Below are 144,179 nucleotides of genomic sequence, written 5' to 3'. Positions count from 1 at the left end.
GCAACTAGACTGAGTGAATCGGGCCTGCATGTATCAGTATACAGAAATCACAAAAACATATGTTAAGGAAAAGAATAAAGTTGCTGAATGATAAAAATTTCTGTTTTATTTATTCATTGGATAAAGTTTTATGTTATATATAAAAATGTATATATGTGTGTGTGTGTGTGTGCGCGCGTGCATTAGTGTGTTGTGGGTATTTATGTAACAAAATTACCTATTAACATTCTATTTCTTAAAAAAATGGAAGCATACGGCAAAATGTTAGCATTTAAAAACCTTTTAAGCAATAAAATAATATACATATGCTTGAAGTCTCTTTTTCACCTTTCCTATATCCCATTCTCTTCCTTTCATCCACAGAGGTATCCGTATCCTGAAGTCAGTATCGTTTTGTTTTATTTTACTTTTCCAACTCGTTTTATACCTCTGCATTTCGGAAAAACTCCCACTGTCACAAAGTAGTTTCTCTTTTCCCATTTTAGGAAACTATAACTACTCCTTTGAGAATTTTGTTTTCTAGTAGTTTCTTTTACATGACAAAGGAATGATTTCATTCTTTGGAAAGACTTAGCCAACCAAATGAATACTGACATTTAGACCCAAGGCCAAAAAGAAATCAGTGTCTTCCTAGCACCAGTTATGCTGTGGACATGTAAAGCATAGAAGTGGAAAATACAGTCACCATTCACTACAGATCTTTAGAGTACCTACTGGCTCATTTGGCTAGCATGGGAGGAATGATGGAGAAATATGAAAGGCATTGCCCAATCCTTTCTGAAAAAAGATGGCTTTTTGTACAAATATATACTCCATCCCCCCGAGTCTTACATGTTGCTTTTGTGGAATAAAAGTTGAATATATGTATTATACATATTATATATATTTTTTCCATTCAATATATCATAGTAATTAATTACCATAAAGAGGATTAGTTTTCTCATAAAGGTAGCCTATGAATAGCTTTGTTTCTGAAATAAAATAAGATTTTCATCCTCAGTATCTTTGCTGTACTTTTGAAAATGTTTCATCTTAATTACATCATTAAATGCAGGTTGATTGATGATTATACAGATCTTACCAGCTGGTAAAGACCAATATCAGAAAGTCTTAATTGCCTTTTGTACATTCTGGATCAGACAACTGGGTCCTTTTATAGTTTATCAGTTCCTAAATTTTCTAAAATTTAATAAATTGACTTTCTCAATGATACATTATACTTGAGCATCCTGAGGGGGAAAAACATTTATTGACCATTTCCACATGGCAAGAATCTCCTCTATGAGTTACAATTGGCAAATTAGTTATTTTCAGCTTTTCTTTACCTCCTATTATTTCTTCTTTTCAAATTTGAGGGACTTTTGTATATCTTTATTGGCTCAAAAACTCACAGTTGCACTGCCCAACTATGTTTTTTGCCCCTTTTATTATGGAATTGTTGCTATTTAAAAGAAATTTCACACAAGCATGTAATTATTCCCAAATACATCACACCAATATCCCATTTTTTGCAAGATGAATAAAACTAGTATATCCCAGAACCTGTGAATAGTAGACTGTGAAGATATGACTATATCTAAAACACTTTAGTCAAACTGATGTCTTATTGCCACCCACTGAAATTCCATTTGTGCTGTGTTCTACCTCTTCAGGTTTAAAATTTGCAGTCATTACCAATCTATGTAAAATTTCTATATTCTTAGAAAAGCTCACAAATTCAGACATTTTTTTTAGTACACATTTAGCCAGGCGTTAAAAGTAATATAAAACTAACACAAAGTATAACCATTTACCACAGGAATTTGGATTTGTTGAGCTATGTATAAACATACCAGCATAATTCCTGATGTTGCAAAGCAGCATATGAGCCAATGTCTAATGAAATCAAATGCTCGTGCATTATTAAAAAAAAAAACAATTAATTTGAGCTGGAATGGTCAAGGACAGCTTTGTGAAATTTCTAGGAGAGTAGAACCCAAGTGGCTACCTAGTCTGTGGATATGTAGAGACCAAGGGTAGTTGATAATTGTACGTAGAAACATGAGTGTATCTTGTTCGGGAAACAGTGGAGTGTCTGACCTAGCTAAAGAAAAGGTTCTACACTGGGAAATAGTGAAGAGAAAACTGATTACTGGAGCAGGTTGCATTGTGGAGGATCTTCTATGACCTAAGAAGATAAATGTAGAGCAAAGTTTATTAATATATTCATTTATTAATTCATTCATTAATAGGGTTCCTCCCAAAGGATCTCCCAGGTCAAATAAATGTGGAAAATACTGTGTTTTCTGTACTGTGGGTCTTCTCTAAGACATTAATATGTTAATGGGCATTTTGATTTCTGAAAAGAAAATACAGCATTTCCCAAACCTATGTGATCATGGAACCCCTTCTAGGAAAACAATGCGTGGATCAAGTATTCAACATGTATTGGTACTAATCTCAGTCTACAAACTGATATATGTAAGATATGTACTGTTCTATACTTTTAAATAACTCATTTGATTTCTAGTTTAATCTTTTGTTCCCAGATTGGCAGAAATTCAAGATCGGTTTTCTCCATGAGTGTGTCCATGTGCTGGAGTCTTCTAGTGCCAAGGAGTTAGGAGGTTATGGAGTGGGGAGACGACATGTAACTTATCCTCTGTGTCATCTGTGTATGCTGGGCATCTGCTGAGATGTCCTAATTCCTATCTGGTCCCAGGGAATTGGTCTGTACAACTGTTGCTGAGACGTGTCATTCAATTCCAGTGGCTTTGTTCCTTCCATACCATTCTCAGATTGATGGGAATAACTTCACTGATGTGTTCCATGTTGAGGTACAAGAAATTCTGCATGAATGTACAACACCCCATCTTTCTTAGACATGTCATTTAGTTGTTCTGTGAGGGCTTCCTGATTCCTCTTGGTTTCTGTTCAGGAAATGGGTCACATGTTCCGTACATCGAATGGTTTTGGGCTTTTCCCATGAGGTTTCCACCTAAATCTTTACTCTGTGCCATGAACTGTTTTGTTTTGTTTGAAATAAATTTTCAAAACTGATAAGCAACAAAGAGCTCTTTTCCCCTCATATTCTTCTGTAACTTTTGTTCCCTGAGGAAATGATCTAGCTGTCTCTTAAGACAGCTTAAGACAGGGAGAAGGGTAGAGGCAAGAAATATCTGAGGAAAAAAAAATCAATTATTGTTTCAGAGATATTTTCTACCACACTTCCTAACACCCCTTGGGAAGTGCTGTTCTGAAGAACGGAGGGTTGAAAGTGGATGAATAAAGGGAGGTGTGTGGTAGTAATGCTGTCGAGTTATGATTTTCATGTCTGGTAGATTACAGGAATAGCCCTCAGTAAATAATGAATAACTCATTGTCTTTGTGGTCTTTTGTGGAGTCCTCTCCTACATTGACTCTTGAAAAGCCTCTCGTGCTGTTGGGAACTCTTCTTCCACCATGTGAAGAAGACTGGCTAGCTTGTTGAAGACAATGGGGGTCGACCCAGAGCCAACAGCAACCAGCAGACATGTAAGTCAGCTCCAGGTGAGCTGCCAGCTGACTGCAGGGTGCGTAAGTGATCTTAGTTGAGACCCAGACTGCCAGATGAGCCACCACCAGTGTTAATATGAATCATAAGCAAATAAAATGGTTGTCTAACCCACTTTTATTAATATAAAAATGTACAGTAAAATACAAAAAACATAATATGGTAGGAATAGAAGATAGAGGAGATATTTTGTGGGAAGATTTTCTCAAATATGCATACATGGGATCAAGACAAAGAAAACTCAAATGGGATGAGCTGCGACCTTGTAAGGTCTTAACTTTCATTCAGTGATCTACAGTGTTTTCTTGGTTTAAGGTGCCTCATGTATATCCTTCTGCCAGGAAATTCATTTATTTCTGGACAGGATCTGAGGATTTAATCCAGACTGAACAAAATCATGCACATGTTTCGTGAAAAGAGTTCTCAAAGAGATATTTCTTTTAAGCTCTTTATTGGAATATACTTGCTTTACCTTGTTGTGCCAGTTTTTGCTGTACAACAAAGTGAATCAACTGTATTTATACACATGCTCCCATATCCCCTCCCTCCCGTGACTCCTTCCCAACCCTTCCTATCCCAGCCCTCTAAGTTGTCACCCATCATCCAGTTGATCTCCCTGTGCTATGCAGCAGCTTTCCCCTAGCTATCTATTTTACATTTGGTAGTGTATATATGTCAATGCTACTCTCTCACTTCGTCCCAACTTCCCCTTCACCCCCCACCCCGTGTCCTCAAATCCGTTCTCTACATCTGCATCTTTATTCTTTCCCTGTCACTGGGTTCATCAGTACCATTTTTTTAGATTCCGTATATATGAGTTAGCATACAGTATTTGTTTTTCTCTTTCTGGCTTACTTCGCTCTGTATGACAGACTCTAGGTCCATCCACCTCACTACAAATAAATCAGTTTCATTCCTTTTTATGGCTGAGTAATATTTCATTGTATATGTGTGCCACATCTTCTTTATCCATTCATCTGTTGGTGGGCATTTAGGTTGCTTCCATGTCCTGACTATTGTAAATAGTGCTGCAGTGAACACTGTGGTACATGTTTCTTTTTGGATTATGGTTTTCTCAGGGTATATGCCCAAGAGTGGGATTGCTGGCTCATATGGTAGTTCTATTTTTAGTTTTTTAAGGAACCTCCATACTGTTCTCCATAGTGGCTGTACCAACTTACATTCCCACCAACAGTGCAGGAGGGTTCCCTTTTCTCTGTATCCTCTCCATCATTTGCTGTTTTTAGATTTTGTGATGATGGCCATTCTGACCGGTGTGAGGTGATACCTCATTGTGGTTTTGACTTGCATTCCTCTGATGATGAGTGATGTTGAGCATCTTTTCATGTGTTCGTTAGCCATCTGCATGTCTTCTTTGCAGAAATATCTATTTAGGTTTCCTGCCCATTTTTGGATTGGGTTATTTGCTTTTTTTGATATTGAGCTGCATGAGCTGCTGGTATATTTTGGAGATTAATCCTTTGTCCGTTGCTTTGCTGGCAAATATTTTCTCCCATTCTGAGCGCTGTCTTCTTGTCTTGTGTTTGTTTTTAGTTTTTGTTTTTTTGGCGCATGGCCTTAGTTACTCTGCAGCGTGTGGTATCTTCCTGGGGCAGGGATTGAACCCGTGTCCCCTGTGTTGGCAGGCGGATTCTTAACCACTGCGCCACCTAAGAAATCCCTTCTTGTCTTGTTTATGGTTTCTTTTGCTGTGCAAATGGTACCTAAGTTTCATTAGGTCCGATTTGTTTATTTTTTATTTTATTTCCATTATTCTAGGAGGTGGATCAAAAAGGATCTTGCTTTGATTTATGTCATAGAGTGTTCTGCCTGTGTTTTCCTCTAAGAGTTTTATAGTGTCTGGCCTTACATTTAGGTCGTTAATCCATTTTGAGTTTATTTTTGTGTATGGTGTTAGGAAGTGTTCTAATTTCCTTCTTTTACATGTAGCTGTCCAATTTTCCCAGCTCCACTTATTGAAGAGGCTGTCTTTTCTCCATTGTATATTCTTGCCTCCTTTGGTGCTCATATGTGCGTGGGTTTATCTGTGGGCTCTCTATTCTGTTCATTGATCTATGTTTCTATTTTTGTGCCAGTACCATACTGTCTTGATCACTGTAGCCTTTAGTACCGTTTGAAGTCAGGGAGCCTGATTCCTCTGGCTCCATCTTTCCTTCTCAAGATTGCTTTGACTATTTGGGGGCAAGACTGAACCAGGAAGAAATAGAATATATGAACAGACCAATGACAAGCACTGAAATTGAGATGGTGATTAAAAATCTCCCAAGAAACAAAAGTCCAGGGCCAGATGGCTTCACAGGTGAATTCTATCAAACATTTAGAGAAGAGCTAACACCTATGCTTCTCAAACTCTTCCAGAATATGGTAGAAGGAGGAACACTCCCAAACTCATTCTACGAGGCCACCATCGCCCTGATACCAAAACCAGAAAAAGATGTCACCCAAAAAAGAAAATTTCAGGCCAATATCACTGATGAATATAGATGTAAAAATCCTCAAAAAAATACGAGCAAACAGAATCCAAGAGCACATTAAAAAGATCATATACCCTGAATGCAAGTATTCCATGAATACCCTGGAATGCAAGGATTCTTCACTATACGCAAATCAATCAATGTGATACATGTTCACAAACTGAGGGATAAAAACCATATGATCATCTCAATAGATGCAGAAAAAGCCTTTAATAAAATTCAAATGAGGTATTATAGGAAATACACAAAAAGGAAGGGTCAGGTGTGATTATGGGGAATTCTAATCTTCAGTGACTTTGAAAATTGTAGACAGGTCGCTAAAGAGAGGAAAAGGAAGGGTCAAGTGTGATTATGGAGATTATAACCTTCGGGGACTTAGAAAATTGTAGACACGTCGCTGGGTGGACCCATGCTAGGCGGGGTCTTGGCATCATCCTGCAGTTGTGCCTTTTTGTAAATCACTATCTCTCTCACTGGCTTGGATTCAAGAGGTTGTTCTGTTGTCACTGATGAAATGAAAAACAAACAGTTATCTAAGGATAAGCATCTTCTCAGATACTAGGCTCATCTCAATGCCTGATTAAATGGCTTTTCCTAACGGTTTCCTCAAAGCAGTGAGGTAAATGTCATAAAACCAAGAAATGTGAAAAATATGAAGGAACTCATGACACATGTCCTCAGGTTCTGAATCTAAATGCTGCCGCATAAAATGGACTGCTATCAGTTAGCTGTGATTAGCTAGGCTCAGTTAGAACTAGCTCTGATCTCACGGAAACTTCTACTGGCCCCATTAATTGCTTTTTTACAAATTTATTTTACATCCATTGTTGTATTTAATCTTTTCAATAATCCTAAGATTTAGACATTATTTTTATTCACATTTTAGAGACGAAGAAACTGAAACTGAGCTAGAATAACTGGCTGAAGTTAACGCAGCTGGTAAGTAGAGGCACATGAGGTTATAGTCTGGAAAGGCTGTTTGACGTGAAGTCAAGTCCTTTTTCTCTCAGTGATGCTGGTTCTTTTCAACCTATTTCAAAGACACGGGGTACCTGTGGTACGTCAGGAACCACTGACCAGAAAAAGGAGAGAGAGGGGAATAAACCAAGCAGTGCTCTGGGCCTCTCACTCTGGTTTCAACCAGAGCACATGTGATACATATATCAGTTCCATTTAAAGTTTTGTTTGAAAAACCAAATGCTGTATTATACCGTGATGTCTCCTAATGCTGTGCTTGCAACTTCTTGCAGTTAGATCTGTCTCATCCTTTCTTTGCTCTCACAACAGTGTGAAACCTCACCTGACCTGGAGCACATGGAAATCGTTGCCCTTGGGATGTGCTTTAGGCTCCAGGACAGCACAGTCTAAGGATCTGCCGTGACCCCTGGCAGCCTTGCTGTCTTTCTCATCAAGGCCAGTTAAATTATTCACAGTACCTGCAGCCTTCTCACGGCTATCAGTGATATCACTACTATCACAACTCATTGGGCTCTCTTCAAAGAGGGAAGTGATATCTTCTCCAAATATCTTGAGGCAGTTTTCAATGAGAAATTGTACAAAAGAAATCTGTTACACAAAAGGGCAAAAAACAAGGTATTATTTTACCTATGGCATAGTGGTAAATCACACTTCATATATGAATCTTGGCTCTAACAAAAAAGCAAAATAATCCTGAGAGAAATTCAGACTTGATTAAAAAAAAAAAATATATATATATATATATACACACACACATACATATTTATAAACCAGTTTTCTCTAAGAAATAACCAATACTTTCAAGAGGACTTTGGGCACAGATTTTAAAATTCTTTCAATCAGTGGGCTAAAGTTATAATTTGTGGGCTAGTTTAAATAGCGAACATTTTTGTAATGATGGTTACGTCTTTAATACTAGGATAATTTTCAAGTAACCCACATAGAATGTTTGGGGCCATGGTGTATATTCTCTTATTAAATTTTATTTATTTTTATTTAAAAATTTTTCCAGTTTTATTGAGATATAATTTATATATAACATCTTATTAAAATTTATAAAGTATCCAATACAGAAAAACTTGTGTGGTTTACTTCAGTTAAGAAATATCTGAAATATGGGAAGCAGAGATTTCAGTGGTTTTTTGTGAAAGAAGGAAGCAGCTGGAGAGAAAACATGTCTGCTTGTCTAACTGCATTGCCTTGCCTCATGCTTGCTCTGGGTAAGCTTGAGGGAAGAGCTGTGATCCTATTAGGCATGTTGTGGCTCTGTTAGGATGTTCTGAAATCTTTTACTAGTTTCTTCATCCTGTAGTGGAGGTGAAATAGTAGCCAAGTATTTTTCTGAACGAGCCAGCGGGAGGCCAGCATGTGTGGAGCCACAGGTGCTCACGTTGCCCGAGCCACCTAGGATGTGCCAGCAGTGACCGGAGCCGCAAGGTGTTGGCATCACTATGTAATGATGAAACCATGGCTTGGAAACTTTGCCCAAGTTTACACATCCTTCAGTGATTAGGCTGAGAGTTGAACCTTGGCTCTTAGACTTCAAAGCCCAGATTCTTTTCTATCATATCATCCTACTCTCATCTTTCTATTGTTTGGGATTCCTAGATGGAAAAGGAGAAGTGACTCAACTGCTCTCAGCTTCCCGCTTAATAGCCCACCTTCCCATATCCCACCAGAGAAGGACTCTGCCACTCCAGGGGAGTGTAATTAAAATGTGCACTTTAAAAAACTGGTCCATCAGAGTTAATACCACAAACTTCAGGTTCAAAGCGGGGACTCCTTCCCATAAGGCATAAAAATGAGAGATCTTATTACCTTTTTTCTGAAGTCGTTTTCTAATGCTGAGCTGCCAGAATGAGGTGGGCAAAGAATGCTTGGGGCTATACACACTGATAAATTGTGAGCTGTCATCTGATTGGATGAGGAATTCTGCTCAATGTTGCGTAACACTCCAAAAAGGTATTGCAAGAGAACTACATTAGCTCTTGGCAGCTAGCCTAAAAGACTAAAGGCAGAAGAATGCATTTCTAAATAAAACAAGTCATTTTGCTTAGGAAGTGGAAATACAAAGACAGAAAATAGAGGACTTCTTCGTATACTATGTACACATTCCACTCTCACAGAGTTGCAGGCATGAATGCATACAAAAATGTTTCATTGAATTTAATTCCTGATCCAGATAAGAACTCCTCTGGTTAGTTATGTGTTTGACAAAGTTAAAATCATATACCCCTGGCAGACTGGTCCTTTAGCATCTCTTTTTAGACCAGTGGATTTCATCTCCAGCAGTTTCATGTATTTAGAAGGTATAAAATGGTCAAGGATTCCATATTAACAAGATTAGGAGAAAAACACGAATTCAATATCAGCAGTAAGGCATGTGTCTATTTTTTATACTGGCTGCCGTGGTTAGGATCAAGTGGAACCCTTTGACATTGGTCATTATTTTAGTGGACAAAGCTGTAAACTATAAGCTAATATTTTCCTGAGAGTATGTTGGTTGCATTTTTGAGGTGTGAACAGGGTTGAGTAATTATTGCATCATTACCTCTGGGCTGCAGCTATTTTCTCCTCCTCGTTCCCCTGGTCAATAACACCAAGCCATTTATCATAGAGACTGGCCGAAAATATACTTCCTTGGATATTTCGAAGAAAATCCTTACATGGATAAATATATATATATTAATCTTAAGTTAAATATGTTGGAGAAATTACAGAGAAAACATTTAGTTGAAAAATTGAGTTCAATGACCATTTCCTTCACAACTACACAAACTGTGATCCACACAGAGCTTGGCTCTGATTCTCCATAGACTTGCACATCCAGAAGCATTGCTTGGATTTTCTGCAACTGAAATTAGAAGCATAAAAGTAGAGTCTGGGCTGTAGAGAGAGTGAAGCTAAAGCCCCTTCTATCACCTGGAACTTACTCTTTGTGTACATGTTAGCACAGTAGCACAAACTGACAAGGTCTGGTGATAGCTCATCCTAAATCGTATTAGTTTTTTGAAAAGAAATGCACATACCCATTTTGCTTGTTTACTTTAGACACAGTGCTTGCTCTTAATTCAAGCAAGAGAAGTTCTGAAACAAAAAAATAGCCAAAAAACACACTCCCACATGCTCTTGCATCTTAAGAGAGAACTGGGCTTTCTGACTTGAGGTATGTGTGCTCCTTGGGAAAAAACTACTCTAATAATAGTTTCAGTCTTCCTTTTTTTTATAACTATATAAAAGTTTGTTCTGCAGACTTCTAAGCAGCAGGTGTTGAAATATATCAAAATCCCCAGTGGGTAACTACATGTTACCTCTTACACCTCCTTGAATGGAACACATCCTCCTAAAAAAAGGAAATTAAAAATTTAGATATATAGCAGCTTCAGGCCTCTGAGTATCAGGCTAGTGATATGCAAATGTAAGTTTCCCAAGTGGAGGCCTGGAAAATTTGTCCCTTTAGAGGGCTGAGGAACAAGTCTTAATATCATAGAATTGGGCCCATTAAAATTTATGAAGTTGTAATCTTCTGTGCAAGACTGAGGGGAAATTATTGCATTGCCTTGCTAGTTTCAAAGGCACACCTTGCTTCCACTGATCTTAATATATAGCCCGACTTCTCTTAGTAGTAGTTTGTCCAGGAAGTGCTTCTAGGCAACTATCATGATTATAATCCAGTAACTGTCCACTTGTTCTGATACTTATTGAGCTACTCTTTGTGCCAGACACTCTGCTGAGTACTGGGGATAGAGCAGTGAAGACAATGGACAAAGTCTCAGTTCTCTCAAACCTTCACTGTGTTATTGGTATACAATACCCACTCACGGTCTTTAAGTTCTTCACTGTTTCCTACGGAGTGACCCCAGTGTCTTTGGAGAGAAGCAGCACTCCAGCTTTGGCTGGTTCTGGGAGTCTGGGAGGGTGCAGCAGGGCCTTTGCCTCATGTGTACCAAACTGCATGCACTTGGAGTGTGTGTCTCCTCTCTTTCCTGGACCCTGTGCTGCAGAGTCCACTGGTGGGGCTGAGTGTCATTAAGCCAGAACATGACCCATGCAGAATATGCCAAGGGTATCTGCTGTTGGACCTCTGTTTACAGAAAGTTTAATGGCAAGCTCGGTGCGGGACGCATGATTACATTCATTTCTGATTGAGGCCAACTCTCTGGTTAGTTTGACACGTGGTATCATCAAGGTCAAGGTTGCAAAGTCTGATCCTCCACCAAGGTCCGTCAACTTTAGGAAGAGAAAACTTTGGGAATGTCTAAGAACCGTACCCATGAGTAGCCACCCTCTTGCTAGTCTGTGTTTATAACACGGAAATAGGTAAGAGCCTACTAACTCTTGCTAGAAAATCAAGTCAATTCCATGTGTGTACCTTACAGAGGGCAACACTTAGCTTGCTGTTTGCCTACCTAGTGTGTATTATTATGGTGCGAGTGTAGTAGCGGTCAACTCTAAGTCATTTCTAAACTGTCGCTCTTTATCATATAATCGAATTATGACCGAACAGTAATAGGGGACAGGGAAAGACCACATGTTACTGAGTTCCTAAGATAATTTTAATAACCTGTTTACTACATTAACATATTTTTGTTCAGAGCTACTAACAAGTAGAATGTAACTAGACACTTGTAATTCAGCTGTATCATTTCAAACTCAATCTATTTTTGTATGAATCTATTGAATTTTCAGAATTCCAAACTGATTTTGACTGCTGCACCCACTTTAAAAGTCAGATTTATAGGAAAAGGCACGTGGGTAGGAGCTGGTTACCATGTAACTATAACCGCAGGTGGTGGGTTAAACATAACAAGTATTAACAAAGGATGCCAAAGGTGGTACAAGGAGGAAAAAGGAGGAACAAAGGGTGGAGTCATCCCTACACTAACTTTAAAGTAAAAGGCATTGAGAGACAGGGGAAGGAAGATGAAATGGTCAGCGATTTCAGTGGCCTCACTGAGCATTTTTTGATTTATGGTAAGGCAAATGTTTACTTACTGTGGTAAACTTCTGTAACTGTTTCCAAAAGCTTAATATGAATTTTCTTTAATATGAACTTTGCCTTCATTAGTGGCAAGGAAGTCATTACAAGCAGGAGGCTTGTTTTGGTAAACACTCTGTGTGTATAAGTGTGTGTTTTGAAATTTATTATTTTTATTCTTTTGCATAGAGTGTTCAGGAGTAAATGGGGGAGGGTGTTGTGTGATGAAAAAGGAAAGTATATGTAACATGTGGGGCTTTTAACACCCAAAGTAGCTTCCTCCAATTCTGACTTGGTGAAGTTTTCTTTTTTTTAAGAACTTTTATTGAGATATAGTTAACATACAATAAACTGCATATATTTAGAGTGTACAATTTGGTATTTTTTTTCTTAGTAATGTATATATGGCAGTCCCAATCTCCCAGTTCATTCCCCCCCAACCCTCCCCACTTGGTGTCCATATGTTTGTTCTCTACATCTGTGTCTCTATTTTTGCCTTGCAAACCGGTTGATTTGTACCATTTTTCTATATTCCGCATATATATGTTAATATACGATATTTGTTTTTTCTTTCTGACTCATTTCACTCTGTATGACAGTCTCTAGGTCCATCCATGTCTCTACAAATGTCCCCGTTTTGTTGCTTTTTACAGCTGCGTAATATTCCATTGTATCTATGTACCACATCTTTTTTTTTTATATTCAAATTGTTGTTTTATTTTTTATTTATTTATTTTTTTTATTATTTTTTGGGGGTACACCAGGTTTAATCATCTGTTTTTATACACATATACCCGTATTCCCTCCCTTCCTTGATTCCCTGTACCACATCTTTTTTATCCATTCATCTGTTGATGGACATTTAGGTTGCTTCCATGTCCTGGCTATTGAAAATAGTGCTGCAGTGAACATTGGAGTGCATGTGTCTTTTTGAATTATGGTGCCCTCTGGGTATATGCCCAGTAGTGGGATTGCTGGGTCATATGGAACTCTATTTTTAGTTTTGCAAGGAACCTCCCAACTGTTCTCCATAGTGGCTGTATCAATTTACATTCCCACCAACAGTTCAAGAGCATTCCCTTCTCTCCACACCCTCTCCACCATCTACTGTTTTTAGATTTTCTGATGATCCCCATTCTAACCGGTGAGGTGAGTGAAGTGTTTTTATATTACGCCTGTTAGGGTTCTTGGGCAGTCATGATGCAGGACCAGTCATATAGCTTCAGAGTTACTCTGTGTGGATAATGCTAGAAATTTCCCTACCTTGAAGACGGATGCTGCCACAAGAACGGATTCCTCATCCAAGTTCACTTTGTCCCCAGAGTTTATCTTCTCCTTTAGGGCTCTGCATGATTTTATACCGCCTGGTTTACTGAAGATGCCTTCTGTGAGTGGCCCTTTTTGATTGATAAAGTAAAGTATATCCTATAGAGAAAAAAAAAGAAAAATGTGCAGCATTTCATATCTACAAGCTCAGAGCACAAGCTTGCCCCCTTTTTGACAGAGCTGAGGTGTATGAGGGTACAGTGCTAGAGCTGCAAGGACTGGAGTCAATTTGAAAGTTTTTTTCAGTGTCTCTAAATATATTTTCTACCCAACAATCCATTTTACATTCATACACTGAAACATTTTACACACTTGCTTAATCAGATTTTCCTTTTTAGTAAATTTACACTAAGTCAAACTTCTCTGCTTTGAGGCGTTAGTAGAATCATCCTCTCCTCCTCCACTGTTCCTTTCTCAGTATTACCTAATATAGATGCTCCTTCCTAAGTGTAGAAATCTTTTTCCATACTCATTTCCCATTTGTTTTTTCTTTTTTCCGTGACTGTACACCCCATTTCTACTTCCGGTATTTCCTCCCCTCTCTTAAAACAGGCTCGAAACCCTTCTCCTCCTTCTCTGATCACATTCCCTTCCCATCAGTCTTTCATTTCCTTTTGCTGTGTCTTCAGGTCCTGTACTTACAGGGTAGAGAGATAACAGATGTTGGAGTCAGGTAATCCAAGCACTCTGAACTCTGTTATGCTACTCATCTGCTGTGTGACTATGGGCACAGCACATACTTTATTGAGGCTTTTTTATTTTTCATTTATGAAGTGGGGATGGTAATTATCATAGTTAGCCCCAAATTTGCTGTGAAAGGTGCAAGGACTGGGGTAGGAGCTAGCATGTACCTATTAATAGCGTGATAAATTTCTTCATAGATAGCGTAAGAATCCCTGCATCTAGGACAGTGCTTGGAGGGATAGTGGACCGTGAGCAGATGTTAACACTGACAATTCAATACACTACTTTGAGATAACAGAGGCCAAACTCTGTGACTTTCATTTGACACATTCTGTCAGGATTAAATGATTCATATTTGCCAGAGGATATCTTTATGCTTAAGCATGTGAATTACAAATGAAATCTCTGTGAGATGTTTTGAGTGGTAAGGTGGAGTAGACTCAGCTGAAGGAGACTTGAGACTTGTATGGAGTTCAAGGAAGGAGATGAGACTATAAGGATGAGGTGGGTTTTCAGAGATTCATATGCACAGAGCCCGTTACAGTTGATCTGACCAGGTGCAGGTGGGTCTTTGCTGAAACCAGTGGAATGGCCAAGAACATCTTTTCCTTGTTGTATTTGCCTTATGACTCTGCGCTCCCTAAATCAGATCCTATTCTTTGAAATAGTGTTAACAAAACTTCTCAGTCAGAGCCAGGGGCTGTCTAATGACGTCTCCATTTGAGGGTGGATTTGGATGAGAACACTTGATCTCTCAGAGCTCCCCTCCTCAGGAGGGCTGCAAAAGCCCAAAATGAGACCTACTCGGATTGGGGTGGGCAGGCTGTCATCATCGCACACATCCTCCAGAGAAACTCCGAAGAGCGGTTTTGGCTTTGTGGGCGGTGGGGCTGGGCCCTGGCTGTCCCGGCGAGTCCTGAAGCTCCGCCAGAAGGCCCAGTTTTTGGCAGAACTCTTCTTGACTGTCTTTTGGCCTGCATCTAAGGAAGAAGTGAGATTATTACGAATAGCAGTGTAGTTTATTTAACCTGATTTCCACGGTTTACATTTTACAGCATATTCATTGCAGTGGCCGGAAGAGAGAAAAACTGAGTCATTTGTTGTACAGAATTTCCCACATTCTGAAATTGGCTACTTGCATCCTTGTGGTGTTCATGTGTTCTTCTTCAACGTATCCTGCAACCCAGTATTTAAACTTAGAGGCTTGATTAGACTCAGGACTGATTCTCCCAGTGACAGTGTTCCCCAGACAGTGCTATCTACTGCCTCTTAACTGTGTCCTGAGGCACTTAACCTGTATTATACAAATTTCCTGATGTTAAGTGTTATCAGTGGATTCAGGTGTCAGATCTCATTTTAAAAGCTAAAAAGATTTGGTATTCAAATCAAGCAGAGTTTGGTAATCATTTACTTTTGTAGTAGGTTTCTTCCCACTCTTAGATTTCCTGTTTGGCTGAGTACCCAACCATGGTCAACTTTCTCCCGTCAAGAGGATCTGCCTGTCATGACACATCCTGCCTGACCCCACTTCTCAGCCAGCTTCTGGACCTCTCTTCTGGGTGGCCACAACCCTCTGGCAGCTCTATAGATGACTTTCTGCAGTCAGGGTCCTTGGGAAGTAGTCATTAAATGCTGGCTATATGGTAAGATGCCAGGTGGCCATCTTCCTGTAACACCCTACCAGCTACCCAGGCCCCTGTCAAAGGAAAGCTGAAGACAGGCTTTTAAAGAAAAAGTGATCATCAATGAAAAGCTGAGTTCAAAATTTCTACTGCCTAACTGTGAGTATTTTCTGGATATTTGCTTAAGTAACCTGTTTAACATTTACTTAAAAAACCTGCTTAAATAACCAACTAAAAAAGTCAACAGAGGTGCCAAGTTGTAGGAAAATAAACAGATGAGCAACATTTTACCAAATATCCTTAAATGCCCATCCACTTGGCTTTCCTGAGACATAGTGAGTGCATCACCATGTCCACTCATGTGGACGGAACACTTCTGGTTCTGGATGAGAGAACCAGAAGGCTCCTGTTCTGCCAGCTAGTTGGATAAGTTACTTTAAACTCTTTGAGCTTTGGTTTGCTCAAATTTAACATAAATGATGCTACCTACACTTCATTGAACTACATAATGTAATGTACTACTCAACACAAGACATGGCTCATAGCAGCCTTAGCAGAGGTAATTTCCCCCCCCTCAGAGAGCCTTAGGCAGCCTAGACATCAGTCTCCTCCCTGCAAAGCAGACCCCACCCCATTCTTCAGTTGATTTTGCAGCCTGCAGATGTGCAGTCATGAACGAATGCCACCAGTCCACCTTAGGCTCTTCCTGCCCTGGCATGTATACCTCCATCATTTTAAAAGGAGAGAATGAAGAAAGCAAATACATTCTTAAATCCAGGAGGAGATTTTTCTACCTTAACATGTACAGAAGTTTAAGATACATGTTTAGATAGGTTGAGTTGTTTTATGCAACCTGGTTTCCCTATTCTTAACCTGACTGTATTATTTTTAAAGCTATCCAAATGTACTCATGTATTACAACTGTATTCATTCACTGTTCAGCTTTAATAAGAATATTCCTAAGAAGAGTGCTCTATCCCTTGCTATAAAGCTATATATCCAGCTACTCTATGAGCATAGACAGAAAGCAAAATAGACATTGAGTCCTATACTTTCTCAAAGATACTTTCAGGCTTAGTTGGACCTCTCATAATGTACATTAAAGTTCATGTTGCCTCTGTGACCAATCAAAATATATGCTATAGCCATGAAAAATATGGAGACTAGTAAACAAGCTAACCTTACAACCTCATCTTTCTTACACAGTCTTGGCAAGATGTAGTTTAGTGTTTCCTGATGCTCAGATTAGGGTTTGAATATTAAAAAAATATATAATTTTTGAAACTTTTTGCTTACAGAATAACAATCATAACAATAAAAATACTTTAAGTAGGAATTCTATTCTGGCCCCAGTACTTCCCAGATTAATTAAGAACATTTTATTCAGAGAAAGAAATATCAGTGGGACAATATTGGAATGGTAGGGGGAGAAAATTGCAAGAGGGAAGATTTTTAAAAACCCCAGCCATAAACGTTCAGTTCCAATCGCAACCTGGGTCTGAAGCAAACATGGAAATGAGACTGCTGTGGGGGTAGAATTAAGAGTTCAATTCTAACCAGAACCCCCAGAGCCACTTCAGCCTAAGTCCAGAATAGATTTGAAGTCTTTTCTAAGCCATACAGTCATCTAACCACCTCCTGTGAAGGCACGAGATGCTAGACACAACATGGGGAACATGTGTTCCCAGGCCATAAGAAGCTCATACTCTAATAAGACATACAGATGTGTACAGATGTAATTATATGTAGGCAGTGCTCTGGGGATACAGAGAAGGGAGATGTGTACCTGGAGGAATTAAAAAAAAAAACAAAACCAAAAAACCAAAAGCCAAAACCTTCCTGGAAGTGAGTTGGATCTTGATTTCAGACCTTTGGTGTTTCTCTGAGCTTGATTCTGTGGGTATTGGGGCCTGCCTATACGGTTCCCTTAACCCCACATGGAGAATTGGCTGTATGTCATGAGTTTGTTTACAGCAGGAGAGACAAGAGCCAAGGGAAGACACTTACAGGAAAGGAAGGGGCTCACCTTTCCCCTGCTGATTCCTGGCTTGGTTCCTGGCTGTGTGCTTGGGTTTCAGGATAAACCGGCCTTGGATCTCTTGGGACTCCTGCTGCAGTGGGAAGGCCTCCTGGAGGGCAGAAGGAGAGGTGGAGTCCTCCGATCCCCGCTGCAGGAGCACAGTAGCTGGAAGATGGCTCATTTTAATTCCATAGGGATGTTCATGCCCTATGTGCAGAAAAATCTACATATAGATTCAGGCTGATATGATGGGTACAGTCAGACCTACCTTACCGTGAGCAAGTGCCCCACACTGGTGTGGCTGCTGTTCTTCTGGGGCTTCTGGGTAGAGAAGGCTGTACTTTCTGAGTAGGATGTGCACTGTCATGGGGGACACCCTGCAAAAAGCAGGTGCCCAAGCAATGAGTTTAAATAGTAAAGAGAAGAATGTTTTGAGACACCTTGCTTGGTTTGGAATGTATATATCCATCCCTGCATTGCACAATGTTGACTTTTGTTGTGTTTCCATCTGAGAATATTGAAGGCCTTCTAGTTTCTGCCTTGACACTCACTAGATTGTACATCTCAGGCAAGCCTTACGTTCTTCCTTTGAAATGCTCACCCTCACATAGACTGATAAGGAGCAAAGTAAATATATGAATAAACATTGGTGCTTAATATTTTTAAAATGATTGGACTATATACGTTAAGAATTGCTATGATCACTGTTCTCTCACACATGTCAGTTTAACACACAGATTTTTCATTTCCTTTTGTCAGTTCAACAGCCAGAGCTATTCCAGAGCAGCGGGGTGGGTTGCCTTTATGTTTCCCTCCCATTGCTGCCTTCCCTCCGTGGGGGGGGGGGGGGGTTCCTGCGAGGCAGTGATCAGAGGCAAGGCTGCGCGGTGGTGGAAACCCGGAAGCAAAGTGCAAACCAGTGTTTACAGAGTGGAAAACCGCACCAGAAATCCTCAGGAGTTGCCTGCCAAGTGATTTGTTTTGCTCTTTCATGCTTTACATTGCTTCCTCTCCATAGAATGCCCAAAGACCCTGTGTTGTGACGTGGATTTCATTTTTTAAGAATAGAAGGAAAGTTCCTTTTCCTTTGTTTCTGATTTATTATTGAATGTAACTTGGGGAGCTCTTGCTTTTGCTTTTCATCTAACATAAGTGCAATGTCAGCGTTCTGGTCAGAGCAAGAATCACAGTGACTTCCATCCTTTAAAGCAAAAGAAGCTTCCATGACAGCAATAAAATACAACCAAATCACCAGGATAACCAGGAGCTAATCCGTAACTGTGAGTTGAGAGCAGGTTAGGAAATGCATTCAGGGTGACTGCTGAGGTAGCATCATGAAGGCCAGGCTCTTAGGAGTCCTTAGAGCCAGCCACGGTGCGTGAAGCTGTTCTAAGCCTAAAGATTGTCATTTACATGGTTTTGTTTAAATGAATGCATTTCATTAAAATAAATATATTTAAGTATTCGATTTTTTTCACCTTATTGCTGGTGGACTTTTACAAAAATGTCAACATTAAAAAAGAAAAACGCATGAAATAGGTGAGGGGAGTTTGTCCTCAGCTTGGTGCTTGGTGACTCCATGTATTTCTGAGACTGGGAATATACATATCACAGAAAAAGCTCAGTTGATTAGATTTTCTAGATCACTTGAAAACGTTCTTCAGGTCACTTGAAAGAGTAAAAGCCTCACAGGATTATTGAACAGATTAAAAAAAGAAAAAAGAGGGAATGCTCTAAGATTTCTAGCAGAAATCATTGTCACCGTTACTGTATTGCAAGTTCTGCTACAGGTTTTGTCCTTTCCTTTGTTTTATTCCCTCCTTTTTTCACTGACCACACTGAACAGACTTGCTGATCTAAGAAAAGCAAGTCTTTCCTAGCTTTAGAAAAGCTAGATTATTTTTAGCTATTATTATATTATTATTATTTCTAACTATTATATAATAACTATTGTAGGAAAGATGGAATCTATGTATCAAAAACCTCAAGAGCAATGCTGGTAAACAGCTTGAGAAACAGCAAAGTACAGGTGGTTTAGTCAGTGAAGACTTGAAGAATCTGAGTGTGATTATCTCATTCTCTTTATGATGCTGAGAAAAGTTTTGGGCACAGAGCAGATTATTAAATAAATGTACTCGGGTACAGAGGCATGGCTGGATTTTAGAAGAGTCTCACAAAATAGAGACTGCTTAGTAGTTAGGAAATGGATCAGAGGACTTCAAGACTGGAATATGAAAAGTATAGGGAAGGTGGGAAGGAGTCGCAGGAGGGAGAGGATATGGGGATATATGTATAAATACAGCTGATTCACTTTGTTGTACAGCAAAAACTGGCACAACAGTGTGAAGCAATTATATTCCAATAAAGAGCTTAAGAAAAGAAAAGTAATGTATGAGAAAAAGAAATTCCAGTTTGTGTTGCTTTCATACCTAAGTAAGTAAGTACGTAGGGAGGTAAATCAATGTTTTCAAGACAAGTCTGTTTGTCAAGTGAAAAAAGTAAAGAAGAAAAATTCCCATTTCTCTCCCCAGCTAGACCGTAAGTTGCTGAATGAAGAGATGTTAGTGCTCAGGATAGAGTAAGTGCTTGGAATTAGTTAATAAATGTATGAATAAATATTGCATGAGATTTTCATTTTTAAGGGTATTTAAGTTCAAGACTGATCAGCTATTACTTTGAGACTTTAGAGTTACAGTTTTGAACCCAATCAACCCCATCTTAGGTTTTCCCTGACACTTACCGATGAGTGGGTATGAGGCCTCTTTCTTACCAGAACGGGCCCACAGCTGGTAATCTTTCTCAGAGCCCTTGGAGACAAAAAGAACTGTGTGTCACAGCAAATCTTCCCAGTAGGTACTTGAAGAACCCATTTCCTTAGCACTTTTATACTTCCAAAGAGAAAGAATTTGAGGCAGTATAAATGCTATGTGGCGCATGGGGGTGGCTACAATTTTTGAGTTAACAATGCTGATTTCAGTATCTCCTGTCTCTTTCGCAGCCTCCAGTGGACCTTCTGAGATTCTTGTCCTTTTTGGTAAAGGGTGGGGATCTATGGTACCACAGTGCAATTAGCCCCTCACTTTGTGGGCGGCCCATGGCATAAAAAAAATCGCAGTAATGCCCCTTCGCTGTGGAGGAGAAGTCTAATCTCAGGAGTCCTGCTTTCTGCTGTCTCTAGATTCCTTGGAGAATGTTGGCTTTTGGCTTCGAATATCCCAGCCCAGACAAGCATGTTGTCCAGAGAGCCACACACTCTGCCATGACCATTCCTGAGCAAAGTACAACTTGAAAGGCATCATAAGCTCATCAACCATGAGCAAAAGGAGACAGATGCCCAAGAGGCTTTGAGTAGATGGCAGAATCAAGTCAGCCCACTGGCTCTGATGTAGATGAGTGCCATTCAAGGGAGAGAAGGGAGAAGGACTGTAGCCTAGAGAGTGTCAGATGCAGAAAACAATCACTGCCTAGGAATATTGGATATCCCATTTGAAACAAGCCTAAATTATAAAAAATGCTGAATTAAAGAGTCCTCCAGGAGAGGATAAAGCAAAAAAATGTTTGAAATAGAGTTGCTGGTGATAGGTACTATGCTTGCCCTTGACTTCTGATTAAAAACCATGGCCTTGCCATGAAGGAGGCAAGGTCCCAGGTAGTGGAAGCAGTCACACACACACACACACACACACACACACACACAGAGCTAAACCTGCTCAAAATTGTATTGCAAATAAGAAGTGAAAGCTAATAAAAAATCTTTTCTTTTAAGGTAAAGATTGAAAAAACTGTGTTGGAATCCCTTAAATCAGGCATACACATATAATAACAAATAACCCCAATTCTTCATTAAAATAGAAATTTTTTCTTGTCTAGTGAGATTGATCACTTTAAGCAAAGGAAAATTACAAAAATGAAATAAAATGAGCTCTAACATTAATCAGTCTCCCCAGCCTTATCCCTAAAACCACTCTCTTGTAAGATTTAATTCTTATTCAGGACATACGTATCAAATAGGTTAGAAATCAATGCAGAGGGGTACTTCACCCAGTGCATATAAATTCAATTTTATTTATAATGTATTATTAAATTCCATTTTTACAGAATCAACGCTTTCTTATATCAAATTCTGGCTGCCCTGAGTTTTTAAGGGGCTTTATTACACCACTGAGTCAGACAAAACTTAAATACAAACATTTTAATTATGTCATTTCACAATAGCAAGACATTTTCGCATTTATGTATATATATATATATAAATATATATTCATATTTGTATATATAAATTTTATATAAGGAGCCGTGCTTTACAAGTGCTTTTTTCAATTCTATCCATCTGAATGTCCCTCTCCCTCTCTTTTCCCCTATGCACCCTCATCCCCATAGCCATCTCTTTCACCAAAAAATTCTTACAAGCCATAACAGTCCTATCAAAACATAAAGGAGAGGGAGTCGCGGGAGGGAGGGAATATGGGGATATGTGTATAAATACAGCTGGTTGACTTTGGTGTACCTCAAAAACTGGTACAAGAGTGTAAAGCAATTATATTCCAATAAAGAGCTTTAACAAATAAAATAATCAAAATATCAAAAAAAAAAAAAAAAAGGAACAGACACTTGAAAGCAAAACAAGATGAAAGTGATGTGTACACAGATGCCCCCAGATCCATGGTCTTACTCAGAACTTATCTTCTTTACCAGTTCACAGGTGGCATTAGCCATCTAGTTCTCAGGACCTGCATCAAGGGGATGTAGTGTCTAGCCAGGTGGTCTTTATGTCAAATTTACAACAAAACATATCATTTAGGATTTCTGATGCTGAGATTGAGTCCTCAGGTGGCAATCAGGATAAATAGGGATGGGACTAGAGGAATCAGGAATGAAGATACAGAAAGAACAGTCCTAGAGAGGAGGAGATGTTTAGAATCTTATAATATTTTATTGTCTATATATATAATATAGACAATAAAACGCACATGTTTTCATTAGCACTCTAAAATTATAGCCCGATTTCATTATGCTGTGACTTTCAACTCACACAAAATTTAAAATGAGAATACAAGAATAACATGCATAGGCTAATAATATAGCTTTGCTGCCTTCAACTTCTAAATTTAGGGGACAAAATATGACTTACATATCTGTAATAATCAGCTGTCTTATGATGGTAGGTACATTACACACACACACACACACACGAATCTCAAAAATCAAAGTTGGTTTTTAACTAAAAATAACTTTCAGGTACTTACAGTTATTCCTAGCTTTGAAAGTGACATGTTGATAACATCATTCACTGTGTCTGAATTTGTTACTGTTATAGTTACAGACTGCAAGAAGCAAGAAAAATTGCTATAAATAAGTTTTAAACAGGTGAGTAAATAACTATTGTCAAATTATTATCCATATTCTAAAGGCAAAGCTTGTTTTCAGGTAATGACAATGTAAAGCGCATGTAGAACACAAACCCCTAATTATAGTTGATTTCCATTTCTTTATATAACATGAAGCTAGCTAGGAGAAAGCATTTCAGTAAAACAGATATTTCTCTTAAAGGATTTGTGGCACACAAAATATAGAAGCTTAAGTAAGAAAGAGAAAGACAGAATTCTGAGAGGGCACATGGGCTGGTCTTCAGCACCTTAAGGCTGTGTCTATAATAGAGGAAGGATAGTTTAAAAAGAAGGATCTGGACCCTCTTCTCTCTTCCTGAGTTGTGTTTTTATAGTATGGTTTTATTGCTTTGCAATTACATAGTAAAGTAAACTAGTAAAATTAGAATAAGAGCTGGCTGTAAAATATATTTCTAAAAAAACTACTATTTAGTGAGTACTTTCTCTGTGTCAGGTATCATGGTTACTAAGATTTTCATGATTGAAATCTGTTGAGGACTTCCCTGGTGGCACAGTGGTTAAGAATCCAGCTGACAATGCAGGGGACGCAGGTTCGATCCCTGGTCAGGGAAGATCCCTCATTCCGAGGAGCAACCAAGCCCGTGTGCCACAACTACTGAGGCTGCGCTCTAGAGCCCGAAAGTGACAACTGCTCCACCCGTGTGCCACAGCTACTGAAGCCTGCGCGCCTAGAGCCTGTGCTCTGCAGCAAGAGAAGCCACCGCAATGAGAAGCCTGCGCACTGCAATGAAGAGTAGTCTCCTCTCGCTGCAACTAGAGAACGCCCTCGTGCACAGCAACAAAGACCCAATGCAGCCAAAAATAAATAAATAAATTAATTAATTAAAAAAAGAAATCTGTTGAGTCAATTAAATAAAATCAATGAATCTAGGAAATGAGATTGAAAATTTTAAAGATTCCAGTTCCATTCCAAACTCTGCCAGTGAATAGGGTATTTATAATAGCTCTACCACACATCACATTAAGAAACTGCTCCAAAAAAATAGGAAGACAATTTATAGAAAATTAATATGAGGTAATAATGATTAAAATTTTGCAAACTTGGTGAAAGACATAAATTTACAAATTCAAGAAGTTCAGAAAATGCTAAACAGGCAGATTCAAAAAAGACCATGCTTTGAAACTTCATCGCCACGCTGCTAAAAATGAAAAATAAAGAAAAAAATCTTGAAAGCAGCCAAAGAAAAATGACAAATCACATACAGGGGATTAATGTTTGAGCACAGAATACTCATCAGAAAACACAGAGACTAAAAGACAATGGAACATCTTTAAAGTGCTGAAAGGAAAACATTTGCAAACAAAATTCTATAGCCAGCAAAAATAGCCTTCAAGAGTTAAGGTGAGATAGACTTTTTAAAAAGTCTTTATTGACTTTATTATGATATTGCTTCTGTCTTATGTTTTTTGTTTTTTTTTTGACCCTGAGGCACGTGGGATCTTATCTCCCTGACCAGGGATTGAACCTGCACCCCTTGCATTGGAAGGCAACGTCTTAACCACTTGGCTGCCAGGGAAGTCTCCCAAAGTAAAGACATTTTTAGATAAAAGAAACTAAGAAAATCTGTTAGCACCAGATCTGTACAAGAAAAGCTAAGGACAGTTTCCTCAGGATGAAATGAGGTAGTACCAGAGGGAAACTTGGATCTTCAGGAATGAAAAACATCAGAAATGTTTATTTTGTGTAAATTATATATAAAGTTGATTTTTTAAAATTTCAAGGTGATTTTCTGTGAAAAATTCTGAGTGTAACCCGCTGCCACAAATCAAAGCTGGCAGAGATAAAGAGTGGGCTTTGCTACAGGAGAACTCTCTAGTCTCATCTCCCTCAACCATTGCATTTATCTGGTGCTCAGAAACAGATCAGAATATTTGCATGGCTTTTGCTGTTGGCCAGGAAATAACTGTCTTAAACTACCTCTTCTTCTGTCTGCAAATACTATTTTGTGTGATCTAGAGCTACTGTAAACTAGAGCAGAACAGAATGTCATAAAAAATACCCAGAATATCTTGTCACTGTAAATGTTTTGGCTACTACAGTACACGTTCAGCAATTAAATTATATACAGATAACTGGGGCTAATGGTGTGACTTTTTTTTTTTCTCCAACAGCGTAAAGAAAATCAGGTAGAAATATGCTGGTAATTTCAGAGTGTCATCCCTTTCAGCTCAATTCGATCCTGACATTCTTCAGAATGAAAGACCTTTCAGAAGACTTCTGCATTTGACATGACTAAAAGCAACACCATCCCCTTGATCCTGTACTGGAAAGGGGACAGCACTGAGGTCAGCTGACAAAATGGGAACATGAATGGTTGATTAAAGTATTACATCAATGTTAAATTTAGTAAAGGTCATAACTGTGTGGTGGTTATATGAGAGAAGATCCTCATTCTTAGGAGATACCTCAGTATTTAAGCATAAAGGGCCATGGTGTATGTATGACCCTCAAAAATAGTTAGACACATACACCTACAGAGAGAGAGAGAGGGAGGGAGAAATGATAAAGCAAATGGAACAAAGTGTTCATAAATAGATGAATCTAGGTCAAGGGTATGTGGAGTATTCTTTGCACTATTTTTATTTTTGTAGCTTTTCTGTAAGTTTGCAATTATTCCAAATAAAAACATCACAGGAAAAAAAAAAAAAAACTGTGGAAACAATCCAAACCACAATGTATGTAAGTAGCAACAATTAGAAGAAAAAATGTTTAATTTCAATAGGAAATACCTGCTTATGAAAATTACTTTATTACAGTGAACCACTAAAGTTGTTATTAGAAGAATCCAGAGAAATATTATGGACACTTAACGGTCAGTATTCTTTCCATGCTTAAACAGTGTAGCTATCGTGGATTCCTCTTGCTTCATGTTGCCTAGGATTCACTTTTTATGAGGGAGAGTCAAAAATTATCCGCACTCCGGTTATATTAAAACTTCTGTTGGCTGTACTGTCTTATCAGCGCTTTCTGTTCAAGGCTACTGTCTCCCCAGTCACTGGTGTGGAGGTGTGAACGTGTTACATCAGTTCATTTGTAACTGCAGTGCAAGCAAAAATGGATGCCCCACTTGTGATCTGCACAAAAGAAGAGCAGCGTGCAGTGATTTGTTTTTTGTGCTCTGAGGGTGTACCCGGTGCCGATATTTATCGAAGACTTTGTGCGCAGTATGGAGAAAGTGTTTTGTTGTGACGAAGTGTGTATGAATGGATAGAGGAGTTCAAGGAAGGTCACACAAGTGTTAGCCATCAAGAAGGAGCCAGATTCACTTCTGATGAAGAAGTGAAGACAGCAGTGCATTTGAACATTTTTAATGAGGGAATACGAAAGCTTGTTGACAGATGGACAAAGTGTGTTGAAAAGTGAGGAGATTACATCGAAAAATGATGTATTTGTCTTTTCTGAAAGTTAAATTCTACAGCCAGAGTGCAGATCATTTCTGACTCACCCTTGTGTGTGTGTGTGTGTGTGTGTGTGTGTGTGTAGACACACATTTTTATAGGAAAATACATGTTCCCACATAGTACTTTCTAAATACTCCCTCTCTCTTTCCACTCTCTTTCATTCTCCCTCCCTCCCACCCACCCCATCTCTCTCTCTCTCTCTTTCTCTCTCCTGTATATGTCTATCAGTTTCATTTTGCTAAGCCAAGAACTTGGAATTTCATGTTTGATCTTAAAAACACTTACACAGGCACAGTTCTTGATGTCCTCAGTGAAGATTTTGAGGGGAATGCTTTTTGGCTGGTCCTTCTCTTTGGCTAACTTGATGTACCTAATAAAATTCAGTAATAACCCAAAACAGAGTAGACGAATTAGCTATTAGCTTATTTTCAAATCAATCTGTGTTGCTAATATTTTAAATAGTCTTTTTTATTCTCAAAGCATATAGATAGACTCAACAAAATCAAATTAGGGGTTGGAAGAAAATATGCAAAAATGTTTCAGGAAAATAAGATATGACCCAGAAAATAACAGGTCTCCTTTGTCATGTGAGATGTGGGCAGCAGATCCAGTCCTCAAAGCTTTCCTGCCTAGATTGGCAGGCCCAGTGCCTTCCTGGGTTCAAGGGTAGGAAGTAGCAGTTGCTTTGAGAATCATTCAGTACAGTCAGTAACCTGCACTTATGGAAATTTAATATATGTTTTGAGAATAATGGTAGCTCCGGCCATCAGGATGGAGAAAAGGGAAAGATGAGAGTGATAATCAGAACTTCCTCAAAAATAAGCAGAACATACATGTAAATGAGAGAACAGTATTTGCAGTAGGAGCCATGATAAATCTACACAAGAGGGTAGTCTAACAATTCCTACCAAAGAGAGGGAGAAAAGTTTGGGGGCACTGCCTTGAAGAGATTTGTATTCTTCTATCATGGATTAAAGATTTAAGATACGTATGCAAAATACCTTTGAAGGAAAGAGTGCCATTTTTCCTTTAGTTTGGAAGAACTGTAATATTAAAAAATGGGAGAAAAAATTACATGAAATACTTACACTAACATATTAAGACTTGTACTAACATATCAAGTGCCATTCCAGATAAAAATATCAGCAGCCAGTTGTTAACCGATGTGTATGCATGTGTAAGTTGTACCTTCCTCATAACTGGGCTTTTGATGGATGGACTCTGCTCTTTTTCAAGCAGTATTACAGCGATCGCAAGTAGATCTTAAGAGAAATTGGTTTGGAATCTAAACACTTGATTGCAGCTGTGTGATGCAAGCTGTGTCATCACGGGCAAGTCGCTTAACCACTCTGAGCTTCAGTTTTCAGAACTGAAGAAGGGTTAATTATACCTCAGAGTGTTCTTGCAGCTGGAAGTGCGATTCAGGTATAAAGAACATTATTATTCAGATTACATCATACTTAGGAACTGGCATTTGGATGGAACTGTCTTGTCCCAGAAACAAGAGTATCTTTTTAGGGAAAAAACCCTACAGTATTTTATTCCTTTATGTGTATAGCGTATAGCAGATTGTAATACATTAAATTAGTTTCTAGAAAACACGTTTTTCAGTACTGTGATCCTCTGATCGAGATCAATCTACCTACTGCTAAGTTATTAAAGAGTAGTAGTTTGTCTGCTAAAGTTTGTGCAGCATTTACTATCCAAAGCTGAAAATGTTTTAAGTCTCATTCATGTGTGGACTCATCACTTACTAGCTTTTATTTATTGTAGTAAATTTCACATAACATAAAATTGACCATGAGTGACCTTCAGTACATTAACAGTATTGTGCAACCCTCACCACTATCTGGTTCTGGAGCATTTTCGTCACCCAAAAGCAAACCCAGTGTCCATTAAGCAGTCACTCCCCATCCCCCCACCCTCAGGCCCTGTACCACATTTTGTTTATACATTCATCAGCTGATAAACACTTAGGCTTGTTTATTTGGCTATTGTGGATAATGCTTCTGTGAGCATGTGTGTATAAATTTTTGTGTGGATGTGTGTTTTCATTTCCTTTGGGTATATACCCAGAATATATATGTTCTCCAGGGGCTGCCACATTTTATTTTCCTGTCCGCAACGCTGCTCCTGCCCCCTCCATCACCATTTCAGGACGTGTTTTAATCAGGAAGTGGAAATGCCCACTTATCTCCGCAACTGACATATGTACATGACACAGCTTCTAATTACTCATGGCAGTCTGCAGGAGAGCAAAACAGCCAATGGCAAAAGCGCTAGGTGCCAGGCATTGTCATACATGCCGTATATGTTCTTACACAGATTTTTAGCCAGTATGACACGTGTGAACCTGCCTTTCGCATTCCCCCCTCACTAGAAAACAAGAATCTTGGACCCTCCCTTATCATAATCTTTGAATATTCCCAGTTGAAACTGCTTCCTTTCACTTGCAACATGGAAAAGATGTTAAGCCATAGGAGCTGATAATCTTTCGAGAAGTAAGTCATGGAAAGTAGACATGTAGAAAATGACACAAATCATGTTTCTTCCCAAAAAGCTTTGAAAACGTTCCTGAAGTCAACAGCTGCATTCTAGAATAGAGTATAAATTAACAACTTGGCAACATTTTCGTTGTCCCGTCTTTGTGATGGTGCCAGAGATTTTGGTGGAGTGGGGGGGGGGGGGACAAGAAAGAGGAGTGTTGAGTGCCTGTGATGAGCACTCAGTGTGCATAAGAATGAGACTTGAGGTGTGGTTGTTCCCGAAGGGCAGGCATAAGTGTTGCGTGACCCCTGGGAACCCAGCAGTGTCGACCTAGGATGTCCACATTCCCCATCCTCACTCCAGCCTAAGGATGCGTCTTGGAAAACTGACCTGTACTCCATGAAATCATACCTTTGTTTTAGACTGTCACCCCTCTGCAGACACCAAATAAGATTACCTGTACACAGCAATTTAGGCGACCTAGTATTTGATGAAATGATGAATGTTATGTGTCTAATTAAATCCTGTTTTTAAGGGAATTAATTTGGGAATATAAAGTCAGTTTTTCAAATGTAATTGTACTTGCTCAAGAAAGATATTCTAGTGATTTAAAGACACAGATACTCCCTTGAGATTAGGGGGCAGGAAGTTGGAGCGGGTTCCTAGGGTCTTGCTCTCATGCTCCTCCTTCCCGATACACGAACACCATGAACACATGAAGATGCAACTTCCCAAGCTCACATGGCCCATTGAAAAACCGCTGGTCAAAACCAAAGGAAGTTATTCCAGTAGTTCCCACTATTTATGATCAATATGCACGTATTTGCACATAAAAACCGTTTTTGGGGAAAGTACAAGGCATACAGGTGTCATGGGCTATCAAAAGGTGAGTCACTGGCGTGATATACGATCAGATTTCAGTGTTTTCCTTTTTTAACCCTTACAAATACAGGACCAAGCTGTAGGTCTTACCTGAAGGTGGCCACAAAGTTCACCGTGGGCCAGCCTAGGACAAAGGACTTCCTGGCACCAATGTTGGCTTCACCAACTTTGTCTGTACAGTTGGCAGTCCACATGGTGCTCAGTGGTATTTCATTTTTTACCTTAAAGTTCTTTTTATACCTGGAAAGAACCAAACAACACTTCTGTTAGTCTGTTTCTTAAATGTAATGGGAGAAGCTGTGTTCATGCTAAGGATGCTAGTTCTCACTGCTCCAGGGCAAAGCATGTCTCCTTCATCTCTGTTACTCTGTGTGCACAGCATAGCGAGTAGTTTGATAGACCTTTTCAAAGTGTGTGCTGAGCAGAGGCTGGTCCAGGAAGGCCCTGAAAACACTTCCTCGATGGCAGGAAATAGGCATTTTCTGAATGTTGAGTGTTGAGTATGGACCATCGTTTATATTTTAGAGCTTTTTTTAGAGAACCATTAACTCATTCTTATATTTGTTATTTATGACACTATATATTATATATGTATCTTTGTAATTATAATTTATTATACATTCACGTCTTGCCTACTTCAAAAAGTATTGAGGGGCTGAACAAAGATACATGGTACATGGTTTGTAAAAATAATTATACAGTCTTTTTCCTAGCAGAGACAGGCAAAATAAAAGCTGGGATTAGAGAGATTTAAAATACATTTTCAACCTTAATTTTTAAAAACATTTTTTAGTATAGGTTATTTTAAGTTTCCTTTCTTAAGATTTTGTTCATACAATTTTCTCTTTGATTATAGCTAAAACTGAAAAACTGTTAGCATACAGGCTGAACCCCAACTTAAAAATCAGTCAATCTCAGACCAGTGGCTAGGGTGTCTCATGTGTAAGTGATAGACATACTTCCCATTTATCTCTGGGGAGTCAGAAGGTGATTGTCACCAGTGAAACTGCTTTCTGACAGTTTCTGCTGATTCTCTTTTGACTTCTGATATGGAAACTACCATATCTTTTGGTTAATTCACAAATTTAACACTTAGGTGGGCCTAGGATTTAGATCTTTACAAGTCCTATGAAAGATGCCTAGGGGACTTGGGCACACTGCTCTGGAACTCCCCACTAGCCAGAACCACATGTAGAAACACTAAAGGTAGAATGAGATCAAAGACGCCGCATGTGCAGAAATCCCTGTGACTCTACTGATTCATGGAACAGTTAAAGCTACAACTCTTCAGTGGGATTTATGAAATGAAAATAATTTTGCAGGAAGCCCACTTGAAGGATAATCTAGATTCAGTGGGCACTATGAAAATATATATATATATATATATATATATATATATATATATATATATATATATGGAAACATACCTTATAATTCAAGGTGGCTTTTTTCTACACTTAATTTCAACAGTTTTACCCTATGTCTGTGTATTTTAAGATTTCTATGAAACACAATTATCAGATAAAATTCTTTTTCTACATAGTAATTCTAAAGACATTATGAAGCTAAAAATATATGGCCAATGGGGAAGATAGACACATATCTGCTGGATTTTATAGATTTTTTTTCTGATGTAGATATCCATGTGTATTGACACCCAAAGTACTGTGCAGAAACTTCCCAATACACTGACCTTGCAAAAGTTATTTCAGTAATTCTCTTCTTAGTGAAATGAAGTGCCAAAATTATCCACTCCCTTGAAACCAAACCTAGGAGTTATCCAAAAGTCCAGAGCATGGTTTCCACTGTCCTATAACATTGAGCACTTAGCATATGCCAAGCACTGTTGTAAATATTTTATCAACACTATTTCCTTTAATTGTCAAACAACCACACCAGGCAGTCTTTTTTAGCCCCATTTTACAGAGGAGGAAACTCACAGAGAGGTTAAGTGAATTGCCAAAAGCAGCAGAAACAGGGTTTGAACTCAGACATCCTGACTCATGAGCCTGTGCTCGTAACCACTTGGCCTCCATGGGTGTTGACCTGTAGGTCCCTGAAGAAGCCTCCTCCTCTTGCCTGTCCTCAGCCCCACCTCTTCCCACAGAGCCACCAGGCTTTCTGATGGGATTGTTCTTTTATTTGTGGAGTGAGATGATATATCTCATGATATTATACCAACAGAGCTAGATGCTAGCTTGGAAATGTTTAAACTGTATCACAACAAAGCTTTATACTACAGTGATTCTCCTAGGGTCTCATTGTGTTTCTTCACACTCAGTCACAACTCAGTGAGATTTTCTCAGTAGAAGTCAGAAAGAACAAAGCTAATGTAAACTAACTCGAGAAGAAGGGAGAGGAGGGCTGCAGTTTTCATTTCTATCGTGTGTCCCTTACTATGGATACCCCTCTCCTTTCCTTTACCTCAACCTTTATACCAGGGAGTAAGCCCCAATGGTTTGTGGAATTTATAGGAGTCTAGGGAGATTTCTCTTTACACAGGGGTGTCCCCTTAGATGCTTAGGAGAAGGGATTGTGGTGTATTCTGTAAGTATCTGTCATTTCACTGGTAAATTAATAGTAATCGTCATCTTTTGACCTAAATAAAATTCATTTTTCATTGTTTCTGTATTCTTCAATAACTAAACATGAGGATAGTGATGTCTAAAGACGGTGTGAGCTACGTACAGTCCCTTCCCATTTGTAAATTCTTCATGGACCTCTACTAGTATTAATATCTTAGTATTTACAAAGCAGATCCTGTTCTAAACAACAGAGGTAATAATTTTATTTGAAAAATAACTTATTAAGCATTCTAATGAATATCAAACGTGATATTGAAGGTTTCATCTGAGTTTAATTCTTGAGAACAGAATTTTCTAGTGTATGTAGTATGAAAAAGAAAGGACAAAAACCTCAAAACAATTTTCACTGAATATTAACATCCCACACAACTGGAGAAATATAATTTCTTTGTGAAGAAATAAACATTTTAATCCCCCTTATTATTACATACAAGCTAAATTTTACTTATTCTGACCAACTACATAGGTAGCAATCAGCTGTTTATTCCATTTGTGTTGATTTCTGTAGCATCAGTCTAAAGATGAGTGAGTTTTCACCTGAAGTCTGAAGGTGAGCTGAGGTAAAAGGAAACTTCATTCATTCCCTCCACCCCTTCTTACGGCAAGTGGAAAAACTGGGTGCTAAACTCAGATTATTAATTGGAACAGACTGATTCAGGGCATAACACGGTCCTCCATCTAAAAAGATGAGGCACGACAGGGAAGAAGTACGTTTGTTATCACAGAAGGCTATTTCTTGTTTGTTGTTTCTTTCTGGAATAAAAAAAAACAATTTTTCTTTCATATTAATAATGATCATGACTATACCTAAATGTATTATGGGAATGATCTTGTAGGTAGTTTTCTAAAAATTGTGGAGAAAATTTGTGCAAGGTTGGCGGCACTCAGTCCTGCTAGTTATTGCAATGGAAGAATTGTGTTCCCCCCGCTCCCTGCCAACACCTTCACACCCTGACGCCCTCACTGCCAACACGACTATATTTGGAGATGGAGCTTTTAGGATGTAATTAAGGCTTATGAGGTCATAAGGCTAAGATTCTAATCCAGTAGGGTTGGTGGGCTTGTTAGAGGAGGGAGAGAGCTTTCTTCCACTCTCCCCGCATCCATGCACTGAGGAAATGCCATGTGAACATACAGTGAGAGGACAGCCATCTGCAAGCCAGGAAGAGAGCTCTCATTAGAACTTCCCTACGCTTGTGCCTGATCTTGGACCTCCAGCCTCCAGAACTATCAGAAAATAAGTTTCTGTTGTTTAAGCCACCAAGTCTATGGTATTCGTTGCATTTGTATTCAGGGTTGAGAGCAAAGTGCACCCAGTTGGTTCTATCTCCAACATGTATTCCAGATCTGTCTGGCCTCATCTTTCATTGTCACTGTCAACCCCACGATGGAGCCTTTGTTCCTGTTCATCAGGACTGTTGCCTCCTCTAACTAGTCTCCCTGCTTCCACTCTTGCTTACCCAAAAGTCCATCATCTTCCAATAGTTAGAAAATTCTGCTAAAAATATACACTAGATATGGCTCCTATCCTAGTTAAACACCCTTCAGCATAGTATTTCAACCCCTTCCAGGCCTGTGGAGACCCTCTGTGACCTGACTACCATATCACATCTAATGTCACACCCCCTGCTTCAGGATCCAGTCACACTGGCCTCCCCTGAACTCCTCCCTCCAGGGGACTGAGCCGCACCCACTTGGGCCTAGACGCCTAGGAGACTCATGCACCTTGGCTGGGGATGGTGGCTGCTGCTCACCCCGCAGGTCCAGTTTAGAGGCTGCCGCCTTGAGAGGTTCTCCTGCACAACCCCTCTCTAAGATGGTCCCATCTTCTACACAGTACCCTATCTCCCTTGTATCAGAAGCACTCATCACAATCTGTAATTTCCCCCTCTTATTTTTATCATCTGTCTGCAAGCCCCAGGCAAGAGAGACACTGTCATATTTTCCTACAATAAGGGTTAGCGAATGTGCAATTTTATGATCCTCGGGAGAGCATGCCATGTATACGCACTTGGTATTAGATATAAGCAACACATCGCTGTATAAGAAGAGGTGCTGCTTCTGCCTCCTCCAGCCTCTTTTGAGTTCTACGGGGCTGTGGATCAGCAGGGTATGATTGGCTCCCTCAGAGGATGTAGTATTTTGGCTGTGGGTGTCCACCTCAACGGAAGGGCTTCTCCTGCAAAACACAAACACCATAGAACAGCTAGTCGCTGGTCAGATGTGTGATGGAGTTCATGTTAAATGTCAAGCTCGACACACCTCTAAAAATTAGACTCAATCTCCCAAACAGGGCTTCATAGCTCAAACTCAGGAGTCAGTAAGTTATAGAAAGTTACTGAAAGAAATGAGGTCACCTAGGGAGTTGATATGGACAGAGAACAGTTTCAGGAACAAAACCCTGGGGCATGTGGACTCTTAAAGGTGGGGAAAAGAAGAAAGCAGCAAAGCTGGTCAGGAACTGTTAGGAAGAGGAGAACCAAGAGGCCAAAGGTAGAGAGTATGACAAGAAGGTAAAAACCACCACCACCAACAAACCAACAACAACCACCCAAAACAGGACAATTTGTGGCCTCGTATAGATAAAATAAAAGGATATGGAGATTTGCAAAGAAGTAATTACAATTCAGTTTCACGTGAACATAAAAATGTAGATAACTGAGGATTCTGGAAGATTGACCCCAATCTTATCTAAGTATTCAAATTTGGGGGAAAATTCTCAAAGATCAGCAAATAATGCTGGAAACATCAAAAAGTTTCTAAGTATGGTAGTGCTTAGCTATTATTTGGTTGAGCTATGACTACGCTCTAACATAACTCTCAGGTCATGATAGGTAAAACAACTAAGTTGAACAGAAAATACTCTTTGATAAATAGAACAGACATGTTCATAGATCTACAGAAAGTTCTCCCCCGTGGAGCCAAAAAAGTGTCTCCTACTCCCCACTCCACCCCAGGAATGTAAAGCTGCTCACTTGTGTTCAGCAGCACTGAATCCTATGAACACCAGTAGCTCTTCATGAAACCAGTGCTGAAGTTAAAAATTAGTTCATATGCCTTTGAGGAAATAAAACAAAACACTTCCTGTGACCACCATCTGTTTTGATGATCAAAAATAGTATATTAAAAGACTACCTGAGGCGGCGAAACCTTGACTGACCACCAAAAAGCTCAAAGTGCTTTCTGATTGACGCGAACATCGTTTTTTCTCCAATTCTTGGCACTGAAACCAGAGTATGTCTACAGCACTTGGCAGAGTACTGTGGACAAATCCACGAAAGCTCAGGATTCCGTAGTAGTCAAGATCACTGGCCATTATGATGTCAGAGTTTTGAGGCTTATGCTATAACTGACAAACGCCATACTTGTTTCGCTGACTTTGCTTCCACCTTTTCATATTTTAAAATTCCTCTTTTTATTTTGAAATAACTGTAGATTCCCATGTAGCTATAGGAAATCATACAGAGTCTATAACCTTTTACTCAGTTTCTCCCAATGGTAACATGTCTCTAAGCTATAATACAATATCATAACTAGGATATTAACATTGAAACAGTGAAGATACAGCACATTTCCATCACCTCCGCAATCCTTTAAATTACCCTTCTACAGCTATGTAGACTTCCCTCCAACTTTTACCACCTCTTTAATCCCTGGCAACCACTAATCTTTCTCCATTTCTTTACTTTTTGCCATTTTCAAGAATGTTACACCAATGGGATCACACAGTATATAACATTTTGGGATTTGCTCTTGTCCACTCAGCATAATTGGAGATTCATCCAGATTGTTGCAGGTATAATAGTTCGTTTCTTTGTAACTCTTGGTAGTAGTCCAGGATAATGATGTATCACAGTTTGCTTAACCAACTGGGTTGTCTTCAGTTTTGGCCTGTTACAAATAAAGCCGCAACAAAAACTTGTGTACACATTTTTGTGTCAACATAGGTTTCCCTTTCTCTAGGCTAAATGCCCAGGAGTGCAAATGTCTGGTTGTATGGTAGTTGTACCTTTTGTTTTTAAAGAAACGGTCAAATCGTTTTCCAGAGTGGCTGTACCATTTCACATTCTCACCAGTACTGTATGTGTTTGTTTCCCCAAATCCACACAAACATTTGGTGGTGTCATTTTTTATTTTAGGCATTCTGATAGCTGGGTAGCTCCATCTCATTGTGGATTTAATTTGCATTCCCCTAATAGTTAATGACACTGAACATCTTTTCATGTGCTTATTTGCCATCTGTATATCTTCTTCAGTTTTACGAACCTACGGTAATCTGCTAAAAACATTTCCTGTAAAGACACCTTTCTCTTTCCACTAGAAAATTGACCATTGTGCAGTTGAGGAGGCTGCTGCACAGATAGTTTAGGTACCATGAACCCAAGCAGCCACAGTGTAACGGAAGGATTCAAATCCCGCTGACTCTGGAGGTCACACAGCCTCTGGGCAGTGAGGCCCCTAATCTTTTCTCACAGGGATGGTCTCTTTGCTCTGACAACAGTGAAGGACTGAAATTTGATTATGTAAGAAAGTTTGTGGTTTCCCTGGCAGGCTCCTGTAATAGTTATCTGAATACATGTCTTTTATTCCCCACTAGACTCTAAGGACCTCAAGGAATGAGTCTATTTTTTGATGTATCATTAAATTCTCACAGGCATTGGCACATTGGAGGAATTCAAAACATTTTATTGAGTAAATCAATGATATAGCTTTCTGCCCTGGATGAAGGAAAAAAAGAGAGAATCTAAAAGTCTCTCTTCCTTTTACTTCATTCATTTAACAGAGAGTATTTGAACCCGTACTGAAGGAAAGGCACTTGGTTAGGTCTGGGCAGCAGGGAGCAAAAGGGACTCTGGCCCAGCTCTCTCACAAAACCTAGATTGAAATGGGGGAGACAGAAATTAAACAGAATCTCACCAATAACTCTTATGTCAGACTCTGGTAGGTACTACAAAGAAAAATTAAAGAGTGAGATGAGCAATTACAAGACGGACCAGACACCTGACTTTGTGGAGAGGGCAGGCAAGGAAGGCTTCTTTGAACAGCTCCTGTGAAATGAGCTTTACAAGATAATTTGGGGGACTTCCCTGGTGGTCCAGTGGGTAAGACTCTGTGCTCCCAATGAAGAGGGCCCAGGTTCGATCCCTGGTCAGGGAACTATATCCCACATGCATACCACAACTAAGACTCCACATGCCACAACTAAAGATCCCACATGCCATAACTAAGACCCGGCATAGCCAAAATAAATAATAGATTTTTTAAAAAGATAATTTGGAATTAATTAGGAGGGTGGAGAGGAAAGGAGAGAGGTAAAGAGGGTTGGAGGGAAGGAGCAGAAAGAGAGAGAGGGAAAGAGGGAGAAGAAGAGAAGAGAAGAGAAAAATGTGTGTTGGGAGAGGATGTTTCATATTTCTTGCTGAAGGGATAGAATCTGAATATATGAAATTTCAGAGACGTGAAAGAGTTTGGTAGATTGGAGACACTAACAGAAGGTACGGGAAGGTGAAGTAAGTCAGGAAAGGTGGGTGGAGGCCAGAAGCACAGGTCTTTTTAGTCCTTTGTGACTTTGTTAAGGTCTTCACTCTTAAAATGAACTAGCATAGAAGCGGCATATAGACAGTGGCCTCCAGAGACTATTCAGCACTTTTAAAGGGACAGTGCTGGTCTGGACATGCTTGACTGTGATTAGAACCTTGGAGGCTCATTGGGCAACACTTTCTGGGCCTCTCATCAAGCATTTGGCAGAATCTATTTAAGGCAAGAAATGTAGGCAGACATATCTCTGCACCTTCCCCAGTTCCCAAATTATCTTCATTCTCTGCCTCTCCCTTTTGGAGAGGTTAGGGGCCAGGAAGACGTCTCCCCTTCTAGAATCTAGTCACTGGTAATCAGTTCTGATATTCGTCGAGGAGCTTTTTAGGCTGTCCTCTCCCAGAAATTTTGAGTTACCAGATCCAGAAAACCTGTATTTATAAAAAGTGTTTTGCGTGATCCTTACATAGGACCAGGACTGTGATTGTTTTTTTAGGCATCAGTTGAGGAAGAAGTATTCTTACACCATCTTCCCTTTCTAGTGAAGCAAAAGAGAGAACACTTCTCAGAAAGATCAAGGAAGTGTTCCTTAGTCATGTAATAGTAATCTTTAAATGTAATAGCTAAAGCTGAATTTCTTCCAAAATACCATTGTTAGTTCTTTTAATTTTATGAAAGAATTCTAAATGGAAAAACAGTGACGTGTGTTTTCTTTTTTTTTTAACTTTATTTAATTTTTTTATTGGGGTATAGTTGCCTTACAATGTTGTATTAGTTTCTGCTGTACAATGAAGTGGATCAGCTATATGTATACATATATCCCCTCCCTCTTGGATCTCCCTACACCCCCACCCCCAATCCCACCCATCTAGGTCATTACAGAGCACCGAGCTGAGCTCCCTGTGCTATACAGCAGGTTCCCACCAGCTATCTATTTTACACATGGTAGTGTATATATGTCAATCATAATCTCCCAATTTGTCCCACCCTCTCCATCTCCCTCCATGTCCACATGTCCATTCTCTGTGTCTGCGACAAGGCGCGTTTTCATTTATTTCATTGAACACTGAACTTTTGCCCTAAGTACCAAATAGAAGAGGTGATCCTATGACAATAGTACCAACATTTAAACACGTTGCAAAGACGAGACTATTCTGTTTTTTCCTTTAGATTTTTAACTCTTTGATTAAATGTCTGTATTGGAAAACAGATTGGGTATTGTCAAGAGCATGAGTTCTGGAATCCAGTTACCTAGTTTTGAATCCTTCCTTGTTCTTTACCATGTGGAAAGACTAGGAAAATCGGTGTGCAATGTCCTTATTTGTAAAATAGAGATGATGATAAAAGTACATCATGAAAATTAAGTGAGATTATACTTCAGAAAACTTACTGTGGTACCTAACACAGTAATCCCTCAGTTAATGTTAGTCATACTTTTAGGAGACTGAAACTTTGTATTCAAAGATAGCAAGCAGCATGGTGGATATTCTTCCAAGACAAAGACAGGGAGATAGAACAGCTACCAATGTTGACTGACTGACTACAAGTTGCCAAGCTCTTTGCCATGCAGTTTATGTACATCATCTCATTTCTTTGCAGCAGATTTGTGAGGTGAGAATCATTATTTCTAGTTTTAGAGATGGAGAAACTGAGGCTCAGAAAGGTTAGGTAACTGAGAACCATATACCAAACAGTTTAGAGTCACGTTTGTCTCATTTCAAAGTCAAAATGTTTGCACAACTGAACAATGTTTCCCCTCTGGAGGAGGGAAGAAAATATATTTAAGCCACATCAGGTTTAGGTTGGCTCCCAAATTATTTAATTGGAATGTATCTAAGTGTTTTCATTAACTGTCAGCATTTGCATTTGGTGCCCATACCCTACTCTGTCCTCCTTAAAATGGCTGGTTGTGGAACCCTTGGCTGGCAGCATGGACTAGCTCTCAGACAGGAAGTTTATATCAGCTCCCAAGGTGGATCGTCGACTCCTGTTACTTTAAGGAGCCAGACCCTGGGCTTTGGGCAGGCTGGGAGTAGCAGTCAGGACTGTGAAAGTGCTCTGATGATTCACCTCCTGATGTCTGGTTGTCCACATCTCTGTGACACAGACCAGGCTGTGAATGGTGGCTAAACCTTTCCCCTGCCTCCTCAGCCTACTCGCCATTCTGGGTCACTGTCTCTGTGAGTAATTTCTCTCCTGATTCTGGCACTCTGGACCGTCTACTACCTACTAATTGATTTTTACCTCCGCAGAAAGGGGAAAGAGAGGGATGCCCAGGCCTTGGCAGTGAGTACCTGTTCCACTACCCTTTTCTGCCCCCTGCTGACCATACCTGGGAATTATGTTTAACCCCCAGGCCCTTGGTCCAAGCCAGATTCCTAATAGAGTGAGTGAATCCTGGCACACACAAAAAAACTAAGTAAATAAAATAAGTGATATTTTCATGCATTATTTTTAAAAGGCAAATTTCAAAAAATACTTTAAAGTATATTTCAAATTTCAAAAAAAATACATGATTAACAAAATATCTCAATGTATCCTTAAAGAATACAGTCATCCCTCAGTATCTGTGGGGGATTAGTTCCAGGATTCCTTGTGGATACTACAATCCACGGATGTTTGAATCTCTTATGTAAAATGGCATAGTATTTGCATATAACCTATGCACATCCTTCTGTATGCTTTACATCATCTACAGAGTACTTATAATAGCTAATACAATGTAAATTCTAGGTACACAGTTGCCAGTGTGCAGCAAATTTAAGTATCGCTTTCTGGAAATTTCTGGAATTTTTTTGGAATATTTTGGACCTTAAGTTGGTTGAATCCGTGGAACTTATGGATGCATAGGGCTGACTGTACCATCTTATATGTACATAGACCCTACCATCCATCTTTTCACTCAAGGGACAGGTCTGATAGCAGAGTTGAAAATCATGCTAACAGTATTGATCAGTCTTTTTCATCATGCATGTGTATGAGAAAAAAACCCCAGAAAGTGTAGTAGAAACCAGCAGCAAAAATGATAGGGTCCAAGTGGAACCGATATAACAGTTGACTCCTGAAGAAAACAGTTAATTAAGAGAACTGAAGAAAAACTTGATAAAAAAAAAAAAAAAACCAAACCCTAACATCTTCAGAGTCAAGAAGCCAAAGAATAGGTGGCTGGGAAATGAGAATAATCAAAGAAGAAAGATTTCTTGGAAATTAAAGGTATCATTGGCTAAATGAATAATTTAGTAGGAAGTCTTGAAGATTGGGTTTAAGGAATCCCATTTGAGCTTGACACTTGGAACATTCATCTTTCCATTTTAATGATATAGATTACCTTTTTTTCCTCAATAGGTAGAGCTATTCAGTCTTTCAAGAAGGAGTAATTTAATAATCGGAATAATGTAAATGCTATTTCAGTTTGTAGAATCAACATATAAACAAAACTTGGAAGACAATAGTAGCTATAAAAGAGAATCTAATATTAATAACATTGATAATGTATAAAAATGGAAGTCTACTTTTAAGGCAGCAGAGAGATGTGGAAGGTAATATCAGACAGATTTTTCTCACGTTATCTAGTAATGAATCAGATATACTATCTAAAATTGATGTAACGAAATATGGGGTTTAAGCATATTCTTTAAAATTATAGATAACCACCAGAAGAACCAAAGCACTATAACTGGAAAAACTTAGTAATGGATAAGGAAATATGAACTAAGTTTATCGTCTTTCAATAGATACTATCTAAAGTTGATGAATGAGAAGTGGAGGAATTAGCATAAGTTCCAGAGGTATGGTAATAACCAGCAACAGAATAAAAGATGTTTAAAAATAGGGAGTAAGGGGTGGTGGGATGAATTGGGACTTTGGGATTGACATATATATACTACTAAGTATAAAATAGATAACTAATGAAAACCTACTGTATAGTATAGGGAACTCTACTCAGTGCTCTGTGGTGACCTAAGTGGAAAGGAAATCCAAAAAGGAGGGGATATGTGTATACATATAGCTGATTCACTTGGCTCTACAGCAGAAACTAACACAACATTGTAAAGCAACTATACTCCAATAAAAATTAATTAAAAAAGTAGGAAGCTGGGTTAGAAATGGGCCGTGGGAGAACGAGGTCAGGTAGAGAACTTACATTTTTTAGTACCACTCTGTACTGTTTTATTTTTTTTAACTTGTGCATGTATTAATTTTACAGGTTAAAGTAAAAAGTGGAAAAAAAAACACACAGAAAAAACAAACAAAAAAAATTCTGCAGCTGCAGCTCTTGGCACCATTTTCCTCCACAGCTGCAGTCTCTCTCCTTACACTGATGGTCAGATCCTACTGAGACAGGAATGCATAAGAACAGAAAAGTTTCTACCCTGAAGTTTAGGTTTAAGTATTTTTTGTTTGTCTGTGCTTGTGCTCTGTCTTTTCAGTGGCCCAACCTTTTGGAATACTAACTTTTGACTACTTACATCTGTGATATCTAGAATCTCCTTAAAGTTTTGCTAAACTTTGGTATCCTCCTGTTACTTTTTCTTCTTTTTTTTGTTTTTTCAATCAAGGTAAAATTGGTATATAACATTTATACAAATTTCAGGTATGCAACATTATAAATCAATATTTGTATACACTACAAAATAATCAGCACTGTACATCTAGCTACCATCCATCACCATACAATTGCTCTCCTTCACTCACTTCACCCTTCCTCCAACCCTCTTCCTTCTGGTAAACACCAATCTGTTCTCTGAATCTGTGAGTTTGCTTTTGTTTTGTTTGTTTTGGTTTTTATATTGCACATAAAAGAGAAATTATATGGTATTTGTCTTTCTTCTTCTGACTTATTTCACTTAGCATAATGCCCTCAAGGTCCATCCATGTTGTCGCAAATGGCAAGATTTCCTTCTTTTATGGCTACACGGTATTCTGTTGTGTCTATATACATTGCATCTTCTTTATCCATTCACCCATCCTTGGACGTCTGGGTTGTTTCCATATCTTGGCTGTTGTAATAATGCTGCAGTAAACATAGGGGTGCATATATCTTTTCAAATTAGTGTTTTTGTTTTCTTCAGGTAAATACCCAGAAGTAGAACTGCTGGGTCATTTAGAAGTTCTAGTAAATTTTTGAGGCGTTTCCATACTGTTTTCCACAGTGGCTGAACCAGTTTACATTCCTACCAACAGTGCACAAGAGTAATCCTGACTCACTGGCCTCTATTGTGATCCTGGTGTTTTTTTGTTTGTTTCTGTTTTTTGTTCTTTAATACTTATTTGGGCTGCTCCAGGTCATAGGTGCAGCATGCGAACGTAGTTATGGCATGCAGACGTCTTAGCTGCAGCATGCAAGTGGGACCAAGTTCCCCCATCAGGCACTGAACCCCAGCCCCCTGCACTGGGAGTGCAGAGTCGTACCCACTGGACCACCAGGGAAGTCCCGATCCTAGTGTTTTAATTTTTTTTTTTTTTAATTTTGACTCTAGTTACCTACGGCCCACCTGGGTCCAACTCAGCCTGCCTAGGTAGGAAGGAAACGTTTATGGAAAAGTGACGACAATTACTAGTATCAGAGTAAATAAAACAGTGTACATTATTAAGTTAAAACATAGTGCTAAGGAAGTAGGGTGATGGTCTCTACTCCATTCCTCACGTTTTCATGGAGAATAGTGTACTTCACCCCTACAGAGAACACACTTGGAAGGATCTGGGAGTAGAGGTTTTCTCTAGACCACAGTCTTGCATGAGACAATAGACAGGAGGAAATGAAGAAACCAGAATATCTAAATAAGAAGGCAATAATGTCTCGCATGTCACTCTCTGAGAGAAAGTAGGCAACACATACGGGGGGAATCCCCACAAGCATCTCCCAAACAAAACAAAACAAGAAGAAACACAGAAATACATATATTATACATGTAGAAATACAACTGTTGGGCAGTTTCTGGTCAGTACACACAGATGCCCAGGCTGTGGACTCAACACTGGTGCAGCTGGCTGGCCTGCCATGGGACTGAAACCAGGTGTTCTCAGGTTCTCACTGTCTCCCACACAGCTACCACTAAGTTACCTGCCATGCTCTTTGGCTGAGAATAGCAACATCCAACGACATTCCACCATTCATTTAACTTGGGGATCATAATTTTGTTTGTGATAACTTCTGCAGTGGAGCTGCAGTTTCCTTTGTGGCTACTGACCCCTTGGAGAGTAAAACTAACCAGAGATTTGAATTTAAAGAGGCTGAAGAAGCTACATACCTATGAAAGACAGCTTGGGACACAGCTGCAGATGTGGGAACCCAGACAAGTACGTAAGACCCTCTGGCTGAGACGGAGCCAGTCGTATAAAATTGGGAATGAAGGCATTTGGACTTTAATTTCTGTGGGCTTTTATTTGCAAGGGGATTTAGTTTTGAGGGCGTTGAATAATAAGAGTTTCCTATTGTTCAAATTTGGGACATGTTTATGTTGTTGATCCAGTCTTTATAGTCATTTCATAAAATCTGGTGGATCTATTCTGGACAACATGACAGGAGATAATTACTGATAAGAATAGAATAGGGAGTGAATTTTGAGCTTAGGGTGCCGCATGGAATCCTGGCTGACTCATGATGCTAGAGTCTTTTGTGGGCAAAAGGTGAAATGCCCATCAGCAGTTCCAGAGGGGAACGTTGTGTAGAAAGGAGCAGAGTGTACGATGGTGAGAGCACAGCAGCACTGTGAGCAGCTGCCTGCCCTGCTGAGAGGACGGCAGCCCTGGCTGACTTCTAACTCGCTTAAGAACAATGCCTTATGACATCGTTTCCCAGCCTTCCTTCATATACGCACTGCTTTGGGATTTTTATTTATTTGCGCATCACCCATGCTAATACTGATACATTTTTAAAAATATTGTGTGTACTTTAAAATTCTTGAGCTCATGATATGTTAAAATATATTTTTTTTGGAGGAGAAAAAGATGGCGGCGAAGTAGAGAGACGTGGAGTGCATCCCTCTCCACAGATGCATTGGGAATGCACGGAAGGACACAGTCATTCCCACAGAGAACCAGCTGAACACCAGCAGACGGCCTCGGACACCAGAAAGGGCTGCGGAGAACCTGACATAGCCGGTAGGGAGGCATCTACGAGGGCTCAAAGAGGGTGAAGCGGCGGAGCTGTGGCAGACGGGAGGGAGTGAGAAACATACGGAGGGTCCGCAGCGCAGCTCAGCGTTCCCGGACCGAGACATCGATCCGCGGCTGAACGGAGGGTCCAGGAGCGGGAGCGTGGGAACCGGAGAGCTGGTTCAGGGTGAGAAACATTGTTGCCGGTAGGGTGACGGACCGAGAGGACAGGAGGGAGGAGGTCCGCGGAGAGGAGTGCCAATCCCTGAGAGCTGCCCAGCCATGATGGCGGCTGGAGGCTGCAGGCTCCCGGGCGGGGAGGAGGAGCCGCGCGCATAGCCTCTCTCTCTCTTTCTGCGCCTCTGCAACAGGCAGCGGAGAGACGCCCTGCGGGGCCACATAAGGCGCTCAGGGATAACAAGCACCCTCAGGCGCTCGGGCGGGGCTAGATTAAAACTCCTTGCAACGCCAGCAGCAGGGAGGCTGCCGAGAGAAAAAAAAAAAAAAAAAAAAACCAGCATCAAAAAGAAAAAACCCCGAGAGAGGCCCAACTCTAAGACTTTCTGTGTACGCCTGAGCCACCAGCGCCCTCTGCAACAGGCATCTCCAAGCCTGACTGAAGCAACAGTGCGCCACTGCTCACTCCCTCCCAGGAAAAGGAGCCACTATTGCACCCTCTCCCTCCCCACACACCCAGGCTTACAGACGAACAATAAAGGAACCTCTGCTGGTCACAGAATAACGCAAAAAAAAAAAAAACCCAAGGCAAGAAAAAGGACACTTACAGCTGAGACGCTAAGGAAACAGAAATAGTAGTATCAATACCTATTGAACTGGTCCATTCGGGGATCAGTTCTGGATTTTTTTTTTTTTTCCCTTTTTTTTTTTTTTTTTGATTTATTAAATACGATCTTAGCCCTAAGGGATCTACAAGTTTTACAACATAATTTTATAAGGATATTTTTTACTCTTTTTTTTTTTTTTTTTTTGCCTTTTAGAATACTTCTATATCTAGCTAAGTTTTTGGTAGTACGGACAAAATATCTTTCATACTTTACTTTCATCCCTTTCTTTTATACACTTCTATTCCTTTCTTTTTCTTTGCATATTTCCAACCACATTACGCTCTTCTGTTCCCCTTTCTTCCAGCCATTTTAAGTGTATTTTATCTTAACATACTTATAAGCAACACTATCGGTCTGCTCAGACTCCTTGCTCTATTCTCCAGATGATGCACTGCCTTGGTATTAATATTAGGCTTTTGTCTATATCTTAGTTCTTAGTACAGTTGTCTAATTACATTCTGAGAATCTCCATTCTCTCTGGTGGTACTCCAGCTCATTTCTATATTTGATCCTAGCTTACAAAATCTCCCTGGATTGATGTTTGTATGTGTAGGGTGTTATTTGTTGTTTGTTTGCTTTTGTCTCTGATTTGTTCTGTTTCAGTTGTCAATTTCTGCTGGGTTTCTCTCTGATTATCTGATAGCACACTGGGGTTCTGTCAGGTCTTTCTAGAGCCTTATGTCCTAACGGATTCAATAATTGTGTGTCTTATACATGTATGTGTTTCCTAGACTGAATATTCGTCTAATCCAATACTTGGACATTAGTCTGAGGCTTGGACAGTCTTCTATAAACACCTCTATCACCAGGACAAGCAACCCCAAAAGCTTGGACAACCATGAGGAAACAAAGAAACACCATGCAGGCAAAGGAGCAGGAAAAAAACCCACAAGACCAAATAAATGAGGAGGAAATAGGAAAAATGCCTGAAAAAGAATTTAGAGTCATGATAGTAAAAATGATACAAAATCTCGATAACAAATTAGAGAAAGTACAAGAAACAGTTCATAAGAACTCAGAAAAACAAACAGCAATGGATAACAAAATAACTGAAATTAAAAATACTCTAGATGCTCTAACCAGCAGAATGACTGAGGCAGAAGAACGAATAAGTGAGTTGGAAGATAGAATGGGAGAAATAAACGCCACAGAGCAGGAAAAAGATAAAAAAATAAAAAGACTAGAAGACAGCCTCAGAGACCTCAGTGATAACCTTAAACGTACCAACATTCGAATTATAGGCATCCCAGAAGAAGAAGAAAACAAGAAAGGGTCTGAGAAAATATTTGAAGAGGTTCTAGTGGAAAACTTCCCCAACATGGGAAAGGAAATAATGAACCAAGTCCAAGAAGCACAGAGAGTCCCATTCAGAATAAACCCAAGGAGAAATACACCAAGACACATATTAATCAAACTAACGACAATTCAACACAAAGAAAAAATATTAAAAGCAGCAAGAGAAAAGCAACAAACAACATATAAGGGAAAACCCATCAGGATAACAGCTGACCTTTCTACAGAAACTCTGCAGGCCAGAAGGGAATGGCAGGATATACTGAAAGTCCTGAAAGAGAGAAACCTACAGCCAAGAATACTTTACCCAGCAAGAATCTCATTCAGATTTGAGGGAGAAATCAAAAGCTTTCCAGACAAGCAAAAGTTAAGAGAATTCAGCACCACCAAACCAGCCTTACAACAAGTGCTAAAGGAACTTCTCTAAGTAGGAAACACAAGAAAAGGAAAACACCTACAAATACAAACCCAAAACAATTCAGAAAATGGTAATTGGAACACACATGTCAATAATCACTTTAAATGTAAATGGATTAAATGCTCCAACCAAAAGACACAGACTGGCTGAATGGATACAAAAACAAGACCCTTCTATATGCTGCCTACAAGAAACCCACTTCAGACCAAGGGATACATATAGACTGAAAGTGAAGGGATGGAAAAAGATATTCCATGCAAATGGAAGTCAAAAGAAAGCTGGAGTAGCAATACTCATATCAGACAAATTAGACTTGAAAGTAAAGACTATTAAAAGAGACAAGGAAGGGCACTACATAATGATCAAGGGATCCATCCAAGAAGAACATATCACAATGGTAAATATCTATGCCCCCAATATAGGAGCACCTCAATACATAAGGCAAATGCTAACAGCTATAAAAGGGGACATCGACAGTAACACAATTATAGTGGGAGACTTGAACACCCCACTTACATCAATGGACAGATCATCCAAACAGAAAATAAATAAAGACACGCAAGCTTTAAATGACACATTAGACCATCTCGACTTAATTGATATTTATAGGACATTCCATCCAAAAACGACAGACTACACTTTCTTCTCAAGTGCACACAAAACATTTTCCAGGATAGATCACATCTTGGGTCACAAATCAAACCTCAGCAAATTCCAGAAAATTGAAATCATATCAAGCATCTTCTCAGACCACAACGCCATGAGACTAGATATCAATTACAGGAAAAAAACTGCAAAAAATACAAACACATGGAGGCTAAACAATTCACTATTAAACAACCAAGGAATCACTACAGAAATCAAAGAGGAAATCAAAAAGTATCTAGAAACAAATGACAACGAAAACACAACAACCCAAAACCTATGGGACGCAGCAAAAACAGTTCTAAGAGGGAAGTTTATAGCAATACAGTCCTACCTTAAGAAACAAGAAAATGATCGAATAAACAACCTAACCTTACACCTCAAACAACTAGAGAAAGAAGAACAAAGAAACCCCAAAGTGAGCAGAAGGAAAGAAATCGTGAAGATCAGAGCAGAAATAAATGAAAAAGAAAGGAAAGAAACCATAAGAAAAATAAATAAAACTAAAAGCTGGTTCTTTGAGAAGATTAACAAAATTGATAAACCATTAGCCAGACTCATCAAGAAAAAAAGGGAGAAGATGCAAATCAACAGAATTAGAAATGAAAAAGGAGAAGTCACAACGGACACCTCAGAAATACAAAACATCATGAGAGACTGCTACAAGCAACTATATGCCAATCAATTGGATAACCTGGAAGAAATGGATACATTCTTAGAAAAATACAATCTTCCAAGACTGAACCAGGAAGAAATAGAAACCATGAACAGACCAATCACAAGTACAGAAATTGAGGCAGTGATTAAAAATCTCCCAACACACAAAAGCCCAGGACCAGATGGATTCACAGGCGAATTCAATCAAACATTTCGAGAAGAGTTAACACCTATCCTTCTCAAACTCTTCCAAAATATTGCAGAAGGCGGAGCACTCCCAAACTCATTCTATGAGGCTACCATCACCCTGATACCAAAACCAGGCAAAGATGTCACAAAAAAAGAAAACTACAGACCAATATCACTGATGAATATAGATGCAAAAATCCTCAACAAAATACTAGCTAACAGACTGCAACAGCACATTAAAAAAATCATACACCACGATCAAGTGGGGTTTATCCCTGGGATGCAAGGATTCTTCAATATACGCAAATCAATCAACGTGATACATCATATCAACAAATTGAAGGATAAAAACCATATGATCATTTCAATAGATGCAGAAAAAGCTTTTGACAAAGTTCAACATCCATTTATGATAAAAGCTCTCCAGAAAATGGGCATAGAAGGAAATTACCTCAACATCATAAAAGCCATATATGACAAACCAAAAGCCAACATTGTTCTCAATGGAGAAAAACTGGAAGAATTCCCTCTAAGAACAGGAACAAGACAAGGGTGTCCACTCTCACCACTGTTATTCAACATAGTTTTGGAAGTATTAGCCACAGCAATCAGAGAAGAAAAAGAAATTAAAGGAATCCAAATTGGAAAAGAAGAAGTAAAATTATCACTCTTTGCAGATGACATGATACTATATATAGAAAACCCTAAAGACTCTACCAGAAAACTGCTAGCACTCATTGATGAGTTTAGTAAAGTAGCAGGATACAAAATTAATGCCCAGAAATCTCTTGCATTCCTATACACTAACAACGGAAGAGCAGAAAGAGAAATTAAGGAAACTCTCCCATTCACCATTGCAACCAAAAGAATAAAATACCTAGGAATAAACCTGCCTAAGGAGGCAAAAGATCTGTATGCAGAAAACTTTAAGACATTGATGAAAGAAATCAAAGATGACATAAACAGATGGAGGGATATACCATGTTCCTGGATTGGAAGAATCAACATCGTGAAAATGACTGTACTACCCAAAGCAATTTACAGATTTAATGCAATCCCGATCAGATTACCAATGGCATTTTTCACAGAACTAGAGCAAGAAATCTTACGATTTGTATGGAAACGCAAAAGACCCCGAATAGCCAAAGCAATCTTGAGAAGGAAAAATGGAGTTGGTGGAATCAGGCTTCCTGACTTCAAACTATACTACAAGGCCATAGTGATCAAGACAGTATGGTACTGGCACAAAAATAGAAAGGAAGATCAATGGAACAGAATAGAGAACTCAGAAGTAAGCCCAAACACATATGGGCACCTTATCTTTGACAAAGGAGGCACGAGTATACAATGGAAAAAAGACAGCCTCTTCAATAAGTGGTGCTGGGAAAATTGGACAGCAACATGTAAAAGAATGAAATTAGAACACTTCCTAACACCATACACAAAAATAAACTCCAAATGGATTAAAGACCTACATGTAAGGCCAGACACTATCAAACTCCTAGAGGAAAACATAGGCAGAACACTCTTTGACATACATCAAAGCAACATCCTTTTTGACCCACCTCCTAGAATCATGGAAATAAAATCAAGAATAAACGAATGGGACCTCATGAAACTTAAAAGCTTTTGCACAGCAAAAGAAACCATAAACAAGACTAAAAGGCAACCCTCAGAATGGGAAAAAATAATTGCCTATGAAACAACGGACAAAGGATTAACCTCCAAAATATACAAGCAGCTCATGCAGCTTCATACCAAAAAAGCAAATAACCCAATCCACAAATGGGCAGAAGACCTAAATAGACATTTCTCCAAAGAAGACATCCAGATGGCCAACAAACACATGAAAAGATGCTCAACATCACTCATCATCAGAGAAATGCAAGTCAAAGCCACAATGAGGTATCACCTCACACCAATCAGAATGGCCATCATCACAAAGTCTGGAAACAACAAATGTTGGAGAGGGTGTGGAGAAAAGGGAACTCTCCTGCACTGTTGGTGGGACTGTAAGTTGGTACAGCCACTATGGAAAACAATTTGGAGGTTCCTTAAAAAACTACAAATAGAACTACCATATGATCCAGTCATCCCACTCCTGGGCATATACCCAAAGAAAACCATAATCCCAAAAGAAACTTGTACCATAATGTTTATTGCAGCACTCTTTACAATAGCCAGGACATGGAAGCAACCTAAATGCCCATCAACAAATGAATGGATACAGAAGATGTGGCATATATATACAATGGAATATTACTCAGCTCTAAAAAGGGATGAGATGGAGCTATATGTAATGAGGTGGATAGAACTACAATCTGTCATACAGAGTGAAGTAAGTCAGAAAGAGAAGGACAAATATTGTATGCTAACTCACATATACGGAATCTAAAAATGGTACTGATGAACTCAGTGACAAGAACAGGGAAGCAGATACAGGGAATGGACTGGAGAACTCGAGGTATGGGAGGGGGCGGGGGGTGAAGGGGAAACTGAGAAGAAGCGAGAGAGTAGCACAGACATATATATACTACCAACTGTAAAATAGTCAGTGGGAAGTTGTTGTATAACAAAGGGAGTCCAACTCGAGGATGGAAGATGCCTTAGAGGACTGGGGCAGGGAGGGTGGGGGGGAATCGATGGGGGGGCATCAAGGAAGGGAGGGAATATGGGGATATGTGTATAAAAACAGTTGATTGAACCTGGTGTACCCCCCAAAAAAATAAAATAAAATAATAATAAAAAAATATATATATATATTTTTTTCTGAATACAGATTAAAATGCATAATTACTAAAATTAAAAAAAATGCCTGTCACCATCACCCTGCTACCTGAAATCAACTGACATAATGCCAGTGGGACACACACTGTAATATGCTAAAAGATGAGAAACCTGGCAGAGAAGGGGAGGGATGCGTGTTGCTTCACTCTCCAGGTTTCTGTTCTAATCCTGATGATGGAAAGTGGTACTGGATAAATATTTGGGGCCCCTCTCTACACCTTCTCTCTCGCACCTTCCCAGGCAACAAAGAAGAACTCAGTTTCTAAGACTTGCAGGAGCTCTGGTACAGCGTTTTCTAATTCTGCCCTTGGCGTTCAGGGAGCAGTACTTCTTACTCCCACGCTGGAGCTGGGCTTGAGTGAGGAAGACTGAAGTTCATTTGTGGAGAACTGGAGCAAACCTATTTCTGCTTTAGGCCTAAGCCTCATCTCCTACTCAGCTTTACTAGGGAACCCCATAATTTAGATGATAAGACATACATTTCAATCTCTGCTTCCTGGGTCTATTTCTCAACCTGGCTAAAGTCCATAAAGCAGAAGCCCAAATTCCAACACAGCATTTAGTTACAAAAACAAGTGAAAGAAATGAGAGAAGAAAATGTTGACTGAAGAAAACGAATGCTCCTGTTACACAACAAAATGTTTTGTGTTAATAAACATTTAGTGATAGCTTATTATGCAAAAGAGTTTTTTAAAAAGTTAATGTTCCTTGACACTCAAATATTGTGGCTGTGAGTTTTCACTTCTCCAGCTTGGGGTTAGAGTCGTGTGGTATTGTAGTCTCCTTGGCTGAGTCTGCACAGGGAAACAGGGGAACCCTTCTTTGTTCCCCAGTCTCTGAGAAGCAATGAGATACAGTAGAAAGAATATGGGCTTTGGAGTCGGGTCTGGGGATGTAATCTGGATGTTTCAAGTTGGGCAAATTACTTAACCTTCCTGAATCTCACTGTTTACAGGTATAAAATGGGGATAGTCACTCTCATTGGGTTGTTGTGAGGACTGAGATAATGCATGTGTAATGCACTAACTTGATGCCGGATCCCCTCCCTGCCCACAAATTGAGCTAAAGATACTCTAGGAAGGATTCTTTCTCCCTACTCAGTGTTCCTTCACGGTTATCCTCTGGGACTTACTGGGGATCAGCAGTTATAAAACCTTCATTCTGGATCCAGTCCTTCTCTTTCCACACTCTTCTCCCCTCACAGACCTGAAGTTTTGGAGCTATTCCTTACTCTGGAGGACTTGTCATTTGGAACTCAGACTTCATCATTTTCTTTGCTTCGTGGCTCTGCCTATGTCCCATCACCAGTTTCCAAGACCACAGGCTGTAGCCCAAGTCTCCCACTTCCCCACCTAGAAGGAACCAGGCTGAACAGGTGTAAAGCACCGAATTGGTATTTGGCACACAGTAGATGCTCATTACCTATAAATTTCTTTTCTTAGATCTGGAAGCTTTGAACTGTTTTCTACAGAGCTGTATTGACTATTATGATTGAGTACAGTGATCCAAGAACTGTATTTTAGAAATGAAATATTTTGGATATCACTGACTCAATCTTTAAAACCACTAACTTCTGCATTTAGTCAGACTGCCATTCAAATAGAAATCATATCCATGTCTAGGCATCCGCTCAATATGTCCATATCTAGATAGTTTTTAAAGACATTTTGAGATCTTTCCCTTGCATAGAAAGAGTATGGTTTGCCTCCTTATGCTCAGCGGCCTTTTCCAGCACAGATAAAATTCCAAGATAATAAAGATTTTGATCTCATGCAAGTTCCTTGGTGCAAACAGGCTTGCATAGCAAAATGATGCAGATAAACGTGGATGAAAATGGACTTCACACAAATAAATGAAACTATATTATGTTTCTCTAGTATAAAAATAGATCAAATGGCAGGAGGACAAAAATAGGTGAAGTGGTAACATAAACTGACTTGTGAAAAAAAGCAGTCAATAGAAAATGACCTCAAGATGATTCAGAGGTTGGAATTAACAAACAGGGACTTTAAAGCAGCTATTATAAGTGTGTTTAAGGACTGAATAGAAAATATGGTAATAATGAACAGATGGACATCTCTGTAGAAAGAAAGAAGTATTTTAAAAAAGCCAAATGGAAATTCTAGAACTGAAAAATACAAAAGTTCATTGATGGATTTAACAACAGACTGGAAACAACAGAAGGGTCAGTGAACTTGAAGATAGATCAACAGAAAATATCTAGTCAAAAGGACTGAGAGGACAAAAAAAAAATCTATAAAAAAGTTAACAGAGCCTCAGTGTTCTCTGAGTCCAACATCAAATGGTCTAACATATATACAATTGGAGTTCAAAGAGAAGTGAATGGGGCAGAAAAAATATTTAAACACATGACCAAAAATTTCCCAACATTAGTGAAAACCTTAAACATACACACATAGTGTGAAAATGACATATATTGTGAAACTCGTGAAAAATGAAGGCTGGCTGACTTCTCATGAGAAAAATTAAAACCAGAAAAAAGTGGGAGAACATTTTAAGTGTTGAAAGGAAACTACTATTAACTAAGAATTGTCTAGGCAGTGAAAATATCTTTTAGGATTACAGTCAAAATAAAGGCATTTTCAGATAAACGAAATCAGAGAATTTGTCACCACCACACGGGTACTAAAGAAGAGTTAATGAAAGCTCTTCAGCTTGAAGAGAAAGATAAGAGATTCTACAGAGAGGAGTAAAGAGCTTGGAACATGGCTTGAGCACATGCACACATATATAAAGAATAAGGAAATGAATCCAGAAAGATATTGCTATGATTTATGTTAAGGAGTTTTATAGTGTTTTCTGCTTTCCTCTAGGAGTTTTATAGTGTCTGGTCTTACATTTAGGTCTTTAATCCATTTTGAGTTTATTTTTGTGTATGGTGTTAGAGAATGTTCTAATTTCATTCTTTTACATGTGGCTGTTCAGTTTTCCCAGCGCCATTTGCTGAAGAGACTGTCTTTTATCCATTGTATATTCTTGCCCCGTTTGTCAGAGATTTGGGTTATGACGGCATCTGTGTGCTGGGATGGTGATGCACTGCCCCTCCTCCCACTCAAGAGGGCATGGAAGTTTTGTGTCCCCCACCTCGTTCCTTGCCCTATGCATCTCTTCTGTTTGGCTATTTCTGAATTGTATCCTTTATAATAAAACTGTAATGTTAATTATAGTGCTTTCCTGAGTTCTGAGTCATTTTAAGAAATCATTAAATCTGAGCAGGGAACTCCTGAATCTGTAGCTAGCCAGACATGGATGTGGGGATCCTATTTATGGCTGGCATCTGAAGTGGGGACAATACTGTGGCACTGAGTCCTTAACCTGTGGGGTCTGCACTAACTCCAGGTAGCTAGTGTCTGAATTGAGCTGGAATGTAGCTCAAAGCTGGTGCAGGAGAAGTGAAGAACTGACTGTTGTTTGTAAAACCAAACAAGGTCTCAAGGTCAACATCTGTGGTATTCCTGCCAAAAGTGCCTAACTTGTATCTATTCAAGGAAAACATTCTACAAGATAACTGCCCTGTATTCTTCCAAAATACATGTTAAGAAAGATAAACACTGAGAAACTATTCCAGATTTAATGGAGACTAAAAAGATAGAACAAGTATATGCAATATGCAGTCCTGAATTAGAGCCTTGATCAGAGGGAAAAAACAACTATAAAGGACATCATGGAACAACTGACCAAATTTGACTATAGAATGTCAGATAAGAGTACTGTATCATAAAATTTCCAGATTTTGATTAATGTATCACAATTGTGTAAGAGAATATTCTTGTTAGAAAATATATACTCATAAAAAAGTCTCCAAATGGTTCAGAAAAAAATAATATGCATATATTACTTACATGCATTATATATAGAAAAAGAAAATAATAAAGCAAATGGCACAAAATATAAACAATTGGAGAATCTGGGTAAAGGGTATACACAAGTTTGTGATGCTGGTCTTGCAACCTTTCTGTAAGCTTGAAATAATATAAAAATAAAAGATAAAAGAAAACGAAAACGGAAATAACACAGTAGACTTGCCAAATTATATGTCGGTTTTCTTCCGCAAAGTGGAATACCTAAAGATTATTAGAACATTAAACAAAGATAGAGCAGTTCCCGAACTGTGTTTCCTGGAGTACAATTATGCCATGACAAATTTATCAAATTTATCAAAATTAATAATTTTGATAAAGACTTATCAAAATTAAAACAGTTGCTGTTGTTCTTTCTTTCCTCTGAAAATTCATTTTAGAAATAATTTCATTCATCAGAAATTCACTTGAGTAGCAAGTGAGACCTGTAGGATGAGAGCTGGTGAAGATTTGTTTATCTGGAGAAGGACTGAAAAGGGAGGAATAAAGTAGGGGTGGGTGAAGGCCATATGAGTGGCAATGTGACCCTTCCCTAAGACCTTCCAAGTTTCCTCCCTAGAAATCATGGTATCCATGGAGAGGCTGTCTCCAGGAAACAAGAGAAGAGTACAAGTTTTGCATTCCAGTTGACTTAGGAAAAAGGGTTGTTTAGACAATGTAAATCCTTTGACATAGGAAATCTTGGGGAGGCTTATGGCTTCCACAGGTCATGGAACCAGGGGTTCAAAGCAATTTGTGATGGTTAATTTTCTGTGTCACCTTGACTAGGCGAAGGGATACCCAAGTGGCTGATAAAATGTAATTTCTAGGTGTGTCTATGAGGACGTCTCCAGAAGAGATGAACATTTGAATCAGGAGAATGAGTAAAGAAGATCTTCATCAACGCAGTGGGCATCACCCAATCCCTTGAGTACCTGAACAGAACAAAAAGGGAGAGGGAGGACGAATTTGCTTTCGGAGCTAAGACATCCATCTTCTCTTGCCCTCCTGCTGTCCATCAGAGCTCTTGGAACTAAAGCTTTTGGACTCAAACCAGAGTTACACAATTGACCCCTCCCTGATTCTTAGGCCTTCAGTTGATTATACCATCAATTTATCTGGTTCTCCAGATTGCGCAGATGGTGGGCAGATTGTGGAACTTCTAGGCCTCCATATCCAAGTGAGCTAATCCCTACAATAAATCACTTATTTATCTCTGGATATCCTACTGGTTCTGTTTCTCTGAAGAACACTGACTAATACACAATTCAATCTAGATATTAGATGATATCTAGTTTTCACATATGAGGATAATGCCAACACATTTATATAGTTGTTCTGATTATTATGTGTTAATATCTTATTATTAATAAACACTGTGCCACATTCAAGAAATTTGCACGAATGATGGGGCTGATGAAGGAGGAGATGATGTGTGACTGAACACCATTGGTATTTGTGGTCTAATTGAAACTCACTGGTCTAAACTGTGGACCTTGTCTTCTATTTTAAACATATGAATGTGTTATTTTATTAATAATAAAATAGTTGAATCCCTAAATTTATATCATTCTGTTACAAAGTTTTAAAAAGCGAATCAAAAGTTGACCATTTCTTACAATTAATCTATCTAGCAGACTATTTTTTTACTCTTAGCTTCAATCTGAGCACTACTTTGTTTCACGGCCACTTCTTGGATTTCTACTGCTACATTATTAATTTTTAAGTGTTCTTTGGTCTCATAAGCTGAAGAAATGTGTCATTTTCACAGACATGTATTTAAAGAAGTAGGACTCAGAAAACATAGAACGTACTTTCATATTCTGACTATTTTCATAAAAGGCTATGAGACAGTATTTTGACTATTCAAATTATGAGTGGGCTAAGTGATGAATTACCCACTAGCCAACTGATTTCCACTGTTAATACCAATGTAAATTATGGCCCAGATCAATCCCACAACTTCTAATGAAATTCCTGGGATGGGAATAACTTCGGCAAGGCCTCTATAAACACAGATCAAGGGTGTCAAGGGTGAAGCAGCAACATGAGAAATCCACAGACTAAGAGGCTTCAGTCTGGGGTCACTGCAAATCAAGGACACTGAGCCTATTTTAGATGGCAGTACAAGAATTAAATCATTACTAACTGCAAAACAAAGATTACACCATCAAAACTCTAAAGATGGTAAACAGATTAAATAACGTGCATATAAGTGAAGAAATTCTCAGGGCTGGAGAAATTTAGGACCATGCAAACAGATGAAGGCTTTCTCAGCAAAGCTGTAGCATATTTATGGTCCTACTGTACTTGGGACTATAGTGCCATTGAAAAGCGGAAACCCAGCTGTCACCTAAGACAGGACGGGAATTCTGCAAATTTGGCAGCGATCCTTCAGCTGTGTCCTTAATACCCCTCTTGGAGTCTGCTATGCTGTGACATTACTTACAGAGCTCAAAGAGGTCATGGAGATAGCTCCGTGAAGAATCAAAATTGAAAAGACTGCTGGTATAGAGTGGATTCTGAAAGCTATCTCAGGATTTAGCCAATCTGAACTATCACATCTTTCCCCAGATACCTGCCCTCAGTATTTCTCACCAGTTACTATTACTTATTCACCCAACTTCAAAACCTGAGTCTTCTCCAACTCCTCTTTTCTCCTCACTTCCACCTCCTGTTAGCTGCCAAGTCTAGCAGATTCAGCTTCTTCATCTTTAATCCATTCCCTCCTTTTGGTCTCAAAGGCCAGTGCTCTGGTTCAGGTGCTTACTCCCTCAGACTATTTAACCTGTCCTCCCAGTTTCCAGTATTTTTCCCTCTAATTCATTTTATGGCCACCATAATATTCATCTTTCTAAAGCACAGTCTGAATCATGCCAGTCCCCCTTTCAAACCATCTTTAATTAGTCCTCATGGCTCTGAATCAAATAAATACTCCTCAGCTTGGCATTTAAGACCCCAGTAATCTCCAGTAGCTCCTCAACGTCTATACTATCACCCACACATTTCCTTACAAGCACCACATGGTCCAACTTCCTGTTTCTTCCTCAAACTTCTTTTTGCAACTGGATCTCAATATGCACACGACTCAATCTACTGAAATCTTATCCATCTTCCAGGGTCCATATCAATCATTGCTTCCTCAAAGAAACCTCTCTCCATCTCCCCAATTATATGTGATCTCCTGCTTCCCTGAACCTAACACATTTTCCCTGGATCAATTATGACCTGCTATCTAGTCTACTTATTTATCTCATCTACTATAATTTTCTCCCAATCAATATTTATTAACACTTATCTATGTTCCAGGCACTGTATTAGGCATCAGGAGTACAGGAATGAATAAAACATCTATGACCCCTCAAATTACACAGAGGAGCCTCAAGCTGGTATTATTATGGAATCTTCAAAGTGTACCACATGATAAGTAACTAGCATAATTGTTCTATCATGATGCCAGAACATAATTCATAAACATACTAAGTGTCATTCAATTAAGATGATTTGTTTAAAACCTCTAATTCAATTAATAAAAGAATCATTTTAAATGGGAAATTTGAAAAATCATACAGTGTAAACTTTAAGTCCATAATAAAGATCTGTTCATAATGGAAGCAAAAGTGGAAGAAATATCAAATCTTTCCATTGAAATATTGTAGGGCAAAGATGTCCATTTTCTAGAGCTATCCACACATTTATTTGTTTAATGAAACGAAAGAGTGGAAAGAAAGAAACTCAGACTTTGGTGTCAAAGGGACTTCAAATGAATGAATATGATGAATTGAATGAATGAATTTAAAAAGACTGGGGGTTTGGTTTTCTGACACTTTTTGGACCTATCATTTTAGAATCTTAGTAAAGTCCCCAGAAGTTCACGTGGAGATAACATAGATAGGGGATATGTATAGTGATCAGGTAAAAAGATGAAAGAATACAACTGTGAGATGAGCTATGTTAAATTATCATTAAGCAGGAAAACAAGACAATATTTCCCTCAGGCCTCTATCCTTGATTCAGCCCCCAGTGAAGAAACTCTGGCATTTAAAAGATGGGGAGGTCCTTACCAGACAGTCCCATTTTTAACAAGTATGCACATTTTTACATCTCAGTTTCAAATATCCCCACAATTCACAGTAGTTGTCCAAGGCCCCACCCACGCTCCACCTCCCACCCCGCCTCTGTTTCTTATTTACCTCATATGCATCTTTGATGTTCAAGGGCTCACCAAGAGCAGCCACATGTCCCACGATGCCTTTGTTCCACTCTAAGCGGATACAGTTATTTGAAGCTTCTTCCAGTGTTGAACCTTCTGCAACATCAAAGAGGCGGCTGATAAGAAACTTGTCGTTGGAGCTGTCCTCACAGACAAGGAACAGGGAATAGCGGTCAGCGGAGATGAGTCCATGGATGTGCAAGAACATTTTGTGACATAAGGCTGTGACATCCAAGTGACTAGAAATATCTTTCACTAATTCCAAGAGTCTTGAGCACTGGTCCCCTTCATCATTATCAAACCTTGGGGGGGTTAGAGGCATCTGTTCCTTCTTTTCTGAGTCAGAGAGGAAGCTCACAGTTCCCTCAGAATCCTTGATGACAATGGGTCTAAGAGGCCGATCAAATTCGGAGGTGGAGATTTTCCTGGTTGGTGTTCCAGGGACGCTGCTCTCTGCATGGGGACTCTGCTGCGAGGGGCAAGAGCAAGCTTCTGTGTGGCCTCTGACGCCTTCCTTGCACACAGGGATGGTGTGAACTCTCTCAGCAAACCATGCATTGACCATTTCTCTGCAGAACAGAACATGTAGACACAGTAAATGTTTGAGGAATACCCCTTCTTAAATATTGCTACCCCCGAAAGCTTCTAAAAATCCGCTCGTGGTAAACTGATGTGGTAATGATTGATTTGTCATAGAAAATAAAAACAAGATGGTTTATTTAAGACGGTTTTATTTTGAAAAACTCTAGAGGACAATTGCTTCAGTGAACATTTTAATAAAGCCTGACTCCTATAACGTGTATTTTCAGATATCTGATTTATAACACATTGTCAAGTCTGCTCCTCTCAAATCAGTTTGTGTTAAAGTAAAAGACACTAAATTTGACAAGAGTCTTAGGAAAATATAAATATGGAAATTTATCTGCTATTTAAAACATACAACTTTTTCTGAAGTTAAATATTTAAAAATTTTTAAAAATTTATATAAAATTGGCTAGCTAATATGCTTAATTTTAGATAGTTGTTTTAATCTATATCGCTACATATAGATTAGATTTAGAAAGGGAAATGGAAAATATAAACCATTTGATCTGGTATGTGGTAGAAAGATTATAGATTTCCATTAAAATCATCCTAATAAGATTTGTTCAATTAATGGTAAAGATGATCTCTTCTTCTAGAGTATCTACTCCTTGTATAAAGGAGAAAACAAAAAAGGTAGGTAATAACATATAGAAAATTCAGTCCAAGAAAACTTAAGTTATTTATGTTATTAATGTGCCATCCCATGAAAAAAACCCATTTGGGCTAAAGCCTTCACAGCGGGTGATTTTTTTAAACAAATATGCCAGATCATACACATCCAAATGATTGTTGTTCAGGTCAAATAATTCCTCTTGGGAAGCTGCATTCTCATGCCAACTGATGGTGCCATTCCTTTAGACATTTTTGGAACTCTTCTTTTGAAACTAACTTCTAAAAATTTTCAAGAGCCACATAAGAATATTAGTTTTTTAAATTAATTTTTTTTGGAGTACAGTTGATTTACAATGTTGTGTGAGTTTCTGCTGTACAGCAAAGTGAATCAGTTATACATATATCCACTCTTTTTTTGATTCTTTCCCCATGTAAGCCATTACAGAGTATTGAGTAGAAAGAATATTTGTTTTATCTTAAAGTTAGATCTTGTTTTTCACTAAGCCTTCCTCTCAAAACAAGCAAGTAAAACCACAAAAACCTAGAGTAAAAGCTAACTTAATGTATATCTTATGCATTAGACTTGACTTTTTCTGAAATTCAAATTCACTTTCAAGAGACAGAAACTTGCTACCACTGAGGATACTTAAAAGAACTGGCCTATAAAAGCAATGCAATCTCCACTTGACAATGACTTACTGATTATCTTCACCAAGGAGCCAGGATAAAAAAGTTTGACAGTGTATCATTTTGGAGAGTGCAGGGAAACAGGCACTCTCTAATCCTTCTGAATGCAATAGAAATTGATAACACCTCTTCAGAGGGCAAGTAGGCAATAGCTAACAAGTTTTAAAATGCATTTATCCTTTGTTCCACAGATTTTACGCATGTGGGAAAAGAAGTACCAGGGTATTTATTTACTGTGGTACTTTTTGTTATAGCGAAGATAAGAAGCAACCTAATACCACAAACAGAAGCCTGGCAAAAACACATCATGGTGGACTTCCTAGGTGGCGCAGTGGTTAAGAATCCGCCTGACGATGCAGAGGTCACGGGTTCAATCCCAGCTCCAGGAAGATCCCACATGCCAAGGAGCAACTAAGCCCGTGTGCCAAAAAAAAAAAAAAAAAAAAAAAAACACATCATGGCACATTTATAAAGGGAACACTAGGCAGACATTTAAAAATGGTCATAGGTACTGATGTGAATAGTTATCACAATTTATTAAGTGAAAAAAGAAGATCCAGAAGGGAGAAAGAAGAGTTAGCCTTTTTTCTGAGTCTCTACTAAGTCTTTCACTTATAGAATGTTCCCTTAATTATTTTATTTTGAACAGCAACTATTGTTTGGTAAATACTGTACTACCCTGAAATGACACCAGTCTAGAATGAAATGGGTCAAAAAAAAGATAACACAGATATGATCAGGATTACCCCATAATTCCAAGTGTTAGATACAGTTATAAATTTTAAAGTTCTCTTTAAAAAGCAATGTAGGGACTTCCCCTGTGGTCCAGCGGTTAAGACTGCATGCCCTCAAGTGCAGGGGGCACAGGTTTGATCCCTGATTGGGGAACTAATATCCTGCATGTGACGCAGCATGGGCCAAAATAGTAATAATAATAATAATAACAATTAGTTTTTTAAAAAGCAATGTAGGGCTTCCTGGTGGTGCAGTGGTTAAGAATCCGCCCGCCATTGCACAGCGAAAGAAACCATAAACAGGACTAGAAGACAACCCTCAGAATGGGAGAAAATATTTGCCAATGAAGCAACGGACAAAGGATTAATCTTCAAAATATACAAGCAGCTCATGCAGCTTAATACCAAAAAAGCAAATAACCCAATCCACAAATGCGCAGAAGACCTAAATAGACATTTCTCCAAAGAAGACCTGCAGATGGCCAACAAACACATGAAAAGATGCTCAACATCACTAATCATTAGAGAAATGCAAGTCAAAGCCACAGTGAGGTATCACCTCACACCAATCAGAATGGCCATCATCAAAACAACTAAAAACAATAAATGCTGGAGAGGGTGTGGAGAAAAGGGAACTCTCCTGCACTGCTGGTGGGAATGTAAGTTGGGGTACAGCCACTATGGAAAACAGTTTGGAGGTTCCTTAAAAAACTAAAAATGGAACTAACATATGACCCAGCAATTCCAATACTAGGCATATACCCAAAGAAAACCATAATCCCAAAAGAAACATGTACCATAATGTTCATTGCAGCACTGCTTACAACAGCCAAGACGTGGAAGCAACCTAAATGCCCATCAGCAGATGAATAAAGAAGTTGTGGCACATATATACAATGGAATATTACTCAGCCATAAAAAAGAATGAAATTGAGTTATTTGTAATGAGGTGGATAGACCTAGAGTCGGTCATGCAGAGCGAAGTAAGCCAGAAAGAGAAAAACAAATACTGTATGCTAACTCATATATATGGAATCTAAAAAAAAAAAAAAAAAATGGTACTGATGAACCCAGTGACAGGGAAAGAATAAAGATGCAGATGTAGAGTATGGACTTGAGCACACAGGGTTGGGGGAGGGGGAAGGAATGGGGAAGCTGGGACGAAGTGAGAGAGTAGCTTTGAAATATATACACAACAAATGTAGAATATATAGCTCATGAGAAGTTCCTGCATAACGTAAGGAGACAAACTCGATGATGGGTGATGACTTAGAGGGCCGGGATAGGGAGGGTTGGAGGGAGTCACGGGAGGGTGGGGATATGTGTATAAATACAGCTGATTCATTTTCGTGTACCTTAAAAGTTGGTACAGCACTGTAAAGCAATTATATTCCAAAAAAGAGCTTAAATTTTAAAAAATGACACAAAGATAACTAAAAAATTAAAAAAAAAAAAAAAAAAAAGAATCCGCCTGCTAGTGCAGGGAACACAGATGGGTTCAATTCCTGGTCTGGGAAGATCCCACATGCCATGGAGCAACTAAGCCCGTGAACCACAACTACTGAAGCCTATGCACCTAGAGCCCATGCTCTGCAACAAGAGAAGCCACTGTACTGAAAAGCCCAAGCACCACAACGAAGAGTAGCCTCTGCTTTCCGCAACTAGAGAAAGCCCGCACGTAGCAATGAAGACCTAACGCAGCCAATAAATAAATAAATAAATAAATAAATAAATTTATTTTTAGAAAAGCAATGTAGTAAGTATACTGTACAGATCCCTGGTGTATACCTACAGCACAGAATCTTTTAAAATATAATTGCCTAATGTTTTATAAATTCATGACAAGGCTTAGGACAAAATTTTCAGCAATGAGAACATACGCTGATAATAAAATAATGCTGTATCTCAAAAACTTCGACAGAAATGAGGGGGACATACTTTGGGAAATGCTTGCATTACCTCCAGAATCACAGCAGTAGTGCCAAAGACACTGATGTCAGACATGTATGTGAAAAATGCACAGGAAGCATTTGAATATAAGCTGTTTCATAAAATGTAAGACAGAAAAAAGCAATACATTTAACTTAACGTCTCATGTGATTTAAAAGTGTGTACATGTAACTTAAATTCTCAAATGTATACAAAAATAGGCATTTTAACTATTTCAGCTACAAACCTGAAACACAGCCTCAACTTATTTCTTATCCTCTCATTGAAAAATGGTGATCGACTTTTAAATTTTTTAATCAAGCCACCTACTTGACAACTTCATGTGAACATCTAAACAGACACCTTAAAATCGTGAAATCAGAATTCCTAATGGCCCATCCTTCATCTTGCTTCAACCTCACTCCTTGACAGTTTTCTTCATATTAATAAGTAGCACCATGATCTCCCTAGCTACTCAACCAAACATCTAGGAGTTACTCTGAATTTCTGTTTCTTTCAACTCACACGTCCAATCCAGCAGCCAAGTCTTGTCTACATGACTTTCAAAACTCTATATTCTAGTCTGTTCATTTCTATCTCCTGTACTACCTCCCTGATCCAAACCCACCACCTCTCACCTGGGACTGTGGCCACAGCCCCTTAACTGGTCTCTCTGATATTATACTAGCCTCCCTTCAATCCATTCTCCACACAGCAGCCAGAGTCATCTTTGAACAAAGAAAACCTTAACATCTTAACTACCCTACTTGGCTTCTCACTGAATTGAGACTAAAACTCAAACTCTTTCTATCCCCTACCATAGCCCCTCTCGCCCATGCCGGCCCCTGGATACTCCTCATCACATCAAACTCTAACTGCCCCCAGTCTGGACCACTCTACTCACCTGCACCTGGCTGACTGCAGCTCCTCATCCCCTGCGCAGACAGGTCTTCCCTGATCACTCCACCTCAAGTGGCCTCGACACACTATGTTCTCCCCCCACGCTATCTGAATTCTTACTATCGTCTATTTTTCTGGTTTACCAATCTGTTGGTTTATTGTCTGCCTCCTCCGAGGAGATGTAAATGTCATACTTGTCTGTCTTGTTCACGGCTGCATGTCTGTACTTAGAAAATGCCTTGCACATACTAAGTCCTTGATAACTATTTGTGTGAATGAATAAATAAATGAAGCCTCCTAAATTAACTGCATTAAAAGGGACAATAGTCCTTTGAAAATCTGAATGCTGGTATATTTGTTACAGAAAATCAACATTGTGTTTTAGCTATTAATGTTCATCTTCCTTTGGATGTGAGTCTCATAACTGACCATGGCTAATTTACCCTATAGGATATCCTATAGGGCCTAATATATGTCTTAAGCTAAGCCAGTTTCCAAAAATTCTTTGTTAGGTGTTTTGTGTTATATTTGTATTGTGTCACAAGTGTTTTACTTCTAGATATTTTCTTGGAGAGATGAACTCAGTATTAAATGACACAGGAAAAATAGATCTGGTATATTCAGTGACTCAATCAACAATTTTTATTAACTACCAGTCATGGAGGGAAGGGTTTTCTCACGACCACATTATTGATTATCTGAGTCCCTGTAGATATGTCCCTGTGTAGGAAAACATATGTTATCATAACATCAAAACAATCACTTAAAACCAAGCATAAATGAAATTAAATCCTCTCTCCCACCTCTCTCCCTTTAGGCATCCCTTGAGGTTTTGCAGTGCATGACCTATGTGGCTGTATGAAGTGGGCCTTCCTTCCTAAGACTAATATCTATCATCTCCTGTTGATTGTTTTTTAATACTTTAATCTCTGCAAATACAAATCACCTGCAGACTGAAATTTTACACTCTTATGTAAGATATAGAATTTCTAGAAGTAAACCAAGGTGATATTGGAGAACTATTCTAATATTACATAAAGCCACTGATAATTAAGGGTTAAGTCCAATTAAAAAACAGCTAACAACTGGAAAAAAATCAACAAGGATCATGATATAACAAACATGTGAAAAGAGAATTCTATTCAAAGAACTGCATTCTAGATTAAGAAAGGCTGCTGGAAAAACGTCAAATATTAATTTTAAAAAACTATATTTGAGGAAAAAAGACTCTCTTTAGGATCCTGCTGCGAATGCCAAATAAGAAGTAAAGATACTTGTGTTTACGATACAGCCTTGCCAGAAAATTGTTTATTTTAATAGCTTGGAGTTTTCATTATAATCTAAATCTTCTTAAATCTAAAATAAGGTAAATTTACTCTTATAACCCACGGTTCCATTTTTCAAGATAAAGTTCCAATCAAAGCCTTTTCACTGATATTTTCCCATTTTAATTGGATTCACTTCTGTGTCCTTTTTTTTCTAGAATAAATTATTCTCATGAAGGTCCTTGAGTGTGTCAGGCACTAGGGATACAGGAGTGAGCAAGCCCAGACCTCTCCTCCCCAAACTGAAGCTTATATTGTGTCCAGCAGCTAATTTACACACACACTGAATTTGCTGTCATATGAAGTTATATGTAACTGCATATGAATGAAAAAAGATGGAAAGATGAACATGTCAAATATGAGGGTAATATACCAGATGGGATTCAAGAAACCTGGTTGGTAGCTCTGATGGGGCAAATCACTTCTTTGGCCTGAGATAGGATCTCTGTTTTCCCTTCTTTCTCTTCCTTGAGTCTCTGAGATTTTGAAAAGTATTTACATTAGTGATATTGGAAGGGAAAAAAAAGCACCATTTTATTTAAACCTCGTGAAGCAGGCATGCACAATCCCAGTTTCTAAATTATGAAGCTAAATTAAATGGCTGAACCAAACACATTCTGCAAGCTGGTAACAAAACCTGGAATCAAATCTGGGTCTCCTAATCCAAGTCTTACGGCCTACAAGAACCTAAAAGTTCCCAGAACATCAATGTTTGTCACGAAGACACTTCATAATGTCTAGCTGCATCTGAAAGAGTCAAAGATCAAATTTAAACACACAAGGGATAGAGAAAATAAAATCACCTATAATACACATCCTCTAACTAAATTCTTTCCATCCAGGTCATAAAAGGACAGCACACTTAACCACTGAGGTAAAAACACTGCCTCAAGGGATTCAGAGAACAAAGATTCTTAAGGATAGTGTCCTGAAAAAAAATCTGACTGAATCCCATGCCTATGTTTCTCTGAAAGCATAAAATGTTTTACAAACCAAAAATGATTCACTGAAAAGAATATATAATAAATGTATTCAAGAGAAGAATAATTCTCAGGGCTGCTAGATTTAGCAAATAAAAATCCTGGATAATCCAGTTAAAACTCAGTTTCAGGTAAACAATGAATAATTTTTTAATATAAGCAGTATCTAAAATTCAAATTTTACTGGGTGTCCTATATTTTAGCTGGCCACACTAGTCACTCGATATTCTATTTTTCCCAAGTGAAACTGTTGGCAGGTAGACAACAAAGAAAAAAGCAGGTTCTATGCAGCATGCTAATGAGCTCCAGGCTATCAAATCACTAATACTAATTTTATCATTGAAAGAGCACAAAGGATCCTGTGTAAGATAACTGAACCTTTTGAAAGCTCTTGGATTAATAATTTGTGGCATAAAAGTCTTCCTTAAATCAAGCTTTTTCATTTTACTGTCCAAACTATACCATATATTTAATAGAGAAAAAACAAACTGCAATCTACTTATAAAAGGGAGGCTAAGTGCTAAAAACTCTTGGGACTTACAACCACACCCTGAGAAGCTGTGTTTTTCAGCCATAAATCCTAAATTCCAATCTGTATCTTAGCTTTTGCTACCAATGGGATTTGTGACCAGTGGCAAACAATTTTCTTCTTCTGAGTTTCGATTTCATCCTCTGTATAATAGGGGAAATACTGCCTATTCTAACTTCTTCATGAAGCGCAAGGTGCTGACTTTCTTCAGCAGAGTATGAAGTCAAGAATACCAAACTGGCCATCAGGAGAGAACTCTAGTTCCAACTATAAGAATACACAGACGTGAGGCTGAACCAATCACAACTTCTCTGGAGTTCATTTTCTCCAGAGTACAAGTTCTTCATTGTACACACGGTCAGCCATATGAACAGGTCATGAAGCCTGCTTACATGATGCACGGGCCAGTAGGTGATGATGATTAGGTTGGTCAACTCTTGTCATCTCCTTTTGCCCCTCAGCTTCCTCATTTTTAAACAGGCAAAAGACTTCTTCCTCCTTCACTCACCGCACAGGGTTGGTGTGCGCGTCAAGTTAGAAAACGCACGTGGAAGCATTTCAAAATCTCTTCCATATATTGAAGATGTTGCTATCTCCTAGACCCTTAGGATTCATTCCAGTGGAGACGTAGGGCTGGGGTAAGGAGCCATGGCTGTTCACTCCCTCCTAAAGTCCAGCCAAGAGGATCAGAGAAAGTGAGGGAGAAAAAGGTTGTATTCCTGGTGGTACAGGACCACAGGCTGAGTGGGCCTAAGAGGGTTTGGAAACAGGCTGACTACCTGCACCCTGAGCATCCAGAGTACTTGTCCAAAGCAGATACTGCAGATTGTCACTCATTATAGAATCCCACTGAGTTCTCCCTCTAAAAAGAAGAGTTACATCATAACTCTACATAAGTTACATCCTCGCCATTTGAACGAAAAGAACAAAATGGATGCACGTTCCACAAAGGTATTCTACCCTCTCCTACAAGCACTGATAACTTAGTGACTCTGCTTTCAGGTATCAGCAAGTCCTTGCTAACTGCCCTGCAATCGAAAGCAGAACAGACCTCTTGAAGTCTTTGAGTTGATTTAACTTTTACAAGGCTGTTAATGAAAGACAACAGGCCCTGGTTAATGAAGGACAACAGGCCCTGGACCCTTGAAAAAAACCCACAGCCAAGGGAAATGCAATAAAAATTAACGCCAATAATTTATAATCGATGACAAGATCCCGATGTTTAACACCCCATCTAAGTCATTCCTTCTCTCCTCACCGAAATCTGTTTTATTATTCTCCAGTCACTTATTTCCTTCCACATTTTATTACACACAAAATTTCTCACCTCATAAATGAGTTGCGTTATACACCTTTTTAAAATGGGTAAATTCGACGTAGTTTTGTTTTTAAACTTCTACAACATGTCTTAAAATAACTGGAGAAACCCTGGAGGGTGCCAAAATCAATGTTGGGAGTTACTTCACTCAGGTAACATGAATGTGAATACCATCTGTGCTTTCAAACTTACAGGTACCAGAGATGCTGCTCAGGGCTCACGAAGGGATCCTTTCCCTTCCTGAGCAAGTAAAGAACCCAAAAGATTGAAATTAATTAGAGAGCCGGAAATACAGCCACTGGAAGCTGATCAAAACGTGCCATGAGTTATCATAAATGTGACTTGGATTTTAAACCCCGAATCTCTTAAAACAATGAATCCAATCAGAAGTCTACTATCTTAGTATTCTACTTTACTGAAGACGCTTGCAGCTCAAGAGTCCCACCCGTGCAATGATGATTTAATACAAAAATCAGTGTCATGAGGAATAACGTTTAACATATTTTGATTTCAGGAGGCTTCTGTAAAGCCCCAACGGCACTGCATCCTTCAAGACAATGTTCATTGTGGCTGGAGCACCCTACAAAACTAAATGAGTTCATGCACTCAAAAGGCCAGGCGGCCAGGTTCTAGCAGCTGCTGCAGGAAAAGGCTGAGCTTGACATTTCCAGTGTCGGGCATTTGGGATCTTTGGTAATACACAGAGAAATGGAAAGAATAAATTCATTCGTGAATGATAAGAAAAAAGCATGGAAGAAATTCTGGGGGGTAGAAAGCCTAGGAGGTGAATTGTCATTTTTTACAACGGTTGTAACAAAGAGTTATCTCATCAAAATTACACACATGGTAGAAACAAAGTGCTACATATTTCATTCCTACACATCCTGGGTGCTCATATTTTTAAAGAAGATGAAAAGTGTATCATTCTTAAAATGATAGATTCAATTAAGTTAATGGTTAAATTTAATGGTACCAAGCTAAGAATATCTTTTTACGGGATATTTAAATAGGTTTAAGTTTTAGATATGAGCTATGCTTCATCTCATATTCTACAAAAATTTTATAAACTGATTAGTAATATCCATTGAAAAAAATGGAATGTCACCAGATGATGGCACATACTCTGTTACGAATGACAACTTCCCCCCTTTTGCAATTTCTAATTTTCACTCAATATTATTACCTATCACAGGGAGGAAAACTACAGTTTATAATTTGTGTTCTAGAAATTTCCCACTAATCTAAACAAGTCATAGCTTCTTCCAAATGCTTACTATCTAGAAGTATTAAATAGAATATGCAAAACTTACTGCATAGTGGGATGCAAATTCTCACATACCATTTCAAACACGGTTAGCAAAAGGGAGACACACACACACACACACAAACACACATGCACTCGCAACTGTGTACAAAGGGGCTCCACGAAGCAATAACTTTTACTGTGCTCACTCATCTTAAAAAGACAGAAATACCTTAAAGTACATATTCAGTATTCCAGATGCCTTGAAAGGGAAAAATAATTTAAATACTTTGTCTAGGTTTTATAGACTATTTCCTGGCATCTAGAAAAGTAAGGAAAAGAAAAATTTACAAAGCAGTGTAAAATTCTGATGTAAACATAATTCTCACGGGTTAAAAATATAATTAGATGAAATCTACTTGTAGAGCAACTAGTTTAATGTGTTTCGTACTCTTGCCTAAAATAATGTATCAGAGGATAAAAATTCTTTGAAAATATACTGTACTTAGGGTATTTGTGTTCTAATACTAAAAATACGATGGTAACAGTCTAGTACCCAAGTTTTCAGCCATTCTATTTTAAAATGTCATTGGCGAGGTCCCACTTTTCATACTCTAAAATTATATATGGAAACGAAACCCACTTGGGCAAAGTCTTTAGGCACCTCATTTAGTAACGTGCTTGCACATTAAGAGGCCCTAGGAGAAACTTTAGCCTCTTCCTGAGTTAAATTCCTCACGACATTAAATCTATGAGTCTTTGCTTTGCTTCTGTTAATATTGAATATTGAACTTCAGTAGAGATTGGTGGGTAAGGGCTCTTGGTGGGACAGACTGAGGCTTCAACCCCAGAGCTGCTTCTGAGATAAGACCTCAGGTGCATTATTCATTCTCTATAAAATAGAGATAATGGCATTAACCCTCATAGCGTTCTTCAGAAAATTAAGGGAAATGATGCCTATAAAGTAATAGCATAGAGTCTAGTACACAGTGTTTAATATGTGGTCATTACTGTTTTTAAGTTAACTGAATTTTTTTTTTCTGGCCACGCCATGCAGCCTGTGGGATCTTAGTTCCCTGACCAAGGATCGAACCCGGGCCATTGGCACTGAAAGCACTGAGTCCTAAACACTGGACCACCAGGAAATTCCCAAGTTAATCGAACATTAACTGAAATATATTTTTAAAATTTATTTTGTAAAAATAAAAATAATTTATTCATGGGTTTCTACAGAATAATGAGATGTTACCCATTTGTTTCTTTTTAAGCTCCTAGTTTAAAAGCACTAATTTCTCTATAGAAACACTTGTGCAAAAAAAAAAAACTTGTTTCAATGTTGGTATTTTCTCAAATTAGAACTGAAAAAACATAGACTCCCTAGACCAATAACTACACTTACATATGACATAATTTTCTGAATAATGCACAAAGATTAAGAGCTGAACAGTGCTGTGTTTTGTTTCTTGAGAAAAATCACTGTCTTTCTATTACTACTCAGAATTTAATTTTTAAAAATAAGTTATAGAATTTCGGTGATGAGTTTTTCAAAACATCACAGATATAATAAAACTGTTTGACAACAAATGTGATAAAATATACAACTAATTACTTATGATAAAAACCATAGCAATATTTCATAACAACCATACCTCTAAACTGGAGAATGGTTTTAAATATCAACACTTGATAAAAACAATGCTTTAACACTCTGCTACAGGAGATTTGGGGATTAAAATTGGTCCACTTTAGTTCCCACCCAAGGGGGCTCACTTGGGGGAATTCTATAGGTAGGCTGATATCTGGGCCTCAAGGATGTTACCCTTGAGTAACATTACAGAGATTTGCAGGGTGCCTCAAACAAAACAAAGGAAAAAGTTACAGGCCCTGAATGATCCACAAACACAGTGCACAATCATGTTTTTAAGTCTGCTATTAAAACATGACCCCTTTCTCTTTCTCTCCAGTGCCTTTTTCCATCACTGATGGGAATTAACCACTTAAAACCAGAATTACAAAGAGTACACTAATTTCCTGTCTAAAAAGGGATGGTTGATAACATAGGGAAATGTGATAAAATTATCTGTAGGAAAAACATAAAAATAACTCACATAAAATATAATGTTAGATATTTCTTCCGCTCTCGGATCCTAATTTTACACAGTTCTAGTTGTGTTGTTTGCATAATTGACCTAGATCCACCACTCATACTTGGAAAATACTTAAAGAAGGAAACTATTCAATCTGAGAAGTTGATATTCTGCTCTCCTGGTGAGAATCAAGAATGCTTAGAGCTGAAAGAGATTGTTAAACTCATTTATGAATTTCTCTGCTTTGATTTCTCACCCCCTCCTATCTCCCATTTTAAAGCCAAGATTTATTAACCTGGGCCAGTCACAAAGCTGGGAACACAGGCAGGAGGTCTGGACTCCCATTTCAATTCCCTTTCCAGTACCTTACACAATCCACAAAAGGTTCTGTTCCAACCATTAATAAAAACTCATCTAAAAAATGAGAAGGACACAGTCTATTAAGTCCCTGTTCTGTTGTTCTAATTCCCACTTATCAGAATAAGGGGGTGACTCTCAAAGTTTGCAATTATAATTAAGGCACTGATGATTCTCAGTAAAATAAATAGTAACCTACTGAAAATCAGTCTAAAAAAGATAAGGAAATATGTATTAGTTCCTTTAAATTCCTTAAGAACACTAGAAGTCAATGCTATTATTCCCATTTTGCAGAGAAAGCAAATAAAGTACCTAAAGTTACTTTTAAGAAAGCGGTAGTTCTGGGGTTGAAGCTTAAATCTATCTTATCTGGGGCCCTTAACCACCATAAATAGAAGTAAATTTTAAAGGGTTCAGAACAGTGGCTCCTAACCAAGTAGTGGTGCCAGCCTTTGGGGGTCATGTGGAAATGTGTGCCACAATAATCGGGGTGCTCCTGACATTTAGTTTCTGGGGCCCAGGGATGTTAAACATCCTGCAACACGCGGAACAGTTTCTCACAACAACAAAAAGTATCACTACCGAATGCCAAACAGCATCCCCTTTAAGAAGCAATGGTTTACTACAATGAAAAAGAATCTGAAAAAGATGAATCACTTCGCTGTAAACCTGAAACTAACACAACACTGTAAATCAACTATACTTCAATTAAAAAAAAAAAGGAAAGAAAAAAAAGCAATGGTTTGGATGAATAAAAGATTAACATACTATAACAGGGTATTAAATGAAACAGGGGCGATCTGGGACACCTCCAAGTGATTCCTCCAATAATCTCTACTCTGATGTTACAGTGAGTAGTTCCTTTGCTTCTGGCATGGTTTAGAAACAAATGCTGCCTAAAGTTATTTGATGTTCCCAAGTGTTCTCCAGCTATGAAAACATCTGAGACGCTTACTGGGACCAAATATAAATAAAATGCACAACTGCTTCATATTTTTACATTCAAATTTGACCAAGAGTTGGAAGAGACATGTTTTATAATTTTCCATGCATTCACAATCACATATATGAAAAATGTTCTTTCATGGAAAACCTGCTTACATCTGAAAGAAAACCTAATAAGCAAAATCTATACTGTAAATATGTAAACCGATTTGTTTTGCAGCTTAGATATGGGAAAGACTGGACTAGATTGGCATGTCTCAATCTAAGGTACGAGAAGCCGGGACAGTCCAAAGCAAGTATGTTTTGAAGATCTGTAGTTTTTCTATGGAAATGCTTCAGTTTTGCGTTTTCACACTAATGACAATTAAAACCTAAAAAAAAAAAAAGTAAAAGACATATACTTTAAATGATTGGGATGACCACCTTATAACCAAATACTATCCTGCAATTTTAGCAGTCAAGTTTATATTTCTGTTTACAATCACATTGCAGCCCAATGGTTCTGGGGTAAAGAGAAAAAAAAGTAGATTTAATATGCAAATATGCTTTCAAGCCAAATAAAACCCCAAAGCTGGTGTACTGTGCTATGGGACTAAAAGCTTCACGACTGTTAAGAGGGCCCCATTGGGAGAAACAATCATCAGGAGGCAACTGCAGCCAAGGCAAGCGGACCTCACCAGACCCCTGCAGGGGAATCAGGGCCACAGTCACCCTTACCAGGATGATTTAATGAAGCCTGTCAATTTACATTTGGCTAGAGTTTTATCATTTAATTCATAATTAACTTATACACTTTTTTTGGTATTAGTTGTATAATTGCTATAACTAGGATTAACTTATACCTACTCTTAAGAATTCCACATTTAACTAACATTAAAATAAGAGAAAGTCAGTACTAGGTATGGCAGATCTCTGGAACCTCTGGAGGTGCTGACATCACTTTCTTTTGGGAACTTCTCCTCCCCCACTGACGTATCACACTATGGGCGACCTGCCCCAGCAAAGTAGTGAGACACCCCTGTTCTTCCCGACACAATGACAGGTCCAGAGCAGGCAAGTCATGCAAGCAAGGCCAAGTAATCTTGAGATGACTGATATGGATAAGAAGGTACTTCTCAAACATCAGAAGTTTAAGACCCACATAAACTTGCCAAGGAGAAACTTTTCCAGTGCACAAAGAAAGCCTGCCTGAGAATAAAGCCAAAGCTGCATAGGGCCAAAGGGATGGAGGGAAGCAGGGATGGAGGGAGGGAGGGAGGGAAGGAGAGAAGGAATGATTGGAAGATTGATTAGACAGATATACAGACAAAAAGAATGTTGACAAGATTATTTCATCAGGTGAATTTCACACCCAAACCAAACTCCAGGAATGTCAATTGTCAGTTAATTTTGTATGAGTTTAAGATGAGTTTCTGTCACTTGTGACCAAAAGCTTTTTAACAAAGATACTGGGGATCAATAAGAATGTCTTTCTTTTTTTTTTTTTTTTTTTTTTTTATTATTATTATTTTATTTTATTTTTTTTGGGGGGTACACCAGGTTCAATCAACTGTTTTTATACACATATCCCCATATTCCCTCCCTTCCTTGACGCCCCCCCCTCGAGTCCCCCCCACCCTCCCTGCCCCAGTCCTCTAAGGCATCTTCCATCCTCGAGTTGGACTCCCTTTGTTATACAACAACTTCCCACTGACTATTTTACAGTTGGTAGTATATATATGTCTGTACTACTCTCCCGCTTCTTCTCAGTTTCCCCTTCACCCCCCCCCCATACCTCGAGTTCCCAGTCCATTCCCTGTATCTGCTTCCCTGTTCTTGTCACTGAGTTCATCAGTACCATTTTTAGATTCCGTATATGTGAGTTAGCATACAATATTTGTCTTTCTCTTTCTGACTTACTTCACTCTGTATGACAGATTGTAGTTCTATCCACCTCATTACATATAGCTCCATCTCATCCCTTTTTATAGCTGAGTAATATTCCATTGTATATATATGCCACATCTTCTGTATCCATTCATTTGTTGATGGGCATTTAGGTTGCTTCCATGTCCTGGCTATTGTAAAGAGTGCTGCAATAAACATTATGGTACAAGTTTCTTTTGGGATTATGGTTTTCTTTGGGTATATGCCCAGGAGTGGGATGACTGGATCATATGGTAGTTCTAATTGTAGTTTTTTAAGGAACCTCCAAATTGTTTTCCATAGTGGCTGTACCAACTTACAGTCCCACCAACAGTGCAGGAGAGTTCCCTTTTCTCCACACCCTCTCCAACATTTGTTGTTTCCAGACTTTGTGATGATGGCCATTCTGATTGGTGTGAGGTGATACCTCATTGTGGCTTTGACTTGCATTTCTCTGATAATGAGTGATGTTGAGCATCTTTTCATGTGTTTGTTGGCCATCTGGATGTCTTCTTTGGAGAAATGTCTATTTAGGTCTTCTGCCCATTTGTGGATTGGGTTATTTGCTTTTTTGGTATGAAGCTGCAGGAGCTGCTTGTATATTTTGGAGGTTAATCCTTTGTCCGTTGTTTCATAGGCAATTATTTTTTCCCATTCTGAGGGTTGCCTTTTAGTCTTGTTTATGGTTTCTTTTGCTGTGCAAAAGCTTTTAAGTTTCATGAGGTCCCATTCGTTTATTCTTGATTTTATTTCCATGATTCTAGGAGGTGGGTCAAAAAGGATGTTGCTTTGATGTATGTCAAAGAGTGTTCTGCCTATGTTTTCCTCTAGGAGTTTGATAGTGTCTGGCCTTATATGTAGGTCTTTAATCCATTTGGAGTTTATTTTTGTGTATGGTGTTAGGAAGTGTTCTAATTTCATTCTTTTACATGTTGCTGTCCAATTTTCCCAGCACCACTTATTGAAGAGGCTGTCTTTTTTCCATTGTATACTCGTGCCTCCTTTGTCAAAGATAAGGTGCCCATATGTGTTTGGGCTTACTTCTGAGTTCTCTATTCTGTTCCATTGATCTTCCTTTCTATTTTTGTGCCAGTACCATACTGTCTTGATCACTATGGCCTTGTAGTAAAGTTTGAAGTCAGGAAGCCTGATTCCACCAACTCCATTTTTCCTTCTCAAGATTGCTTTGGCTATTCGGGGTCTTTTGCGTTTCCATACAAATCGTAAGATTTCTTGCTCTAGTTCTGTGAAAAATGCCATTGGTAATCTGATCGGGATTGCATTAAATCTGTAAATTGCTTTGGGTAGTACAGTCATTTTCACGATGTTGATTCTTCCAATCCAGGAACATGGTATATCCCTCCATCTGTTTATGTCATCTTTGATTTCTTTCATCAATGTCTTAAAGTTTTCTGCATACAGATCTTTTGCCTCCTTAGGCAGGTTTATTCCTAGGTATTTTATTCTTTTGGTTGCAATGGTGAATGGGAGAGTTTCCTTAATTTCTCTTTCTGCTCTTCCGTTGTTAGTGTATAGGAATGCAAGAGATTTCTGTGCATTAATTTTGTATCCTGCTACTTTACTAAACTCATCAATGAGTGCTAGCAGTTTTCTGGTAGAGTCTTTAGGGTTTTCTATATATAGTATCATGTCATCTGCAAAGAGTGATAATTTTACTTCTTCTTTTCCAATTTGGATTCCTTTAATTTCTTTTTCTTCTCTGATTGCTGTGGCTAACACTTCCAAAACTATGTTGAATAACAGTGGTGAGAGTGGACACCCTTGTCTTGTTCCTGTTCTTAGAGGGAATTCTTCCAGTTTTTCTCCATTGAGAACAATGTTGGCTTTTGGTTTTTCATATATGGCTTTTATGATGTTGAGGTAATTTCCTTCTATGCCCATTTTCTGGAGAGCTTTTATCATAAATGGATGTTGAACTTTGTCAAAAGCTTTTTCTGCATCTATTGAAATGATCATATGGTTTTTATCCTTCAAGTTGTTGATATGATGTATCACGTTGATTGATTTGCGTATATTGAAGAATCCTTGCATCCCAGGGATAAACCCCACTTGATCGTGGTGTATGATTTTTTTAATGTGCTGTTGCAGTCTGTTAGCTAGTATTTTGTTGAGGATTTTTGCATCTATATTCATCAGTGATATTGGTCTGTAGTTTTCTTTTTTTGTGACATCTTTGCCTGGTTTTGGTATCAGGGTGATGGTAGCCTCATAGAATGAGTTTGGGAGTGCTCCGCCTTCTGCAATATTTTGGAAGAGTTTGAGAAGGATAGGTGTTAACTCTTCTCGAAATGTTTGATAGAATTCGCCTGTGAATCCTTCTGGTCCTGGGCTTTTGTGTGTTGGGAGATTTTTAATCACTGCCTCAATTTCTGTACTTGTGATTGCTCTGTTCATGGTTTCTATTTCTTCCTGGTTCAGTCTTGGAAGATTGTATTTTTCTAAGAATGTATCCATTTCTTCCAGGTTATCCAATTGATTGGCATATAGTTGCTTGTAGTAGTCTCTCATGATGTTTTGTATTTCTGAGGTGTCCGTTGTGACTTCTCCTTTTTCATTTCTAATTCTGTTGATTTGCATCTTCTCCCTTTTTTTCTTGATGAGTCTGGCTAATGGTTTATCAATTTTGTTAATCTTCTCAAAGAACCAGCTTTTAGTTTTATTTATTTTTCTTATGGTTTCTTTCCTTTCTTTTTCATTTATTTCTGCTCTGATCTTTACGATTTCTTTCCTTCTGCTCACTTTGGGGTTTCTTTGTTCTTCTTTCTCTAGTTGTTTGAGGTGTAAGGTTAGGTTGTTTATTCGATCATTTTCTTGTTTCTTAAGGTAGGACTGTATTGCTATAAACTTCCCTCTTAGAACTGCTTTTGCTGCGTCCCATAGGTTTTGGGTTGTTGTGTTTTCGTTGTCATTTGTTTCTAGATACTTTTTGATTTCCTCTTTGATTTCTGTAGTGATTCCTTGGTTGTTTAATAGTGAATTGTTTAGCCTCCATGTGTTTGTATTTTTTGCAGTTTTTTTCCTGTAATTGATATCTAGTCTCATGGCGTTGTGGTCTGAGAAGATGCTTGATATGATTTCAATTTTCTTGAATTTGCTGAGGTTTGATTTGTGACCCAGGATGTGATCTATCCTGGAAAATGTTCCGTGTGCACTTGAGAAGAAAGTGTAGTCTGTCGTTTTTGGATGGAATGTCCTATAAATATCAATTAAGTCAAGATGGTCTAATGTGTCATTTAAAGCTTGTGTGTCTTTATTTATTTTCTGTTTGGATGATCTGTCCATTGATGTAAGTGGGGTATTCAAGTCTCCCACTATAATTGTGTTACTGTCGATGTCCCCTTTTATAGCTGTTAGCATTTGTCTTATGTATTGAGGTGCTCCTGTATTGGGGGCATAGATATTTACCATTGTGATATGTTCTTCTTGGATGGATCCCTTGATCATTATGTAGTGTCCTTCCTTGTCTCTTTTAATAGTCTTTACTTTCAAGTCTAATTTGTCTGATATGAGGATTGCTACTCCAGCTTTCTTTTGACTTCCATTTGCATGGAATATCTTTTTCCATCCCTTTACTTTCAGTCTATATGTATCCCTTGGTCTGAAGTGGGTTTCTTGTAGGCAGCATATAGAAGGGTCTTGTTTTTGGATCCATTCAGCCAGTCTGTGTCTTTTGGTTGGAGCATTTAATCCATTTACATTTAAAGTGATTATTGACATGTGTGTTCCAATGACCATTTTCTTAATTGTTTTGGGTTTGTATTTGTAGGTGTTTTCCTTTTCTTGTGTTTCCTACTTAGAGAAGTTCCTTTAGCACTTGTTGTAAGGCTGGTTTGGTGGTGCTGAATTCTCTTAACTTTTGCTTGTCTGGAAAGCTTTTGATTTCTCCCTCAAATCTGAATGAGATTCTTGCTGGGTAAAGTATTCTTGGCTGTAGGTTTCTCTCTTTCAGGACTTTCAGTATATCCTGCCATTCCCTTCTGGCCTGCAGAGTTTCTGTAGAAAGGTCAGCTGTTATCCTGATGGGTTTTCCCTTATATGTTGTTTGTCGCTTTTCTCTTGCTGCTTTTAATATTTTTTCTTTGTGTTGAATTGTTGTTAGTTTGATTAATATGTGTCTTGGTGTATTTCTCCTTGGGTTTATTCTGTATGGGACTCTCTGTGCTTCTTGGACTTGGTTCATTATTTCCTTTCCCATGTTGGGGAAGTTTTCCACTAGAACCTCTTCAAATATTTTCACAGACCCTTTCTTGTTTTCTTCTTCTTCTGGGATGCCTATAATTCGAATGTTGGTACGTTTAAGGTTATCACTGAGGTCTCTGAGGCTGTCTTCTAGTCTTTTTATTTTTTTATCTTTTTCCTGCTCTGTGGCGTTTATTTCTTCCACTCTATCTTCCAACTCACTTATTCGTTCTTCTGCCTCAGTCATTCTGCTGGTTAGAGCATCTAGAGTATTTTTAATTTCAGTTATTTTGTTATCCATTGCTGTTTGTTTTTCTGAGTTCTTATGAACTGTTTCTTGTACTTTCTCTAATTTGTTATCGAGATTTTGTATCATTTTTACTATCATGACTCTAAATTCTTTTTCAGGCATTTTTCCTATTTCCTCCTCATTTATTTGGTCTTGTGGGTTTTTTTCCTGCTCCTTTGCCTGCATGGTGTTTCTTTGTTTCCTCATGGTTGTCCAAGCTTTTGGGGTTGCTTGTCCTGGTGATAGTGGTGTTTATAGAAGACTGTCCAAGCCTCAGACTAATGTCCAAGTATTGGAGTAGACGAATATTCAGTCGGCTATGTCAGGTTCTCCGCAGCCCTTTCCGGTGTCCGAGGCCGTCTGCTGGTGTTCAGCTGGTTCTCTGTGGGAATGACTGTGTCCTTCCGTGCATTCCCAGAAAGTAGAAATGATGACTTTTTAAAAAATAATTATTACCAGGGATATGAGATCAGATAGGGATCTTTTCTTTCTCAAGTTTAGATATAATAAAATTATCCCGAGAAGACAATTTGCAAAAAGTTAATTTTACTTTACAATTCAGAAATAAGGGAAAGGTCTCAAAGAATACAGAAGCTAACAATGGCACCTAAGACTTTAAAAAGCATGTTCACTACAAACTACAAATGGGGTATGTGTATATATACATCTATGTATACATCCATATACAGAAGGCTTTTTATAAAGCTTTTTAGACTATTCATCAGGATGATTCTTATGAACTTAACACTTAGTTTACCTTACCTGCCTTAAATATTTAGTTGGCAATAAGTAGAAATTCCTACCAGTTAGAGAAAATGAATAAAGCACTCACACCATGAAAAAAAATATGATTCAAAATAAAGTGAGAATACCAAGTCAGTAAATAAGATTACAGAGCTAAATATCAAACGAATGACTCATGTGGAAAGAGTTTCTTCAATTTTTATTCTTAGGTTGTAATTCATAGGCACTTTTTTTTTTTTTTTTTTTACTGAGAATCTGATTTAACAGATATTCCCAAGGCCACATCAATCAGCTGTAACACTGATCAACTGAATCAACATCTGTCCAGCTAAAGTAATCTCATAGGAAGTCCTGCAAAGTCAGTAGCTAGTGTGCAGTCTAAATTCAAAAATTAGTCATTTTTCAACCGTCCACTATCAATCAACTCAGTGATTTATTTAATTGCCCTGAAGCCCTTACCAAAGCAAGAGGTTTTATCCTACAATTAGCCCTGAGAACAAAGAAAAAATCTAACTTAACGCAACAGTTAGGGGTTTAATAAATTGTTAGCTTGAAAAATGTTTGAGGGACAAACTAATAAATACCAAGCAGTTTTTTTAAAGACTTTTCTCGTACGAAAGAACTCTTTCCCAAGCATTATTAAAAAGTATTAGGAAGTTCAAGCATGTTTAAGTTATTTCGTGTTTTCAAATCTAGAAGAAGGGAAGCATGCATCTTAGTAAGACATACTCTCTGTAATCAGATAAGGGTGAAGGTACAAACTTTACCCATATAACTTGAAAGCATTTTCATATATTTTAAAAGAAATCGTATCAGAAACCAGACTCAAGTCATTTCTTCAGGTGGAACTATTTAGAAAGGAAATTTGGTTGCACAACATAATCAAAATGCTAAAAACTGCTCATCTTTAGGTACTGAAAACAATATTAAGAAAATACTGGCCATCTCTATAGATCTTCAGATCAAAAACAAAAAAAAGCTACTGAATTGTACTACAAGCCTATTTAAGTGTTACACTAAGCAAATAGATTTGAATGACTAATTGCCACTGATTAGTTCTGCCACAGTTTTAGGAATCATGATCTTGTATTGGGGGCTTTCAAAATGGAACTGAATATGAAACCCTGAGAACACTGGTGATAGAAGAGCAATGAGAAACATTTCAGGGGCTCCTATGGATTCTTCCAGATTCAATCCTATGCAAATTCAATCCACATGAGTACTTTTAGGGCACTAAAAGGTGTCTTAGAGCTGGCTATAAGGACCCTGGTCATAAGCAATACACGGATAAAAGGACATTATTACACCAGAATTACCATAATGAAAATAGAAATAATATCAAAGCCAGACTGAGTCAATGCCCACAGGACTTTATTATCTTCAGTATTAGTGACTGCTTAACAAAATATGCTTAGCAACTCGTTTGAAAATTGTGAAAAGTTTATATTCCTATATGATCACAGAAACAATCATTTTTAAGATCGAATAGCAAGATTTATTTTACACCCATCATCTGACTTTAAGATAAATATCATGCAAATAAAAGGTTATAGCTTTTAGAGACACACACACAGAGAGAGACAGACAGGAAGGAAGGAAGGAAGGAAGGAAGGAAGGAAGGAAGGAAGGAAGAAAGAGAAAGAGAGAGAGAAGGAGAGAGAGAGAGGAAGAGAGAGAGAAAGAGAGAAAGGAAGGAAGGAAGGAAGGAAGGAAGAGAAAGAAAAAGAAAGAAAGAAAAAAAGAAAGAAAGAAAAAAAGAAAGAAAGAGAAAGGAAGGAAGGAAGAAAAAGAGAAAGAAAGAAAGAAAGAAAGAAAGAAAGAAAGAAAGAAAGAAAGAAAGAAAGAAGAAAGAAAGAAAGAAAGAAAGAAAGAAAGAAAGAAAGAAAGAAAGAAAGAAAGAAAGAAAGAAAAAAAGAAAAAAAGAAAAAGAAAGAAAGAGAAAAAGAAAATCCCAAACACAGGACCTGAAACATCAACTAATTCACCACAGCTTTGCAATGTCAAATAAAAAGTCTATCATAGAAAACTACATGGGAGTGTAAAACTTCTGTTTCTGGACTTTGATCCAAGTAGTCATAAAAAGTTGTCCTCACTTAATATCTCCTATTTCCAGTACATGCCAAATATTCTCAAGCTTTTGCCTAGTGCAAAACAAAGCAATAAAAGTCAATCATATTACCCCTACAATACTAAAGGATCAAAAACATCGCCCACAATCACAGAGCTGATTAGTAACTAATGAAAGATAAATTATTCTAATATGCTGTCAAGAATAACAACAGCTGTTAAAGTGGCATTAGCACCAAAAAGGCTCCATCTGTGAATGTACAAGCATTAAAGCCCTTAATGAACACAGCATCCCAAACCTGCAGGACTACAAAGTTTTCTATAATAGCGAGGGTGGAAGTTTTCCATAGGTTTTAGTTACTAGTCTCAAGTTAATTTTTATGCCAATAGATTATATTATGAAATGTTCAACTGACACTCTCAAAATTCACTGAAACAGGTTTTGATTGCTAAAAAGCATCTATTTGTGTGCTACAAGCTATAGCTTTTAAGGAAAGATAATTATAGGAAATAATGTAAAATATAGCAGCGATAATTGCTTTCAAGGTCAACCAAAATTCACAGGTGTTTACATGAGAGTTAAGGAGGGCCAGAACCTTCCTTCTATTCAATGACTTACTATTGAGTGCAGACCATTCCGTTTGGGGAGAGAACAGAGAAGCATGCATGAATGTCAAACAACAATTAAATCAAATAAGGTAGAAATAATTCTACCAACCAGCCTGTTTACAGGCACAGGTGGCCATTCTAAGTGAATGCAAATTTATTTTAAATCTTAAAACACACCAAATGCCTCTACAGAACTATTCTCTTTCAAGGCTTTCCCAAATCACATACAGTGTTCATTTTATACATAGTCTAACAAAAGGGGAAAAAGCAAAGTAATGTGAGCTTTTCGTTAAAAACCAAAAACCACAACAAAAAACAGCTGTGAACAAAGTGTCTCCAATAAGCTTTTACCACAACCAAGTGAATCACACTGTGTTCAGCAGGTTGGCATTTTTATAATTTGCTAATGTTCAACCTCTCATTCTGTGTCTCCAGGTCATGCCATCAAATAGAAGCCCAAACTGGAGTACTGTTCCGTGAAAAATCTCTGGCTACAAACAAGACAGATTATATTCTTCACACTGACTACTTTCAGCGCTTTATCTATAACTCCTAAAATTGAGGGCCTACACTACTCTTGATTATCTTACACTTTCGTTTTTCAACTTGAACTCAACATAAACTCTTCTCCCAAGATTACATACACACACATATATATACCACAGAAAGCGTTTCAGCGTATTGTCCACATCAACTATGATATAAAAACCCTAACTGAAGAGAAAACCTTTAACAAAGTCTCAGATGATCTACATTTTACACTAAGCAGTGTAATTTTGAGAACTGGGATTTTAATCCTATGCTATTTGGGAGAAAAAAGTAATGTGAAAAGAAATGTAACAACTCATTCAACTTATTTTCCGGAAAAAAAACAACAAAAAAAAAAACAAAAAAAAACGTTACTTTCAAACTTTTGGCGGGCTCTCAAAGTGAAGTGTTGTTATGTATGAGTTAAAAGCTACCACCAAACAATCCCAAGTTTATGTCTTTAAAGGGAGAGGGGAGAAAAAAAGAAAAAGGACATTTACGCTGAGTTTAAAATAAATAATTTTGTTCTTTCTTAATAATCTGCCTAAAGAACATCCCTCTACACATTTAAAATATCAGCCCCGTTCTCCTGCCCACTCCGCATTATACTATGCGCTATAATTCATTAAGGGCGGAAGGGTGGAAGTATACAAGGGTGAAAGGAAAACGGGGACAGATGGCCTCGGAGGAGGAGACCTCTCAAAACTGCTGGCTCCCAGCAATGGATAATTCCAGACCTAGATGGTCTTAGTGCCTCACCCCAAACCCGCAGAAAAGTGCCCTTCGAAAGGGAACCACTTTCCATTCAGGATTTATCCCCTGGGTCGCTCCAGATTTAGTATTTTGATAGAAGGCGAAAGCGGGAAGAGGATTTTAAAAGGAAGGCTGAGTAATTAAACAGAGGAGATAAGATCTGTCCCGAAGCCATCGCCTCTGTTAAAACCCCCCAAAAGTGATCAAATCGACACCCACTGAACATTCGTTAGGAGCAACGGAGTTAAAAAGCGTCCCATCTAAGACCTCAGAGTATTACATCTGCAGGAAGGTAGAGGAAGACAGAAATGTCACAGAGCACATTTTCAACGAAGCATCGCCCCGCCGGTGTGACCTGGGTGCAAGCACCCTGCACCCGGCCCCCACCGCGCCCCCGGGGAAAGTGGGGAAAGAGGGGGAGGATGCTTAAGGAAGTACCTTGTTTTGTCTCCAAAAGGCAACATAGCAAACTTGGCGAGTTGGAGATGCAGATGAGGCGGCGTCGGCGGACCCTGGACTCGAGGAGGCGCCGTGGGGGTGGGGGCTGGGGGCCGACGACGTGCCCGGGTGAGGCCAGCGACTCCAAGCCGGCTCCCCTACCGCCCCCGCCGTCGCGCCGCCGCCCGCCGCCGCCCGCTCGCCCCGCGCTGCGCCGCCCCCTGGCGGGGAGCGCCCGGCCGAGTCGCGGCGGTGCACCGGCGGGTGGGAGCCCAGCGTCCAGCCCCAGCCGGCCCCTTCACCATCACCGCCCCGCTCGCGTCTCCCTCCCGGAGAGGCGGCCAGCGCCAGCTGCCCGAGGGCCGCTGCCGGGAGCCGGCGACGCCGAGATCCCGGCCCCTCCTTCAAAGGGGTGCGTCTGGAGTCAGCCCCGCGCCGCGCGCAGCGGCCGGCCGGGCTTCGCACCAACTCCCCCGGCTTCGGGGCACCCGGCCGCCGGGCACTCTGCGTTTCGCCCTCCTAGCCCCTCGGCTTCAGCCGCGATTCCTCTCCAAGTCTCCCGCGAGCGTTTCCCACGCGCGCCCCGACTGCCCGCTGAGCAGCCGCCTCCCGAAGGATAGTCTCTCTCTCCTCCCCGCCCTCCGCAGCAGCCGCCCTGGCGCTTGGCTCCGGACCAGGAAGAGCTGGCCTTTGGGGTTGTCCCGGGCCGCGGGACCTGTCACCCCCCCCCCCCAGGGTCCGCTCCCCGCCGCGCCTCCGCGCCGTCCTTTGTGTGCGCGCCGCGAACCCCTCCACGGAGCCCGTTCGGCGGCGCCGCCTTGCGCGCAAAAGCGGCCGAGAGGAGGAGCGCGGGACAACCAGGGGACTGGAAGGGGGCAAAAAAACGACAGCACTCACTCTGGGAAGGTTCCGGCATGTTGCTGCCCTTGGGGCTTCTTCGTGGTCTCGTGCCCTACCCGGGCTTCCCCGCCCCGCCACGGCCGGGGCGAAGGGGGACGGGGGAGGAGCATTGGAAATGGTGCTTCCGGAGCGGCAGGGAAGGGGCTCAAAAACTGTTTTTGGTTTCGCTAAGGAGATTTAGGGGAACCAGGAGGCTAGAGAAGGGCTAGAGGAAGGCCCGTGAGCGCAGGCATAGGAAAATAATCTTGCTCCCAGGGAATACCAGGGCTGCCAGCGTGTTGGGGGGAGGGAGGGAGGGAGAGGGGGGTCCGGCACGTTCATTTTTGGATTTGAACTTTGTGCAAGTTGGATCGAATCCGACGCTTGGGGTTTTCGGCTGTACTCGCCTTAAAGTCGAGGTCTCTACACCGTAACAGGATCACGGCCCTACTTCAAAGGCAAAGGGCCTGAGAGTGGAGACTGTTTAATGGTTAACGAAGGGGAAAATTCAATAAGGGACAGAGATCAGCCCCAGGTTACGCTCCATGCCCCGGCCGGGTCTTCCACGGGTCCTCTTCTTACCTGGTGCCTTTCCTAACAAAGTAAGAGAAGGTAAAGTCCCAGTGATCGTCCAGCCACGCTTCGACCGATTCCTGGTCCCACTGCTGCTGCGGCCGCGCGGAGCCGGGGCCGGCCCACTCCATGATCAGCGCGGCGCGTCTCTGCGGCTCCCCCGTGCAGGTTTTCCACCCCAGCTGGGGTCCCTCCCTCGGAGGAGCTGGACTCGGCCTCGAGACTCTCCCCCTTCGCCCCGCTCCAGTCCGGCCGGCTTTCGGCGGCGCTGCTCAGGCACCGGGCCAGCCTCCTGCCGCGCCCCGCCTCTCCCGGTCCTCACCGCTCCCAGGTGTGGCGGGCGGGGCGGGGTGCCGCAGCCCCGCGCTCTCCCTGGGGTCTGGCTGAGACTGGCTCTCGCAGGCTCTCGAGTCCCCAGATTCCGAGGCGCGCGCGGCGGCGACTGGCGAGCTCTGCGGGAGCCTAGTGGCCAGGACTAGGAGGCAGCCACGCGGCCGCTGGGGTGCGCTGTGTGCCGGCCGGCTCCGGACGAGCGCGCAAAGGTGACTGTGGGTGTGTGTGTTCGCTGAGCGTCCCACTCCAGGACAGGGAAGGGCGCGCTGTGGAGACCCATCCCAAGCCCAGAGAGCGGCAGCCGGGGGAAGTTTCTCCCGAAAGTGAGAGGTGCTGGTAGCCCGGGCCAGGGAGAACAATGACTGTCCCGCCTCGCTTTCTCCCAGCCCAGCGCGTGGGTTCGGGAGGAGCGGGGACCACCTCCTTCGGAGCTCAGCCAGCGCAGTGGCTCAGAGCGCCCCAGCCAAGCACCACGCCTCGGTGAGGAGAGTTGGGGCGTGTGTCACCGAAATAGATTTGCGGGTCCTGGTGGGTAACTTCCAACAAAGCCATTCCCGCGATTTAATGTTAATAATAACAATCATGATTATAAATTATGTGCCTTCGCATCAAAGGCTTAATTTGCATTAAGCCCCCTTTCTTGACTGGAAAAAGAAAAAAGTAAATTGAGATACAATAATCACGATGGTTTCTGTATGAAGTCAGAAAACAAGGGCATCTCCGTACCATTAGGTGAACCTGAAGGTACAGGAACTACCCAGGTACAGTGCAGAACAGCCAGTTAGCCCAATTTTAAATTAATTCATCATCTGTACTCAACTGGAATTAACACACACACACACACACACACACACACACACACACACACCACGGAAAAAAGTATCTGTTTAAAAGGGCTCAGCCTTCCTACCCGGTTTTGTCCTATCCCTATTACGCTTTACAAAAAAGAATTGGTGTCTTCCTTTGCTTTATCCTCATCCCTGTCTCCCTGCAGTTTTCACATGGTATTTTGCAATGACCTAATTTTTTTGGCAGAATTAAATTGGAGCTGTGTGTTTCACAACGTGTGAACGACACCATTAGCAGTGATATCCTAAAAGTGATTTAGCTGACATACTTTTAACAAACTCCTTTCAAAATACTCTTGGCAAGAATGTAAGACATTACTCACTGTGTAGAAACACATAATTCAACAGATAATATGAGAATTTTAAAAAATGTCTTCCAGTCCCCCAATGCAATGGTTTATACTTCCTGCATTAAATAATTGTCCTTTTGTAACTTCAGTTTCTTTGAAACTTCATTATTGTATGCAAGTAGCCACAAACCAATAACAAGCAAAGGAGTATAGTATGAAGTAATGCATGATAAATTATATCCGATTTTAAAATGAAAGTTCTCTTCTAATTTGTTACTATGATAGTGATTATGGTGCTCATGGAATAAAGACTTTCTCCTCAGTGCTCAGTTTTTCCCTGTGGAAAGCCATGCATTTCTCCTCTCAAGAGGTCAATTATAATTTAAAATTCTATGTCCTACTAAAGATGGAGTGAATTTTTGGCTTGAATTTCTTGCCTTGGTTGGCTACCATGATTAACTAAACAGGCGTTATCCAAATGTCCATTTTCTTTCCTAACCTCAAAGGGTTAAATTATCAGCAACCAGGAAGGCTTCCGAAAAATTTGTGCAAGAAAAACAATCCATGGACTCTCCCATCAGTGAGTCTCAATTCTGCGTGGCATAGATGCTGGGTTGAGGGTTACTGTGAAGGCCTGTTACCTGAGTGAGTATATCTCAAGGGATGGGGGATGAGGCATTTCAAACTGTTCTAGTCTCTAGAAAACTCAGAGAAAACAGTACGTCTTGTAACTTTAAAGTACTTAAAGTTAAGCATATTTTGAACTGGCCTCACCCTGGCCTTTTGTTCTCCAGCTCCATTAATTCTTTATCCCATTTATTTGCTCCATTATTTTATGTATTTTCTAACTTTTTGGTATGGATTGCTCTAAGCATGTCTATCTTGTTGTAGAGTAAGTTGAAGAATGAGTAAGTGATAAACATTACTAGGAAATAACTTGGAAACCGATATTAATACTACTTACAACAAACAAACATGCAACAACTTAACAGAAAGCCCTCCAATGCATTCCCACTGAATAAAACCCAAACTCTCTACCATGGCTTAAAAGGTTCTGCATGATTTTTACCGACCTCTGCTGCTAAAGGTTTTATTCATACAACTAGAAAAAACGAACAAAACCATGGATAATCAAATTCCTTTTCCAAAAAAAAGAGAACACAAATTATAAAAGTCATGACATCTTTCCTGCCTTTTGTTTTGTTTTGTTCAAATACCACATAGCAGCTTCTGTGTCCTTGCAGCGAACCTATATACTCTAGGCTTGAGAAAACTGAGTAAACACATTTGCACATATAATGCAATCTAGGGTTCTCATTGTTGAAGGGGAAGCCTAGAAGGTACATTGTGGTGTTGAAATGGAATTGGAGGTTAAAAAGTAAATGTGTGTGTGTGTGTGTGTGTGTGCATGTGTCATGTGGGGAAATCCCACATGACAAGGAAATGCAGGCAGTTTCTAAGAGCTGTGGACAGCCTCCAGCTGACAGCCTACACGGAGCTACATCCAGCAACAAAATGAATTCCTCGATCTTATAACTGCAAGGAACTGAATTCCACCAACAACTGGAGTGAGTGCAGAAGCAGATATTTCCCCAGTCAAGCCTAGATAAGACCACGATGCCAGCCAATAAACTGGTTGCAGCCTTCTGAGATGCTAAGCAGAAGACAGCTTCATAATTGGCATCTTAATAACACTGGGTCCTAGAATCTAGTAACATAGTATATTTATTCATTTATTCCAATCTTTTAAATTTCTCCCAGCAATGTCTTGTAGTTTTTAGTGCACGTCTTGCATGTATTTTGTTAAACTTATCTCAGTATATACTTCACTGTCACTGAGAGATACTAGAAGCAATGACATTCATGTGGCAATGAGTACACTTCGTCCCAGATTTGGTTTCTAAATACCATTATTCACTTTAAAAGAAACCAGGAGTCTTTGGAGAAAAGATTCCAGGTTTGTGTCAGGAAAAGTACAAAATGTGCCTGGAAAATCTTGTTTGGACAGAAAATAAAAATGATGCCAACATATCAGAACAGAGAACATATCTGAAAGGGGTTTCCAATGTACATATCTAAAGCAATTGGAATATCAAAATATATATTGATTGCAACAAATTTTAAACCATTGACTAACATAAGAAACTGTGATTCCATACTGATATAAATAAATAACTAGATAACCAAATAAACAGGAGAGAAAGGGATGTTTCTTACAGTAGAACACCAACAAATAAATATAAAAATAATCACATAATTAGAAAAATATTAATAGTTACTAAAACTAATTAATGAGACTGATGATGGATGGGATATTTTCATAGCTTACAGCATCTCCTCACATAAGAATCAATATTGTCAAAATGACTACAAAATGACTACAAAATGACTACCCAAAATGACTACAAAATGACTACCCAAAGCAATCTACAGATTCAATGCAATCCCTATCAAATTACCAATAGCATTTTTCACAGAATCAGAACAAAAAATTTTACACTTTATATCGAAACACAAAAGGCCCCAAATAGCCAAAGCAATCTTGAGAAAGAAAAATGGAACTGGAGGAATCAGACACCCTGACTTCAGACTATACAACAAAGCTACAGTAATCAAAACAGTATGATACAGGCATAAAAACAGAAATATAGATCAATGGAACAGGATAGAAAGTCCAGTGATAAACCCACACACCTATGGTCACCTAATCTATGACAAAGGAGGCAAGAATATACAATTGAGAAAAGACAGTCACTTCAAAAAGTGGTGCTAGGACTATTTACAATAGCCAGGACATGGAAGCAACCTAAATGTCCATCAACAGATGAATGGATAAAGAAGATCTGGTACATACATACAATGGAATATTACTCAGCTGTAAAAAGCAATGAAACTGCGACATTTTTAGAGACATGGATGAACCTAGAGACTGTCATACAGAGTGAAGTGAGTTAGAAAGAGAAAAACAAATATAGTATATTAACACATATATGTGGACTACAGAAAAATGGTACAAATCAACCAGTTTGCAAGGCAGAAACAGAGACACAGATGTAGAGAACAAACATATGGACACCAAGTGGGGAAAGTGGGGAGGGTTGGGGGGGATGAATTGGGAGATTGGGATAACAAATTGTACACTCTATATGCAGTTTATTGTAAAAAATAAAAAAATTAAAAATTAAAAAAAAAAAGTGGTGCTAGGAAAACTGGACAACTACATGTAAAAGAATGAAAGTAGGACACTGTAATACCATACACAAAAATAAACTCAAAATGGATTAAAGATCTAAATGTAAGGCCAGATACTATAAAACTCTTAGAGAAAAACATAGGCAGAACACTCTCTGACATAACTTGCAGGAAGATCTTTTTTCATCCACCTCCTAGAGCAATGAAAATAAAAACAAAAATAAACAAATGGGACCTCATGAAACTTAAAAGCTTTTGCACAGCAAAGGAAACCACAAACAAAACAAAAAGACAGCCCACAGATTGGGAGAAAATATTTGCAAACAAAGTGACTGGCAAGAGATTGATCTCCAAAATATATAAACAGCTCATCAGCTCAATAGCAAACAAACAACCCAATCAAAAAATGGGGAAAAGATCTAAATAGACATTTCTCCAAAGAAGACATACAGATGGCCAACAGGCACACGAAAAGATTCTCAACATCACTAATTATTAGAGAAATGCAAATCAAAATGACAATGAGGTATCACCTCACACACTAGTCAGAATGACCATCATCAAAAACTCTACAAACCATTGCTGGAGAGGGTGTAGAGAAAAGGGAACCCTCTTACACTCTTACACTGTAGGTGAGAATGTAAATTGGTCCAACCAGTATGGAGGTTCCTTAAAAAACTAAAAACAGAGCTACCATATGATCCAGCAATCCCACTCCTGGGCATATATCTGGAGAAAACTATAATTCAAAAAAATGCATGCACCCCAATGTTCACTGCAGCACTATTTAGCCAGGATGTGGAAGCAACCTAAATGTCTTTTGACAGAGGAATGGATAAGAAGATGTGGGGTGTGTGTGTGTGTGTGTGTGTGGACATACATACAGTGGAATATTACTCAACCATAAAAAAGAATAAAATAATGCCATCTGCAGCAACATGGATGGACCTAGAGACTATCATACTGAGTGAAGTAAGTCAGACAGAAAAAGACAAATATCATATGATATCACATATGTGGAATCTAAAAAAGGTACAAATGAACTTATCTACAAGTCACAGATGTATAAAGCAAACTTATAGTTACCAGGGGGTAAGGGGGGGAGGGATAAATTGGGTGGTTGGGGTTGATATATACACACTACTATATATAAAATAGATAACTAATAAGAACCTACTGTATAGCACAGGGAACTCTAATTAATACTCTGTAATGACCTATATGAGAACAGAATCTAAAAAGGAGTGGATATATGTATACATATAACTGATTCACTTTGCTGTACAGCAGAAATTAACACAACATTGTAAATCAATTATACTCCAAATAAAAACTGTAAATCAATTATACTCCAAATAAAAATTAAAATAAAAGTATCTCTTCACAGGTTGCTTATTATTTATCGTGGGAAAATAGTATCTTTACAACAAAGAGACCTGTTGGATACCTCTCTAACCAAGTGATTTGATTTAGTATCACTTATACTGGGACAGACTAACAGTATACACCTTTTAATAGAATATACTGAGAAGGACACAACATTACTTCTATGTCATTACTGCCAAAAGCATGAATCTAATCACGAGGATGAGATGGAGGGATTTATATAAAACACACCTAGACTGAGAGACATTCTACAAAATAACTGGCCTCTATGCTTCAAAGATTTCAAGGTCAAGAAAGACAAAGACCGAGGAGCTCCTTATTATTTATTGCTATGCAACGATATTACCACAATATTAGTGGCTTAAAGCAACACACATTTGTTACCTCCGTTTCTGTGAATTTGAAGTTTGGGTTGGTTGAGCTGGGTCCTCTGCTCAGAGGTGTCTCACAAGGCATTAAGGTGTTAGCCAGAGCTTCAGTCTCATCTGAGGCTCAACTGGAGAAGGATCCTCTTCTAAGATTACTCAGGCTGTTGGCAGAATTCAATTTCTTGTGATTGTAGAACTGAGAAATTCTTTTTCTTGCTGGGTGCTTCCTGAAGGCCTTTTTAGATTATTGGCTGGAGGCCCCTCTCTGCTTCTCAAAACCACTGTCAGTGCCTTGCCACATGGAGTTTCCCAACATGTCCAGTTGCTTCCTCAAAGCCAGCAAGGGAGAGAGCCGCCAGCAAGATGAGCAGTATAAACTTATAATAATATAATCAAACAGTCACATATACACAATCACATACATACATGCATATGTACCTTTGCCATATTATATTTGTGGAAGTGTGGACAGAAAAAAGTTGCCTGCCATTTCAGTAAACAATGAATGTTGCCTGCCATCAAGCCATGAGCCACTGTAGCTGCCCCAACAGTGTGCTCAGAGGGGAATACAGCATGGAGAAAAGCAGAATACTGGCCCTAGATATTGATAGTTAGGATGCATAACAAAGGAATAATTTCTATAAGCCCAGACTCTTGCATCTTCCCATATATAGCAAAGCACTAAAAATCATTAAGTTGAAATGTCTGGGGTTTTTGTTTGTTTTTTTTTTTTTGGGGGGGGGGTGTGTGATTAGCAGTAGTCTTTTGATGTTTGACTACATGATTTTGTTTTGTTTTGTTTTCCCAGCAGAAAATCCTCTGTGTCCTGGCTCCTCCCTTACCTCTATGGAATAGTTCCTCAGAGCTGTTTGAGAGGATGTATCCTATAGTCCTCCATAAGGCCACTGATTAAAACATAATTCTCAACTTTTACGTTGAACATATTTTTTCAGTTGAAAGAAGCAAGTCAAGGTTTTGCCCTCACATAAGGGGAAGGGATCATACCTGAGTGTAAACAGCAGGATGAGGGGATCATGGAGACCACCTCAGGAATCCATCTAGAATAATATTGTATAATAAAGCACAGTGATTGGGACATAGCATGGGTTCAGTAGATATTTGTTGGGTCATTTTAAAAAGAAATGTGGGCTTTTTCTTTTTTTTAATTTATTTTTGGTTGGTTGGGTCTTCGTTGCTGTGCATGGACTTTCTCTAGTTGTGGCAAGTGGGGGGTGCCCTTCGTTGCAGTGTGCAGGCTTCTCAGTGGGGTGGCTTCTCTTGTTGCAGAGCACAGCTCTAGGCATGCGGGCTCAATAGTTGTGGCTTGTGGGCTCTAGAGTGCAGGCTCAGTAGTTGTGGCACATGGGCTTAGTTGCTCCACAGCATGTGGGATCTTCCCAGACCAGGGATCAAACCCATGTCCCCTGCATTGGCAGGTGGATTCTTACCCACTGCGCCACCAGGGAAGTCCTGGGCTTTTCCTTAGAGTACTTTGGAAATACTTTTGCTCATTGTATGTATGTAAATATGTCAGCAACTGATCTCTGGGGAAGGGTTATTTCTTTTAGTAGTCTTTGGAAGTCATATCACGCTTAATAACATCACCGTTTATTCTTAGCAGCACTAAGCTCATGTGACATAGCAGTTTTCTGAGGACAGTGTTGGAGTACATGTTTCAAGTTGTCACACAGTAGAGATCAGCCTAATATCTTAAATGTGTGAATTTAAATCAGATCATAATTCTAAGTTTCAAAGACAGAGCCAAACTATGAATAATAAAACTATGTTATAGTGCAGTGCAATGATTCCAATCAGTACACAGCATTTTCCCCTCAAATCAAACCTAGGGTTTTCTACCTAGGTCCCTTGAAGCAGCCAAGAATTCAGTTTGATATACAAAGGCTGATCCATGTGAAAGGATACTACACAGAGGATGGCAAGCAGCCGTTCTCTGTATCAAGGAAGGTCACACGTAGAGGAAATGGACTTACATTAAAACAGGAGAGATTCCGGACAGATACTAGACACACTTCCCTGGCAGAAGGATGCAACACAGATGGACTCGTGATGAAAACCAACTGTGGAATTTTTCCCTAGAGACTTTTACAAATGAGGTGTACAACCATCTTCTGATAATGCTTTGAAGTCCTGTCTCAGGGCAGATCAACCTCAGGAACTCTCGAGGCTCCTCACTGCCCTTTCACCTGCATATGGAGAATATGTTAAACAGAGGAATGATGTCATTTTAATTGATAAATAATATTAACCATTCACAGAAGCGTAAAATAACCTAAAACACCTATATCCAGAACAAATCTGTACTCTTTTCATCCGCTTTCATATTACAGAAAAGATTTCATTCTCTAGAGAAGATATCCTGTGCTAGTCAAAGTGACTAAAAATAAAATAATTAGTTTAGAAAGAAATAGCAAGGAGACCCCGAATAGCCAAAGCAATCTTGAGAAGGAAAAATGGAGTTGGTGGAATCAGGCTTCCTGACTTCAAACTATACTACAAGGCCATAGTGATCAAGACAGTATGGTACTGGCACAAAAATAGAAAGGAAGATCAATGGAATAGAATAGAGAACTCAGAAGTAAGCCCAAACACATATGGGCACTTTATCTTTGACAAAGGAGGCACGAGTATACAATGGCAAAAAGACAGCCTCTTCAATAAGTGGTGCTGGGAAAATTGGACAGCAACATGTAAAAGAATGAAATTAGAACACTTCCTAACACCATACACAAAAGGAGTGAAACACTTTTAAGTTAACTGCATCCAGGTGTGACACACTTAACTGAAAACCAGTTTAAAAGTAGGTCATTTAAAATAGACTCTTCAAAGGTTAAAGGAACAAAATGTGTATTAAAAAAAAGAGATAGGTTTGTTGATCTTGAGTCTAGCCTACAGAATCATTTGTTTTTTCTTTATAAGTTACAGATGAAAATTTTTTACTTGATGCTCAGTCTCATTTAGAAAACCTCGGATGGCTGCATAGACACCGTTGTGAAGCCTGCCTCTTTCCAAATGTGTAAGGAAAGGTGTGGTTTAATTATTATGCCAGAGAAAAAGAAAGAACCTCATGACTGGAGATAACTTTCATCTTTTAGGAGTAGCTTTTGGATAAACTTCTTTGACTCAATTCTTTGAAAACAAAAATCAACATTTTACAATTTGACAAAATCAATTAAAACTCAAACAAGACCCCCAAATTAGGGATAATAAGTGTGCAAAATTTTTCACTCAACTTTGATAGATGCCTTGAAAATACTCCATTTTTTAAGTAAACAAAGGCTGTATGAAGATCTAGATGAAGCCAGAAGTTCATTCTTTATATTAATAGATATAGTCACAGTGACTGAATTTTCCCATTCCTTTCTTACAGGGAAATGAATAATATATTGACAGGAGATGATGTGCAGCCGTTCCAATCTGGAAGTTCTAGGATAAAATTTCCAGCTATGCTTACATAAAATGTTCTCTTTAAATAATAGCACTTCCAAGAAGAGTCATCAATAAATCAGTTGAAAGAAGGAAATACTCCACAGAACAGGCCCCAATTCCTTCAGTTCATTTGTTTTCATTCTTCCCTGTCCATGAAATCACTGAGGTGGTGCATATATTAGAAGTATTGTGCAAGCTATTCTAGCATGAGAGTAAAACCTGCAAAATTTCTTTCATATTAGGTCTGCGAAACCGAAAAACATTTCAATAATGTCTTAAAACTCTAGAATTGATCAATGCAAGTGATTTTCTCTCTGCAATAGTTACCTTGGAAGGCCATATGATTTTACGAATGGTATTGCCATTGCTCAAAACATTTTGGGAAATTCTTCTTTGAATGCTTTCAGAGTCTGCAGCAGACTTTTTGCATCTCTTCAGCAGTAACAATATTCTGGTTTGTTTATTTTATGCTGAGAGTGAATTTGGTTTTTTGTATATCTTAAACAGTCAAAAGTTACTTCACCTATGGTCTGGTGGGAAATACATTTTTTTTTTGGTAAAATAAGAAATGGTTATAAAATAATGGCTCTGGTTTTTATAGTCTAGATTGGAAGTTTGTATCATCCTGTTTTCCAGCTGGGTGACTGCCCAGTGCCTCAGCTTCCTTCTCTGTAACAGGAATAACAATGGCTCACATAGACTTGTTCTGACTATTATGTGATATAATAAATATACCTTAGTAGTCAGAGTGCCCAGCACTCAGTTAGAGCTCAGTAGTTCTAACCTGGAGAATAACTACATGAAGGGACTTCTAGCCCTCTCCCTTCTATTAAACTCCTTACTCCATCTATTCAAATCCAGCATATGGTTCAAAACTGACTCCAAATCCATTCTCTGAAGCCACCTTTTTGGTAAATAATTTATTTTGTAATTTTCTCTTTTTCCAGCCAATCATGGAGTCCTAAAGACTGATCTTATATCACAGCTCTTAAATCCATCCCCTTTCTCCAACCCACTTCCTGTCTTCAATCCTGAAGCCATGCGTTCTCTATGTCGCAGGCAGAGTGATCTTTGCAAAGTGTAAGCCTGCTGGAGTCACTTCCGTCTTAAAACATTTTGGTGTTTCCCCGTTATCCCCTCTAACCAGAGGACAATCTTCTCAGTGGGACATATAAAGCCATGTGTGGCCTGAACCGGGTTCACACTGGCAGAAGCATCAGTGCCACAGTTCTTTAAATGTAGCATATTCTCAGTTTCCCAGGACTTTGCACAAGGCTGAAATTTGCTCTCTTTGGCTTCTTGCTAACTCCTACTGTTTCCTCTGAATTTCATTTAGAGATTAAGCTCTCCAGCAAACTCATACTCCCAGGCCTTAACAGGCCCCACTTCTCACCCAAGGCTCATTTAGTATACCTCTTAAGTAATCTCATAGCACATGCCCAGCCTTTGCACTGTACTGTAATCCTCTACTTGAAATTTATTTCCACATCAGAATATGAGCTCCTGGAGGGCAGGCCCTGTGTCTTATTCATGCTAGTCTTAGTCACACCCTTCTAAGACCTTGTGTTCATATCTGTATCCCTAGGAACATAACTGAATGAATGAATGAGTAAGGTTTCTTATGTCTTATTTACTATTCTTGTGACTCATTAACAGTTTTTATTGTTATTAAGATTAAAAAAAATCTCCCAAATTGGGGAGATTGCTCACTCTGACTTAAAAAAAAAAAAAAACCCAAATAGTTGCATAGCTCCACATCTCAATTAATGTGGATCTTTGCTCACGTATCATCTCAGAAGGGTCTTCTGAGTAAGTAAATAGGACACACAATCAGACCACTGCCAAACACAGCTGTATTTTTCTTGATACACTTATCTACTCTGGACATTATAGGCTATATTATTTGTTTGTTTATTCCAGATGTCTGTAAGCTCCATAAAGTTGAGTTTGTTTTATTCACCACTGGGTCGCCAGCTCCCACAATACTCTCTGGTACATGCTAGGTGCTAAATGTTAAGCATTGAATACCAGATTATAAGGTCCTTGAGAACAGTAAATTGTGTATATCCACATCATAACCTAAAATGTTATAGCATATAATTGATAAATATATGTACATGCATTTGTTTTAGTCACCTAAAAAAAAGTAACAGGGTGCCTCTTGAGGCAGACAATACCTGTAGATAGCCTTTGGGGGGGGTGGGGGAATTAAAAATTAAGTGAGCACTTCCAACCTGTAAGAAAGGAGACAGTTTCTTTGAATCAGATCGGCTGCTACAAATCACGTGACATTCTCCCTTTAGTTATGTACATGGGGTATAGGAAGGGTTCCCTTGTTTGAAGGGGGAATGACAGTTGAAACAAAAGGCTGCCATTCCCTGGGACCCCTTCATCACAAACAAGGTCCCTAGGATGGAGTTAGATTAATTTTCATAAGGAATTTGGAACTTCTGGAAGAGAGGAACGAAAACACGTCTCTTTATGAGCTGTAATTCAGCACTGGGAGGCAGCGGGGGTGGCGGGGGCTGGGGTGTACTGTGTGCCAAGCTGACTCAGGATGTCCCTGATCTAGATACAGAGGCAGAGAAGAGCAATGGCTCCTCCTGAGGAAACATCATCTGCAAAAAAGGGCAGAGGTGGATGTACCCCAACGTTACAGAAGCTTCCGGATCATTCCTTTATAGGGCCCCTTCTGAATCTCTGAGTGGGTTTCTAGCAACATGGCCACATCGTTGCAATTATTTAACTGCTGACTGTTTAAGACAACGGACTCTTTACACCCAAAATTTCCTCCTCAGACGTCAGCAATATCACTGGAGAGGCTGAAGGCATTTTGGGGATTCAGCAAAGAGGAAGTTCAGTTAGGAATACATTTAGTTTGGTTTAAGGGAGATATCTTTATCTGGTTCAAAGTCAATTCTTTTCATTGTTAAGTTTTTGCTCGCTGCCCTGGTGTGGGAGAGACTTATATGAATATTCCTACCACACATTCTTCAGAATCACCTAATTCCAGGATGAAAAGGGTCAGACATCGTGTTGCGAAATGAATATGCCTTACATTACTTGTTACTGGAAGTGTGTGGATAGTTCAGGAGGAAAAAGCTCTTTCTGACTTGGGGAATCTGGAAAACTGTGATAAGACTTAGTTTAAAAGGAAACTATAATATATTTAAAAATTACTGGACAGCAAAAAATTCTGGAAGGTATAGAAGGAGAATGCTCCTTTACTAGTCTTTGCTGAAAAAGGAAGTAACTATTTGATTCTGAAGATAAACCAAACAGAAAATGATGTACAGTATGAGTTTAAGGCCTTCACCTGATACTCTACCGTTCCCTGCCTTCCATCCAAAAAAATTTTTTTTAAATAGAACCTCACGATGGAAGGGGACACAGTATCTAATGTTGCTAGACTCCTGAGGCACAAATGTACTGCATCCCAAGCCTCAGCATGCTAGCACACACAGACTAACATGTTGCTACCCACCCTGTGTAAGAATGATTTGCAAGAATATTCCAATGGTGGGATTCCAGTTGGAGGTAAGTCTATTTTTTCCCTGTAGATGGGAAACTGCAGTACCATAATTGACGGTATGTAGGGAATGAAATTCTAGCCCATACCAAAGAACACTTCTATATGAACACAGATTAAGACTGGAAGAATGAAAGGTACAATAATAGGAAATACAAATGCAATGAAGGGCTTATATGATTCTGTCCTCTTGGTCATTCCCATGTTCTCAAGAACAAACTCCTATATAACTCTAGCACAGTGCTTGAAAGCCTTTTTGAGGGTTTGGAGAGTCATTGGATATGCTGGATATCTTCTGTTTGTTCCTTCAGGTCCTACTCTGTTCCCAGAAGGCTGACCTATAAAGACTACATAAACAAGCTCCTCTGGAGCTAAGAATATACACTGGAGAACAGACAGTCTCTTCAATAAGTGGTGTTGGGAAAACTGGACAGTTACATGTAAAAGAATGAAATTAGAACATTCTCTAACACCATATACAAAAAATAAACTCAAAATGGACCAAAGACCTAAATGTCAGACCGGATACTATAAAACTCCTAGAGAAAAACACAGGCAGGACACTCTGACATAAATTGCAGCAATATCTTTTTGGATCTGTCTCCTAGAGTAATGGAGATAACAATAATAAACAAATAGGACCTAATTAAACTTAAAAGCTTTTGCACAGCAAAGAAAACCATAAACAAAACAAAAAGACAACCCACAGAATGAGAGAAAATATTTGCAAATAATGAGACCAACAAGAAACTAATTTCCAAAATACACAAACAGCTCAATATCAAAAAAACAAACAACCCAGTCAAAAAATGGGCAGAAGGCCTAAATAGAAATTTCTCCAAAGAAGACATACAGATGGCCAACAGGCACATGAAAAGATGCTCAGCATCTTTACTAATTATTAGAGAAAGGCAAATGAAAACTACAATGAGGTACCACTTCACTCCGGTCAGAATGGCCATCATCAAAAAGTCTACAAACAATAAATGCTGGAGAGAATGTGGAGAAAAAGGAACCCTCCTACACTGTTCATGGGAATGTAAATTGGTACAGTCACTATGGAGAACAGTATGGAAGTTCCTTAAAAAACTAAAAACAGAGCTACCATATGATCCTGCAATCCCACTCCTGAGCATATATCTGGAGAAAACTGTAATCCAAAAAGATACATGCACCCCAAGGTTCATTGCAGCACTATTTACAATAGCCAAGACATGGAAACTACCTAAATGTCCATCGACAGATGAATGGATAAAGAAGATGTGGTACATATATACAATGGAATATTAGCCATAAAATAGAATGAAATACTACCATTTGAAGCAACATGGATGGACCTAGAGATGATCATACTAAGTGAACTAAGTCAGACAAAGATGAATATATGCTATTACTTATATGTGGAATCTAAAAAAATGGTACAAAGGAATTTATTGACAAAACAGAAATAGACCCACAGACATAGAAAGCAAACTGATGGTTACCAAAGTGGAAAGGGGGGAGGGTGGGATAAATTAGGAATCTGGGATTAACATATACACACTGCTATATATAAAATAGATAACCAACAAGGACCTACTGTGTAGCACAGGGAACTATACTCAGTATTTTGTAATAACCTATAAGGGAAAAGAATCTGAAAAAAGAATATATATGTGTGTGTGTTTGTATACACATATATATATAAAACTGAATCACTTTGCTGTACACCCGAAACTAACACAACATTGTCAATTAACTGTATTTCAATTAAGAAAATAATATGAATATAAGAATGTATTGTGTTGGCCAAAAAGTTCATTTGGTTTTAAGTAAAACTAAAAGACATTTTTCATTTTCACAAAGCACTTTATTGAACAACATATTCACTAACCAAATGAATGTTTTGACCAACCCAATATTAACAAACAATACATATATGACATGTGATTATAAAAGTATAATATAAATTTGTATATTTATCAATTTGTAAATTTTCTCAAATTTTTAAATTTTAGTAGGATTAAAAAAAACAACCTCCTTTGCCCTCTGGGTATTGGTTGTCTTGGTTTATAGAGAGCATCAGCAAGAGATGGCAGGCCAGGAGGAAATGAGCTCAGAATCTTTAATAACTGGACATGCTAAACTAAACATGCTGTCAAGGGTTTTTGTGCTATTTCTCCAGTTGAAGATTTGATGAGTGGAGTCTAATTCCCCTCTCCCCTTTAATCAGAGCTGGCCTAAGTAACTTGCTTGAACAATCGCATGTAGTGGAAGTAACATTTTGAGACTTCTAAGGCTAGGGCATCACAAGAAGCCTTGCAGCCCCTACTACCTAGGTCTCCTGGAGCCCTCACTCTTGGAGCTCTGAGCTGTCTTGTCAGAAGTCAACTACCCTGAGACTTCCCTGCTGGAGGAAGCCATAGGGAGAGATCATGGAGAGAGAGCGATGCTGGCCATCCCCTAGCTGTTCCAGCCTTCCAAGGCAGATACGTGAGTGAAGACAACATCTTGGAGGACGTTGCAATCCCAGCAGATATATCATAGAGAAGAATGAAGGAACTCAGCCAACAACCGTACTGAGGCCCCAGATATATGACCCTTGTTGAGCTGTCTCAAACATCTCCAGCTGTTCAAACCACCCCAGCTGAGACTCCAGGCTTTTGTGAAGCAAAAATAATCCATTTCTGCTGTGCCCTGCCAGAGTTAGTGACCCACAATATTGTGCGTACAATACATGATTATTGTTTCACAGCAATAAATAACCAAACACCTGGTAACCTCCCAACTGGGTCAGCCCTGGTTGGCTGTGTCCCTCTGCCAAAATCTCTTCAAGACAGCCCTCTCCATAGAACTACTCTTGCCTTACAGCCTATGGGAGGTAATGGCTCCCTGCCATTTCTAACTGTACTATCTTTTGTTATTGACTTTTAGAAATCTTGTCCACCTTTCAAAAATGTCCCTTAATTAAATTCTCCTGAATTACCCAGTTTGAGCATGTCATCTGTTTCCTGTCAGGATCTTGGCTTATATACCAGACCTGATGTACATATCTCAAGATTTATTAAAGAACAGAGGAGAAAGCTAACAGTCTATGTTAAGGATGTCCAAAATTATGCTTTAGAAAGCCAGAGACAAATTAGCACAAGCATATGTGTGTGTATTCATATCAGGTAATTAGCATGTTACCCTTAACAAAATACTTTAGAATATTTTAGAAGAGACCAGGTTTTTCAGGCCATCCTTTATTTAGGTTTTCTGGATTCAGTGAGTCTTCCCATTGTTGCTTTGTGGGGAAATTGGTCATTTTCTGGCATACTGTCTTATTTTATATTCTTTTATTTATATTATATATATTATATATCTTTAATATATAATTATAGATATAATTATATCTATATATAGATTCTATCAATATAATCTATAGATTAGCTATATATATTAGATATATCTAATTAGATAGATATTATATAGTCTATATAGACTACGTATCTATATAATATTATATTGATAGAATCTATATATGTATGTAATCTATATATAGATATAATTATATCTATAACATATTTATATTATATAGTATATATGTTTTATATTATTTTATATTCTATAAAATATACACTTTCTATATTCCAGGCACTCTGGAACAATATACAAATAATAATTTGTTTAATCCTAATAACCTTATCAACCATGTGCTATTATTATCGCCATTTTACAGATGCAGACACTGGGGTATGTAGAGGTTATATTATTGGTTCAAGGGCTTACTGCTAGTAAGTGGCAGAGCTCATACTTGAAGGCACACAGTTCAGCTAGAGGGTGTGCACTCTTTACCACTGTGTTATGCTGTGAAGTCTTGTCAGGAAAGGCTTAGAGAACAGGAGAAATGAGTCACCCTGGTCTGCTGTGTCATTAGGGTCAGTGAGCGCTGGCGCTGCCTATTCTCACAGGTGTCAGAGATGACGGACAGTGAAAAAGAGGAAGAGGTTGGGAGCTCCTCAGAGGACAGACGCTGCAGAGGACAAGCGTAGTAGTTATCTGTTGCTGTGTAACAGGGTGCTTCGAAGTGCAGTGGCTTAAAGCAACAATAATAAGTTTTTCTGTCTCATGGTTTCTGTGGGTCAGGAATTCAGATGGGGTACAGCAGGGTCTCTAATCCACTACACCTGGAGTCCCAGGTGGACGACGTGGAGGCCGGGGTGGGAACCACGTGAAGGCTCGTTCACTCCTATGCGGGCCTAGTGGGTCTGTAGCCTGGAATACCCTTCACAGCTCCCTATCCTCCTTCTGATTCCAGGGGTGCTTAGAGGAAATGCTACCCACAACATGAAATGTGGTTTCACCTGTAGGAGTTCCTATTTTGGAGAACCTGGCTTGCATCCTTATTTAATTGTTTCAGTCAGGATCTCTGAAGAAAATAGAGGGTAAACTCCAACTGATTCAAAGGATTATTTTTAAAACTGTGGGAGTGTTTAAAGAAACCAAAAATAAGGATTATGTAGAACTTCAGAACTAGCAACAGCGGAGAACCATTACCTGTTCCCGGTCTGAAGGAAAGGGAGAAGTGACCAGAACTCTGAGGGTGGCTATTTGTAGAGGGTGTCTGACAAGAGCTGTGGCATTTAGGGAGGGATGCAGGTAACCAAAGACGACCCAGTGGATTAACAGGAACCAAATAAGAGATATGCATAATTTTTTTTCCCTCTGGGTTTGTGGAGTAGGCCATAGTAGATACACGTTTGTGTTCTGTTAGAAAAAAGTTTTAAAGATGTCTACCTTTCTCTCTATGTATTTTTGGGAGTTTGAAACTATACCAATTTATATATTCTTTACTCTTGCCCGTCACTAAAACAAACAAATAATCTTGCAATACTATAAGATTAAAGGATTTGTATTTATACGCTTCATTTCCTTTGAAGGTTAACTTCTTTAATTGGGACACTCCAGCAACAGGCCTTTTCCAGAAGTTGCTTAACCTTTATGGAGGGCCTACTTTATGTCAAACATTGCTCCATGATTTTACACAGTTCATCTCATTTAAATCTTCCCACAATTCAGTGAGGTAGTTTTTCTTTCTTTTTTATAAATGAGGAGATAGCTTTATAAGGCTCAGGAATTTTTCCTAGCTGGTTATAAGTGATGAGTCTCTAACCATATTATTGGGTTTATAAGCATCAATTATGATCACATTTGAATCAAATGGCAAGTGAAGCAAGAATATTAGTCAGATGCTTGAACATCTAGGAACATAGTCAAGATTTAATATAAATGGAAAATGTAATATAACAAGGGTTTGCATAGCTCCTATTTTGTTCTAATTAATCCCTCACTCCAAACAAATCGTTTTATCAGATAGCCCAGCATATTCGCCTTAAACTCTATCTCCTCCACCAAATTCATGAACTACATATGTGCCAATAATATATGAAAGATGTGTAAAAAGTACCTTGAGTAAGGATAGTGCTTGTTAAAGTCTGGCTGAATAACACATTAGAAAAAAACATAATCTGAAATGAACAGTAACAAATGCGGGAGGCAAATAAAATATCTGATACTATTTCCAAAGTTATAGCCTGACTTAAAAAATAGCAGCCACAGAGTGACCAAGCTGGTATATAATTCTTTTTTGCAAAGAGGCTGAAAACACACCATGAATTTGAAAGACAGGATTGCAAAAATCTCCTGACCGAAAAATTCTAAAGCTGCAGAATAAAAATTCTGTATATATGGAAGAGTATTGCTCCCTCAATTTTTTTATTTGCTTTTGATTTTTGGAGGGCTATATTTCATACATGATCACCAACCACTACTTGAAACAGACATTTCTGCTGCCTACAAGCATTCATTTCTCTCTTCCTTCCGATAATACCTAAACTGTACTCAAGTATCTGCCCCTTCGCCATACCTTTCATGGGCCTCAGGAGAACCTGACCTCAATCACTCCAGGTCAGCTCTATTGGGTGGCTCTGGTGCATCTAAAGCTAACCCCATCTCTAGAGCAAGTCATGGATGCAGGAGATGCCATGTGACCCAGCTAATGTGAAAGGGGTTTTCAAGGGGCATCTGAGAAAGACATCATCACAATGAGAGAGATTCTCAGAGCAACCTTCTCTCTAGACATTGTCATGATTCTTCTGCAACTCTTTTGCTACTACCCTGAAAATGAAGCTTCTATTTAGAGTAGGAAAAAGAACTCTGGCAGGTGACAGGATTGTCACCTCTAACACCTCTCTGCCTTCTCTTTTTCTAGCTAAGTAAGCCAATAAATATGTGATTATTTAAGCTAGCTTGAGTTGGGTTTCCTGTCACTTGCTGCTGAAAGTATTCGAATCTATGCACTATCAACATTTTATTCTGGTGCTGAGTCAATAAAACAAGTAAAAAAGATAGTCCTTGCTCATGGTATCAAAATGTTAAGACTCACGCTAACTCAGAAGTCTGTACTTAGAGGCCTGCAAAATCAAATAAACACTTTCTAGAGACTACGTTAGTTTAAAACTTGCCAATTCAAATATACCCACTCATCTGAAGTCACCAAGTTTCAGTTCCCTAACATTGTACATTGTGTGTTTTGTGAAATTACAAGTTTCCTATGATAGCAAGAAGCTCAAGTAATAATTTACCTGGCAAAGAAACGTGAAGAGTGAAGATGGGTATATAACTTGTGTATGAATTGCTGTAGAACCTTTGCATATTTTAACACCACATGACATGATTAAAATTTTAAAAATTAACTGATTTTAAAATCCAACAAATTAAGAAAAGGCCATGAGTTACTTTTCAGGTACAGTTAAAGAGAATCGCTACAATCAGAGCCATCAGAATTTGTTTCAAGTTGTAATGGTACCTTAAAAAGAATATTTGACCTTTGAGTAGGTGACAACGATATATATAATTTTTAGCAAACATTCTGAATTGAAATGATCACAGAACTATTGATATGGGATTTCAAAGTGAGACTATCTCAAGCAATTAACCTAAAATAATGTGTCCATTTTGTTTAAAGGTATAGCAGAGAAGTCTAGTTGGCACTTATGAAATACCATTTCACTTACACTCAAATTTAAAACTACACTCGTGACTTGAACAATGCTCTTGAGTATAAAATAGGACTCAGATTTACGTTTAAAATTTAAATGATTTTATTTGTTAAGTGACTATTTATGGCCTACAATCAAATTATTAACTTTTTTAAAAAAGCATTTACTTTTTATGTAAAAGAGATTATTTATTAAGTTTTCTTGCTTTCCTTCCCAACTAGCATTTATGGTACATTTACTTGGTGTAAAGGGATAAAAACAATCCAGCTTTTATGTGAGCTAGAGAACTGACTTTTGGAATCCCAAAGAGATTTCTTCTTTGTATTCAACATATACTTTGTATTTATGTATTTTGGGAAAAGCAATAATTCTATTCTTTTTTTTTTAGGTAGCGAGATATGTGTTCTATTGGTCAGAATTTGTTCACGTGTAATCACACTCTTGTCCCCAACTGATCTTATAGTAACTATTTTCCAACCTTTTCTTGGACTGATGGTTTATTATGTTAAACATTTATTACTTCACGTAAAATAGGTATAATCTTTAAATCAAATTAACAAATATTTATTGAATATAACTATATGCAAAATGTTATATTTAAATATTATTATTTCCCCTGTTGGACATAAAAATTCATGTTGTTTAAGTCACATTATCACCCGATAAGGTGCAGACAGTATCCCAACTGCTTTATTTACAGAAAATAATCACTAGCTGTAAAGAAACTCTAGTTGCAAAACAAGTTAGTGAAAACATGAATAGTGATCATTATAATCATAGCCAACATTCATTGTGTTGAATTTAGAAAATAAATGTTTCCTAGTGCCTTCTGAAATCTCTATCACCTTGTCTGCTCAAGACTTTCCCCACTGTCTAATAAAAATATGACTCTATTCAGATAAATGTATCCCTTATATTATCTGTTCTACAAAAGCTAATTGACTTAGAGCTTGTAATACTTTTTTCTTTTGCTCTAGGATCCAACAGGCAATGTTCTATTGCCTATAAGGGAAGGTAACTCATGTTTTGAAGAATAATTTGACTATTCACAGGATCCAGAAAGCTCCTCAATGTTTCTTCAAAGTTTATTCATCCATCTGTGTATTCATTAAAAAGGGTTTTTCTGAATGCCTCCTATGTAAAATAAATTCTAATTATTTACAAGTGTTTTGTGAAAATACACTGTTACTGGGAAGACAGCTATTAGGGCATTTATTTTCTGTTTATTTTACAAGGAAATGTGCCCCTCAGAGTTTGATTTGGACATGTATTCCTAAAGTAAATATTGCTATTGATGGCTTCCTGTTTAATGTCAGGCTAGTTAAGTGACCCTAGAAATCTTCCAGTTGTGTTTAAGTTCTCTTTACATGGATTCCAATGTACTTGCTCTCATATTACAAGTGAGTCAAAAATTATCTGCACTCCGGTTATATTAAAACTTCTGTTCCCGCACTGTCTTATCAACGCTTTCCATTCAAGGCTACTGTCTCCCCAGTCACTGCTGTGCAGGTGTGAATGTGTTACATCCGTTCATTGGTAACTGAGGTGCGAGCAAAAATGGATGCCCCACTTGTGATCTGCACGAAAGAAGAGCAGCATGCAGTGATTCATTTTTTGTGCTCTGAGGGTGCACCCGGTGCCGTTATTTATCAAAGACTTTGTGCACTGTATGGAGAAGGTGTTTTGTCGCAAAGAAGTGTATATGAATGGATAGAGAAGTTCAAGGAAGGTTGCACAAGTGTTAGCCGTCAAGAGGGAGCCGGACGCCTGTCCATGACCACGGCTGATGACAACATTGAGTGTACATGTGAAATGACTCTGTCGAATAGATGAGTGACAGTGGATTGTGTGGCAAATCGTTTGCAAATCAGCCACGGCTCTGCCTATGAAATAATCCATGGCAGACTTAGGTTTCGAAAAGTTTGTGCTGAAGCCTAAACTTTGGATTAAACGCAGAGGACTACTATCCAAGGGCTTTGTGATCTGGTGTGACAATGCACATCTGCACACTTCTGCCCACACTGTTGACACTCTGCACAAACTTCGCTTTGAGGTGTTAAAGCATCCTCCCTGTAGTCCTGATCTTGCTCCATCGGACTTTCACCTGTTTGGTCCCCTGAAAGCAGCCCTACGAGGACAAAGATTCACTTCTGATGAAGTGAAGGAGGCAGTGCATTTGTGGCTCGCAGCTCAGCCTAAAACATTTTTTAATGAGGGAATACGAAAGCTCATTGACAGATGGACAAAGTGTATTGAAAAGAAGGGAGATTATGTTGAAAAATGATGTATTTGTCTTTTCTAAAAGTTAATGAAAATAAATTGTAAGGCCAGAGTGCAGATAATTTTTGACTCACTCTCATATTTGATATGTAAAACCCAGCTGCCTTCTATATTCAAACTTTTATAACATTTTATTCTTACACTTACTAAGAGACAAATTACTTTATGAAAATAATAGTATCATTTTTAAGGAAAAATACTATGTCCCATTTGGGCCAACATTTAACATGTCACAATTTTTAGACAGAAATTAAATTAACTATCCTGGCTTCCTGGTTCTTGGGAAGTTATGTACTACCATTTTTATCTTATCTGCAAAATTAAATTCTACCAAATCTAATGAGTTTCCTACATCTGGACCCACATCCTCTGCTGTTCCTGCAGTAGCATTCTCCAACCAACTCCCTCCCCCTACCCCCAATTTGTGTTCTGGGTCCTGTTCCTCCTTAACTTCTCTGAGGCTGGGCTGATCCCATTTCTCTTCTGCATCATCCTTTCTTTCTGCACTGAATTATTCCCATCAGTTAAAAGCATGTGGAATATCTCCCATCTCATTACAAAGAATCCCTCTCTCGACTCCTCATCCCACACTAGCTCTGCCCATTTCTCTACTCCCTTTTATGCTAGAACTCCATACTTGTTTCTATTTTCTTCACCTCCTCATTCTCTGCCTGGATCTTTTATTTGAACCGACATATCTGACTCCTCCGCAGCACTGTCTCTTACACCCACTGCAGTTAGGTTTTCTCCCATTTTGGCTTCATAGAAGAGCACTTGTTAAAGTCACTCATGACCTTTACCTTGCCATATCCAATATAAAATCCTCAGTCCTCATCTAATTTGACTTATAGGCAGCATTGGGAGCAATGACTACCCTTTCTCCCTTTTCTTCACTTGGTCTCCAAGACATCACTCCCACCTCCCTTTACCCCCATCTCACTGGCTGCTTGTCTCTCTTAGTTGCTGGATCTACCTCCTCTTCCTGATTAGAACTTAGTCTTCAGCCTTCTTCTCTACTCAGCGATCTCATCTCTGTGCTTAAAATTACCACAATTATATGCTCAGCCAATGTAGAGGACTGATTTTTATTTTTCATTGTGATCTACTAACAATTAGGTAAGAAGCATCCTTCTTTCTTGATTCCATATGCAACCCTTCATCTTACTTGCTCTCCTTGGGAGCAAATATGAAGTTCACTTGTCCACTCATTTGACAAATACTTATTGAGCAATATGTGCTGGGCTCTAAGCTCCCTTATTCAAAATCTAGGCTTCTAATGGTTTCTGGCCTTTGCCCTCTTTCCTTATTTCTATCAGTTCCTCTTGCTCAATCTTATCCATTCCCATCAGTCCAGGAATGTTCTAATGACCCCTCAAATATATATCTCCAACCCAGACATTCTCCCCCTTGCTGAAAATGCAAAATTCTACCAACTAGATTTCTAATTTGCAACAAACGCTTCAAATTCAACATTACAATTTAAATATAATTTTGTTAGAAATAGAAACAACATAAACAAATGCCTCCCTGCCTAAGCCAGAGATGAGTCATTCTCAATTCCTCCTCTTCCCTAAGTATGTCCGTGCCTGGTTAATTTATTTCTATTTCTGCTAATACTGCTTCATCATTTAGTTGCCTTAACCATTTACTCTCTAAGAATCTCTCGGCGACTAGTCTTGTCATCTTCCGATGCTTGACCCCCATTGCTGCCAGCATGATCTGCTTAAAATGAAATCTGAATAATTCACTTCCTTGAGTATTATCTTTGATGGCTCTCCATCTCCTATGGAATAAAGCTCATCGTCTCATTCCTTGTTAAAACAAAACCTTGTGAGCCTCATCAGCTCTTCTTCTGCAAAAACTCTGCAAGTTCTGGCCCAACAGAGTGACTTGCAGACCCATGAAACCAACGTGCTCTTTGTATCTGCATGTGTTTCCACACCCTGTGTATCTGTGGAAGATACACTCTTCCATAAAGACTCAGATCAATGTATACTAACTTTGAAGCTCCTTAAGCACTGATGCCACCCAGAGATAGACCGTCTCTCTTCTGTGTTATATTACCTTGTATAGATCTCTCATTTTTTCCCATGTATTTCATGTAGTGTAATTATTTATCTGCATGTCGTCTATTCCACTGTACAGGGAAGTCTCTGTAGGCAGAGACCTTGTATAATTAATCCTATCATTGCTGTCCATTATTTTTATTTCATCTGTTCTAAAGAAGAAGGAACAGCTGATGTGCATTGTCCTTTTAATGAATATTTTTAAATTGCAGAAGTTTACTTTAGATAAAACATTTTTTTCTAAAGTACAATAACTATTTCCCTAATATTAGCTACTCACTTATATAGTTTTTAAATTGACATATAATTCACCTATCATAAAACTCACCCTTCTAAAGTATACAATTCACTGGGTTTAACTATATTCTCAAAGTTGTACAACCATCACCACTACGTGATTCCAAAACATTTCTAATCCTAGAACACATTCATTACCAAAGAAACTCTGACCCCATTCCCTGTCACTCCCCAACCCCATCCCCTCTCCAGACCAACTAATCTATTTTCCACCTCTACAGGTGCCTACTCTGACCATTCAATATAAGTGGAATTATGTAAAATATGGCCTTTTCTGTCTGGGTTCTTTCAATTAGCATAATGTTTTCAAGGTTCATCCAGGTTGTAGCATGAATCATTCCTTTTTATTAGTGAATAATATTCCACTGTATGGATATACCATGTCTTGTTTACCCCTTCTTTGATAGATGGACTTTTGGATTTTTCTACTTTTAGCTATCGTGAATAATGCTTCTGTGAATATTATTGTATGTTTTGTGTGGACCTATGTTTTGTGTGGACGTATGTTTTCAATTCTCTTCTGTTTAACTTTTTAAGGCACTGACAAATTGTCTTCCAAAGTGATTGCACAATTTTACATTCCCATGATCTGTGCATGAGGGTTCCAATTTCCCTACATCCTCATTAATATGTATTGTTGTCCATCTTTTTTTATTACAGCCTTCTTAGTGGGTATGAAGTGATAGCTCATTGTGGTTATAAGGGTTTGATATCACCCTCCTGTAAAAGAGTTACAAAGAGTTCCTTCTATCTAAAATCAGTAAACATATATTTTGTTTTATACTACTCTGAAACAAATGTGAGGTAAGATTCTCAGAAGACAGCTATTCTTTTTTTCTTATCTAAACATCTTTAACATTTCATAGCACTTAGCATATTTTAAATTATTTATTATTCCTAAGATTCATCCAAGACTCTCTCCTGTTTCCTAAATTTGGGGGCAACATAAGGCCCCAAAATACAAAGCTCTTAATTCAGATTTGACATATATTAACTTTGAGAGAAAAGCCTTTCTATCTCTCATTTTCCTGTTTGTCCTATATGTAAGCATTATATGACAGTGTAGGGATAAGGATTGAGATAACACGGTTAATTTGTTGTCCTTTGTGACTCTAGATTTTTTTCCTTACTAGTCCTTAATCAGTCTTTCCTGGTAATTTACTAGTTATTACCTTGTTTTTGTCTGTAATGAACCCACCTGTCTTAGTATTACTTGAAAACTTTCATAAACATACTATAAATTCCTTTCTGTTGCCTAACATGGTATTCAATATAGATAGTGGGTTTTAGAAATTGGATGATTTATTTGAACATGTGGTAGGGTGAAGTGACATTTGTTAGAGTGGCTGTTTGTATCTTTACACACACATTCCCTTGGTTGAGTCTTTCAAATGAGGTGACTGTGATTGTGGCCAGGACTGTAATATCTAGCTGAGGAGAGGATTATTTTAGTTTACACAAAAAAATGGTGACAATGATTTGCCCAGATGGATTTTCCAAGCTGATAAGATAGGGCCAAATGCTGCAAGCCATTTTCTACAGTGTTAGGGCTTTTGAGAGACTTCTGTTGACATGTCCAAATATATTCTGTTGGGGTGATTGCTCTCTTTTTCCCATGCTTATATAAATATTCATCCAATGATCCTGTGTTCATACAATTTAAGCATTTCTCAGTTTTGTTTGTAGGCTTTTAGTTCAATCATTGACTAAATGTTTCATTCATTCACAATTTATTCACCCAGGATTCATAGTGGTGTGCCTATGATTTTTATTATTATTATTATTAAAACATTATGTCCTCAAAGACCTCCCTGACCTTTCCTTCAAGCTATCATACGTTTATTCAGTTGTACAGAGGCCAATCCACACATTCTATACAACCTTACCTTAGATATCCTAGCTTAAATATTACAACATTACCCTCATGTGAGTGCATGTTGGAACATTCAGCTTAGTGTCCCTTCATCCTTGCAAATGTGCACAACTAAACGTTAATCACCATATAACCCATCTTACCAATTACACACAATTATTTCATTTTGTCCTAGAAGTCTATACTAATAAGCATTCATGTTTCTGTGCCAATATACAGTGAGTTTTAAAAAGAAAGTAAAGCAAATTATGTACATATTTTGTGTCTTGCAATTTCTTTGTTATACTGACTCTTCCTAAGAGGGTTAATATTCTTAGTTGATTCTCAACTTCAGATTGATATTGGCAAGAATCCAACTTCCCCAGTTCAAGTATATCTTTCTCACCAGTCAACCTTCTTGCTTTTGCTGTTTACATCTTTAACAAAATTACATTTAATTTGAGCTAGTGGGAGCTTTGATAATTAACCATATAAAATTGTTCTCTCTCCCTCCTCCCCCAAGGATATCATACTTATCTATCCAAAAATTTGAGGCATATTCTATTTCCTCAAATATATGAAAAGGAAGAATAGACAAGGCTATGTATTCTAGCAACTGGAATTAAAAGATATGATCATCAGCAGATATTCCATTTATCATGCAGTTTATATCATGAGGGGATCTGTCACTGATGTAATTAGCATGTATACCTGTGTAGTCTGGGACCTACGGTTAGGTCTATAAATGAAAGGTTGTATCCAGAGTTCTCTTTGGTACTGCATCATTTGTTTCAATTTGAATGTGCAATGAATCACATGGTCACAGTCCATAAACTTGAGTAGAATGTAGCACTGGGCTTGGATGACATGGTTTTATGGTTACAGATGTTCTCTGATCTTTCAAATTTGCTTTGTACTAAATGATCCACCAAATACCATCTTTTTAGAAAATTTTTCTCTCAGTACCAGCTGCATTCACTTTCTCTAAGGAATCTTGACCCCTAAATAATAAATTCAGTGAGTTCCCCAAGTCCTATTCTACGTCTTACATCATCATATTACTTTCAACAACTTTAGAAGTCAGGAATTTGACGTTCCTCTGTCTCATTTTGTTGGCTTCATTGGTCAAATTCTTATTGTTAGAAATGATTTTAGAATCCTAATTTTAGTACCAATACTCTGTAAGACTAAGACTTGATCTTGCAGAATGGATGCCGGCTCTGATCTTAGTCAACTTAGAGAGCCATATAAAGCCTCAGTTTTCCTATATATAAAATGGGTAAGAGCCAGATCAAGATGGCAGAATACAAGGACACAGAGGTCACCTCCCTCCACGAATACATCAAAAATACATCTACATGTGGAAGCGTTCTCACAGAATACCTGCTGAATGCTGGCGCAAGATATCATACAAGCAAAAGTGCAAGAAAGATCACCACATAACCAGGTAGGATGAAAGAAAGGGGGAAAAAGAAGGAATCAGGACAGGACCTACACCCCTAGGAGGGAGCTGTGAAAGAGGAAAGATTCCCTCACTCTGAGAAGCCCCTTCACCAGCTGTGAGATCAGCTGGGACAGAAAGGGAGCTTCAGAAGCTCAGAGGAGAGTGCAACAGCTGGGTTGTAGCAGGCAGAACAGAGAGAAACCTGCACAGAAGGTCCTGACCATCTTGCTGCAGTCCCCAGCCTGAGGACTCATGTTGGCTGGTGGGTGCAAGGCCTAGATGCTGAAACTCAGGCTTCAAAGGACAGACCTGGGGAGAGGACTGGAGCTGGCTGCATGGAGACAGCCTGAAGGGGCTGGAGTGTGGTCCAAGCCACAAGTGGGGATGTGAGCAGGAAGGGGCCTGGCTCTGCCATTAAAGCCCCATTGTTAAGGTGTGCGCTCAAAGGGAGGGGCAGGGACTGCCACAGCAGCCTCGTTCTTGGGGTGCAACAGTGGGCGCAGCTCCACCTCTACAAGTTCTGGGAGCACCCAAGTACCAGCAGGTTGCCCACACACAGAGGCAAGGCTGAAATCCTAGCCAATTCTCAGGGGCTGCATGACTTCATAAGCAGGGCTGAGATCTGAGTGTCTCAGCAGCTGTGCGATCTGTGGATTTATGTACCACAGGCGGCTTTGTAAACTCAGTGCCTGTGGACATCTAAGTGGATTACTGCAGGCAAGCATGCAGGGGCAGGGCTGGGATCTGGATAGACTTAGTAGCTCCCAAGGCAGGTCTAAGTGTGTAACTATGGCAGTCTTTGTGCCAGACCTCAGTGGTTCTGTTCTAGAAGATCTGTGCTAGTTGCTTTGTGAGCACAGTGCCTGGGGGACTGAATTCCCACAGTTGATGCAGGGCTGAGGGCAGTGCCATTTACAGTGTACTTTATGAGCCTGCACAATGGGTAACAGGTGGCACCACAGAGCACACTTTCTGGTGGACAGCTCCTGCAGAGGAATACTCAGTGAGGCCTGTCCCAGTAGGAGTGTTCCAGTCCTGCTTATCCCACTCTGCGGTTCAGAAATAGACCTGGGAGTGTCTACTCCAACAACCAGGGAGCAGACCTGCCCTTAACAGGGCTGTGACAACCACAGAGAAAAGATGAGGCTCTGCACAATATCCAGTGCAGGCTCTGGTCACCACAACAGCAATCCTACCCCCTATCAAGGGGATAATGGCCAACACACACTGAGGAAAGACAAGGCAATACTCCTACGTAAAAATAGCCCTTCAAGACCACAGTAGTAACTGTTTCTCCTAAACTCATAGATTCGGAGTAACATAAGTAAAATGAAGATGCAGAGGAACCACTCCCAATTAAAAGAAAGAGAGAATTCCCCTGAAAGAACAAACAATGAAACAAACATCTCTAGTCTACCAGGTCCCAAGTTCAAAAAGGACATAATGAAAATATTGAAGGAATTGAGAAAGGATATTGATAGAAATGCAGATTACTGTAAAAAGGAACTTAAGCCAATTAAAATAAGAAAGCTCATTTGCTCAGACAAACTCATTTACTGAGCTAAAAGTAATCAGGAGAAAACTGGATGATGCAGAAGAGCGAATAAGTGATCTGGAAGCGAGAATAATGGAAATCATCTAATCAGAACAGCAGACAGAAAGACAAGTGAAAAAAATGATAGCAATATACAAGACCTATGGGATAATACAAAGCACCACAATCTATACATAACAGGGATCCCAGAAGGAAAGATAGAGAAAAGGGGATCAAAAAATGTATTTTAAGAAATTATGGCTGAAAACTTCCCAAACCTAAAGGAGTATACAGATAACCAAGTATAAGAAGCACAGAGGGTCCCAAACAAGATGAACCCAAACAGACCTTCACCAAAGACATACTATAATTTAAGTGGCAAAAATTAAACATAAGGAGGCTTCTAAAGGCAGCAAGAGAAAGATAATTACAAGGGAACCCCCATAAGGCTATAAGCTGATTTCTCTACAGAAATGTTGAAGGCCAGAAGGGAGTGGCAAGATATATTCAAAGTCCTGAAAGGAAAAAACTTGCAACCTAGGATGCTCTAGCAGCAAGATTATCATTTAGAATATAAGGAGAGATAAAAAAATTTTCTAAGACAAGCAAAACCTAAAAGAACACAGCAATACTAAACTTATCCTAAAGGAAACAGGGAAAGGTCCTCTCTTAACAGAAAAGAAGTAAGAATCTATAGGAAAGAGAAAATCACAATTGGAAAGTAAATCACTTAAATAAGCCAGTACACAGATTTAAAAAAATCAAAAATTTTTTGTGAAACTGATGACAACCACAATGAACAGCAAAAAGGATGAACATAAAAGATGTAAAAGAGGACGTCAAAATCATAAAATATAGGGGAGGAGAGTAAGAAAATGTAGATTTTTTTTCTCTAGAATGCATTTTAGCCTATAGGACTACAAGTCTAAGGCAAGTAGAGATAGGAAGGGGTTAACATACTTGAAAAACAGGGTAACCACAAAACAAAAACATGCAATAAATTCACAAAAACCAAAAAGAAGAGAACATAAGTATAATAGAAAAGAAAATCATCAAACCACAAAAGGAAAAACAAAACGAAAAAGAAAGGGACAAAGAAGAAATATAAAATCAATGGGAAAACAAGGCTTAAAATGGCAATAAATACGTATTTATCAATAATTACCTTAAATGGCAACGGACTAAATGGTCCAATCAAAAGGCACAGAGTGGCAGATTGGATAAGAAAATAAGAGCCTACAATATACTGCCTATAAGAGACCCACTTTAGGGCAAAGGACACAAATAGATCAAAAGTGATGGATGGAAAAGATATTTCATGCAAATGGGAATGACAAGAAAGTGGGGGTAGCAATACTCATATTAGACAAAATAGACTTTAAAAACAAAGAAGACTTTAAAATCAAGAAAGATAAAGAAGGACACTATATAATGATAAAAGGATCAATACAAGAAGAAGATATTATACTTGTTAACATATATGCACCTAATATAGGAGCACCTAAATACAGAAAACAAATATTAACAGACATAAAGGGAGAAATTGACAAGAATGCAATAATAGTAGACTTTACCACTTCACATCAATAGACAGATCTCCTGGACAGAAAATCAATAAGGCAATAGAGATCCTAAATGATATAGTGGAACAGTTAGACTTCATTGATATTTTCAGAACATTACATCTAAAAACACCCCACAAAAAAACAGAATACACATTTTTTTCAAGAGTGCAAGATATTGTCTCTAGGACTGACCACACAGTAGGACACACAAAAAACTTCAACAAATTTAAGGAGATAGAATTTATTTAAAGCATCTTTTCTGACCACAATGGCATGAAACTAGAAATCAAACACAGAGAGAGAAATGAGGGAAAAAAGCTATTACATGGAGACTACACAACATGCTACAAAAAACAAACAAACCAACCAACCAATGGATCAACATTGAGATCAAAGAGGAAATTAAAAAATACCTTGAGACAAATGACAATTAAAACACAACCATACAAAATCTATGTGATGCAGCAAAAGAAGTTCTTAGAGGGAAGTTCATAGCAATACAGGCCTTCCTCAAAAAACAAGAAAAATCTCAAATAAACAACCTAAACCTCCCACTTAAAAGAATTAGAAAAAGAAGAACAAACAAAACCTAAAGTCAGCAGAAGAAGGAGATAATAAAGATCAGAGAAAATAAATGAAACAGAGACTTAAAAAAATTAGAACAAATCAATAACACCAAGAGCTGGTTCTTTGAAAAGGTCAACAAAATCAGCAAACCTCTGGTCAGGCTCACCAAGAAGAAAAGACAGAGCACCCAAAGAAACATAACAAGAAATGAAAGAGGAGAACTAACAACTGATACCACAGAAATACAAAAAACTGTAAGACAATACTATGAACAATGATATGCCCACAAATTGGACAACCTAGAAGAAACAGGCAAGTTTCTAGAAACATACAGCCCACCAAAACTGAATCAAGAAGAAATTGAAAACTTAAACAGACCAATGACTAGAAGTGAAATAGAATGTGAAAAAAAAAACTAAAAACAAAAAAAAACAAAAAACAAATAAACAAAAAACTCCCTGCAAACAAAAGTCTAGGCTTTACTGGAGAATTATCCCAAACATATGAAGAAGAACCCATACTGATCCTTCTCAAACTCTTTCAAAAGATTGAAGAGGAGGGAACATTCCCCAAATCATGCTAGAAAGCCATCATCACCCTGATACTAAAAGCAGACAAAGACAATACCAAAAAAGAAAACTGCAAGCCAAATCTTTGATAAATATAGATGCAAAAGTTCTCAACAAAATATTAGCAATCAGAATCCAACAACACATAAAAAAGATCATACACCACAATCAAGCTGGATTCATCCCAGGGTCACAACGACAGTTCAAAAAAATTAATAAATAAAAAAATTAAAAAAAATACAAGTGCCAGTCTCAGTTAACAGTGTTTTGTATTAAACAGTAAACATTATTTATGTTAGTAAATTTTGACCATTGAAATTGAATATTTTATAGTGTATGATGAAACTGAACATACAAACATCACACATCTATATGTCAAAGAGAATGGGGAAAAGCTAGATCAGATACTGATGAAGAGGAAGCATATGACATGGATGACAGATGAAAAAATGGCTAAAATGTAGCACAGAAAAGAAAGAGAATGTATGAAAGAGAAATTTATGGCGGTAGAGTCTACTGATGCCTTGATTGTGAACTTTGCAACCTCCAGAACAGGGAGAAATCAATGTCTGTGGTTTAAGCCACCCAGTCTGTGGTAGTTTGTTACATCACCTTGAGCTAAGACATATTTTGGTACCAAGAAGTAGCAAATACCTAAATATGTGGAAGTTGCCTTGAAATTGGATAGTTTGTAAAGACTGAAACAGTTTTGAGGTGTATGCTAAAAAAAAAAGCTGAGATCGCCATAAAGTCCTTTCAGCCTTTTCCTATTAAAAGTGATTCTGGTGAGGGCTCAGAAAAGAAGCACACTGGAGAGAAAGTCTCTATCTCTGTAGAGAATACGTAAATAATCATAAATAGATAGAAATGTGAACATTAAAGGCTCTTCTGGTGAGGTCTCAAAGAGAAATGAGGAACATGTTATTAGAAATTGGAGGAAAGGCGATTCTTATCATCAAGTGATAAAGAACTTGACTGAACTGTGTTCTAGTGTTTTTTGGGAGGTAGAACTTGTGAGCGATGAAACAATATCATGTGAGGAGATCTCTGAACAAAGTGTTGAAGACGTGGCTTGGGTCCTCATGATTGCTTTATAGTAAAACACATCAGAAGAAAGATAAATTGGAGACAGAATTGTTAAGCAGAAAGAAATCAGAACTTAGAGATTTGGAAAATTCTTAGCCTATCCATCTTTCAAAATGAGAAAGCTTGTTCTGAACACAACTCTAAGGGTGTAGCTGAGCAACCATTTGAAGAAGAGATTGTGGATGTGACTCGTTAATGTAACCAGTCACCTCCGCAGAGACTAGGAATAGAGAGGGATTAAACCAGCAGAGACACTGCCAGTTTGAACCAAAGGGGACAGAGAAAGCCAGGCCGAATGAGGGAAGGCTGTCCGAATTCTTGGATTCTACAGGATGGGAGAATAGAGCAATTTGGGTGTGAACGTGTACTTCCCCTCATGAAAAGGGAAGAAGGACCCCAAAGGTGATTCAGAGATCATCGGGGCTGTCAGTCCCACCACAGGCCCAGGGGGCCTCAGTTTCAAAGTATGAGATTGTCACTCTTCCACCTACAGACAGCTGCAGTGTGGGTGGCACCCCACCAAGCTGAAGGAGTGGGGCTGCCCATCGAGCTGTGAGGGTGATGTTGGCACCCCAGTGGGCCTGGAGGGCAAAGCATCAAATCAAAGAAGATTATTCTCGTACCTTAAGATCTAATGGGATTTGCCTTGCTAGATTTTGGATTGCTTGGAAACTGTCACCCCTTCCTTCTTTCCTGTTTCTTCCTTTTGAGTAGGAATGTCTATTATCTGCCTGTCCCACCATCGTAGTTGAAAACATTTAACTTGTTTGGGTCACAGATTTACAGCTGCAGAGGAATTTTGCCTCAGGATGAACAGTACTTCCAGTCTCACCCATATGTGATTTAGATGTTGCTTAGATCAGACTTTGGACTTTAAACCTTGGAGTTGATGCTGGAATGACTTAAGGCTTTTGAGGCTGTTGGGATAGAATGAATGTATTCTGCATGCAATAAGGACATGAATTTTGGGTACCAGGGGCAGAACGCTATGGACTTATACCCCACCCCCCAAAAAAATTAATATGCTGGAGCTTTAACCTTCAATGTATTTGGGGATAGGGCCTTTGGGAGGTAATTAGGTCATGAGAATGGAGCTTTCATAATGGCATTAGTGCCTTTATAAGAAAAGACACAAGAGCGATCCCTCTTTCCTTCTGCCATGTGAGGACATAGTAAAAAAACAACCATCTGAAAGCTAGGAAGAGAGCTCTCAGCAGGAACTGAAACTAGCCCCTTGATCTTGGACTTACAACCTTCAGAACTCTGAGAAATTAATGTCTGTTTTTTAAGCCACACAGTCTGTGGTATTTTGTGATAGCAGTCCAAGCTGATGAAGACAGAGAGAACATATGAGATGGTCTAATATACATCTATCCAGCGTCCTGCAAGTAGGGACAGGAGAGAATGTGGAGAAGAAACATTTGAAAAACATAATATTATGTTCTCGAGTTGATGAAAAATGTGTATTATCAGTTAATGAAGCAAAATAGGTTACGTGGAGGATAAATTTAACCCGAAACTAGTCACACATCAAGAAACCGTAGATCTCAAAAGACAAAAGACAATCTTAAAAACAATTAGCAAGGAAGATGATCGTCCACCATGAGAGGATTTATTGATGGCATAATGTTAAAAAATAATAAAAACCATATTGGATGGAATAAAGTTTCAAAGTTCTGAAAGGAAAACCTTTTTTTCTGGAATTGATTACCCTGTAACATTGTATTTTATAAAAGTTCACCAACATGAGAACTGAGAAATGATTTTTAATGTATCCATACAATGCAAAATTGTAAATAATTTAAAAATTAAAGAACATTTGTCAACTTTTCTTACTTTAAAGTAAGAATGTTGAAATAAGAAGCCAAAGGCGATATGATATACATATGACAGCTTATATAAGCAAAAATAGTATTGTATATAATTTTGATTACCTATAGGTGTGCTAAAAGCATAAATATTTTTAGAAGATGGATATACACCAAGTTCTTGATGGTGGCTCTCTTTCTCATTGTTGGTGAGAGTGTAAAATGGTACAACCCTTAGAAAAAACAAGATGAGGTTTCCTGCAAAAGTTAAACATGTAACTACCATGTAATCCTGCAGCCCCACTTCTGGACACGTAACCCAAAGAATTCAAAGCAGGATCTCGAAGAGATAGTTGCACACTCATATTCATTGCAGCATTATCCAAAAATCCAAGAGGTGAAAAAACCCAAATGTCCAACGCAGATGAACGGATACTGTGGTCTATACACACAATGAAATATTATTTCCTTCCTTAAAAAGGAAGGGAACCGGACTTCCTAGATGGCGCAGTGGTAAAGAATCCACCTGCCAATGCAGGGGACACGGGTTCGAGCCCTGCCCTGGGAAGATTCCACATGTCACGGAGCAACTAAGCCCGTGTGCCACAACTATTGAGCCTGTGCTCTGGAGCCCGTGAGCCACAACTACTGAGCCCATGTGCCGCAACTATTGAAGCCCATGCACCTAGGGCCCGTGCTCCACAACAAGAGAAGCCACTACAATGAGGAGCCTGCGCACCACAATGAAGAGCAGCCCCCGCTCTCAGCAACTAGAGAAAGCCCGTGTGCAGCGACGAAGACCCAGCACAGCCAATAAATAAATAAATAAATTTATTAAAACAACAACAACAAAAACCAAAAAACAACAACAACAAAAAAGGACGGGAACCACAAGACATGCTACCACATGGATAAATCTCTAAGACAATATGCTAAGTGAAATAAGCCAGTCATAAAAGGATATATCATAGCCACTCATATGAAGTATATACAGTAGTCAAAACCATAGAAACACAGAAAGGCGATTGTCAAGGTCTGGGGGGGAGGAGGGAGAATGAAGGAGTCTCTGCTGTCCCAACCCTGCCTGGGTTCTGGGGAAGGAATCAGAACTCAGAACCTGGAGAAGAGGCTTTGGCCAGGAGGGAAGAGGGGTGAGGCCCAGGGTGGGTCCACAAAAGATCAGAACGTTTAAGTGGTTAGGAGGAAGGGGCTTCAGAGGCGGGCCAGCACAGCGCATGATGGGGGCTAAGCAGACTGGGAGGGGCCGGGGGAGTTCTGGGACACAGCAAGGGTCTGCTCCCTGTTCAGCGGGTCCTTTACCCTGCTCTGACGATGTGAGGTCCCCTGCCAGAACCCACAGGAGGGTGATGGAGGTCTCCACACTCCTCAGCACGGATCCCAGCTCCCACCCAGATCTGGGCCACAGACACCTCTACCCTGCTGCCCTGCTGGGTGAGCTGTTCTTGTGAAGCATGGTCATAGTTTGTGAGGAGGAAGTGTTTTATATGTGACTACAAATCAGTGTTGACACCAGTACACACACATGTCCAGCCATGGGTGACAAAGGAAGGGACAGTAGTTGTGGGATGTCTTTGCAGACCCATAGGTCTCTAGGGCCAGGCCCCACAGCCACAGCAAGATGGGTCCTCCTCCCTCAGTTAAACAAGATGCTCCTGCACAGAAATCCCACACGTTCCACGAAAGGGCCCACCTGTCCTTTCCCTTATACATACCTTTAATGGGCGCCCCAGGAATTTCCTCTCACCATTCCCCTTGTTCCGTTCTCACTGGGATTAAGAGGTAGCTGTCGCCACCATCTCCACGTGGCAATACTCCCACTGAGATGAGAGGATGCTCCCCCGACAAGGAGGCAGAGAGGCAGACGGTCCTGTCCCTGGGGCCGAGACGTTCCCTCTCTGGTCAGACCACCCACACAGGAAACCCTGGATGAGCAGAGGATCATCCCAGCGTCCTCTGGCCGCTTCCGGGAAGCAGAGAGAAGCTCCCTAGAGACAAGGGCTGTCTCTGGGCTCCATCCCAGAAATGGGTTAGTGTCCAGAGGACTGAGACGCACAAAAGCAGCTCCCCTTCCCTAGATGGTTCAGGGATGCAGAAGGTGGTACAGTTGCCCCAGAAGGCACCTAGCCAGGCAGACTTGAGCGAGGGGGATGACAAGGGGTCTTTGGGGAGAGTGAGAGCTGGGTGCTCCCAGGAGCAGCCTGAGGGGTCCTGGTCTATGTGGAAGGAAGACTTGGCCCCCTGTAGATCCACAGCTCCTGTGATCTCCCTCATCCTTCCTTCCTCCCAGGATCCCTCTCTGTGGACCAGCTCAAACACAAACAAGATGACGGTGGCCTGAGAGCATCTCCCAACAAAACTATCTTTATTCACAAATTACATACCTCACTGCAAAGGTCCTGCTCCCACCCACACCCACCCAGACCGCACCCCCCCCACCTTCCTCACCCTCCATAACCCCACTTCCCCCTCTCCCCACCCTGGTGGTCCTGCCCTCCCTCCCTTTCCCCACATCAGCCAGGATCAGCACTGGCATGAGACCACAGGGAGCCCCTAGGGTCCCCTGCAGGCCGCCCCAAGGGGCTGGCACTGGAGAGCTGGCCCACGGTTCCCTACTGGCTGCAGTGCCGCTTCCTCCTGCCCCCTGAGGCAAAGGGGTCACACCTTCTCTTTCTCGGCTGTGTGGGGCGATCCAGCCCCAGAGCCAAGGCTGGCCTCCCAGAGACCCCTAGGTCAGCCCCGGGGACAGGCAGCTTCTCACCAGCAGCTGGGCCTCCACACGGAGCCCGCTTCCTAGACTTGGCGGCGGCTGGCGGAGCTGGGCTGAGGCCTGTTCCCTGAGGGGAGGGGCCCTGGGGAGCTCTCTGGGTCCCCCAACCTCCAGGGCCGACCAGCCCCGAGGCAGGGGCAGGACTCAGGCACAGGCCCCGGGGCAGGAGGTTGTGCTCAGAGGCCAAGAGGAAGGCCAGGCTGGGGAGGTCCCCCTCGTCCTCACTGGACCCGTCCCTGGGCCCTCGGGCCTCCTCAACAGGAGAGGCTCCTCTGAGAACGGAGGTATCCCTGGGGCCCAGTCGAGGGCCAGGGCGCCTTTGACCCTGGGGAGGGGACGGCCGTGCAGCCCGGAATGGAGGCAACTCCTGATGTCTGGGAGAGGGAACAAAGCCTTTGGGCCTGGACAGGCCAGTGTCTGTCTGGCTGAGCCTATGAAGGGCCTTGAAATCCATCTCTGGTGGGCAGGCGTCATCGCAGACCCCGAGCTGGGGGCCTCGGTCGTGCCTCTGGGCACCTTGCCCGGCGCGGGACTCAGAATGACTTGAGTCCATTCGGGGTGCGCTGTGACTGGGGGGTGCTCGCGCACCCTTGTCCTCCTTCAAGGCCAGGAGTCGTTTCTGCACCAGCTGGTAGGAGGGAGGAGGACAGTGACTGCTCCACGCACAGGTGTGAGAGGAGAAGCACTGGGCAGTGGGACAATGGCCCTCAGGGGTAGGAGGAGATGGGTGACCCCGGGACTTGAGTCCACATGCAGACACTGTGTGTTCCTGCCGTCCTCCTGCACCTGATTCCCAGCTGTGTGTCCTACGTCCCCTCGCGGCTCCCCATCCCTCCTTCCTGTTGCCCTGCACTGCACCCACCCCAGGCCCCCCAGGCAAGGGAGGGATGGACACAGCCACATGGGCCTCCTGTCCTGGGGTCCTATCTCTCCCCTGCTCACCAGAGTCCCTCCCTCCCATGTCTTACCTGGGTGTCCCTCGTCACCCCTTTTCTACCTGAGGTCCCTGGCTCCCCTGGCTCCCTGGGGTCCCTGAGTGTCCCTCTCCCTCCCCTGGCTCACCTCTTCAAGGGTGAGTCCTTCCTCCTGCTCCAGCTCCTCAGCTAGGGCCAAGAGATCCAGCTGTGCTTCTGGGGAAAGCAATTCCTCCAGGAATCGAGGGTGAATGACCACCTCCACCTGGGACAGAAGGAAGAGGCTGTGAGCATCCTTGGCCAGGAGTGGCCTGTGAGCCAAGGCCTGGAGGGAAAGTGAAAAGCCGAGACCCGCACCTCCTCCCCTCCACAAGGCGGGGATGGTTATCCGACACACACACACACACACACACACACACACACACCCCTCCCTACACACAAAGCCCCCCCCCCACTACAGCTCAAGAACAAGGAGCTGAGCTTAAGTCCCATTGGCCTGGGAGGAACCCAGATCTTGGGTGCTGAGAGTTCCACGCCCTGGAATCTAGCAGACCCCAGGCTCCAGGCCAGCCCACCTTGGTGATGAAGTCTTCCTGGGAACACAGCTGGTCAATGTAGCTCAGGAGATCTGGGTCCGGGTAGGTCCCGTCCTCCTCCTGCTTCAGCTCACTTCCGTCCTCTCCACATTCTGCATCTGACTCGCCCGTGGCTGAGTGGACAGGCCCCACCAGTACCTCCATGATGTCCACATACTCTCTCACAGCCCCAGGGGGAATCTCCTTGGGTGCCTTGGGCTCCAGGGGCCGCTGGGATCTGTGTGGCTTCGGGCGGGTAGGCTGGGCCCTGTGGCTGGCCTTCCTGGGAGCGCAGGCTGAGGCAGAGCAGGAAGGAGGGAAATAAGGTGAGGGGCTCCCAGTGCACCTCCTGACCACCGAGCACACGGTGGTGACTGCAGTGTTGGGGTGACATTGACGTGAGTGGGGGCGGGGTCAGGACCGCCTGAAGCCGTATGCACAGTGGGAGGGGCAGGTAAGGGGGGCATCTAAGAGAGTCCCATGTGAAGGAGTGTGGGACCTCTGATTTTCCTGGGGTCTCCCCATCAAGCCCACACTTTAGGCAGACTTTGTGTGGGGTCCTTTGATAGGGAGCTGGGAGAGGAGTTTCAAAACGGACCGAGTCAGAACCCCATTGTGACCAAGGGCTGCTGAGACCCGCCCCTCCCCCCCCGCCCCGCCTTTGGTAGCTGTTCTGGTTGAAAGACCAATGCCCTCTTGAAGGAAAAGGACCCATGTGGGGACAGTGGCCATCCCGAGGCCCTTGTTACCTTTGCCGTCAACGCCAGTGGGAATGTGGGTGCCTGGCTGAAGGCCCACGTTCGGGACTGGGGGCCCCCGAGGATCCAGCTTCAGTGGGGCTGGGGGAGGCAGGCCCTGTACCCCCTGTAGCCATTGCAACGTCTGAATCTGCATCTCCTCCTCTGCCTCAAATTCCATGAACCTAGGGGGTGACAGAGGCATAGGCCACCCTGAGCTAAAGGCCTGGGCTCTGGAGCCCAACAAAGGTGGCAGAGAACGAGGGATCGGGAGAGGATGTGCCTTGGGGCTGTCAAGGCCCTGAGATGCTGTCCACAGCAGAGAGCTGTGGAACCAATCCAAGATCTGGGACACTTCCTGCCTCACCAGCACTGGAGGGCATTGAACAGCATAGACCCACATCACTGAACTGGGCCAGGTCAACGGGACCCACAGCAGACCCACGGGACACCCTCCTCATGCCCCCGTCCTTATCTAGAACCACACGAACAGCCAGAGGCTGGATCAGACATGTGTTCCCCACAGGGGTCCTTGCCCGAATCCAGGATCCTGGGCTGGGACTGAGAGTCCTGGGACATAAACCTGCAGACAGGGCTCAGGAGAGGCTGGAGGACATGGACGCTGAGCATAGAGGGGAGCTTTCCTTTCCTCTGAGAGGCGCTTGTTTGATTTTGTTTTTTGAACCAAGGGGATTGCCATGGAGAAAACCCTGGAAGGGCTGACAACAGGCTGTCTTCCCCGGCCTCTTCAGGGATGCCAGGGTACCCAGGCAGGCCACTCTTCATGAGGAGCGGGGGTCCCAAATTCTATGTCAGTGGCCGCCAGCCACCCATCACTACGGAGGCAGCAGGCTGGTGGGTGGAGCGCATTCCCCTGCAGGGCCCTATGGCTGGAGCTGGACCCCTACCAGACTCACAGCTTTACCCCACCCCATCCTGAGACCTCCATGTCAACACAAGGGTGGGTGAGCATCAGGGGAGGGCAGAGCCCCGGTGGAGGAAGGACAGAAGACTCAGGCTCTGCAGGTGAAGGAGGGGCTCCTGGAGGGCAAAAGGGCCCCTGGGATGCAGGGACCCTGTGCTGGGTGACAGTCCTCCTCCTTTGTCCTCTCTGGTGGGCACCCCTACAGCCAGACCCTGCCCTGGGTCTGGCCCTCAGCCACCGCTCTCACCCACCCTGCAGCCCTTGAGCCCAGGACGCTGACTCACTTTTCCGCCATCTCGTAGTAGATCATGCGGTCAAAGTTGCTGGTGCGCTGCCACTCCTGCACGGCCAGCTGCTCTCTCTCCTCCAGTGCCATGGTGGGCTTCAGGTGGGCCAGGGATCGCAGCACTGGGCTGTAAGCCGTCGGGGTCCGTCTCCGTGACCAGCCCAGCCCCCACCTGCCCGACCCCACCCAGCCATGCAGACCACATGTCACTCAACGAACGTAAGGACGGGGAGAGGCAGGTGTCTGGGAGAGCAAGACAAGGCTGCCCGGCTACCACTGTCACCGCCTCACACTCCCTGGAGGATGACCACCCACTCCCAGGCTAGAGCTGGGACCTTGTGCTTGGGGAGCGCTCTTCCTCTTCAAGATTGCCTTTTCATAATCAAAATCACTCTCAGTAATGAGGCATGGCAGGTGCCAGGCAATCTGCTAACACATCATAGATTAGCCCAAGGAGTCTCCTGCACACTCCTCTGAGGTACGTGTAACTGTCCCCTTTTCACGAGGGACCTGCGGTTTAGGATGGAAAAGCCTGCCAGGCTCACAGCTCTCATAGGAGAGCGCCCTCGCCCTTAGGAGAGCTCTACCACGGCCCTGTTCCTATTGGGATTCTCCCGAACAATGAGAGCCAGGTGTGCATGAAGCTCTCTCCTGGGCCCCGCACCCCTAACCTCCTCTGAAGTCACAGCCCTGGCCATGCACACTCCAGTCCTGAATGAGGGGAGACAGCACCACAGGAGAGCGGGGCATCCACCCCGTGGCTCCTCACCTTACACCACAGCCCTCTGACTGCACGTCTCCAGTCAATATGACCGTGAGAATCCTAAGACATCGAGTTGATGGGGCTCACAAGGTGGTGGGGTCAGTTGACATAAGGCCCTGAAGGGATGTCATGAACGGGCAGAGTGACATGTATGACTGACTGTGTGCCTTCTCAGAGCATGGACATCGCCCTCAGACCTTCCTGCCATATCCCTAGAATCCTAACCTGTGAGTCCACCCACAGTTCCTCTTTATCTAAAATCTCCGATAAGCTCATGACCCCCTGCGAGTTCACTCACATGAGAAAGCAGGAAAGAGCTTCTGCATCAGGACTCTGCGGAAGGTGCCTCCGGGCCAGGGGCTTGAAGCGCTGCCAACGTCGGAAGTTCTCGCACACGCTCTTGGGGTTACAGGAGTCATCCTGCGCGGCCTTGGACTGGTTGGTGGCCAAGTTGCCCTCCCTGGAAGTGCCATGTGGCCGTGGCCCAGAGTTCGCTGGGGGGATGATGGGCGCCAGCTGGGCAGCTGGTGGTGGCGCTCGAGGAAGAAAGCTGGGGGTCCAGCCTCCCATGCCAGCCTGAGTCACTCCAACATCTGGAGCAGTCACAATGGTCTCCATCGCAGGACTTGCTAGGAATATGGATGCAGGACAAACAGCACTCCCACTGAGGGCCCCTGGGATGCGCCAGTTGAAGGGGGCCTGAGTAAGGACAAAGGTCTGAGTCTGGGGGGGCTCTACTGGCCTCCCTTCTGAGCTGACTTGGAAAATGACGTTGCAAGCCCCAGGGGCACTGGGGCCATGGCCACCATGAGCCAGCAAAGGTGTTGTGGGGAAAGCTGGCAGCAGCAGGGTGCTGCCAGGAGGGAAAGATGGGGTCATGGGGGGCGGCGGGTGCTGCTCCCGGGGTGGCCAGTGTTGGGGGCCAGGAACAGGTGGAGCAAAGGGCACTGCCGTGAAAGGAGACAAGGAGGCACCAGGGTTCATGGTCACATCCGTTCCCAGCACTGCAGATGCTGTTGAGGCAAAGGAAAGGGGTGAGTGCCGGAGGAGAATGGGCACCGGGGACTGAGGCTCTCTGGGGAAGCAGTGTGTAAATCTCCACAGGGGAGGGGCCTTTGGACAGGGGAGACTGTGCAGTGTGCAAATGTCTTGGAGTGATTTTCCTGCTCTGACCTCCAGTTGAGAAGTATTCCACTGGTGACCTCGCTCTATCCACCTGGTTCCCTGACCCTTGTCTGCCAAGAATAAACAGTCTCAGCAAGCACTGACTCGGAGAGCCTCCCTAAGGCGCCCCTGGCACCTAAGCCTCACAGGCTGTCTCCCAAGACCTGGAACTGGGTGGACATCTGCTCTGTGAGAAAGGCCCCTCAGCAGGTGCACCAGCAGTTTGGGAGCTTCTCCAAGGTAAGTTCTCGGCACCCAGATGCCCTTTGTGGACAGGCACTATTTAAAATCTTAGGGCCCCACCTCCTCCTCAGTCTTCCATTTCCTGATGCTCAGTATAAATCTTCTGTTTCTTTCCTAGCCTCACAAAACAAAACAAAGATGCTGGAAAAATCTCTCTCCAGTGGAATCCTGATACAAACCTATTACACCCCGGCCCAGCATGCAGCTGCATCTCAGAACCACCCACAGCAGACCCTTAACGTGAGCCAGGTCCTGCCACCCCCTCCCCAGTGCCCAGAGTCACTGTCATCACTCAGGGGTCTGTTCTGAGGAGGGGGGATCTGAGAATTAGGTGTGTGTCCCTTAGATTCTGTCATTTCACAGCCAGTGATGGTTGCAGAGGATCAAACAGGGGCCAGGGAATTATCATGTTACATTGGTTGTGGGAGTAAGACTGCCTGTGGTCTTTCCCCCTCCAGCTCCCTCTAACGGAAAGTGAGACGAACTGAGAAGCGGGCATGAGCCAGGTGCCATTGTGATCAAGTTGTCTGAAGCACCTGTCCAGGAGAACAAGGTACACAGCACGGTGCACCTGGTTAATCAGAACAGGTGTCATAGGACGTCTAATAACACAGAAGATGTCTTCCTGCCTCTGGGTGACACTCCTTCCCCCTTTGTAAAGGGAATCAGCCTTCACACACATTCCACCCCAACCAGCCGCACTCCACATCAGTTCCCTGTCCATGAAGGAGTGACACCAAATATGAACAAACTCTTCCTCTCAAGGCAGGCCTGAGGGTCCGCCATGAGATACTAGACAAGATGACATAGGTCTGAAGAACTGCATTTCCACAAAAGGAAGAGCCATTCCCAACAACCTGGGACCCCCAGCACTTTCTTGGCTGAAGCTACATGGTTGCCCATCCCCTGTTGGATCCAAGGCAACAGTTAGCTGAACGGAGAAGTGAGCTCTGGGCTGGAAGGAGTGGAGGAGGTCTGGGCTGCGGCAGTTAGAGGAACTTCCTGCCTAGCTCTGGGAGAGGACACTTCACTGCAGGTGTGGCCACACACAGCCCCACTGAATAGTTTTCTGACTAAGACCATCTGTCCCCCTGGCCCCATTAGACACATTAGCTCCAGTTCACATCCCTTAGAGAGATATGGTGGGGCAAGCTTCAGCTGCCTGAGGAACCCAACACAGGGCTAGGCTTTCCTCGTGACCCTCCCTGTGTCACGACCAGGACATCACCCACATCCCTACACACACGTTTCAAAGAGGCTTGTCTCCCTTCTAGAAAGAATCAACCTCCCTACTGCCATCCTTTCTCCATACTCAGGCCAGTTCCCCTTCAGCCACCTCCAATGACCTCCTCCTGCCCCGTACAGTCTCAGAGTGCTTCAGGCTCCCCAGTCTCCCCAGGAGAGAGGGCCCAGAGCTCTCTCCTTCCTCTACTCCAGTCCAGCTATGTGCCCACATGTCAACTGTCACCTGTGAACCTCAAGGGTTTGATGGATGGCAGGGTCTCTGAGAACACACCCCCAGCCTACAGGCTTACCTCCTTCTAAAACCATCCCGCAGGCTTGGGCATGGACGATCGCTGCCTCAGCCGCGATGAGAAAAGTCAAAACCAGGATCCAGAGAGTGACCTGCTCCAGCAGATGCTCAACATCCAAGTAAAGGAGGGAGAAGTTTGAATCTAAACTATAGAATGTGGGACAGAAACATTCTGCAGCGGGGGAGGGGCAGAGGGCAGGTGGGCCTGGGTGGGATGGGGAGACATTCCATGAGGGCTCTGGCAGGTAGGCAAGAACTGAAGTTCCTTCCACATTACACGGTGGCAGTGCAATTTGTATGTGCCTCTGTGGGCGATTTATAAATTGCTTTTTAGAGTCATAGCAGCAAGGTTGGATTTGATGTTCTCTTTATTTCGCTTCTTTCTCCATCAACCTACTTTTGTGTCCCTCAACCCACTCTGCTTCCTACCTGGCTGTTGACTTACTTCAACAGAGACTAGACTTTCGGAACAAAATTCAGAACTTTTAGTCTGATAAACACTTGGGTATTTACGGCCACGTGGAACCAAGTGTTTGAAATTAGGATTGTCTCAACAGATGCAGCATGGTTGATTGCTGTATGTACATCATTCCCAAGGAAGTGGTCCTTGTGCTCCAACCAACATCCACCAAGAGCAGCCTTACTAATGCTCCTTTGTGCGGGAAAGCCCCCCTCCATCAAAAAATCATCATGCAGCCCACATGTCTAAGAGCAGAATTCACTAAATGTGTTTCTCATAGTATTACATTGTTGTTAAATATTTTGTACCTTTTTAAAATTTTCATATAATAGTTTAACAAATAGTACCTTTGCATGGTTCAAGTTCAAATTGTGCAGAATGGAATTTGCACTCACGCCTCCTCCTCCCACCTCTTTCCCATGTCAACCCAATCCTCTTTCCCAGAGGAAACCATTATTATGTTTCATTAAAATCTTTCCAGAGATACATTGTGCAACTAAAAGTGAATGCAATCTATTTTCATTTTTGAAAATGTCTGCAGTTGTTTTCTGGTTGAAAATTCATATGTGTTCCAACATGTCTGAGGATATTTCCAATGATTGTCTTTGTGTTGGTATCATGGCTCTTCTATTTTTGCACCAGATCCCTAGAACAAGAATTTCTACACTCGCTTAAATTTCAAAGTACCTGAAAGAATAGGGTGGCCAGATCTAGCAAATAAAAATAACAAATGCCTAACTGAATTTGATTTTTGTATTTCGCAAAAACAATGAATTAGTTTTTAATATGTGTGTCTTATGCAATATTTTGGACATAGTTTTACTTGCAAATTCTTTCCCTGTTTTTCTGAAATTTGCATTTAACTGGAAAGCTGTATTTTATCTGGCAACACTACCAAAAATGTATCATATATTAAGCTATTATTAGTTACTCATCCTTGTGAGAAAGTGAACTCGGAGTAAAGAGACTGAAGTGTGCATCTTGGCTTCAACACGAAACCCAGTTGCAAATACACACAAAATCTGCAGGCTCTTTGAATGAAATGGATTTGGAAGAGCCATCATATAGCATTGAATGTCTCGGCTTAGGAGGGGGAGGGACAGAAGTAAGGAACAAGAAGGCAGAAAATCTTCTTCTCTTTCTTTATGTTAAGGGACTAAACATCGTAGAGCGCTGTTTTTTCTAGGTGTTAAAAATCCACTACCCATGAAATGGATGTGCACCTTGAGACAATGCCAAGACTTTATCCACCAATGTTCAATCCCCATTCATACAAACCCACTTCCATCTAAATCCTACCCTGCAAGCCCAGCTTATAAGCTTGTGCATTTCCTGCCTCCATTACTTACCCTGACTCTTTAGAATCTAGGCTCATCAGTGCATACGGTCTCATATGCATGGGAATCATGGTAGCAATGCTTTTTTAAAAACATGTTTGAGTCTTATTTTCATACTGAGAATCAATGTCACTTTATCACTATCAAGATGATATGAAAGAGTATTCATGTCTTGTGTTGTGAGAAGAGAGGATTGTTAAGAAACTTGTCAAGGAAGATGAAGAGTGAAAACCTCAGAAGATTGAAACCCAATCTTTTGGGAGACAAGATTCCCTCACTGCTGTAGCAGCAGAATTCTTACTGATTGTAGGGTGTTGGGGAAGGAAAGAGAGGTTTAGAAGGACTTTTCTACACTGTGAAAAAGACTCCTGTTGGTGCTTAAGACATTCCTTGCCCCTTGTCAGGAAAACTTGCCTCAAAAGAAGATGAGAAGATGAGGTGAGAGTATTTCAAACAATATCTTGGTGAACTTTATATAAAGAAACTCCTGTTGGGGACTGAAAAAAAATAAACAACTTGGAAATATTGCTGAGTACTTGAGCTTTTATCATGAAACAAAACGGAAATGATTTTCAACCAATAACTTCATTCTAGAGGGATGGTGAGGCACAATATTGTACCCAGGCACTCAAGAAAGCCAGGCTTCCTTGCTGCTTCCCCTTCTTTTCAACCAGTTATTTACAAGATTCTCACTCATAACTCTGACACAGTATCTGAATGAGTCTTCTCAGGGCCACTGATACAAAAATTACATTGTGGAAAAATTATCCAGTCCCAATACTGTGATCATTTTTGTACTGCTTCAAAATCCTACACCCCAGAGACAGATAATCAAATTAGCCCGAATGGAATTTGGAAAGACCTGTCACGGAAGGGAGCATCTAAAAGTCCTTTGGATCATGATCTCTGACCATTCCTGCAGAGACGTTGGGAGCAGGCATTGGCTACTGAGAAAAAAACATCTCTGGACACAGATCACAAGCCTCAGAAGACAGTTCATCTTCCACTCAATCACGGAACAATAGAGAAACGAAGAGATACCATGTCCGTGTCTCGTGGGGTTTTCAAATCTGTGCACTTGGAGGCTCTTAGTGCTGTTAGATGTGAGGGGTCTTCAGAAACATCCTGTTGAGTGAGAAATGCTCTAACCTTGCAACTGACCAGAAAGAGGATCTGGTGATTGAAGTTTCTTTGGGAAGCATTATAAAGGTCAATAAGCTGATCCCACTATTTATTATTTTTATTGCCAACTGCAATTCTGCAATATATTACCAAAAAGGAGAAAGGCAGAGTAAAATTCTTCCCATACTACCTGCTGTGTTGATATTGACTCATTGTCACAGCTCGCTCAAAGCTGTAACAAAAACTTGACCAAGGAAACACCTGTGAATCAACATTTATTGAAAAACCTCCATGTATTGAATATACTAAGAATAAATATTCTTGTAGAGTAAATGCGTTTGGAAAACCTCTTGGAATGGAGTCAGGAGACAGTATCTCGGAGTGTTTCCCAGGTCTGAAATTCTTTGCTAGGTTGTTCTTTAAGGGAAACTGCAGGCTTGCTGGGAAAAAGGACCTACTGTTTTGAAAGGTACAGACAAGAACCAGGGAACTGCAGTCCACAGAGCTAGAAAGCACTTGCCCCAATTTGAGGATATTGTGCTTGAGCTCTTGAAACTCTGTGTTTGTAAGTGTGTGGATTTCACGTGTGCAATTTAAAAATCACGAGTGCTCATCTCACAAGAGCTGGTTTTGAGAAAAGACCGCCACGAAGGTTGCCGGTGAGGAGACACCACCAGAAAGGGTCGCTGATGCCCCCCAGCCCTCCCTTTCTCTCCTCTCCTGCAGGGACCTTGTGGCCCCGCGCCTGCACACATGCGCACGCCCACTGGGGGCGGGGCTCTCGGGCACGCGGACAGCCAACCTCCAACGGGCGTCTGTGGAGCACGCTGCTGGGGAAGACAGGGGCGCATGCACGCGAGTGCTAGGGGCGGGCCGCAACGGCCTTCCTGGCTGGGGGCGGGGCCTCTGATGGCGGCCTATAGCCTCAGTAATATGAACCCTGAGGTAAGGGATACTGGGAGTCTTCACCCCTAGGTGTGACTGCTCCGCGCTGCTGTTCACCCTGTGGGTCATGTGTGCCCTTGTCCTTGCAGGGAGACTCCCCGCGTTGGGGATTCACGCCCCCATAGAGCCCGAGACCCCGAGGGGTTTACACCAGGAGTATTGGCTCCACTGGGGAGCAGGCTGCGTGGCCGGTGCGGGGACGGCGGGGCCTGCAGTGGGGGGTGGACGGTGTGTGTGAGGTTACACAGGCGCCTCTGGTCTGCGCCTTCTGAGGAGAGCAGGCACTGGAGGGAAGCGCTTCCCATGGGAAACCGTCATCTGGTTCAGGTCACTGGAAAATGAGGGAAGAGCTAATGAACAGCGTCATAGTTTCACTAGTAAATTTTTTTTTAAGGATTCTCTGGTTTTTAGTAAATTTGCCAAGTTGTACAGTCATCACCAGAATCCAATTTTAGAACATTTCCATCATCCCAGAAAGATCCTGGTGCCAATTAACAGTCACTCCCCATCCCCCGCCCCCGCAGCCCTAGGTAACCAGTCATCTACTTTCTGTTCCTATACTATAGGTTGACCTTTTCTGGATTTCATATCAGTGGGATAAAATAATATGTGGTTTTATGCGTTTGCCTTCTTTCACTGAGCTTAATGTTTTTGAAGTTCATCCATGTTGTAGCGTGTATCAGCAGTTTGTTCCTTTTTGTTCCTGAGTGGTGTTACAGTGTGTGGAGGCACCACATTTCTGTCTCTCTGTTCACAGCTGATGGACATTGGGATTGTTTCTGGTTTGGGGCCGTCTTTAAAGACTCACACAAGTTTTTGTGTGGACCTATGTAGAGGTTTTTTATTTTTCATATTTACCCCCCCCCCCTTTTTTTTAATCTTTATTGGAGTATAATTGCTTCACAGTGCTGTGCTAGTTTCTGCTATACAACAAAGTGAAGCAGCCATATGTACACACATATCCCTGTATTTCCTCCCTCCCAAGCCCCACTCCCAACCGCCCCATCTCACCCTTCCAGGTCCTCAGGAAGCATCAAGCTGATCTCCCCACGCCCTGCAGCAGCTTCCCACCAGCCATCCACTTCACACCCCGCAGTGAGCATATATCAATGCTACTCTCTCACTATGTCCCAGCTTCCCCTCCCGCCTTCCCCCAGTGTCCTCAAGCCCGTTCTCTATGTCTGCATCTCTGTTCCTGCCCTGCCACTAGGTTCCTCAGTACTGTTTTTCTAGATTCCATATGTATGTGTTAGCACACGGTATTTGATTTTTTCTTTCTGCTTTACTTCACTCTGTATGACAGACTCTAGGTCCAAGCCACCTCACTACAAATAGCTCAATTTCATTCCTTTTTATGGCTGAGTAATATTCCATTGTATATATGTGCCACATCTTCTGTATCCATTCATCTGTCCACGGACATGTAGGTTGCTTCCATGTCCTGGCTATTGTAAATAATGCTGCAATGAACATTGTGGTGCATGTATATTTTTGGAACATGATTTTCTCAGGCTATATGCCCAGGAGTGGGATTACTGGGTCATATGGTAGCTCTATTTTTAGTTTCTTAAGGAACCTCCATAGCCTTCTCCATAGTGGCTGCACCAATTTACATTTCCACCAACAATGCAGGAAGGTTCCCTTTTCTACATACCCTCTCCAGCATTTATTGTTTCTAGACTTTTTGATGATGGCCATTCTGACTGGTGTGAGGTGATACTTCATTGTGGTTTTGATTTGCATTTTTCTAATGATTAGTGATGTTGAACATCTTTTCATGTGTTTGTTGGCAGTCTGTATGTAATCCTTGGAGAAATGTCTATTTAGGTCTTGTGCCCATTTTTGGATTGGGTGGTTTTTTTTTTTGATATTGAGCTGCATGAGCTGCTTGTGTATTTTGGAGATTAATCCTTTGTCAGGTGCTTCATTTACAAATATTTTCTCCCATTCTGAGGATTGTCTTTTTGTCTTGTTTATGGTTTCCTTTGCTGTGCAAAAGCTTTGAAGTGTCATTGAGTCCCACTTGTTTAATTTTGTTTTTCTTTCTATCATTCTGGGAGGTGGATCAAAAAGGATCTTGCTATGGTTTATGTCATAGAGTGTTCTGCTTATGTTTTCCTCTAAGAGTTTTATAGTGTCTGCTTTTACATTTAGCTCTTTAATCCATTTTGAGTTGATTTTTGTGTATGGTAGTAGGGACTGTTCTAATTTCATTCTTTTACACCACTTATTGAAGAGCTGTCTTTTCTCCATTGTATGTTCTTGCCTCCTTTGTCATAAATTAGGTGACCATATGTGTGTGGTTTATCTCTGGACTTTCTGTCCTGTACCAGTGATCTATATTTCTGTTTTTGTGTCAGTCCCTTACTGTCTCGATTACTGTAGTCTTGTAGTATAGTCTGAAATCAGGAATCCTGATTCCTCTGGCTCTGTTTTTCTTTCTCAAGATTGCTTTGGCTATTCTGGGTCTTTTGTGTTTCCATACAGATTGTAAATTTTTTTATTCTAATTCTGTGAAGAATGCCATTGATTATCTGATAGGAATTGCATTGAATCTGTAGATTACCTTGGGTAGTATAGTCATTTTCACAATATTGATTCTTCTGGTCCAAGAACCTGGTATATTCCTCCATCTTTTCATGGCATCTTTGATTTCTTTCATCACTGTTTTATAGTTTTCTGAATACAAGTTTTTTTGTATCCTTAGGTAGGTTTATGCCTAGGCATTTTATTCTTTTTGTTGCAGTGGTAAATGGGATTGTTTCCTTAATTTCTCTTTCTGATCTTTCATTGTTAGCATATAGGAATGCAAGAGATTTCCATGCATTAATTTTGTATCCATCAACTTTTCCAAATTCATTGATGAGCTCTAGTAGTTTTCTGGTGGCATCTTTAGGATTTTCTATGTATAGTGTCATATCATCTGCAAACAATGACAGTTTTACTTCCTCTTTTCCAGTTTGGATTCCTTTTCTTTCTTTTTCTTCTCTGATTGCTGTGGCTAGGACTTACAAAACTGTGTTGAATAAGAGTGGCAAGAGTGGACATCCTTGTCTTGTTCCTGACGTTAGAGGAAATGCTTTCAGTTTGTCATCATTGAGAATAATGTTTGTTGTGGGTTTGTCCTATATGGCCTTTATTATGTTGAGGTGTTCCCTCTGTGCCCACTTTCTGGAGAGTTTTTATCGTAAATGTGTGTTGAATGTTGTCAAAAGCTTTTTCTGCATCTTTTGAGATGATCATGTGGTTTTTATTCCTTAATTTGTGAATATGGTGTATCACATTGATTGATTTTCATATATTGAAGAATGCTTGCATTCCTGGGATAAATCCCACTTAATCATGATGTATGATTCTTTTAATGTGTTGTTGGATTCTGTTGGCTAGTATTTTGTTGAGGACATCTATGTTCCTCAGTGATATTGGTGTATAATTTTCTATTGTTGTGATATCTTTGTCTGGTTTTGGTATCAGGGTGATGGTGGACTCACAGAACTTGGGAATGTTCCTCCTTCTGCAATTTTTTGGAAGAGTTTGAGAAGGATAGGTGTTAGCTTTTCTCTAAATGTTTGGTAGAATTCACCTGTGAAGCCAACTGGTCCTGGATTTTTGTTTGTTGGAAGATTTTTGTATTACAGTTTCAATTTCATTACTTGTGATAGATCTGTTTATATTTTCTAATTCTTCCTTATTCAGTCTTGGAAAATTGCACCTTTCCAAGAATTTGTCCATTTCTTCGAGGCTGTCCATTTTATTGGCATAAAGTTGTTTATAGTAGTATCTTATAATCCCATGTACTTCTGCAGTGTCAGTTGTGATTTCTCCTTTTTCATTTCTCATAGTATTGATTTGTGTCCTCTCCTTTTTTTTCTTGATGAGTCTGATTAAGGGCTTATCAATTTTATCTTCTCAAAGAACCTACTTTTAGTTTTATTGATCTTTGCTATTGTTTTCTTTATTTCTATTTCATTTACATGTGCTCTAGTCTTTATGATTTCTTTCCTTCTTTCTTTAGTTGTTTTAGGGTTATGGCTAGATTGTTTATTTGAGACTTTTCTTGTTTTTTGTGGTGAGGCTGTATTGCTATAAACTTCCCTCTTAGAACTGCTTTTGCCGCATCCCATAGATTTTGGGTCATTGTGTTTTCATTGTCATTTATTTCTACGTATTTTTAAATTTCTTCTTTGATTTCTTCAGCAATGCTTGGTTATTGAGTAGTGCACTGTTTAGCCTCCATGTATTTGTGTTTTTTACAGTTTTTTCCATGTAATGGATTTCTAATCTCATAGTGTTGTGATCAGAGAAGATGTTTGATGTGATTTGTCTTCTTAAATTTTCTGAGTCTTAATTTGGACCCAAGATGTGATCTATCCTGGAGAAAGTTCCATGTGCACTTGACAAGAAAGTGTATTCTGCCACTTTCATGTGGAATGTCCTATAAATATCAATTAAATGTATCTGGTCTATTGTGCCATTTAAAGCTTGTGTTTCCTCGTTTATTTTCTGTTTGGATGATCTGTCCTTTGGTGTAAGTGGGGTGTTAAAGTCCCCTACTATTATTGTGTTACTGTTGATTTCTAATTTTATGGCTGTTAGCATTTGCCTTATGTATTGAGGTGCCCCCACGTTGGGTGCATAAATATTAACAATTGTTATATTTTCTTCTTGGATTGATCTTTTGATCATTATGTAGTGTCCCTCCTTGTCTCTTGCAACATTCTTTATTTTAAAGTCTATTTTACGTGATATGAGTATCGCTACTCCAGCTTTCTTTTAATTTCCATTTGCATGAAATATCTTTTTTGCATCCCGTCACTTTCAATCTGTATGTGTCCCTGGGTCTGAAGTGGGTCTCTTGTAGACAACATATATGTGGGTCTTGTTTTTGTATCCATTCAGCCAGTCTGTGTCTTTTGGTTGGTGCATTTAGGCCATTTACATTCAAGGTAATTATCGATATGTATATTCCTATTACCATTTCCTTAGTTGTTTTGGGTTTGTTTTTGTGGGTCTTTTTCTTCTCTTGTGTTTCCCTCATAGAGAATTTCCTTTAGCACTTGTTGTAAAGCTGGTTTGGTGGTGCTGAATTGCCTTAGCTTTTGCTTGTCTGTAAAGCTTTTGATTTCTCCATCAAATCTGAATGAGATCCTTTCTGGGTAGAGCAATCTTGGTTGTAGGTTTTTCTCTTTCATCACTTTAAGTATATCCTTCCCCTCCCTTCTGGCCTGTAGAGTTTCTGCAGAGAAATCAGCTGATAACCTTATAGTGTTCCCTTTGTATGTTGTTTTTTGCTTTTCCTTGCTGCTTTTAATATTTTTTCTTTGAATTTAATTTTTGTTATTTGATTAATATGTGCCTTGGTGTGTTTCTCTTAGGGTTAATCCTGTATGGGATTCTCTGTGCTTTCTGGACTTGGGAGACTATTTCTTTTCCCATGTTAGGGAAGCTTTCCACTATAACCTCTTTGAATATTTTCTCAGACCTTTCTTTTTCTCTTCTTCTTCTGGGACCCCTAATTCAAATGTTGTTGCATTTAGTGTTGTCCCTGAGCCTGTCCTCAATTGTTTTCATTCTTTTTTCTTTATTCTCTTCCTTGGTATTTATTTCCACCACTCTATCCTCTATCTCACTTATTTGTTCTTCTGCCGGGGTGGAGTCAAGATAGGGGCATGGGAGGATGTGGAGTTCACATATCCCCATAACTAGGTCAGTTGCCGGAAGTTAGTGGGGGAACTCGAGGTCCAAGAAGACCAGAGGAATCCTTGAATGACCAGTTAGGACATGGGGAAGTCAGGGCGGTAGAGAAGTGGAGGCTGGAGAGGACCGGCACCCCTGAGGGTTAGCTGGGGGAGGGGGGAGATTCCCACCTGGAGGGACACTGCGGGCCTTGGAGGATGAGAGGGGAGAGCCTCTAGTTTTCCCCTGACCAATTGGCTGGGAGGCCTGCTGGGCTCCCTGGCCGAGCCCTCTACCCTCCGAGGCCCCCTCTGTTGCTTGGGTCCTAGGGGTGTAGGAGGGAGGCAGGAGGGGGGAAAAGGTGGAGAGGCAGACTAGTAACTTTTTAAACATAAAATTATCAATCAACACTTATGTTCAAAGTGTACTCTTTTGTCAGTGATGGGAGTAAGTTTGCTGACTCTACAATATGCATTTATTTATAGTCTGATACTGTCAAATCATGATGGAATTGCAAGCATAGATTGGCTGATGATGCAAGAGTTCAGCAGAAATCAATGAAAGCATTAGGTAAGAATCAATTTGGTATATAGAATTTACAGTGAAGAGTATTGTACATTTTAAATTATTTGCAAATTATGTGCACACATCCATTATATCATTAAAATTTATTGCATGGTATATATCTCCACACTTCTTTAGGGAGTGCTGATTAGGCTGTTGAGGCTTTGCTTGATAATACACCACTGCAAGTGCGTGTGTCTGGGGCTTAAGGTAGTTTATATTTGTTTTCTGGGGTAGTGAAATTACTGTGTGGGTGTGTTTGTAGTGTGAGTTACATATGTGTGTGTTTGTGGCTTGTTGGAATTCAGTGTTTGTTAAGGATGTTAAGATGTCATGTGCTTGTTTTTGGCAATTGGGAAGTAGTGGGTGTTTGTGTGTATCTGGAAGTGTGATGTGGTATATGTGTATTTGTAGATCTCCCAGAGACTGTAGGGCTTCATGGGCAGTGGGTGGTTTTATGTATATCATTATTTGTGAGTCTGCTGGGAATGTGTTTCCATGAGCTTCTGGCTTGAGGTTTATTTGTACATTTATGGAGCTGGTGGGAGTCTGATTAGTGTATTTGTATTTGTGGGTTGGTGATGTCTGTGTGGATATTTGGGGTTAAGTGGAAGACATGAGTGTGTTTTTGTGAGAGTGGATGTAGTTGAGTTTATGTAGAGGGTTTGAGATGCAATTTGGTTATACTCAGGGTGTTCGGGTTATGTATTTGTAGTGTAAGACTTTGGGAATGTGCATGTGTGTGTGTGTGTTTTCCCCCAGCACGTTAGAAATGTGTGTCTAATGGTGGGTTTGGAAGGGTTAGGTGCATGTGCATATTGGCAAAGTTGGAAAAAGTGCTTGTGTCTATTATTTTTGGTGTAGGGTCATGTATTTTGCCTATTTTTGAAAAGTAGAGGAATCATTTGTAGGTATTCAGGGCATGCTGTATTACTACATGTGTTTCTTTGGTGGTTTTCAGGAATTATGTGTTTTGAGGTGTGTGAGGGCAAGTGTATGACTGTTTTATGGGGCTGGTGGTATATTGTATATGTGCAGATGACTGGGTTGTGTGGTGTGGGATTTATAGGAAGCTGTATTCTAGAAGCAAGTGGAGTTATTTCAGTGAGTATTTGGGACTGTGGGTTTATGTATATGCAGATAGTGTGAAACTTTATGTTTATATTTGGGTATAGGGTGGTATGTTTCCATACTTACAGCATGCTTAGTAATTGTGGGTATATTTGGGGCTTGTGGTGAGAAACATGTAGGTTGAGTTTGTGCATGTATTCAAGGAACGTAGCAGATTGCATGAATATTTTCTAGAGTATGTGTTTGCGTTTTTCATTAGGGGGTTATTTGTATCTGAAAGTGAGTATTTTTGTGTTGATAGTGTAATGGAGTTATGTGTATAGTGAGAGAATTTATTTGTACTGAAGGTATGTGATATGATTCTAGGTGAGTAGGGGTCTGGAGGTTTCAGATGTGTAATTTGGGACTTGGAAGGGGTTTTATGTGTATTTATATAT

At 40.2% G+C, this 144,179-nt stretch overlaps 2 protein-coding genes across 2 annotated transcripts; both read right to left on the bottom strand.

The window, feature by feature from the left end:
• Positions 1 to 34,016: 34,016 nt before the first annotated feature.
• LOC130844431 (cGMP-specific 3',5'-cyclic phosphodiesterase-like) lies at positions 34,017 to 87,381 on the bottom strand. Its single transcript, XM_057720679.1, has 4 exons — positions 87,165 to 87,381; positions 59,920 to 60,508; positions 35,375 to 35,430; positions 34,017 to 34,578 (listed from the first exon to the last, which is right to left on the bottom strand). The coding sequence occupies exons 1-4, from the start codon at positions 87,284 to 87,286 to the stop codon at positions 34,017 to 34,019; spliced, it is 1,329 nt and encodes a 442-aa protein (XP_057576662.1). The 5' UTR covers positions 87,287 to 87,381.
• Positions 87,382 to 125,268: 37,887 nt separating this feature from the next.
• Positions 125,269 to 132,584, bottom strand: LOC130844430 (NUT family member 2G-like). The gene is made up of 7 exons (XM_057720678.1): positions 132,569 to 132,584; positions 129,925 to 130,639; positions 128,862 to 128,990; positions 127,665 to 127,837; positions 126,916 to 127,211; positions 126,489 to 126,605; positions 125,269 to 126,054 (listed from the first exon to the last, which is right to left on the bottom strand). Exons 1-7 carry the CDS (start codon positions 132,582 to 132,584, stop codon positions 125,269 to 125,271), a joined length of 2,232 nt encoding a protein of 743 aa, XP_057576661.1.
• Between the last annotated feature and the right edge of the window lie 11,595 nt (positions 132,585 to 144,179).

This window comes from Hippopotamus amphibius, chromosome 2, assembly GCF_030028045.1.
Source record: "Hippopotamus amphibius kiboko isolate mHipAmp2 chromosome 2, mHipAmp2.hap2, whole genome shotgun sequence".
NCBI classification, from domain to species: domain Eukaryota; kingdom Metazoa; phylum Chordata; class Mammalia; order Artiodactyla; family Hippopotamidae; genus Hippopotamus; species Hippopotamus amphibius.
This window is presented reverse-complemented; position numbering and strand designations above follow the sequence as displayed.

What these genes read in the sequence shown, in the direction of transcription:
- LOC130844431 (XM_057720679.1), bottom strand. Translation starts at nt 87,286, where the DNA reads ATGGAGTGGGCCGGCCCCGGCTCCGCGCGGCCGCAGCAGCAGTGGGAC. An exon ending in TTTGTTAGGAAAGGCACCAG is followed by an intron (nt 60,509 to 87,164) that starts GTAAGAAGAGGA and finishes TCTGTTCTGCAG; the next exon opens with AGAAATGGTCAATGCATGGT. An exon ending in TTCAGTGCTGCTGAACACAA is followed by an intron (nt 34,579 to 35,374) that starts GTGAGCAGCTTT and finishes TGTGTTTTGCAG; the next exon opens with GAGAAGCCCTTCCGTTGAGG.
- LOC130844430 (XM_057720678.1), bottom strand. An exon ending in GCTCTTTCCTGCTTTCTCAT is followed by an intron (nt 128,991 to 129,924) that starts GTGAGTGAACTC and finishes GACGGCTTACAG; the next exon opens with CCCAGTGCTGCGATCCCTGG. An exon ending in AGGAAGACTTCATCACCAAG is followed by an intron (nt 126,606 to 126,915) that starts GTGGGCTGGCCT and finishes CTTCTGTCCCAG; the next exon opens with GTGGAGGTGGTCATTCACCC.